Below are 144179 nucleotides of genomic sequence, written 5' to 3'. Positions count from 1 at the left end.
ACTACAAACATCCCCCAAAACTGCCAAAATTCAAGTTAGATTTATTGAACTATTTGTTTTAAATCAAATTCTCCTTTCTGTTCCTCAGGGTCTCCATAATTCTAAAATTATTCCTCTTGAACTCATCCCATCATTCTCTGGTGTGATGTTCATTTCCATCCTCTGCTGGATTTTAGACGTTTCCTTTGTCTCATCTGGGAGCTCACTATTATTTTCCCTCCCCCACTGTTACTCTGCTGTTGAGGTCTTCCACTGGGGTTTGGTTTATTGTCTGTTTTCACCTACCATACTCTAGTTCTGTCACTTTTGATTATAGTTTTCTCTCTTCTGCTCTCATAGATTCTTGAAACTGTACCAGTGTTTTGTTTTGTTCCCTTTCATTGTTGTTGTTGTTGGTGTTGTTGTTGTTGTTTTGAGCTCATTAAACATCTGCATCATGCTGCCCCTGCAATCTTTATGTAAAAGCTGGTTGGTAGTGGCAGCGTCTCCTTTACTCCTTGAGCTTGGTCAGTTTTTCAGTTAGTTTCCCCATTGTATCTTCTGTTTTCTGGCACAATTTTCCTGGTTTCTTTGCATGCTTAGTGATTTAGCCCTAGAGGCAGTGAGTGATATTGTGGACTTCCGTGGGGACATTGGTGCCTTTGGTGTGAAGTTGAAGGAATAGTAGTCCTGGCTGCGTAGTTAGGTGTTCCAGCAGTGGAGGGTGAAGTTGGAGCTCCATCAGTCTCTGCTAATTTGCAGGACTGTGGAAGCTGATGGGAATAATAGGTAGCCAGCAATTAGAGCTCCCCCTGGGGCAGGAGCTGGGCTGGGGCTTCCTGTACATTTACTAATCACTTTTTAAGTTATATATGAATAAAGCTGATGCTATGAAAGTAGCCTACGAGTGTTCAATGAAAATGGATAATAACCTATTTAACTGAGGGCAATGAGTTTTATTTTATGCTTAGAAAAAGACAAAGTTTTTTTTTTATCAATTTTACAAAAAGAACAAGATGAGCCTTAAACTTATCTTTCTCTTTCAGCAAAACCACACACACACACACACACACACACACACACACACACTCTTAATGAAGATCTGATCTGAGCATAGTTCCTTAGTATCATTTCACTAAGATCGCAAAGCAAATTGGTTTTTGTGCTTATTCAGTCTAGAAGCTCTTCTGTGACAAAAATTGTACATTGCATGATAGACAAATATGCATCTCACCCTCATTCTATGATTAGGAGAATCAAAATGATATATTAAAACTGATTGGCTCAGGATTACAAAGCTAAATCCAGATGTCCTGACTTCCTGGCCAAAATCTCTGTCCAGAGATTTTATTTATACTCCAAACAAAGCAGAAGCACCCTTAATTCCACTTGATTTCAGCAAACGACCTTCATTTTTTGTCATAAAAAGCAGGTGTCTGACCAGAACTACATTCTTTCTCACCTTTGTGTTTCTCTCTGAAAAGCTCTTAATGCCTATGATCAATTTGAACTTCTTTTTCAGACCCCACCTCATCTAAAAATTATCCTCCAAGGAGGCTCATCATTTTTGGCTTAAGTAACAAAATGACTTTATATTGAACCAATATATTTTTCCAACCATGACCATGACTCTGATGTAGCAACAGTCTCAGCACATTTCAAAACAAAGAACAGGTTCCAGGGTTATAGTAGAGTTGGGGGGGGGTGGGAGGCATTGTCTTACAGGCACAGGGACTATACTCAGCCATTTTTGATTTTCTAAAGTATTGGGTCAGAAGTAACATAGAAAATTGCTGGCTGAGAGTAAGCTGTGGTATGCCAGCATGCACATAGACTATCCTTTCTGGATGTTCATGAGAATAACTGACATATAGACCAAAAGTTATTATTGTGCACTTAAATTCACTTGATCACTTGACATCCCATTACTCATCGATGTGCTAGAGCGGGTGCCAGTAATGTCTCCAATTGTCCCTGTTGTGTGCTAGTGTAGCCCAATGGCATCTGCTCATTCTAGGAACACGAACAGCCTCAAACCAATCGTTCAGGGTCTTGACAAAGTCTGACCATCTCATAGGTGGGCGGCCATGCGATCTTTTGACGTCCCATGAAATCCAGTCGGTAATAGCTCTAGTCCAGCGGTCAGATCCAAATCTCATTACATGTCCAGCCCATCTGATTTTCAGCACCTTGGCAAACAAGACAACATCCCTGAGTCTTGATTGTCAATGGAGGTCAGAACTCCGGATTCTTTCTCTCACTTGAGTGAAGCGTGATACTCCAAACATAGTTCTTTCGATTCCTCTTTGGGAGACGCAAATAGCGTTCTCATCCTGTTTATGTAGGGCCCAGGTCTCTGAGCCATATGCTAATGCAGGAAGAACAGTGGAATCAAAGAGATGTGCCCAGAGCCGGAGGTTCTTTGTCCTCTTACCTATTTCTTGGATGCTCTTGAAGGCTTTCCAAGCTGCTCTCTTCCTCCTGTGTAACTCGCCATCATGTTGACTTCTCGACCAAGGTACACATATAACTGTTGCATCTGGAGATGTTCGTTTTATTGACAGCGAATGGAATGTCAGGAATGAGACTGTTTCTCATAAACATTGTCTTTCTCTGACCTTTCCATACTCATGGTCAAAGTCAGTCAGCATTTGTGCCACTTGGCTAATGTTTGATGTTATTAGAACGATGTCAGCAGTGAAGTAGAGGTGGTGTAGTTGCCGACCATCTATCTTCACTCCCATTCCTTCCCATTCCAGTCATCACATGACATTCTCGAGGGTGGCACTGAAGAGTTTCAGTGAAATGGTATCATCCTGCCGAATCCCTCTCTTGACATGGATGATCACTTCCTTGTAAATGGTGAGATCCTGGTAGTGATTCCGCAATACAGCTCATGGAGGATCCTGATGTATTGAGTTTAAACGCCCTCACTGGCTAGGGCTTCGATGACCACTTCTGTCTCAACAGAATTAAGGGCCTTCTTTAAATCAATGAACATTAGACAGAGCGGCATCTTGAACTCCCGAGAAACCTCAATGAGCTTGGTTATCATGTAGATATGGTTGATGACGCTGAATCCTTTTCGGAACCCAGCTTGCCTGCATGGTTGTCCTTCATCTACTGTACTACCATTCCTATTCAGGATGACTTGAGTGAACAGCTTGTAGACGACAGACAACAGGCAGATCGGGCAATAGTTGCCAATGTCGAGGATGTCTCCCTTCTTGTACAGTAGTACAGTTCTACTGGTTTTTCATTGGGACATCCCAATGGAAAACCAGCACTTAACTTAATAAATTAAAATAACAGAGGTCAATATTGACTTAGTTGGTGGTAAACAAAACCGAAAATTACTTTACAACACCCGTTGGCTCCTGGTGTGTCCTGCAAAGTCTTCAAGATGTGCAAGCTAGCGTATGAGGTTTAGAGATGTGAAGAATCTATTTGTTCTTTCATTACTTCATGCACAGTCTTAACTGCAGTTCCTATGATTATTCCTCTTCCTTATCCTTCAGTTAATCCCCACCACTTGCACTTACATAACCAATTACTCACTACAGAAGGGGTCAGGGACACGTGACTGTAGATACTCAGGCAGCAGCAGAGGATTTATTTCCTATTCTCTCTCTCCCTTCCTCCCTCTCTCTGTCTTTCTCTCTCTCTCTCTCCATACTCCTTTTTCTGGATAGTATATATTATGTCAGAAGGTTTTATTTTGTTCATACGGCAATGAGTTTTCAGGATCACTATATAAGCCAAACACAAAGTAGATGTTCAGTAAATATTAATTAACTAATCAGTCACTCAAATGTAGTAAAAAAGAAACACTTGTGAAACGCCAGAAGTAATGGCTCATTACAATGTTTCTATGTCTTCCAAGAATAACAACAGAATTACTATTTTTTAAATCCAATCATATTTATATTCAGATCCATTTCCATCTTTCACTCTTCTTTGGGAATAGGAAAAAACATGCTTTCTAGATGATATAACCAAACCATAGACCTCCTACTTTTCAAGTTTGTTGTTACATAGAATAAAGAAAACGGAGCTTCTAACAATGGTACTAAGTAAGAGATTATGAGCTCTTCAGAAAGCACTGGGATTTGTCATTTGTAAACAATTAGGAATAACGTTTTTAAAGTATATTCTAAAATAAGCCCCCCAGTAACATAGATATCCCAGCACTTGCATCTTAAAAACCTTGTTCATCAGCTGTAACATATAACATATAAAGAGTCTCCTGCCCCCGCGCCTGGCTGTCCTCGCTGGGGCCCCTTGGAGGGGAGCGGGTTGAGTTTCCCTCCCCGCCCTGACCAGGGCTCCAGCAGTCAAAGACCTCCAGAACCAGCCACCACCATGCTGAGACCACTCTCCACACGCAGAAAGGTACCAACAGAGGAACAAAGGCATGCGGGTCCCGGGTCTGAGATCTCCAAGCCTGCTTGGATCGGGGCTGAGCATCCTCCACCCAGATCCTCCAAATTCCAGTAGGCAGGGGTCACACCCACCAACTGGCCCCCTGGCGCCGTGTAATCCCATCAATGGCCAAGACCCAGAGACTATAAAACCAAGCTCCCAAAGCACGCGGCTGCATTTGCGGCCACATGACATCGTATTATCTCATTCTTACCTTGGACAAAATGGCAAGCTACCAAATGTAACCTGCCCACACGGCAGAGTCTGGCAAACTCCCTATGGTGTACCCAATATGCCAAATACCAGTAACAATGATGGATCTCATTCTCCTAACCCTGGAAGAGCTTTTAATATGGCACTTTTTAAAAAAATCTCAGGGCTAGGATAAAGGAGACGTTACTGGGGCCTGCTTGAGGCAATCGACATATAAAGGGGAGTTTTAAAATGAGAACTAATTGATTCACTTGCTCTTCCTTTCACTACTCATTAAAAAAATAGATGTGGTATTCTCAACCATTTGTATTAACATTATTTAACGTTCATTAAACAACTTGTGTGTATGCTGAACCTTTTTAGGAACAAAGAATCGGTTTTGCACTTCACATGGTCTTGCAAAGTCACCTTCTGAAACATGATTTGCCACCATAATCCACAAAGGGAATATGATTGTACCCTTTGTTTCACCTCAAGCCAAAAGCAGTTCAAGTTAAATGCCAAGCTTCCCTGAGTTACAAATTTAGAATCTCTCCGAGGTTCTTGTTCAGATGGTGCATTTGCCTACTGTACCAGTTGATTAGCAAATGCTCTCTCGAAGAGGTATACTGACATCCATGTGCGTTTATCATTTATCACACTTATGTTCATTTTATTGGTATCCCAATAATGACAGCTTTCGTGTAAAATGAGAGGAGGAAATAAGATGAATGAGATGAATATCTTCTTCGTTCACCTTTCATGCCATGCACAAATATACAGGCCTCTGAATTAAAAATGTCCTCCCTGATTTGGGATCTCAGTGTCACTCTTATGATGACTCTCAGCCAAATATAATGTGAAGGTAACCATTCATCACGTCAGCAGTGTCCAGCAAGAAAGTAAGTGGAATGGAGTAAGAAGAATCAAAGGGACGAGAGGGGACATGATTTTCATGTTCAGTAGGTAGAAAAGCAATGACAGTGAAGAAGCAGGTAAGACACTGGGCCCAAGACTAAGCCCATTTTCAAATGTAATCAATTGCAATTATATTGGATTTGGGCTAATCTGGAAGGCACTTTTTGGAGTGTCAATTTCAAAGAACAAGTTTGAATGAAACCCAACAAATGAAACCTACTCCACCAGTAGTGGATTTGACAATTAATAATACATCTTTCCTTCTTAGAAAATACAAAGTTAGAAAAATAGGACAGTGGGAAGGATTTCTGTCTTGCTGGTGCAAACCTGGGCTCGATCCCTGGCACCCAATATCATCCCCAAAGCGCACCAGGAGTGATCCCTGAGCACGAAACCAGGAGTTAGCTCTGAGGACTGCTGGGTGTGCCCCCACAAAAGAAAGAGAATATAAAATTAAATATTTTTGATATAAGTTTTCATTTGAAATTGTAAAGAAACTTCTGCATACCCTGTCACTTTAATTATATTTTGCACCTGGACATTAAATGGTTAAAGGGACGTGGGGACATGGAGCAGGAAAAAGTGAAAAGTGAGGTAGGGACTGGGTAAATGTCCATTTCCTACTGTTAGGTAAGGCATGTCATCATATTTATATTAAGTTAATAGAGGAGGATGTATTTCTGTCAGGAACTTGCTCATAACTGCTACTGCACATTATGTTTAGGTCAGGTACGTAGCTGGTGAGCACACAAGGTGACACAGATTGTTACATAAAATTAGAGGCTATTGCATTATTGGTGAACAAACTGATTTGCAAATAGCAGCTGAGAGCATGACACAAAGACATGACCAATCACAGCACAGATAATCAGAACTAGTGTGGAAGTTCCTCTACAGTAGAGCACATCCCCTGCACATGTGAAAACTTGGATTCAAAGTCTCTGTATGTGTGTGCGTGTGTGTGTGTGTGTGTGTGTGTGTGTGTGTGCTGTGGGGAGGGGGTGGGGGGGCGGCGCTTGTTGAGGGTGAGAAGAATGGTGTGAGGAACACAGAATGATCTGCAATACCAGAAAACTGACAGCAGAAATGTAAGAAAAATCTTCCCCAGTTCTGGGAAAACAGTACAAAATTTAAAATCCCAGTGCTTATGCGGCAATCCATGCCACCATGTCTGCCCGGAGGGGAAAGGGTATTGGTCCCTTCTGCCTTCTTCCCTCTGGAAAGAAAGATGGCAGCTGCTTGGGAGCTTTGTGGAAAGCCAGGTATGAGTTGGTCATGATGGGGCGACTAAAACCTCATGGGAAGGGGAGCATTCCCAGCTCATCCTTCATGCCCTACCGAGGTCACCAGTTGCCCCCCACGAGCGGATCTCTGGCATGGCCATGGCTTCAGAGCACAGAAACCAATCTCTTAATTATCTGATTCTCAGCAGAAATACTTCCAGGGTTAATAAGTAAAATTGCAGAAATCCAAAACCGCACGTGGCCGCTATCGTGGCCGCACGACATCATTTAATTCTTGAACCCAACTGTAGAAAGCAAATCATTTCACAATGCCTTTTCAGCATGCCTGATTTGGGAGTGTAAACTCTAAATAATAATGGTGCATCTTTTATCGAAACAATGAATCTAGTCGAAGTAGATAGAGTGTTAACTAGAATTCATCTGCCTTACAGGCATTGGGAGGGTTGGGGGGGTGGAGGTTTATTGGGGTTCTTCGTGGTGAAAAATAAGTATTGGTAAAGGGAAATGTGTTTGATATTTGCATGACCGAGACCTAAACCTGAAAGCTTTGTAACTTTTCTCACAGTGATTCAATAAATAAATAAATTTTTTAAAAAATCCCAGTGCTTATCTTCAACAACTACCAAGTTTGTGCTTAACTCACAGTAGAATGCATGTAATTCTCAATCCAGTGTGGTCAGACATTTCGGTACTGCCTCTGGTGTGTTCCCTCTTCCTTTACTTCCTACAAGATTTCTTTTTTTTTAATTTATTTTATCTTATTTACTTTTTAATTTGAATCACTGTGAGATAGGCCTTTAAGAAGCTGTTTATGATTGGATTTCAGTCATATGGTGTTCCAACACCCATCCCTCCACCAGTGTGCATTTCCCAGCACCAGTGTCGCCAGGTTCCCTCCCATCACTCCATACAGGGTTTCTTTGATATGATTTTCCTGCATGTTGTAGGATGTATTTACAGTATCCATTTAACTCTAGAGGCACTGCCACAAACCAAGGGTGGAGAGAGATTCACAGATAAAATCGTTCCCTTTGAGCTTTCTTGGTACTGGAGGCAGATTCCTCTCCCTACTGTTTAGGTCTTGGCAGCCTCCACAACTGCCTTCTGCCATATCAAGGAACCCAATTCCACATCTTTTGATTCTCTGCTTACCCCACCACCGGGCCAGGTGAGATTAATCTCCTGGTTGACATTTCTGGTGCTTTCTTGTAGCTAGAGATAAATTCCCTTTCATTCCTGCTAGGTCCTGGCAACCCCCATGCCTGACCTCTGTCCCAGTCTACATCTCCTGGATAACACATACAAGTGCAGAGCTCTACACACCAAATTTTATATGGTCACTGGGTAAAGACCCGTGGGAAAGGAAGAAGACAATTCCCAGCCTTATTTTTCACATACTCCCAGAGGAGCTAACTACAATGATTCACTCACAACACAGCAGAACATTAAAAACACAGTAGATAAGACTCACAGAATCCTATGATGTTCAATGAGTTAAAACAGTAGCATAAAAGGTTTACCCTGCACCAAGCTTCTTTATAAATTTTCAGAGCATGACATCATGGTGAGGATGTTTAATGAGCTCAAAAACACGATGGCACAGGTAGTCAGCAAAGTACAAATATGAGAGTCAGAAATGAGAGAACAACTATCAGAAATGACAGAAATGAAGGCTGTGGTACATTATATTTTTTAAAAAAACTTAGTAGGGGACTGTAAAGATAGTACAGAGGGTACAGCATTTTCCTTCCATGTGCTGACCCAGGTTTGATCCCCAGCATCCCATATCATCACTCAAGCATTGTTCTGAGTGCAGAGCCAGGAGCAATCCCTGAGCATTGCTGGCTATGGCCCAAAAATATGAAGAAGAGAAAAAGAAGAAAGAAGAAGAAAGCAGGAGGAGGAGGGGGAGGAGTAGGAGGAGGGGGAGGAGGAAGAAGGAGGAGGAAGAGGAGGCGGAAAAGGAGGAGGAGGAAGAAGAAGAGATAAGAGAGAAGAGAGAAAGGGAAAGGAGTGGGGGATGGGGGAAGGACATGGGGGATGGGGAGGAGGAGGAATTGGAAGAGGAGAAGAAGAAGGAAGAAGGAGAAGGAGAGGAAGAGGAGGAGGGGGAAGAAGGAAAACTCAATAGAAGGTCTGAGCAGAATAACAGCAACTGAGAACAAGATTGAGAAGCTCCAAGATGAGAGGGAGGAAACCTCTAAAAACAACAAAAAATGGGAAAATCTGAAAAAAATGAGCACACTAAAGAACTACAAGATGAGGAAGGACAAGAGGAACAATATAATGATTATTGGAGTCTCTCTGAAAACAGGCAGGCCCTTTTGACAAAGAAACACCAATTAAAGAAATCATAGATGGAGTATCCAGACCCAAGAGGGTTCAGTGATATTACACCCAAGTAGAAAAACTCCTAGAAACTTTGTGCTCAGAATGACAAAAACCCAACATACACAGAATACTCAAAGTCCCAAGATCAAACAAAGGAATTTACATACAAAGGAAAGCACATAACATTCACAGCAGATCTCTCAAAGGAGTCTCAACAAGCCAGAAGAGAATGGGGGGGGGGCGGGATATAGTACTTAATGAAATGAATATTTCACGAAGAATTCGCTATCCAACTAGATTATCACACAGATTTGAAGGAAGGGTATAGAACTCCAGCAGCAGGCAACAGCTCTTAGAGGAATCCTTAGCCTTGAACCTAGTTTTGCATGAAGCATTAAAGGAGCTTCTTTAAATGATACAACTTCTCAGAACTTGACATTGAATATGGTATTCATTCACAGCACTCATGGTTGCCCTCTACTAGATTAAGAAATTTATTCGCTCCTAGCTTGCTAATGGATTTTGTACATTTTCAATAATAAATCAATGTTTCATTTATATTGAGTGATATATATATATATCTGGTCAGGTGTTTCCGACATCCATAGACATTTTTATTACAATACTTATGAATGCAAATACTTAGTTTCTAGAAATATTCTTTTCTAAATAAATACATCATTCACTTTCTTATGATAAATGCACTTTCATACTTTTATAGGCCTGTTCAGATGTTCCCTTAAAATTTCCTAATTCTCCTCACTCTTATTAAATTTTATATTTGTAAGATTTATTTATTTCATGTAAATCTTAAAAATGTACTAGCACAGAATTATTCATATTAATTTTTTAAATTTATATACCTGCAAAAAAGAATCATTGACTTACAACTTTGTGGAACTTTAGTAGTTTAGCTCTTTTCCTATATATGTAAGTGTTTTTACCTCCATGATAAACTTTTTGTAAAGAGACCTCTCCCAGAGTTGGGATTAAAAAAAAAAAAAATGTAAGGAAACATCAAATCGTCAAATCTTTGGAACTTGAGATTTTGTTTATAAAACTAAACTTAGGGAAAGGCTTGTGAAGGGTCGGTCCTTGGGACACTAGGGAAGATACTCTGATGATGGGCGTGGCATTAAAATGATATATATCAAAAGTACAATTACCAGTATTGTAAATCCCAGTACCTCAATAAAAATGGTTTTAAAAAAATCACTGCCTTTAAGAACCACTTACCAAGAGGATAAATGAAGCGACGGTCAAGTCAAATTCTGGCACAGATTATAAAACTGTCTAGCAGAATTGTGGGTAGAGTCTTGGCAAGGTTTATTCCCAACTAAATCAGACATTAATATGAACTAGAAGTATATACTCTAAGGCAGTTCTTTTTACCTCCAAGGAAAGTTTAACCTTTAAAATGCAAGAAAGGGATTGATGACTAGATGCCTTCAAAGCGGGCAGGGTTGTTTTTGCTTTGGTCTTTTTTGGGGGGTGGTATATTTTTTGAGGTTCTCTCCTTTTGCTGCTAGTAAGGCACAAAGTCAATGGAAGGAAACCGTTTTCACAGCTTATCTATTTAAGGAGTACTTTAAATCTCATTCACTCCATGAGCACCTGCACACAGATAACTTTGGCTAGCCATGGCCATGTTTGACTGCATTATTCCCCAAGAAGGATCAAAACAAACTTTGAAAAAAAAATCTCCAAAGATATCAGCCATTTAAGGAAGAGTTTTATGAAGTGAGCAGCTGACATCTCAGCACTCTGGAGGGGAAAGGTCTTGTGATACATTTCCAGCCACAAACGCTTGCCACCTTCAGCTCAGTTAAGTAATCAGGTGTGCAGGTGTTTACCCAAATGATTTAAATCTCTAGATTTCTGACTATTTAGAGTAAGTTCTTGTTCAAAGCAGGTGGCAACATCAGCCATGTTACTCATAGATTTTTTTTCTGGCAGTCCTGTTAATTGACAGAGACTAATTTTGACCCTCAGTCTTTTTTTCTGGGCTTTGGAGGAGATTTAAGGGGGAAATTTGTTTGATAAGTAACTTTTATGGGCCAGGTGAGAAGCTGGCTAAGAGAGTATGCACCTTTTATGCACTTAGAATCCCTTGAGATGTTATGATTGTTCTGTAGACAACTGTGAAGATGTGTGTAATCTCAAAGGGACATAAATTATTTTGGGGAGAGGTAAGAAAGGGGTTAGCAGAGGACAAGATGAAGGCAAATAATGAACTTGGAAAGGATCAGAAAGTTTAAGATTTGGCTGGTATATTAGAGAAACGTGTTTGTGGTTTTGTGTGTACATGCGTGCACTCCACACAGTAAATAATTCTGTTCAATGCATCTACCTATAACTGTAGAGACAGAACAAGAAATGAATTTGTCTTCGTGATATTTTTTTTCAACAGCATTGGTGAGTTGTCAAGGAAGATAAAAATTTGTAGGCCTACATTCTGGTCAACCCATTAATCACTCAGAATAGGATTATTCCCCTACTATCAATAGTAAATATAGTATAAAATTAGATAGTGTTAGATTGTCTTCTCGACCTGAAAGCTGATCTTTTGTAGTAAGTACATTTTTATCAAGACTAAGAACTAAAAGTCAAAACGAAAGTGTTTTTTCTTTTGCTTGCATAACATAAATTTCCCAATATTTTTTCATCTAATCACATTAACAACTACTATGCATGTAAAATTATTTCATAGACCAAAATAAAACAGATTATTAAATATATTTCTGTAAGATAATTTTAACAGAATTCATTAGTTTATTGATTACAAAAATAATAATATAACCAGGTGGGGGTGATTGAACTGTAATATCCCAGTGTGTTAAGATTCCCAACTGAGAAAATAATTATTTCCCTAAAAAAATGGTCTGTACTCAGGTTGCATATTTCTGCTGCTCTCCATTGTCTTCAATATTGGTCACTGCCAGAGGCAAATGTTAGACAAGACAGACAAATGGTCTGATCTAGAATGGCAAATTCTATGTTTTCTTAATACAGTCTCCTGGAATGATAGCAGTTATGTATTTTTAAGTCTGCTCTTCCATTATGGCGATAAATGGTTATTTAAATACAGTCAGGTTCAAATTACACTAGTGGAAAATACAGCAGGGAAAAGTATCAAAGACAAAGAACTTTTAAATAAATCTCATCTCTCCTCCCACCATATGAGGTAATTTCTATGCCAGATGGCAGATGTTTATGCTGGGTACTTAAAAGAAGTAAAAATTAAATGGATCTCGAAACTTAATAGTTTTAGTTTTAAAATCCTTTCAAATGGAGGGAGCATGGAAGTGATTTTATTTAAAATAATCTCCAAGAAAACCAAGGTTCTTAATATACAGTTTTGAGTTTAAAAAATAGTTAAGGCTTAAGTATTTCTTTTTTGAGTCCATTATAAAGTATTTTATATTTTCCAGGTGATGCTTTAAAATAACAAGTCAAGTCAAATTTTAGAAATGGTGCCAAAAACCTTGAAGGTACTGTAATTTAATATACAGTTACTCAATTAGTTACTTAAAATTGAGCGGTAGATGACACGCTTAGAAACTCTTATTCATTATACCAATATGTCAGGATAAGTTACCTATGCAAACTGTACTATTATGATGAGGATCAACAAAACACAAATCTCAGAGAGACTCAAGGGAACACAAATAGCAGAAGCTTCTAGAGCAAACAGTTGTTACAGGAGCAACTCTTGTTTGCCCAGACCAAATTGATAATCTCAACAATTGAAAATCCTTCGCTTGAAGGTTCTGTGTTTGTAGTTGAGTGATATTGCCTTGCTGCTGAACTTACGTGAACTTAAGCTTAAATTTACTGCTCTAAAACCAACTTGAACTAATTGCTAAATGGAGCTTTTCTTTATCTGTCTGCTAATATGAATAAGAAATTAGTACTGCTTTCTTGATTTTAAGTGCAGGATAACATTTTTTAGCAAAAAAAAAAAAAATCCTGAAAATTCCAACTGTAGTGAGGCCATGAAGCTAAACAACTCTAGCTAGTCCTTGATTCTTTCATATTTATTAAAGTGCCCAAAACATTTCCTCTTATACTCTATATAGTATATAACAAGAATCAACTTAGAGGAAATAATCTTTAATCAATTATAGTAAAACTTTTTCTAATACTGGTCAAAAAAATTTAAAACTCGGTAATATTCTTGAACATCTGTATTCTGTATAATCAATTCACAAATGTCAGTTGAGGCTTAAGATGAATTCACTATTGGATTCTGTAAAGAAATATGATTTCTGAGTAAGCAGAAATCAGAAACAATTTTCTTCAATTTGTTTATAATTTTTTGTGAAGGCATAAATATTAGGGGTGAGGGGTGGGAATAGTTTAATTATCCAAGGTTAAACCTCAGCTTCGCTTTCAGTTCTTTATATAGAGGAAAGAAACTTCCTTTGAATCTACTGGAGACAGATTACAGAGCCAACAAAAGGCAGCTGGCTCTGACCATTGGTAAGATGTTGAATTCCTCTGAGTGCGAAGGCCTCACAAATAAAAAAAGACTCAATCTACACAATTTTTGTCCACGCTTCACTGAAGAGTAGGTAACTTTAGCAGTATTCACCTCAAATCAGTCACGAATACTCTCAAACTCATTCCCAGCTTCTTCTCAACTCAATAAACATACCTGAGGACGAGAGAGTCCTAGGCATTCTAGAATGACACCTGTTCAAAGTTTTATACCCTTATGTGTATAGAGCACTAGCCAATCTATAGGAACAAAATTATCCCCAAATACGATCGCTCAAATGTGCTCAAAATCTGTAGAGACAGAACACACAAATAGCTTTGCTCCATCTAGATTCCTTCTGTCTTCTCTTTCTTTTTTTTTTTTTATTTATTGATTGAATCACTGTGGGAAAGGTTACAAAGCTTTCAGGTTTAGGTCTCAGTCATGCAAATATCAAACACATTTCCCTTTACCAATACTTATTTTTTACCATGAAGAACCCCAATAAAACCCCACCCCCCACCCCTCCCCGTCCCTGTGAGGCAGATGAATTCTAGTTAACACTCTATCTGCTTTGATTAGATTCATTGTTTCAATAAAAGATTCACCACTATTATTTAGAGTTTACCCCCCCCCCCAAATCAGACATGCTGAAAAAGCATTGTGAAGTGATTTGCTTTCTACAGCTGGGTTCAAGAATTAAATGTTGGTTTTGGATTTCTGCTATTTTACCTATTGACCCTGGAAGTATTTCTACTGAAAGTCAGATAGTTAAGAAATTGGTTTCTGTGTTCTGGAGTCGTGGCCGTGCTGGAGAGCCGCTCGTGGGGGCAACTGGTGGCCTCGGTAGGGCGTGAAGGGCGGACCGAAACACCCCCCTTCCCATGAGGTTTTAGTCGCCCCCACACCCCCGGCTCATACCTGCTGTCCACAAGGCTCCCATGCGGCCGCTCTTTCTAACCATCACCAAGAACTGCTCATTTCAAAAGGATGAAGAAGGGTCAACACCAGTCCTAAAAGGTAAAAGAAGTAGATTATGAAAGCAGTTTCATTGCTAAAGAAAGGACTAGATGTTGAACATAGGACTAAGTGGGGCAACAGAATGAGTCCCTATCAACGAGGGCTGGAGAGACAGTACAGCAGGTAGGGCATTTGTTTTGTATGCGGCCGACCCTAGTTTGATTCCCAGCATTCCGTATGGTCCCCTGAGCACCGCCAGGAGTAATTCCTGAGTGCAAAGTCAGGAAATAATTCCTGTGCATCGCCGGGTGTGACCCCCGCCCCCAAAAATGAATGAGTTCCTACCGAGATAGTCATGTATGGGAAGCTGGGGTCCTACATGAAAGAAGGGGTAGCTAGATATAGTGAAGGGAGCAGTCTGTACTTAAAGTACTTATTCTCCTACTCCATGCACCTCCATTGTATCAAGCTTTATAAAAGGAACACTCTCTGCTGATGAGAATAGATTAGATGATAGATAGATAGATAGATAGATAGATAGATAGATAGATAGAGATAGATAGAGATAAATCTATAAATATAGATATATATTGGGGTCACCACTACTGAAAACTGTATGGAGAATCTTTAAAAATATAAAAATAGAAATTATCATACTGGCCAGAATTTTTTCTCCTAGGTATTCATCGAAAGAATAACAAAACACGAATTCAAACATATCCACAAACCCCCTATATTCCTGGCAGCCTTGTTTACTGTAGGTAACTAAATGCCCATCCATCGGTGACTGAGTAGAGAAGAAGGGGGTGTATCTACTCAATGGAATACACTTCCCCCTCTGAAGGAAGAAACAGTGCTTTTCATGACGACACAGGTGAAACTTGAGATAAATTTGAGAAAATAAGGGGGGGAAAATGAAAGGCAAAGTGATTTTTCTCGTATGCAGAAAATCAAAGCAAATGAATTAATATGTCACAACAAAAATAATTCAGACTGTGAAAAAATAGGATTTAATTAGAGGAGGAAAGGAAGGACAGAGGGGAATCAATTTGATCATGAAAATGGCAACAGAAGTTTGATGTCTGGTGTGGTGAGGATCACACAATATAAATATAAAAATGTAAAAGTGCTCTCTATATATATAAAAACAAAAACAAGCACTGTCCTCCCGTTGTTCATCGATTTGCTCGAGCAGGCCCAGTAACATCTCCACTTTGAGATGTTGTTACTGTGTTTGGCATATTGAATACTTTCAGTAGTTTGCTGGGCTCACGGAGAGGGGTGGAGGAATCGAACCCGGCTCGGCCAGGCTGGCCACGTGCAAGGCAAATGCCCTACCACTGTGCTATCACTCCAGCTTCACTCTCTCTATATATAGTACTATAAATCAACGGTAAATCGGTTATATTTTAATTAAAAGTTACTAAAGTGTGTAATAAGTTATATATAAAATAATGTTTTTGGTTAATCTAGCCTGAGAACCTACTTTGCACAAAGCAGTGTGCTAAGACTCTTAAAAAACTTTAAATGTATTTCCCAATAAGGAAGATTTTATATTTGTAGGGAAATAAGCTATATGCATTACTGTATGCATTAAATGTCACCATATTAATGATAATTTTGCTGAAAAGGTAATATATCATTGATGCTAAATGATCAGTGCTGAAGTGTGTAATATTAGTATTCAGGATCTATTTCCTGGAAAGAAGACAGAGAAAGGCAGCAGGCAAGCTCATGGATGTGCGTTCTTGTTTTGCACTTTTCACTTTTCAGTAACTACAAAAGCCCGATATGAATAAGGTCATTTCAGCAGTCAAGCCACACAAAACAGAGTTATCTTTTTAAAAATGTATATCTGTATACATCTAAAATTGTACAGTCCGGATAAATGAGCATTATGTATCTAGTTGACAAATATCATTTTATTAATCCTGATAGATATTATGCCTATACTAACCTTTTAGTTAAACAGCACCCGTTCTTATTGTTAGTGAGGGTAAATCAATCAACTGCATTCTCTAATGATGGAAGCAGATGGAAATGGAATGAGCTTCTGAATCTTCCTCAAGGGCATTGTAGAGGATGCTGCACCCTTAACTGAAAATTGCTCAATTTTGCAATAGAGTTGGCCAATGTAGACATTGTCTTATATTTTCCCTAATTTTAAATTAATACTCTAGAAACCAGCAGCTGACAATGAGCCTGAACAGTTGGTTTCACACCTGAGGCCTCTTTTAAAAGACCATTCTCATCACAGTCAAACAACAGGAGGATATATTAGAAGGGGAAATGAGTCCATTTTCTCTAAGACTACTTAAGTCAGAGTTTCTCTTGAACTAATTAAGATTCTATTCTATTTCACAAACTAATGTCGGAGCAGACATTCTGTTTGGGAATTATTAATAAATGAAAGCAGAAGGTTCCAGAACACTCAAAATGGTACTTTCTTGCCTGGTGGATGTGCAATAAAAGTGCTTGTTGAAAACAATTAAATAGAGAATAATATTTCAAACATAATATCAAATGTTCAAGGTGAATAATTATGGTACACAAAATTATTGATGAGCTCCAAGAACTGATTTGAAGCGAAGTGACACCCTTGACTATTAAAAACATCTCTGACTTTCCAACATAAAATTTGCAGACTTAAGAAATAATTCTTGAACATGGGGGCCACAGGGGGAGGAGGGAGAAAGAGTACAATCTGTTTTAATTTTACTCAGAATAAATTGGATGCAACGTGAACTATAGTTCTGTTTTGAAAGGAAAAATATTTAAATATACATATTAACCATATTGGATATGATAGTTCGTGCAACCCAATTCAAAGATATCAGCTTGTCTAAACCAGGAAATGCTAATGTAGCATGGAGGAAAAATGCAAAAGCCTGGCAAATTCAATAAGCAATCAAAAGTTGTCTGAGTTGTACTTTGCATTTTTGTATAAAAAAAATCATTGCTACCGATGTAAGCAGACCATAAAGTACTGTCGTACCTTTCGCATAACACATCTTTTAGACTCCTGGAGGTGGATGTTACATTTACCTTCTTGTGTTAATCACACTACATGAGGTTCATGACTGCCAACAGCCCTTAGATTTGTATTTCATGCGACAATCCTTTTTTTTTTATTTTCTCCAAATAAAAGAATCCTCCATGTGGCGTTTCCTGTCATCTCAATAGCAGAAATAGGCATCCACAAAAACCATCTGCCACCCACTATGAAGTCGCAGGGTCAGGCCGCCTTTTACATGTTGTATGGAGCTGGGGAAAGATGTGACAGTAATCAGTGCCACACAATTGCTGGAAAGGGGAAATGTTTAGGGGAAGGAGACATCAAAATGCTCAACATTAAGATTTCAGTGTGGAAATGCTTTTTAGTGTCTGACATGGAAAAGAAGGTATGTAAGAGAAAGAAAAATACAGAGTCAATTATTCAAATCCTCCTTTATCATTATTACTGGTCTCTCAAGAGGAAAAAATATATCAAACTAGAATTCTCAAAATCTTCTATAGCAGCTCATTCTGTCTCATGCTGATATAAACAAGATCCTCAGAGATCAGCCACCCAAACTTCGGCCTTTAATTCAAGAAGTTCATATTTCATGACCTCACGATAACCATCCTTTTTCTTCAGTGGGGAATCAAAGGGCTGGAGCGATAGCACAGAAACCTAAAAAGGTGTATTTTAAAAGCATAGGGGATAGGGCATTTGCTTTGCACGCAGCCGACCTGGGTTTGACTTCTCCGTCCCTCTCGGAGAGTCCAACAAGCTACAGAGAGTGTTCCACCCACACGGCAAAGCCTGGCAAACTCCCTGTGGCATATTCGATATGCCAAAACCAGTAACAGGTCTCACAATGGAGACGTTACTACTGGTGCCCGCTCAAGCAAATCAATGAACAATGGGAGGACAAGTGCTACAGTGCTAGAGTGGAATCAAAACCTTTCTAAAATCAAAGTTTATCAATTTAAGACTTCAGGAAACATCAACTTCTCTCTGATATGACTCTGCTTTAATAAAGACATTGCTTTAAAGCAAGTTCTCCCATCCTACCAAATCTAGTAAATTTCATTTCCTTTTGATCAGAGTCAGGTCTGACCAAGTTGAATGTTTACCAGTTTCATGGTTCTGCGAGAGGCAGAATGAGACAAAATCTTGAACTATTTGTAAAGGTATTTCTTTTTTTTGTTTTCCAGGGCACGAAATTATACTTTAAGGTTCAGTGTGGCCATGTGAATACTTGCCAATAAGCTGTGAATAGAAACCTAAAAAGGTGTATTTTAAAAGCATAATGTCTGTAGTAATTAGTGTTTTATACAGATTAATCATCCATGAGCAGGTAGTAATTAACTCTTTAAATATATACAAGTTTTTTCATTAAAATAAAATTTCACCTTTCAATAAAGAGAGAAAAATATTTAAAAATCAAGAGAAAATTATAAAAGAGCTGTTAACTGTGTTTTAATTCAAAACCACAAAGAAACCTAGGAATGTGAAAGAGAAACTAGAAGGAAGATGTGTGAAGGTGTCTACAGATGTAAAACGTTGGAAGCAAGGTCCACAATATTTTAATTACTAAATTTCTGATCCATTTTCATGTCAAGCCACTACATTTAGATGTTAAAAAAACAAGATGTGGGTACAGTCTTTCATAGAGACAAAAACAGATGACATTCCCACCAAAAGTTAACAGTGCTTCCAATTTCACAGCATCTCCTCCAGCACTGATTTTTTTTTTGTCTTTTTTATGCCATTGTTACTGCTGTGTATTGATACCTTGTTGTTTTGAATGGCATTTCCTGATACAAATTGACCATGAGCCCTTTCCCATATACCTCTCTCTAATCATCACTGGGCAAGTCTTTTTTTAAAAAAAATCTGTTATTAAAGCACTGTTATTTATGAAGTTAAAAACAAAACCAAAACAGGACATGGGTTGGAGGAGATGGTTCAGTGGATAAGATCACTTGCTTGGCATGTGGGAGTTTCAGGTTCCAATTCAGGCCCCCTGAGCACTGTCAGCAATTGCCACTAATCACCACTGGGTCTGGCCCAAAATAAAACAAAAAAATAAATTTAAAGGGGGTAGGTAATGTTGAATATAGTTGGTCATACATTCCCAAAAGATGTTAGTCCTGGATCAGAGAGAGAGGAAAGAAAGAGAAAGCTTAACATGCAAAGTAGGAGGTCTAGGTTTAGTTCCTGACACCATAAAATCCCTGAGTACTTCCAGGAAGGACCCCCAAGCACTAAATCAGGAGTAGATCCTGAGTACTACTCGAATCGGTGTGGGTCTCAAACAGACAACCAGACAAAAAGAGATGTCAAGAATGCAACATCTTCTGAAAAAAAAAAAAAAAACAGAGAAAGTAGCTTCATGGTCTTCACTTAGCATTTTTCAACTGCTAAGAGTGAACAGGGACCTCTGTGGATAGAATTCTTCTTCCCTGTGCCCACACAACACATCACCACCCTTTACTTTGATATTATTATCCAAATCAAATCAATTAAAAAACAAAAAAAAGAACACACTTCTAGTCTCAGGACAGGGAGACACTGGTAGTTTGGAGTACAGACTTTCTAGTTTTCTGTTACAAATCTGAACAACAGACTGCGTTACTCTATCAGGTAATCACGCACAGCCTGAAAGCAGTCAGATGGAACCCCAAAGCCTTCTCTCTGAGAACACCTGTCTTAATTTCTTTCATGTTATCACAGATATAACAGAGAACTTGAAGGCACAGGCCGAACGGAACCTCAAGATAAGAGGAGCCTTAGTATCAGTCACCACATAAAGCTTTGTACCAACCAAGAACATCAGACCAATAGCTGAACACATTTTTAAGTTCCAGTGCTGAAAGGTTGAGGTATTGTCACAGTAACCCAGGGATCACATGTGTGTAGGAATTCGGGATGACTGCACGGACCATGAAAAGCTGATCTACCTTCCGCTATAATTTCAGCACTTGATAACTTGTTGGCTGGGAATTACATTTGTCTTTTAGCAAATAAGAAATAGTTCTTGCTAAATTTCATCATGCATTTTTGGATTGAAATTTTTAATCAGATAATCTGAAAGCGATAGCACAGCGGTAGGGCGTTCACCTTACAAGCGGCCAACATGGCTGACCCGAGTTCGATTCCTCCGCCCCTCTCGGAGAGCCTGGCAAGCTACCGAGAGTATTCGATATGCCAGACACAGTAACAACAAAGTCTCCAATGGAGACGTTACTGGGCCCGCTCGAGCAAATCGACGATCAACGGGAGGGCCTTTACCTTTACCTTTTACCAATCTGAAAAAAAAAAAGATCAGCTAAAAGAAATCACTCTCTGGGGCTGGAGTGATAGCACTGCGGGTAGGGCATTTGCCTTGCATGTGGCTGACCCAGGTACGAATCCCACCACCTCATATGGTCCCCTGAGCACTGCCAGGAGTAATTCCTGAGTGCAGAGCCAGGAGTAACCCCTGAGCATCACCGGGTGTGATTCAAAAAGAAAGAAAAAGAAAGAAAGAAATCACTCTGTTCCACCCATTTTTCCCAAGGAAGGGAAACAACAGAAAATTTTCCATAATGTCTACAAGCCAAGTAAAAGAAAAGATGGGAAGATTGGATGCTTTCTGTATCTATGCATTAGGCAGGTTAAAGTATTTCTGCTACACTGTTTCCTTATTATTACTATTTGTTGCTGGTGGTGGTGGTTTGGTTTGATTTGGGGGCTACACTTGGCAGTGTTCAATCAAGGCTTATCCCTGCCTCTGTGCTCAGGGATCACTTCTAGACGTGTTCAGGGAACCCAATGTGGCGCCAGGGATAAAACCAGGTGAGTTCTGTGCAAGGCAAGCATTTTACCCTCGGTATGATCTTCTGGCCACGTGATAATTACTATGGATGCTCCATTATGTGTTAGGCAGTATGTGAAATGTGTATCCGAAGGTGGTTTTACATTCACTCAGGAGTGATAAAACCAGCAGTGGTTTTATACTCACCTCACAGATAAAGCATATAACCATAATATCAGGTGGCATGCTACAATTTAATTTGAATTTAGTGGTGCATCATTTACCAATGACAGAAAATTGAGAATAGATTTAAAATAACTAAGGTAGCACTAACAACAAAATAAACATACCCAAAACAAGAAATTTTCCTCCAAAGAGCTCCCCTGAGCTTAAATGCCACCTAGGGAATTATAAGCATTGTGAGACAGTCACAATGAGGAAGAGAGCGTCAGGCAAGACTGGGACCCAAAGGGACAGAAATCTAAAGAGAAAGAAGGAGGGAGTGAGCAAGAACATATTTAGTCCCTTTTCATTTGGTCTGGACATCACTATTTTCTGAGTATCCCAGCTCACCTTGCCCTCCGTGAACCTGAACCTTTCAACCACCATATTTCCCCTAAAAATCTCTATTTCTGGTTTCTTTCACAGAAAATAGCCATGCCCTGTCTCTCATTCAATATTGGATGATAATAATAGTTATCAAAAACATGCAGTCTTTGACACAAGGATTATTATCCTCATAGCACAGAGGAAACAAAGAAAGATTAAGTCACATTTCCATCCACGTAGACTTTTATTTCTACAAAAACAAGCAGTTAAAAACGGAAGCATTCAGATTCCTAAAATAGGCCTCTTTCAGAGTCCAGGACTGTCATTTCTTCTGTTTTCGACTCTGCACAAAGCCCCCATGTAGAGTCTCCCTTTAAGAAGAGATGGGACCCAATGACACATTCCAAGTAAAATTCCTGCCGAAAGTATATCATCAAGGGCCTGGGTATGGGTTATGTAACAGAGAAGTCGAGTTCCAGAAAACTTTGCATTACTTTAACAAACACCTGTCCCACATTCTGAGTGAGGTGAGATCGTCTCCCTTAATTCCTGGCTCTTAATTCCACACTCCGCTCTGGCCTCGCTACCATACCTGACCTCTGTCAAAACAGAGGTTACCCAGTAAGTAATACAGAAAATTCAGGTTGATATGTGTACTCCGGTTAAATGAATCTTCACAGATACTGAACAGAAGATTCATGATTCTATTCTTTTCCTCTTCTAAGGAGCCCAGACAGGAAGTAATTAAGACACCTCAAAATTCATGGGTTTCATTTTCTATAATTACCACACCATATTTGATGTGGCTTATATAGTAGGCAACAAATCATAGACGGAAATATATATACACATATATACATATTTTCAGACACAAGTACCAAAGCTCACATCGCCCAAACTTTAATGAAATGTTAGTGATATCCTATAGAATGTCTTAATGGTTCCTGCCAAAATAGAACAATCTTCACACGATTTCCTATATGAACATATTTTTGTAAGCATGTTCAGCAGTTCTTCATAACAGACAATACAAAATATATTCTTTTTTTGGTATATATTAACTTTATTTATTTTTTTAAATTTTTATTAGTGAGACACCATGAGGTACAGTTGTAGACTTACAAATTTTTGTGCTTGGGTTTCAATTATACAATGTTCGAGTATCCAACCCTCCACCAGTGCACATTTTCCACCACCACTGATCCCAGTATCCCTCCCACCCTCCATCCCCCCATCCCACCCTGCCTCTGTGGCAGGGCATTCCCTTTTGTTCTCTCTCTCTCCTTTTGGGTGCTGCGGTTTGCAAAAGAGGCATTGAGTAGAAATCATGTTCGGTCTATAGTCTACTTTCAGCATGCATCTCTCATCCTGGGAAGATCCCCCCAACACCCTTTACTTGGTGCTCCCTTCTCTATCTGAGCTGCCTTTTCCCCTAGCATGTGCAGCTGGCCTCCAAGCTATGGCGTGAACCTCCTGGTACTTATCTCAGCTATTCTTAGGTGTTAGTCTCCTACAAAATATATTCTTTCATTTGTGTTTTGGGACAAGGATTGGGGCTTGGGATGGAAACATCCCGAATTTGGTGGTGGGAAGGTGTAATGGTGGTGGGATTGGTGTTTGAATATTAAATGTAATCAAATATTGTCAAATAACTTATAAAATAAATTCACAGATTTAACAGGAATTAACATTTGGGGTGACGACATTATTTGGGGGGCCCTCGGAGTCCACACTTAGCAGGGTCCAGGGCTTAATCCTTGGTTCTGCTCTTAGAAATCACTCCTAGAAGTGCTCAGGGGGACTGACCCAGTACTAGGAAACAAACCTGGTTGGCCACATGCAAGGTAACTGCTTTACCTGATGTACTATCTCTGAGTTGGCATTATTATCCCAACACTTGCAGAGATTCAGCTTTCCCAGGCTGTTGGGATTGTACAAGAGTTTGTGAACCATCAGAGGATTAGGAAATAAGAAGAAAGCAAATGGAAGAGACAAACAACTGATTTTATTTTAGAAAATAAGTAACACGCTATTTGTTATAAAGTTCTAATAGACTCCGTGTTTTAAGTACTTTATGATTTGACAGACAATAATAAGCAGGCCCATAGTTGTTGAGTATACAATGCATTCACTAATGACTTGCCAACTTCTGATTTGTTATCGTGCCCAGCTTTCCTTCTCTAGCTCAGGATCACGGGCCATATAGCTTCCCTAACAAGCCACACTCACCAGCGAACATGGAGACTTCGAGATGTACTTAACCTTGATGGAGGGAAACCTTGTATCTAATAAAGGCGAAAATTCAGAATTACTGCAAAGCACTGCAGCTGGCAAGCTGCAATTCCAGTCATAGGAAACCTCTGTTTACAGTAAAATGATGATATGAATCACAATGACTCTCCGAGAAGAACTCAACTGCCTACCTAGTCATATTCCGCGTATTTATAATATATAATTTCATTTTCATACAAGCTTATTACACATATTAAAGCAATACGTTTCCTTGTACAGCCAAGATTCATTGATAAAACAATGAAGTGAACTAACACCCTTCCTAAATAAAGTTTCACCAATAGCACCGTATGTTAATGGACCTATTTCATTGTTAATGTGACTGACTGCTTATTGATTCTTGCAGGAATCCAGCAAGGGCTTCAGAGTACAATTTAGTTTGGAGAGCTCTGGGCCCAACATCCATGCTCAATTACAACTTTCAGAAGGGGAGATCAATAAAATTTAAATTGCTTATGGTAATCACAACTCCAAATCATTGCGATCAGCATAAGCAATCTGCTGACCCCAGCCAAGCTCCTAAATTGAAACTTGTAATGAGTGGTCATTTAGTTTGGGTCCATTCATATTATTTTGGAGGCAGGTGATGAACAATTAAAGATCAGCCAGCACCTTCTCTGCACAACATCCCCATCTTTATTCCCAAAGTATTAATATGCACTAACCCTCAGGTTCACGCTTTTGCACTTCTTTAATGGGTATTCTGTATGAATAAGCAATTATATTTTCTATTAAACAATTTCAGTGTAATTGAATTAGCAGTTATAATATTGCTAGGGCAAGCAAAAGCTTTCCTAGGGAAAAATTAAGTGATATTGGGTAGTGCAAATTAATTTATAGAACTGAAAAATGTAACCAATTAAATAGAATTGCCTTTGCCTCCCCCCTCCTCCAAAATACAATTAAGCAGCACATTGTTTCAAAGAATATGTTTCAGAGCAATTTGTTTTCAATCATAATAGCTGTTTTTCATTCATTATGAAAAGCTGTCTATTATAATGAAAATTTCATAAGCAGTTTTCCTTGACAAAGCGGGTTGCAAGTTTAAACAAAGATAGCCTGCAGATTACTTCCTTGATAAGGAGTCACCTTAGAATTACATTTTAATAAATCATTGAAAATAAATCTTCTGCATTACAGCATGAAGGTTGAGAGAAAGAAAAAAGCAAATAGAGAGAAACTAATCAATGAAAATCTCCTGCTGCCAATATAATAATAGATGGACCAATGCTAATATATAAAGTGTATTACACTCACACACACAGCCAAAAAGAAAAATGTAAGATAAATACCACGGAAGTCGGCTGTCACAAATGAGACTTGAGTAATAATCCCATCTTTACCATTCATCATTCCTACTGCGCCTCCTCCAAGCACTTTGTTGAATTATAAACTAGGGTATTTAGGCTACATTTTTTGCAACTTAATAAGATGGCCATCTTAAGATTATACTGAGGTTTCAAGTATGTAGTGAATTTTCCCAAACAAAGTGGAAGAGTAAATATCTACATACTTTTTATACTACGTTATAAAATATCGTATACATTATATAATACATATTATATACATACACATACATGCATGTGTGTTTTGAAAAGAATTTAAAACTCTAGTTAGAGCATTTCTAAATATTTAGATCTTAAGAAAAAATTCCTAGTACAAACTTTAATAATACAAAATATCATTTCTTTTATTAATACCTGCATCTGAAAAGACCGATTCAGAAGTCATGATTCTCTCTCCATAAATTCCATAGAAAAGAATGGTTTCAACCAAAAGTTCCTTGGATTCTTTTCATAAAACTCAGAAACTTTTTCTGCAGGAACGACATGTCAGATTTATAACAAGGATGCAGTGAGGAATTGTCTGAAAGGGCAGAGGGAGGAGGCAGGTTCTGAGGTCTGTTCTTCCAGGTGAGAAAGTGGCCATTTAGAATTAGGAAAGAAGAGAGAAATAAGGGAATGTTATCAGTTTTCAGAAGCTGGGCTGACAGAATTTCACATCTGATCGACGAAAGCGAGGGAGAGGAGTGAAGAAGACCTTGGACTTTCCATTGCGGGGAAACTGCAAGACTGATAATGCTATTTAGGAGTTATAGAAACAGATGAAGGGGCATGGAGGGGTGGTGACTAAATTCATGTGCTAATTGAGTGGATTTCCGAAAGAGTGAATTTAGATTAATGTTCTTCCTGGACTCCCATCTCTACCGGGACAGGAGAGATTGAAAAGGCAATTTATTGCAGAAATAACTACGGACATGCCATCGGTGGGTTTATCTTTGTGTAGAAGAGCAAAATTTTATGATCCCCAAAATATATCTCCTGAAAAAGATTGATTTCACGGGTGGAATTCTAAAGGGAGTTTGAGAGTGGCCTTTGAAAAGGATATTTGCATATAAACTAAGGGGCACCTCCCCCTGTGTGGGTGAAAACCTACATCTCTTCTCATCTCTTAGAGGGTGCTGCCATGCCCTTGTTGACTGAATCTTCTTTTCAGTTTATAAGTTAATATCTGAGACTACCGCGCGGTTGAATTCCTTAGCTTTGCTATGTCTATCCCAGGTTTTATCAATAAATTCCATTTTTCCCTTGTCAATCTGCTGCTTGTATGGTTATTTGTTCCTCTTCTTGAAGAATTCTAAGGAGTCCTACATGATTTTCCTTGTACCCCAACACTGCATGGTCTCACCTGCTTAACCTCTCATGCTATGCTTACACTATGCTCACATCGGGTCCCTTTTCTCTGGCAGGTATGACTTCCGTTACTGGACAGATGGATTTGGGAGGACCACGTATGGGTAAAACCAGCCCCAAAGAACCTGAGAGCTGAATTCATATTATTAGAAGCCAGGCAGCTCTTCTGTCCTTTTTCCTTTCCCCCAAAGCCTAACACAAAGAAGTTGTTGAGCCCTGACATGAAATCTACGGATGAAGTTTGCAGCTAAAACATAGTGTGTGTGCCTCAAGGGACCAGCCTACCAGGGAATTTACTGATTTCTCTCGGGCCTACCAATCTGCACCCCGCCCTTTCTGAACATGATCTTCCTGTTCTTTTTTCTATAAAACTGATTCCTGTTAGTGTGCAGTTACAGACAGTTACTTTGAGGACCTGAGTCTGATCTTGACCAGCATGGCAGTTTGTCACCTATTGAACCCACTGACCATGTATCTCTATCGGTTGGTTCTTGAATTGTAGAACTAAACATTCAAATAGTTGCTATTATTTGATGGGTACTTTAAAATCTTTAAAAACTATCATTAACTTTCCAAAAATTTATACTCTATATTTCATTCAGTGACTGTAATCTATTGACTAACCATGAATAATGGTTTAAAGCTGCAGCAAATGTGATCTAACACTCAGAAAATATTTTACAAATTCAATTAATTTTTGTTTTGTTTGGAGGCCACACCCAGTGGTGCTCAGTGGTGCTCAGGGCTTACTCCTGGCTCTGAACGCAGGAATCATTCCTGGTGGTGCTCAGGGGACTATATGAAGGGAATATATGTGATGTTGGGTATCAAACCCACATTGGCCACATGCAAGGGTAATCCTCTACCTGATGTACTATCGCTCCAGCCCTACAGAAAATTAATTTAAAAGAGGCAGATACAAACATTCCCTGGTCGAGAAAAAATAGTGGTGCTAGGAATTTCATAAACAAAAATAAACAAAACACTTAACAAACTGTTAACAGGTGCTTTTGGTTTTCATTTTAGAAAAGTGGAAAAACTTTTAAAAAGGAAGACCTTCTAGAGCCAAGAATGATATCTGACACCTAACAGAAACTCAGTAAATGGAAAATAAGTCTGTTTATGTTTGAAGTATGAATTTAACAGCTGCACATATATTTTAAGATGTGTATATATTAAGGCAGATTTTAGAAAATGTTAATATCGAAATGATTTAATAATCTGATCATTCAACATAACTCTACATACACATGTGCATACACAGAAAAACACAGCAGAGTAATTCACCTATCATCGACTTTGATTCCATTTCAATAACTGTTCCAGTGTTTTGTTCTGTCGTTATAAAACATAAACAATGCAGCTCATGTTTCAACATTTTTGAGGCAGACAGTTGTAAAATACATGAACTCCAGGAATATGTGAGTCTCGCCATAGATTTCATGGGCATCCTAGGTTCGAGTAACAATGCCTGAAAATCAAAAGCTAATGACACACACCCATAGAAGAGGAAGTACTTTTCCTCCTGCACAAAGCTACCCTGTCTATCCAGGTTAATGCACAGATTATTTTTTATTTGATGAGGGCTCCATGACTTGATGTTTCCCCTCATTCTTTGGCATCGCCTACTTTATCCCCAAAGACTCCCTGGTGCTCTTCAGCATTTCCATGCACCCAAGTCCTAATAAAACATAACTTAAAACTTCAGTTCACTTTATCCAACATTTATTAAATACCTACCTAGTGCAACGATGGGTGGAAAAGGATGAATTAAATTCCTTCTTATGCCATTTCTTCTTTATTGGTGGTATCAGTGGTTAAGAAAATTTCTTCCTAGTACTTGGGGCATTTATTTACAATGTGTCTTCTAAACCTCTTTTGATTCATGTATAAAAGTGAGATCAAAATAATGACCACATCATAAATTTGTCGAGGGCACAATGCAATGTTATTTTTACACTATTGAAAACAGTCCCAGAAACAAATGATGTGTTAACTATTTTTCTTCTTGGCAGAGATCATTTTTCAAACTAGTAAGGTAGGTTATTATGGAACTATTATGTATTCTTTATGTACTTTCATTCTATTGTTATTCTCAAAATTCTATGAAAAATATCGTCCTATAGCCAACTTTAAAGTTTTTATTCTGGCATTAACATCTCATTTAAGGGCCAGGACAATTTAATGTTCTTGAACATTATTTGGAAGAGAGTCGTAGATACTTCTGTTAGGAAAAGAAGTATCTTAATAATGTGTGTGTGTGTGTGTGTGTGTGTGTGTGTGTGTGTGTTTAAGTAAACCTGGAACCTCACTTTTTATAAGACTCTACCACTGAGAGACACCCTGGCTCTCTCAGGGATATTTCTTCAATAATTTTTTGCTTACATACTTTGCCACCATAATGGAAAGCATGAGCTCTGGGGTTAAGCTAGGATGGGTTCACATCTCAGTTCTACCATTTTACTAGCTGGATGACCCTAAAATTATCATGTAATCTCCATATCAACAGAGCCCACAATTCTACGACTATTATTATCAATCCCGAGAGCTTGTTGTGAGGATGAATACATAGGAAGTACTTAACACAGCACTTAGAAAACAGCATCAACGGCTCAATAACAGCTCTCCAAGGCCTTGTTAGCAGAACTACTACTACCAGCAGCACTACAAGTTCTCCACCATTAACAGCAAGGAAGATTTCCATTTGGCAAACCGGGTGTCTCCTAAGTGATCACAGACAGTTACAGAGGTTCCATTTCATTTGATTACTTCATTCAGAAGCACTTCACTTTGATTTCAGTCACTATTAGGATATGAATTTAAGAATATTTCCTTTCTTAGCATATCATAAAGCACTCTGGCTATCTATAAAGCAATGGGTTTTCTAACAAAAAGACTCACATACAAGGGGCCAGAACAACAGTACAGCAGGTAGAGTGTTTGCCTCACATGGGCCAACCCAGTTTCAACCCCTGGCCTCCCCATATGGTCCCCCTGAGCCCAACCAGAATTCCTGAGTGTAGAGCCAGGAGCAATCCCTGGGTGTGGCCCCCAAACAAAACAAAACAAAACAAAAAGACTCATACACAAAATAAAGATACAATACAAAACAAAGGCAAGCTGTACATAATTATTTCTTTGGGGCATCTCATTGAGAAGCAAAGTAAAAACTTTGTAACTCTCTAGAATTTTCTGCATTTTATTCACTGCCCACATTTAGTTCCTTTGTCAGACCTGCCATTTTGTGTGTAATATAATACTGCTTACGGTTATCAATCTTTAAAAAAGTATACCATTGCTTTATAGCCACTCCTGCTTTGCAATACAAATGACATAATTACTTGTTCTGGCTGGAGGGGGTCCAGGCCCTCTAGTTCATTTTTTAAATGCAAATCTTATTAAGTATTTTATCCTAAAATGGCTAATGCAAAAAGGGCAGTCCTCGACTAAGATGGACAACATGCCTAAAAAATAAATACTAGGCAAGTAATGAAACCTGAATTAAATCAGCGTACTGGAAGCCAAATTGATTACTTATTGAAATATGTTAACATGGTGTAATGGGTAACTGCCAAAGTCAGATATACAATAATATTACATGAATCACTGTCAGATAATCACAAAGGTTTATAAAAGCAATAAGAAATTTTAAAAGCTTTTTCCACCAAAATCGAGATGCTCATAAAACAAAAATTACAGCTTGTGACTTTATATTATGTAGTTTAGTTAAAAGTACACTTTTGTACTTTATAGGGCCTGTTTTTTGTTTTTCTCTAAAACTCACAGGTCTTTTGTCAAACAGAATAATGGGCAGTTTTCCAATAAATTCTTGCAAGAAACTTGTAAGAACGCTAAATGCATTGTCTCTATTCCATTTAAGATTTCAGTAAATCTTATGGAACAGATCACCGCTCTATCTTTGGCGTCCCTACCACCCCCTAACCTAAGAGAAACTACTTTCTGTATATAGAGCTGTATTGTTCCACCTGGGTGAGCAATGCCTTTTAAGAGATTGCTTTCATCTTGAAACTATACCAAAAATAATTGACTTAGACTGTTCAGTTGCTTTAAAATAAGTGTTTCTAGAATATAACCATTACTACTTAAAGTTTAAAAAAAATTCTTCCAAGTCCATTTCACACAATTTGCATGTAATTTTGAAACTGAACTACTACATATATTTGCTCAGTACTTAACAATTAAAGAGCATTTCACAACTATTGTTGCTCCGCCAGTTATTTTGTCTATCATTTTTGGGCAGTATTTATTAATTTTACAACATCAAAAGAGCAGCAGGGGAAAGCTAGGCCAGAAAAATCTGTCCTAAATCAAATAACAGGACTACCTTTAAACTTCACATTTGGTCCCTTGTGCCTCAGTTTCCCCAGAGATAGGCTTGAAAAACAGACTGACCGCCTCTCTGGATAGACAGGACATTTGAATATTTTGTATGCTAGATCAAAGAGAGCTCAACAAAGAGGGAAAGCCCGTTGACTCAAGCTGGGAAGAAAGTGACTTCATTAGCACATCATAGGGGTGCCCCTTTGAAAGTGTGTTAAATTGTGTTAACAGTTTGGTTAAGAGGTGGGAGTGTGACTGGTTTAAACTTGTCTCATTAATAGACTAGTGTGATGTGGAGTTGGATTTTGCAAGCCTGCTACAGTATTTTCCCATCCCTCTCCCTAGAATTCCTAGCACTTTCTACCTCTCAGCTGCTGACTGTTATCAAGGCTCTGTTCTTGAGTGATTTCTAGCCTTAGGACTCTGCCTTTGTTGCAGTCATCAAGAACTATTAGCAACTCATTTTCCCAAGGAAGACCCGTTTCAATATATTCCGTTGTTTCCGCAGTTCTTTGTCTTCCCCTTGAAGAAGAAATGAAGCACCAAGCTTTTCGGAGGGGCCTGCGCTCGGAAGCATATTGCTTTATGTGATGAGACATGAAGGAGGAGGCCCAAGTGACTGGACACAGACACCCTAAGGGTTATCCGTGCAACCAATAATTAAGTTCTTAGAGGCTGATTACTTTCTGTTGCTTAGATGCAAAGCAAACAGAAGTGTCGTACACAGGATAAAAGCCAAAGAGCTGAGTACGTGTAAACCTCTTTTGGAAGATTTATTACATGTCACAATGTGGCTATAACTTATTCTCATCTGTCCCTCTTGGCACTTACCAACAGTGATGAAAATGGAGAGTCTTTACTCAGGGAACTCTTGACTGCATTACTATTAAATTATTTGCATATTGGTAGCACAGAGGGATTCTAGGATGGCATTTTTCCAAGTTTCATTACCCTAACCCACACCACTCAATAAGAGTTCCCACAATTCCAGCAAGATGGAAGGAAAACAGTGGAGCCATTCGCCTTCCAAGTATTTTCTCTGTTAAGGAAAGAAGTATGTAGGTAAATGACCTTAAATGAGAACTGAAGGATAGAGGGATGGCTCCACGAACTCAACTGTTAAGAGAGCAAACTGCTACATGGGGAGGGTGGGGAATTAAATGAATGAATACATGCATGCCATAAACCCACAGAGCCCCCTATTGGTGTCACAATCTCAACCATAGTTTATCTTGTTGATTACCGTTCAATTTGATGAACAGTTCCATCATGGAACATTCTACTCGGTGGCAGAAAGACGGTCATGGATCTTGTTCCATTCTATTGTGTGCCTTTCTCTAACTACTAAGTTCCCTGGACACACACTATGGCATACTCATCGACCACATTCACATATAGAGTTCAAAATAGACTTCAGTGTAATGTTCCTTTCCATTTAACTTGATAATTAAAAAGAATTTTGAGGACTATTCTGATATATGTACACTTGGTTTTCAAACATCTAATCTTCCCTGGAGCGATAGCACAGTGGTATAGCTGGAGCTAGTGGATAGCACAGTGGATAGCTGGAGCGATAGCACAGTGGTAGGGCATTTGCCTTACAAGCGGCCAACATGGCCGACCCGAGTTCGATTCCTCCGCCCCTCTCGGAGAGCCCGGCAAGCTACCGAGAGTATTCGATATGCCAGACACAGTAACAACAAAGTCTCCAATGGAGATGTTACTGGGCCCGCTCGAGCAAATCGACGATCAACGGGAGGGCCTTTACCTTTACCTTTTTTTAACCTTCCCTTACCTAATGTACAAATGTGATCTATGAGTGAAATGAATTTCCATGAATGACTAGGAGTGCTTTTTCACATGCCTCTTGGCCATCCATATGTCTCCCTTTAGAGCCTTATAGTGTGCAATACAGATACTGAAAGATTACCAGGTATATCCTTTTACCTACTTGCGACACTCAGTTCTGGTTGAGAATGATCACCTCCAACTATAATTGTCATACCCTTTTCTATCCTAACTGCCCTTCACCCCAGACATTTTTGAGGCAAGCTCCAACCAATGACGAGTCCTCCTGGTCTCTATTTTCCCTGTTCTTATATGTTAGTCTCATACTATAAATATTCCACAAATGAGTGCAGTCATTCTGTAACTGTCCCAATCCTTCTGACCCATTTTACTCATCATGATACTCTCCGTGTCTATCCATTTATAAGCAAATTTTATGATTCCATTTTCCTAACTGCTTCATAGTATTCCATTGTGTAGATTTACCATTGTTTCTTTAACCAGTTGTCTATTCTCAGGCACTCAGGTTATTTCCAGATTCTGGGTATTGTTAATTCTTAGTTAATTGTTAGTGCTGCAATGAACATGAAAGAGCAGGTGATGCTTCTGCTGTTTTGGAAGTCCCCAGAGTATATTCCCAGAAGTGGTATTTCTGGGTCAAATGGTAGCTCAATTTCTAGGTTTTTTTTTTTTTTCGGAACATCTATATTATTTTCCAAAAAGGCTGGATCAGTCGGCTTTCCCACCAACAATGAAGGAGTGTCCCTTTCTCCCTGAATGTGCACCACTACTGGTTGCTCTTGTGTTTTTGGATGTGTACCACTCTCTGTGGTATGAGATGACATCACATTGTTGTTTTGATTTGCATCAATCACAATCACAATCACAACCATCTTGTTATTCATCGATTGCCTCGAGCAGGCCCCAGTAACGTCTCTTCATTCTAGCCCTGAGATTTTTTTTTAAAAAAGTGCCATATTCAAGGCTCTTTCTGAGTTAGGAGAATGAGACCCTTCATTGTTACTGGTATTTAGCATATTGGGTACGCCACGGGGAGTTTGCCAGACTTGATTTGCATCTCCCTGATAATTAGTGAGTGATGCAGAGTATTTTTTCCTGTGCCTTTCAGACATTTGAGACTTTCTTTGATAAACTTTCTTTGAGAAAGTTTCTGTTATTTCCTCTCCCCATATTTTAAATTGAGGTTAACAATAATGCTTTTTTTTCTCTTTTTGCACATTTTTAAAACATTTTTTATCAAATCACTGTGAAATAGACCCTTACAAAGCTGATTGGATTTCAGTCATACAGTATTCCAACACCCATCCCTCCATCAGGGCACATTTCCCAGCACCAGTGTCCCCATGTTCCCTACCATCACACCCTGTCCCTCATCCTACCTCTATGGCAGGTACCTCTCTGTTTTTCTCTCTGTCTCTGTCTCTCTCTCTGTGTTTTTCTCTCTCTCTCCCTCTCTCTCTCTTCCCCCCCCCCCCTTTTGGGCATTGTGGTTTGCAATATTGATACTGAAAGGTTATCAAGAATATCCCTTTACCTACTTTTAATCATCAGATTCTCCAGCATGATCACTCCCAGCTATTACAGTTAACAATAATTCTTAACTCACCTCAAAATCATATAATCATTTCCTTGCTAATTATGCAAACTATAAAAATCAAATTAATTAGTGACTATTAAATTTTAAATACAAGATTGAATTCTTTAATAAAATGTTTTTATGTTGGTCATGTTTTCTGGCTTTCTGGGAGTTTTTACATCTATATCTATTAAATATCATTATTTTCTAACTCTGTTTCTTCTAAATTTTCCTCTCTCTGACGTTTATATAACAGTTCACGAAAACATCAACTACTGTTACTGCTTTAAAAAAGTATTACCAACATGCAAATGATTCCTAACACCTACTCAACATTTTTATCAACAGACTAGGAAGAAATCACTCTAATTTGAGAAATCCATTTATTCACAAAGCATTTAATAAGATACGTCCAGTGTTGGCTATGATAGTTTTGAAATTAAAACCTTTCCTTAAACAATTAGAAAACAGAGAAGAAATTTAAAAACAAGACCTATAAGGGAACTACTTGTAGGTGTTGGCAGTAACTGAGGGAAGGTTACAATCTACATGTGAGACAAGCCCTGAGTACCAGTCAACCATCAGCACCCTGGACAGCTGAGTGCCAGGTCAACTTACTGGATGCCTGACTGAAAAAAGCAACTGGAAAAATAAATTATGTTGCTTCATAATAACAGCACTGTAGCACTGTCCTCCCGCTGTTCATGAATTTGCTCAAGCGGGCACCAGTAACGTCTCCTTTGTGAGACTTGTTGTTACCACAATAAGTCATAGGTAATTAATTATCCATTTACTACTCCCAAATTAATAATGATAAAAAAGATTTGGAGAAGCAAGACCAAATTCATCAAACTTGCCTAAAGAACACTATATGAAAGTGCAAAAATTCATACTTTCTCTAGTTTCTATAATATATTTACCAAAATAGAATGTATACTGTCCTTAAAATACACTTTGACAAATTCCAGTGGATTTAGATCATATTCTGATAAAAGGAGCGTTAAGTTAGAAATAAGTAACAGAGGATCAGAAAAACTCAGAAATATTTAGAAAGTAAGCAACATAGTCCCCAATAAGTCAGGATTCAGAGAATAAATCACAATGGTTAGAAAATATTTTAGCTAAATAATAACATATATACGTCAAAATCCATACTGTGTAGCCAAACCAGGTTGAAAGAATTCTTATATGTTTTGTATTGTTTTTTAAAGAATGGTATAAAATAAGTTAACAAAGCATGTGCCCTCACCCCTTGCTCTTTTTTCCTATGAGAAAAAATAGAAGAGCAAAATAAGTTCAGAGAAAAATAAAAGAAAAAAAACCAATTATGGTAAAAGCAGAAGCAGACATATGACAGAGAATGTCAATAAAACCAACGGTTGATACTTAAGGCAGTTAAAAAAATTCATAAGCTGTAAGTAGAATGGACTAAACCTGAAAAAATGGAGCTGAGGACACAGATCAAAGGATGCTGGAATACATGCCTGGCAAGCACGGGGCCCTGGCACCATATGGTATCCCTAGCACCACAAAGGTATAACTGTGATGGACCCAAGAAACACTGGAAGACCCCCAAAAGCTGAGAAAAATTACTCAAGTGAAAAATTGAGCCAGATTATGTGTTGCAAAGACACTAAAAGAATAATAAAGTAAAAAGCACTGTAAAGCACTGTCTTCCAGTTGTTCATCGATTTGCTCGAGCGGTCCCAGTAACGTCTCCATTCTGAGACTTGCTGTTACTGTGTTTGGCATATCGGATATGTCACGGGGAGCTTGCCAGACTTTGCCATACAGGCGAGATACTCTCATAGCTTGCCAGGCTCTCTGAGAGGGGCAGAGGAATCAAACCCAGGTCAGCCCGTTGGGCCATGTGCAAGGCAAATGCCCTATCCGCTGTGCTATCACTCCAGCCCAATAATAAAGTGATCTTTTAAAAAACTTGTTTTGCTAATATTTTTAAAATCTGTGAAATGGAAAATAATAATTAAAAAATGAACCAAGAAACTAACACAGGAAGACATAGAAAACTGAAATAGTCCAATAATCCTTAAATTTTTTTAATCTACAAATAATATGTTCATTCCATTTATTTCAATTCAATTTAAAGTTTTCTTAAGGGGGTTGAAATTGACAGGTGAATTCTAAAGTTTTTAAGTTTGAGACTTAGAATACTTAGATAATCTTAATAACATTCAGAAATGGAGGAATTACTCTGCCAGATTCAAGATATAGTAATTAAAATCAATTTATCAATCATATAGAACAACCCAAAAATAAATATAGACAAATATGTCAATAAATGTATGACATAGGTTCTAACGTGTCCTAATGAGAGTAAAATCAACAAATGATTCTGAATGAATTGCACATCGCTATGGAATACAAGCAAATCTTCAGTTATTCCATATACCATATAGCAACATTAATTTAAAATAGTAACTTAAATTTGAAAGTAAAATGTCCTTAAGAACAAAGATATCAACATGGATTTCTTTTTCTTTTATTTTTTATTGAATCACCATGAGATATGGGTTGGAGCGATAGCACAGCGGTGAAAAATTGAGCCAGATTATGTGTTGCAAAGACACTAAAAGAATAATAAAGTAAAAAGCGCTGTAAAGCACTGTCCTCCAGTTGTTCATCGATTTGCTCGAGCGGTCCCAGTAACGTCTCCATTGTGAGACTTGCTGTTACTGTGTTTGGCATATCGGATATGTCACGGGGAACTTGCCAGACTTTGCCATACAGGCGAGATACTCTCATAGCTTGCCAGGCTCTCTGAGAGGGGCGGAGGAATGAGGGTGTTTGCCTTGCGTTCGGCTGACTCAGCCAAGCCAGGTTCAATTCCTCCACCCCTCTCAGAGAGCCTGGCAAGCTACCGAGAGAATCTCACCCACACAGCAAAGCCCGGCAAGCTACCTGTGACGTATTTCATACGCCAAACACAGTAACAACAAGTCTCACAATGGAAACGTTACTGGTGCTCACTCAAGGAAATTGATGAACAACGGGAGGACAGTGCTACAGTGCTACACCATGAGATATAGTTAGAAATTTTCATATTTGAGTTTCAATCATACAATGATCAAACACCCATCCCTCCACCAGTGCACATTCTCCACCACCAATGTTCCCAGTATAACCCCCTTTTCCATCCTCCCCTGCCTCCTGGCAGACAAGTTGACCTTACTCTATCTCTACTTTTGGGCATTATGCTTTGCAATACAGATACTGAGAGGCTATCACGTTTTGTCCTTTATCCACTTTTCAACACACATTTCCCATCCAGAACGATTTCTCCAACCAACACTCACTTAGTGATCCCATCTCTATTCCAGCTGCCTTCTCCACCCCCCCCCCCCGCCCCCACTCATGAGGCGGCTTCCAACTATGGGGCAATATTCCTGGCCCTTGTGTCTACTGTCCTTGGGTGTTCATTTCATATTAATCAACATGAATTTCAATACAACTCCCTAGAAAGTCTTTCTGAAAAATCCTTTTAAGATAACATTTTTAAAAATCATAGATTAACGTAAAATGATAAATTGGATCCAAAATTTATTTAGATCCATTTCAGTGAGTCAGGAAGCAGAGAGACTGCAGTGAGGCACGTTTCTTGTACACAGCCAACCCTGGTTCAATCCCAGACCCCAAATGGTCTCCCAAACACCACAAGGAGGGATCCTTGAGCACAGACCTGGGAGTAAGCCCTGAGAACTGCCAGTTGGAACAAAAAAATTAAAAATAAAGAATGTTGGAGACAGAGAAATGACTCAAAGAACTGAAACACATGTTTGCATACATAGGGTCAAGTTCATCCCTAGTACTGCATGGTTCCCAAGCACCTCCATCCTTGAGCACAGACCCAGGAGTAACCCCCAATCACTGCCAGGTATGATCCAAAACCAAACCAAAAATTTCATTTAAAAGTCATAACCAGGGGCTGGAGCGATAGCACAGCGGGTAGGCCGTTGGCCTTGCACACGGCTGACCCGGGTTCAATTCCCAGCATCCCATATGGTTCTCTGAGCACCACCAGGAGTGACTCCTGAGTGCAGAGCCAGGAGTGATCCCTGTGCATTGCTGGGTGTGACCCAAAAAGCAAAAAAAAAAAAAGTCATAACCACACAAGACAAAATATGTCTGTAATAATATATCAGATAAGGAATTGTATTCAAATACATAGAGAACTTTGGGAAATAAGTAGGGAAAAACAACTGAACAGAGAATATAAAAAAAAAGAAACCTCAGCAGGCATTTTACAAAAAGTGACAATTGAAAAAGTCAATGAACATTTGCTCAACACAATTATTGACAATGCAAATTCAGCACTATAAAATCACCAGAATAGTGAAAATAAGTGACTGACAATATTTGTTGTTGGCAAGGATTTGAAACAATTGGTACTCTCAAATTTAGCATACATGTTTTCATATAGCACACACATATGAAATTTATCATGTTTATTTTTTTACTATATAAAATGTTTTACTTTTGGGGTCATACTTGGCAGAGATCAGGGCTTGCTCCTGGCTCCGTGCTCAGGGATCACTCCTGGAATTGCTCAGGGGACCATACTGGTACCTGGGATTGAACACAGGTCAGCTGCACATGAAGTAAGTACCCATCCAGCTGTACTATCTATCTGGTCCCTCAATGTAAACTTTTAAACACACAAATAATAATTTGTCATTTAAACTGTGTTTGCCACTATATCTAAAGTTATGATTTTCACAGATGATGAACAGAACAGACTCATAGTCTGGCAGTATAGTTAAAAGAGCTATTTGAACAAGACAAATTAGAATTATCACACCATAATATCACACATGATATTGACCGTATTTTCAGTCATTATCATGATGTTTTGGTGATATTTCAGATGAGAACAATTTTTGTGAAGGCTGATAGAGGAATATTTAAGAACCCATTTTGAGCTTCGTATTTGAAATTAAAATGTAACTTCCATATTAAAATAAAAATGTGCTGAGTGAAAATATACTAGGGAGAGTTTGACATTGCCCAAAATGCAATGATACATCTAAAGGTCAGAGTCCAAAAAAGGAAAAGGAAATAATAATTGCTCGTCTAACAAAGTAGATTATAGCCTGAATTCTGTGGGCTAAATTAATTTAGAAAACTGTGGATACATTAAAGTAATCAAGGAAGTTTCCCTAAAACTCATAAGTTACTCTGGAGTTCCTCATGCACCTGCTGTACCTCCTACCCCTCCATGGGAAATACTCTGAGCGGGAATCACAATCAGGAGTGTGGTTGGTACCCTCAGCACAAATATAGAGACAAAGCTACTGTTTTAGGATGAGGTTGTAACAATCCACAAATGGAAAACTTAAGAGCCTGGGCAAAGACAGAGACAGAATTTTCTAGTCATTTCTGAGTTAAATACAATAGGCATATAATTCTGATTTGATGTTCAAGGTAAAAGTTCAAATCATGTAGAATCTTGTATATTTCTTCATCTCCACCTTGTTACCATATTGGAACAGACATTTCCTGAAACTCACTGTTCTTAATATTACGATCACGATCACGATCACGACCATCCTGTTGTTCGTCGATTGCCTCGAGCAGGCCCCAGTAACGTCTCCTTCGTCCTAGCCCAGCGATTCAAAGCTTTTTCAGGGTTAGGAGAATGAGACCCATTATTGTTACTGGTTTTTGGCATATTGGGTATGCCACAGGGAGTTTGCCAGACTCTGCCTTGTGGGCAGGTTACATTTGGTAGCCTGCCAGTTTGTCCAAAGTAAGCATGAGATAATAAGATGTCGCGCGGCCGCAAATGTGGCCGCGCGCTTCCAGGATCTGGGTTTTATAGTCTCTGGGTCTTGGCTGTTGATGGAATTACACGGTGCCAGGGGGCCAGTTGGTGGGTGTGACCCCTGCCTACTGGAATATGGAGGATCTGGGTGGAGGATGCTCAGCCCTGATCCGAGCAGGCTTGGAGATCTCAGCCCCAGGACCTGCATGCCTTTGTTCCTCTGCCAGTACCTTCATGCATGTGGAGAGTGGTCTCTGCGCTTAATATTACATAAATTATAAATGAAATAAAAACTTTATCAAAATGTATTTTTTTTTATTTTTAATGCACATCATGTCCCTCTTCGTATCCGACAACTGCAGCTTTGAAATAATTCTCTAGTTTTGTGGCTGGCCTAATGCATTTGTAACTGAAAATAGAGAGCTTTCTATCTGGTGATTTGTGTGGGTATTTTTTTTTTAAAAAGAAACATGTCTTACTTTTTCCATAGAATTTATGTGACGCTGAGAAGTTGGAGATTCCTCACCTTTTATCTTTAAAAATATTCTGTCTTGTCAGATTCTTTGAGCTACACATTTGACAGGCTTTCATGTTCCATCTTTCTATTAAAAATCTGCACCATGAATAAATACTGCCCCCAGTAGTTAGTTAAAATAGCATCCCGCCACCTTTCACCTCTTCTGCTCACAAAGTAATCTAAACCTAGCACATTAAGGGAGAGATCAAAGTGATGTTGCTGTTTTATGTACGGTAGGTGCGGCTGGCTCATTTGTGAGCTACCACTCTCTAGGGTGGAGATAAGGCATGCAAACAGTTAGCTGTGGCCTTTCACCCGCAAAATCGAGTTCATAGTGAAAAATGGGCGATGCACAAAGGAGATAAATAGGAAGGGCTGTAGGAATCAACATAAAGAGAGAAAGAGAGAGAGAGAGAAGCAGAAGCTAGACAAGACTTCAACATTTTCTAGATATTAAAATGTCACAACATTCATAATGAATGATTATGACAGAATTTGAATTTCCTTGTATGTGCTGCCAGGGGGACCAGGCCGTCTCCTCTGTCCCCGGACACAGGACAGACAGACAAGACTGATTAAAACCTTGGTGCGGGGGTTAAAACCCCTACCTCCCTTGCTAAACAACCTCTGAAAAGTCCTTTTGAAATGTGAACTTGTTTTATCTCCCAAGATAGGATCTTCATCGCTGCAGTCTAGCTGAACAGCAAATGTCTCCTTTAGTGAAATAAAAGTAACTCCCTGGCTGTCAAGGCAAGAGTGATCCCCAGAACTGAGGGTCATACCTTCCATTGTGCGACCCACTTTTGCCTTTCCTTACCCCCTCGGCTGCTTTCAGAGGAACCGCAAGAGTGGCAGCCGAGAGGGAGAATATCTATGCGCACGTTCCAGAAGTTCCAGAAGAGAAAAGGCAGGTCCAACAACAGCATATCCCGTTCCTACCGCCTACCTGCCAAGGTCTTCACCTTCGTGCCCTAAAGTTGCCTTCACCACCCATGGCCCACTGCACTGAATTCAGCAAAACGTTTGATTCTGAGAGCAGACAGAGCTACTTAAGACAATAACTGTGACGCTGACGTAGCTCAAGGAGGTCAAATAACCACCAAAAATGTAAGCCCTGTGAGGACAGCCTGCGGCCTCTGGGACAGGCTCTACCCTTTGTGGCAAAATTACCGACAAGATACCTTCTAGTGAGCATGAGGGTCAACGAACCCACTTATCTATACTTCATGCTTCCACTCTGGCCCATTCCTGGATTTTCCAACTCTTTTCCAAAAAGAGTTTGGGCTCCCTTGCCTTCAATTCTACAGGCAAAGGAAGAAACGGTTTCTTCACATCTTCTCTTTGGAAACTGGCTAACCCCTGGGAAGTGATGATACTAAGTGCCCTGGACAGGAAGCCGAGGGCACGACGGCTTGATCTGAGGAGAGGAGGGAAGAGGAAGAGACTGCCGGGGCTGAGGAATCTGAGGTCTCCAGAGTATCAAGAATGTGAAAACCCAGTTGTGCCTGCCAGCTATGCAGACAGCAAGATCATAGAGTCGACTGGGAAGGAATTTCTGAAAGCCATGGAACCCTGGACACAAGTGTTTTGATTCCAGTGTCATCAGGTCGAAAGCATCAAGGAACACCGACATCTCAGCCTGCCACTCAGGCCCGCTACCACACCCCTCCTACAGACTCCAGCTGTCAGCAATAACCTCCTCACAACATCCCACGCTACATCAACACGGACTGCACAGGGCCAAGCTCTGGCTGCTTATCTCCCCACTTTGGCTAACACGTCCTGTCTCTGGGATATGCTCTCGCACGTCTCTTTATGTCTAATCTTATTGTCCCTCCCAGGACTCATCAGGTTTCCCTTTTCTCCTGAAAGTCTCCCCAGAGTCCTTCACTTCTGGGGTTTATTTAACTCCGCTCTAACAGAATCACTTTGGTACTTGCACATTTCCAGGATAGTTCTATCGTTCATATATTCCCATCGAGCTATTGAAGAGGGTCAAACATATACCCTATTCCCCTGTCAGATATTAAGCTTTTTGAAAGCAGTGATGGTGTTCTATCATGCTTTATATAACCCAGCACTTTGAGAAACCTTATTCTGGAGTAATTAAGAATATAGATGCTGAAATCAGACTTTCTGGGATTCTTTGGTTCAATAGCTAATGAACTGAATGACCTTGAAAAAGTCGCCTAACATTTTTTATGCTTCTTGTATATAAAAAACCACAGACATATAATAGCAGTGATGTAAAATAGGGGTTTCAGAACTAAATGAGTAATATTTAAATATTTAGAAAAGTATCCAATAAGATGTTAATTATTACAATCATAGAATCTCTTTACATTTTTCTGGAACATATTTTATTGCTTTTACCTATGTAAATTCAATTTGAATATATTTCTCCATTTTCTATTGAGTAAAAGTCACTGCTGAACCAATTCATAGACATAAGTAACAAGCTTCCTTCTTTCAATGAGTTTAGAGTGAAGCGAACCTATTCTTTAAAGGAAATTCACAATTCCTTTACTGCATTTTCCTGAAATCTTCCTCTGAATGTGTTACATACCATGTCATTGCTTAGCTAGATTATAAAACAGTGAGGACAGGTTCTCCAATATAATTCACTTTATCGCTTGTACCATCTACCAGGGTGCTTTACACATTGTAAGCACTGAGTAAAATCTGGTTTCTGATTTAGCCTAATATTTTCATCATTTCTTTAGTACATAGTCAAGAAACTCAAGTACTATTTTTATTTATAATGCTTATTGTTGAAATGGGTTGAGTTTCCAGCACTGATCTTTGGAGAACACTGATTAGAATCTCAATAATTTTAGTGGAGTCAAGAAGTCAATTTTCAAAAGCAGTTATACAGGATGTGCCTCTGTGTCTATATGTACATAAATATATTCATATTCTTGTATCAGGATAGAAATAACTTCTTTCAAGGGTATCACACAGGTTCTGTGTTTTGAATTTTCTAACAGATCTCCTGCCTCAAGGGCTATTGAAACTCAAGGCTATCCTAGAATAGCCACTGAAGTAACAATGTCTTTATGAACACTATTTAAGTTTGCTAACTTATGAATTGATAATAACACAATCGTGCAACCTTAAAGTTTCCACACTTATGTCTGAGTGGTTTGCTTCTTACTAATCTTCAAGGACTAGAGCTTCACAACTTTTTAAATTATAGTTTTTGTGTGATCATCTGAATGCTTTAGTCCTTCATGTTATCCTACCCAGGCACTCAACACCTAAGAATGTATCAATTGATATCTTTTAAATATTAGATGGATTAAAATTCTCTTCTATTGAAATTCAATTACAGAAAATAATACTTTAGACTGTAAATTCTAAGGTACAAGTTATTTTAGGCATACGTCAGATGCTTCTCTGTCAGGAGATCAACCAAGATTTGATCCCAGGCACCCTATGCCCTGCCAGGAATGATTCCTGAGTGCAGATCCAGAAGTAAACTCTGAGCATTGCTGGGTGTGGCCCAAAAATTAAGTGACAAAATTAAGTAAATGAAGAAATAAAGAAATTAAGTACATGAAAATTTCTTTTTGTCGCATCATTTTAATGTAAGAGTTCTTAGAAATTAAGCATGCTGCCTAATTCTCTGAAGAGAACTGAGCGCTCCAAAGAACAATTCAAAACTCTTGACTGGAAAGTGGAAAGAGTAGGAGAACACAGGGTGCTGGAACAAACTGTTAATGATTGTTCTATTAAGGTGATTGTGAATCTTTGCATCATCTAAGAATTTAAAAGATCATAGAACAATCTCCTGAAGGTCTTTCTTGGTACACAGCCTTTACATGTACACCAAATCCAGTTAACACATGTTAAAATATTCAACAGAAACACACACACACACAAATTAAAGTAAAATAAATGAGAATTACTTGGAAATATAATGAGACATAACAAGTGATCACAAGAACCAGCAATTTCCATTGTTTAATCTTCTGTTTTAATACTAGAAAGCATTTTATAATGCTCCACAGCTCAACTATATGAATTTCAACCACCATTCATAAAATGCATTTCTTTCTCATTTGCATAGTTTCATGATTCCTGCATTAAAGATTTGTTCTGAGTAATAATTTCATTTATCCGTTGATTATTCATTCATTTATCTGTTCAATCAATAAGCATTACAGTTATCCTACTGAGGATTAGTCTTGCCAGTTCAGACAGAATAGAAAATAATACATGTTACATCTACACACACCAGGCATGTAAGATCCACAATACATATGTGGCTAGTGAACACTATAACAGGGACTAAGAAAAGAGATGGACATCGTAGAAATAAGTCTTGTAAAAGAGAAGCAATTTTCTTTGCTGCGAGAAAAATATATCATCCACATCAATACAAATAATCTAGGAATTATAGATTTTTGCAACATGGAAAGCTATCATGAACTTATGGCTTCCTCTCACAAGACCAATCCTGCTGATCTCAGAAGAGAGAGGTAGAGGCAGAGACATGGAAACCAAAATGGAAATTAACAGAAAGCCTTGGGCCTTGAAGGCAGACTCCAGTTGGCTTAAGCTTCTGATACTTCATGGGTCACAATTTTAGGTGATCACAGCGTACCCAGCTATAAGGTCAAACATCATTCCAAGTATTTCTGTGACTCTATTGTTTTCGCTTTTTGGCAATGCACAGGGATTACTCCTGGCTCATGCACTCAGAAATTACTCCTGGCGGTGCTTGGGAGACCATCTGGCATGCTGGGAATCGAACCTGGGTTCACCGCGTGCAAGGCAAATGCCCTACCACTGTGCTATCACTCCAGCCCCTCTGTGACTCTCTTTTCAACAAGATTAACACATAAAGCTGCAGATAAAGCGGATAGCATCCTCCGAGGGTGGGATGGGTTTCATCACTCAATTGATGGTCTGAGTAGAACAAAAGAAACAATTTCTCCCAAGTAAGAAAGAACCCTTCCTACCCCCACTGTCTGCAGAGGGAACTAACTTTTTCCATTCTCTGTGTTCAGGCTGAAACATCAACTTCTGCATTTCAAGCCTGCTGGTCTTCTGACTAGAGCTAGACTATCTCGATCTCCAAATTCTAGGTCTTCAATCCAAGGCCAAAGCAACAATATTAGATGCGAGACTCCAGCCTACTCACTCACTCTGCACGTCGGGGTGAGCCTTCAAAGACATGGGCACTGATTTATTCTGCATTTGATGCATTATGGATTTATATTAATACTCCTATTGCTTCTGTCTCTCTGGAGAAATTCAATATAGTGTGAGAAGAGAGGAAAGGTGTTTGAATTTGGAGGTGATGATGTAATGACCAGGAGGTGATGATAGAAATTTTGGGGCAACAAAAGCAAAAATAGACGTTTTGGATTTTGAATCACTTTTAGTTTGGTTTGGTGCGCCCTTTTGTCGTTGGAAGAATCAACACAGTCTGATAATATAACTGAGTTTTTCTTTTTCTCTTCTCTTCTTTCCTTCCTGTTTTTGCACTGCTGGGACACAAACCTAGGACTTCATGCATCAGGTTTAAACATACACTTTGCGACTGCTAAACCACATCACTGGGCTGAAGATCAAGTTTTCTTGCCTCTAGAACTCTAAAAAAATCATCTGATACAACATTTTTTGCTGTTATTAGTTCACCCCTGACTGTTATTTTCTTTCCATTTACTCACTTTATTAAATAGCAGTGGTTTTAGCATTTTTGACACATATGGGAGTCTGACTTTTAAAAACTGGCAAAAAAATTTTTCCTAAAAAAATATATGCAACACTATTCTTAATATCTTAGGAAGTTCCAAAATTCTTGAACTCTTAGGAGTTCATGAACTATGACATTTTTCATATAAGTTCAAGATGCTGTCAGATTAAGGGATGCAGAAAGCAATGTGACAGATCTTGCAGGAAGTAAAATCCTCTCAGTCTTTTAATGAAAATCTTAAATATTTGTGGAAGGGTATACCTGTGTTGACAGAACTTCGGGAACCCTATGGGTGAAGGAGAAAGCAGCCGGGTCTGGTTGGGGATTTGTACATCTGAAATAAAAAGAAATTTGAACCCTTTTAGTCCAATCCTCTTTTTTTCAACACAGCTAGGAAAAAAAATCTTCATACTTTTAAAGAACATAGGAATTGAAGAGTACTTTTCCATCCTCGTCTCCCTAGAAAATAAAAGCTCCTTTTATTTATTGCTATTATTTGAGGCCAGACCCAGTGGTGCTCACAGCTCAGTGCTCAGGAATCACTACTGGTGTTGCTTCAGAACCATATGTGATGTCAAAGTTCAAGTTCAAGTTAGCCATGTTCAAGGCAAGCGCCCAAGCCCCCATCTCTCCAGTCCTAAAATACTTTATATTTGAACTTCATTTTTTAAAAATCAGATAGATTATGAGGCTTGGATAAGAGGGTCAGTCATACCATAATGCTACAATCACTCCAAGACATTCTAATTTTCTGTCTAGTATCCTTTTTGTTGTGTCACACGAATACTTATACACATTCATTCACCTCCTCACTCATCCAACAAATATTTATTGTAAACTAGTTTCCATATGATTTTCTTGACAAGGTTCAAGTCAATTACATGACAGGCATGTGCTGAATGCTAAATCAGATGCCAGAGGTTTTGTTTTTCTCTGGCTATGGAAGGATACTCAACAGGGCTGGCAGTGTGCCTTAAATGGCAGAGCATTGACCTTGCATGCGGAAGTTCTGGGTTTGATCTCAGGCACCTTGTGGCTCCCTAAGAACCCCAAGGCTCCCCCTAGCAGTGCCAAGCTTCCCTGATCACCACCAGATGTGTACCCCCACCCAGGAAAATTAGTGAGCAAAATCATGTCTCAATCATTCCATGAAGGGTATTCATTGGAATCCTACTATATGTTAAATACTGCAAAGACTAGACAGTGAAGCAGATGACTTAAGAGTCTGGAAGCAAAGACTAAAAATATTATTGTACACAATATGTTATTAAGGAGACTTTCATGTTACCATAAATATTTTTAGGAAGCCAACACCTTCTTGGAGGTCAAGAGCAGTGAGATAGCAAAGTGTTTGATCAGAGACCAAAGTGCTCTTGTATCTCTTTAGAAAGAGAAATCTCTTGGTCATACGGAGGGGTCACAGATAAGTAGAAGAGATCAAAATCCTGGAGAAGGGTACTTCAATACTCAAGGAGACAAGAATACATCTTTGATATGAAGAGAGGATTGGGAGAAGACAAATGGATGAAAGTGGTATTGCAGACATGAAATGGATGAGTTTACTCACTGGATTGAGAGGAAAAGATTTGAAAACCCAAGTACCCCCACCTTCTTAAATAAATAGAAAACAGGGAATCAGGAGTGGGTTTGAGAGCAAAGGTGGAATATGAATACAGGCAGCAGAAAATCCCCAGGGAGCAACAGGATCTGCAGATTCTCAAGGCACAAAGTCCTGAGGATTTTGAAGTTCCTTAGCAGCGCCCTCTTCTGGCATGGACTTTGTACTTAGTGCTCATCAGGTGCTTAAAAGTATGCTTGGTGGTGGGGGCGGTTTCAGAATGAATGCTGATTTTCAGATCGAAGGAATAAATCAACTTAATATTTAGCAGCCCAGAATTAAAACTAACTATGATAATTAATAAAACCCAAATGTTAATTCATGTAAACTCACAGCAAAAGATTGCATGCTATGACACAAAAGAATAAAGGAAAATATTCTAGATTTCAAAACAACATCCTTTCTTAGAACTTTCACCTCCATGACTTTGCAACTATATTATTCTCTATATCTGAACTCAAAAATTTTACTGTACTTTTTAAAAAATAAAACTATTGATTGAGATTCTCTGGTTAACATTACTGTTAATAATGGTTTTTCATGCACAGTTTCAACAACCACTTTGGTATCTTAAAGTAGAAAAATGCAAAACAATCCTAAACTCAATTAAATGATCATAGTAGTCATACATAGAATATTCTATTTTTTTTTCCCTTCCACCTGGACCAAGTAAATACAGGAATAGTAAAAGAGATGTTACTTTCCCCAAAACTATGAGAGACATTTCTCTTTTCTTGTAGATAAATTTGTTTTGCTCCAAACATACATGCAAATTTCAATTTGGTGCGTATGTAGGTGAAGAGTGGTTAAAGAAGCTTAACTACAGGGAACTTTGACTCGTGAAGATTTAATTTGTATGAGTAGGGTAGGAGAAGGGAGGATTTATTTACCCTACTTTTGAAGTCTGAGGAATGGTGTCGCTTTAATAATGATGGAGAAATGATGAGATGACAGTTTAAAAGAGAAGAAGTTCAATTTTTGCCAGATTTAGCTTTGACGGGTGACAGAATGCGTATATGCCTACGCTACTTGGGCTGATGAAAATAAAATGAGCACAACCAAGAAATTACTCTTTAGAGCAAAGACTTGGAGACCATTGTCATACATATGTGAAGAGCAAGTAGGTAAAGAAGAAACAATACACAGATTTAAATCTTGGGCTTCAGAGAAAGAAACAACTATAAGGACTCAGAAGGAGAGAGAGAGGGAGGAGGAGGGAAGAGGTAGGGGAGAGAGAGAGAAAGAGAGAGAGTCTGGGGAGGGGGGATTATGGAAGGGAAACTGGGGTCATTGGAGGTGGGAGGTGAGAAATGAACACTGGTGGAGGGACGGGTGTTGATCATTGTACGACTGAAACCTGATCATGAACAGCTTTGTAAATGTGTATCTCACAGTGACTCCATTTAAGGAATTGAATGATCTGGCATGGGCCCCCCCAGCACAGTGTTCAGCAGGTCCTGTTGGAGATGAGATGTTCCATTGGCAGGCTTCAATAATGGGGCCAAATGACAGTACCTATCAGGGTGGAGTGTTTTTTTTTTCTTTTTGGGTCACACCCGGCAATGCACGGGGATTATCCCTGGCTCATGCACTCAGGAATTGCTCCTGGTGGTGCTCGGGGGACCATATGGGATGTTGGGAATTGAACCCGGGTTGGCCGCGTGCAAGGCAAACGCCCTACTTGCTGTTCTATTGCTCCAGCCCCGGAGTATTTTTCTTGACAATTCGTTTTCCAATAGATTAACCCTTCATACCACCTAACGTTGCATTTACAACAAGAATCTATCATCCAAATAATAACAGTAATGGCAGCATTTATCTTGATATTCTATGGTCAGAGTGGTCTCCAGCACTATTTCCTGAGTACAGAGCCAAGAGTATTTGGCATTTCCAGATGTGACCCAAAAGGGATTAAAAAAAACATGGTACAAAATGGGTATAGGATTGATGATTCCACATGAAACAACTAGTAGAGAAATTACACAAAAGAAAGGTTTTCAACATATTAGACATAAGACAGGAAAGTACGAGGATCCCTGAGAAGATTTTTTTTAACAAGATTAGCCATGTGATTGCTCCAGATTACTTCCCAGAGAAATCAATGTCTGTGTTTCAATGAGAGGGAACTGAGGCAAAGTTTCCTTGTTAAGGAAACAAAGTTCAAGTCAGGAAAACAAGCAGTGGGCAGGCATAGGGCAGTGTATTGTAGACTGGAGATGGAGAGTGCCGCACAAGGAGCCCTGGGGATTTGCAGAGTTGAAGACCTTAGAATACTGGGCTAAGTACTTATCACTCAAGACCCAGGAAGAACCACACAAAAGGCTTAGACGGGAGAAGCATGCTGAAAGTAGACTATAGAGCAAACATGATTGTCACCCATTGCCTCTTTTGCAAACCACAATACCCAATAAGAGAGAGAGAACAAAAGGGAATGCCCTGCCACAGAGGCAGGGTGGAATGGGGGGGGGGGGGTTGGGGTAGGAGGGATACTGGGATCCATGGTGGTGGGAAATGGGCACTGGTGGAGGGATAGGTATTAGATCATTGTATAATTGAAACCCAAGCACAAAAAATTGTAAGTCTACAACTGTACCTCATGATGTCTCACTAATAAAAATTTAAAAAAAAAGGCTTAGACAAAACAGTATGTGGTGCTCATGTATTGGAAAATGGGCTAATTCTTTCTAGTCAGTCTAGAAAACCCGCTAATTCAGGAAGTGTCTGATATAGTACTCAAAAGAGTTTGATCTCAGTAATTAGCTATAGGCTATACTCCATTCTTGTGCCTACTAATAAATATTTTTTTACACTTTACATTGAAGCAATGTTAAATTATAATGCAATTTTCAGGTGTGTCATGAATGTAGACAGACATTATGTGTGTATATATATATTACATTAAAGCTTTTTAAAATATTTCATTCTAGGAGGCGTGGAGAGGCTGGTCAGTTGGTAATATGCTTGCCTTGCATGGGTGAGGTTTGCGTTTGTTCCCTAGCACCACCAAAAATTAATTTAAAATCCACTTCCAACTTTTGCCACAGAATTACCTGATTTACCTTCCCTCCTGACAAATCATAGAGGCAAAGACAAAAAAGGTTAAGGCTATTTCTGTGTAATTCAACTAAAATATCAACTCACTGTATAAACAGTAATCTGGGTGAAGGGATACATGAGGCATGAATCCATAGGCCAGCCGTATGGCAAAGCACAAGGATGTTATCAGCAGGAAACCCAGGACCCCTTCCCAGATGCAAGTGTTGCACCTCATTACTATAGTCTTATGAGGGTTCCCTGCCGTCTGGCCTGACAATGCAGAAAGAAAAGGCTAGTCTTGATATGGATGGTGCAGATTGAAAATCGGTCATCTTGGGATGGATGCTCCCAGCAGAAAATAGACACTCACTTAGAAGTGTCCCTGAAAGACAGCAGAAAAGCAAACTCCTTACTCTGGGTAGAACTTTGGCGTTGTACGCCGTGAAAAGAATGGACCTTTTCTTTCAAAGGCACAAGTGAGCAAACAATTAGGAAATGATTTCATAGAATCATCTGGGAGAATAAGTACAGTCTCTTCAAATGGCAAGAGCTGTAAATGTTCCTTCAATTATGTATGTGCTCAAAGTTGCAGAATGAAAATACAAGTGACTTCCCCAATCAAAAGTCCTGAATCTGCAGTAAGAGGATGTTAGACCAAATGGTATTGGACATCTTCATGAGGGAGTCTGAGTTATCAGAATGTTCCTGAGCTTTATTACTACCTCAAAAATTAATATTTTTAAGTCACTCAGGAAAGAGATGAGAAAATAAATTTCATTATATTCTTAAAACTAATACATTAAAAACAAACTTAAAAGGAAAAAATAAAATAGAAATGAATTACATGCACACTTCTTCCAAAAATCACCCTTAATCTTTACACTGGAACCAAACCACTCTCAGCATTAATACACTTTGGTTTTTCACCAAAATCCTTCTAGACAGCTTGCATCAGCTGCCAATATGTCTCCATCACAGACCCAAGTAGTCCGTTCACTCTGATTAGACTGTTGGAGCTAATTTAAAATATGGCCTTTGTTATGTCTATAGCAGACTAATCAGTAAGGAAGATCCTCTGACACCATGGCGTCCAATCCGTCTCCAGTTCACTGAAGCAGAAAGACAACGATTATGGCCATCAAAAGATTATCTTCTGGCAGAGATGCAACCATTCAAACTAGTGTTTTGTTAAAACTGCAGTGTTTTTTAAACCACTGCAAGGATACTCACATTGTTAATAAAAAAAAATTCCAGGAAGAAAGCTGGACAGATAGATAGTACAAAGGCAAAGGCACTTGCCTTGTACACAGATGACCCCAGTTTGATCCCTGGCACTACATATGGTCTTCTCCGGGAGTGATCCCAATCACAGAGCCACATGTAAGGTCTGAGCATTGCTGGGTGTGACCCACACCCCCCAAAACATTCCAGGAAGCTCAGAGCATTTCCATTATTTTACCTTGATGAGGTAATCATTCCTCCAAATAAATGATAACATCCTTAAAGCATTACAATTTTAAGTATTCCCTATATCTATATGCAGATCTTATAATTATATTACAACATAACTTACTGAAAATATTCCTTGTTTCTGTGATTTCGTTTTATTTTCTTACCAAAAAAAAAAAAAAAAAATGAAGGCTCTCCTTTTCCATTAGTGAAAGTAGGCCAGAATTGTGTTTTAAAGTGCTGGGTTCTGCCTTACCATCACTCCCTTTAGTGAAGAAAGGGCTTCTTCAGAACCCAGAGAGAGAATGTACCTTTTGGCTGCCTTGAAGGTGATGCTGACAGAGGTTTGTGGTGATATCTTAGACGCAAGTTAAGATATCGAAGAGGCGGGGACACAAAGAAATTGGAAAAGAAGAAATTGCTAAGACTATGAAAGAGGATCCTAAACTTTGGATTTCTGGGACCGGTATTGATCTGAACCCAATCAAACAAGTGGTAGAAAGTTGGGTACAAATAGCTACAATTTAGGAAATGCTAGAAAAGCCTTGGGGAAGAGATTTGATTTGGGGGTAAGAGCAATCACGTTCTGGAGAAGCAACATGAGAGTGGGTAACACCAATGCTGCCCATCCAAGTAAGAACTCCTAAATTCTAAACAGAAGCTCCAAGAGGTGGGAGATCTTCGAATTAACCCAATAATCCAAATTAACCTATAGAATTTTTACTAATCTATACAATGGACCAAACTTTTGTAATATAGAGAAGATATGCTTCACTTCTTGCCTCTGAGTATGGGTGAACAAGTTATACTTCCGATACTTAATAGGAAAAATAACTGTCATTGATCAATCTTGAGTTGACACTTCTGTGGTCAGTTCTTTAGATGATCATCTTATTTACTCCCTACAAGCTGAAAAGAGGGGCAGTATTATTATTATTTTTTTTAATAGCTTATTTCTTTATTGAATCACTGTGGGAAAAGTTACAGAGCTTTCGGGTTTAGGTCTCAGTCATGTAAGTATCAAACACATTTCCCTTTACCAATACTTATTTTTAACCGTGAACCCCAATAGAACCCCACCTCCCACCCCTCCCAATCCCTGTGAGGCAGATGAGTTCTAGTTAATACTCTATCTACTTTGACTAGATACATTGTTTCGATAGAAGATACACAATTATTGTTTAGAGTTTACGACCCCCCCCCCCAATCAGATATGCTGAAACAGTGTTGTGAAATGATTTGCTTTCTACAGCTTGGTTTAAGAATAAAATGATGTCGGTTTTGGATTTCTGCTGTTTCACTCATTAACCCTGGAAGTATTTCTATTAAAAGTTAGATAGTTAAGAGATTGGTTTCTGTGCTCTGGAGTCGTGGCCGTGCCAGAGAGCCGCTCGTGGGGGGCAGCTGGTGACCTCGGTCGGGCGTGAAGGACGGCCCAGAACGCCCCCCTTCCCATGAGACCCCCGCTGCCCCCCGCCCCCGGCTCAAACCTGCTGTCCACAAGGCTCCCGTGCGGCCCCCATCTTTCTTTCCAGAGAGGAGCAGGCGAGCGGGACAACACCCTTTCCCCTCCGGGCAGGCTTGGTGGTGCGGTTTAACACATAGTCCATTTGCTTTTCTGCTCCAAGCGGCTGGTTCTCTGTGCTAAGTCCTTGTGCCTCCGGGGCCGTGGCCGTGCCGGAGAGCCGCTCGTGGGGGGCAGCTGGTGACCTCGGTCGGGCGTGGAGGACGGCCCAGAACGCCCCCCTTCCCATGAGGCCCCCGCTAGGGGCAGTATTATCATTATCCCCCCGAGGGAACCAAGGGACAAGGATTCTATAAATTTTGCATATTTATATGTGTGTGTACACACATACATATAGTTACTAGCAAAGATGGTACTTAACAACAGGCTCTCTGAAGCCAGAACTAAGTTTCTATCTTCCTACTGCTGGATGGAGGAAGAATTTCTCAGAAGATGCACCAAGAGTAGAAGAGTCAGATGCTGAGCGTTGGCAACAAGTAAACGAGGGGAATGAACGAGGGGAATGAGTTTTGTTCCTAGTACCATGACTGAAAAGTCATTCTTTTATCAGAGAATAATGAGGGTTATAAACTTAGACCTTATGCTACTATATGTGCTAATTCCACCAAAAAATGTAAATGATAGCCTGCCCCTATATCCTTCTTCTTTACTTTACCTTCAGGTGCTTTTTCCCTCTCATTTAAATTGGCTTTAATCCCTGCAGGTTGCATAGTATGAAACTGTAAAGAACATGAACTTTGGAACCGGACCAGTCTAATTTCATTTCTGACTCTACCATTTACAAACTCTGTCCTTGGGCACAGAATTTAAAATATGTGAGTTGAGTTCTCAGTAAAATGAAAACAATAATCCCTACCACCCCAAACTGTTTTGATGATTAAGTGACATGGCACACATAAAACTCGGGGCCCATGGATGACACTCAGTAACTTCGAGTTCCCTTTGCCCTGATTTGACTGCTTTATTTTTCTGATGAAAGAACGTATGTGCAATCAGCCGCCAATAAAAGTCTCTCCCTACAGCAAGGAGCAAGGAGGAGCTGCTCAAGCTGGAAATTGAAGATTTCCTATGCCTCTGCCCCATTCCTACAATTGCTTTAATTGAGTAATTAAGAAAGGACCTCAATTACATTAAAATGCTTGTCTTGAGACTTTAAATACTAGTGTTAATGCTTTTGTGTTTTAAACCAACACTCCTGATGTTTTCGTACTTATGTTTGGAAATGTTGCTCAGATTTGGAATTTCATCCCTACTTTAGGAACATTTCGCTTTATTTAATAGTTTATAAAGATATCTAGGTACTTACTAAGCTACCGTGAGTTAAGAAGAAATGATTTGCTTGCATCACTGCTGACCATTCTGTGGTTGGAACTGGTCAGAATTTTCAACTTCAGAAAAAGTGTGACCTCCCAGAATGAAAAGCACTAGACCAGGAGTCAGGTACAGAAACACTTCTGCTACTCTCTTTCAGTGAGACCTGGATTAATTAGACTCTAAACTCTCTAAGGGCACCACCTTTTACTCAGTCCAACAGCAGAGTCTACCACAAACTAAAAGCTACACAAATGTTGGCTGAATCAAATGACAACTTAGTCAATTAGACAATCAGTAAGTATAGTAGCTATAGGCTAAATAACTCATTTTCAACTGCCTCCTGCTAAAAGCTGTCTATGCTCTTAATCTGGATATGCTCAACCTTCTAATTTCTAACTTCAGTTTTTGACAACATATTTTTAAATTTTCAACCAACTCACTCCAGTATTTGATAATTCTCTCTCAGTGGTTTCTCTTCACCTGAATCTCTCCATACACAGCAATTCTCTATCTGCAACCTCATCCATTTTTATTTTTCCACGAAAAAACAATTTTCCAAGTTTCCAATCCTAAACGTTCACAATATAATCTCGTTCAATATTTACTTAAATATTTTTGTATCTTTCTGAGCTTGACACTCATTTCCAATTTTTGAAAACTATCTTCATTTATACCATTAACACAAGAAACTTAGAACATTTATAAAAAATAGTATTGAGCACATATATAACAGGGGCTTTTTATTTGTTTTTGGACACTGCTCAGGGAGCACTCATGGCAGAGATCGGGGGACTACACGGGGTGCCAGGGATCAAGTCCAGGATGGCTATGTGCAAGGCAAGCACCTTACCACCAAACTATTTCTCCAGCCCTAAGATTTCATTTTTTTTAAATTAGCTGTTCATTTCCATTTGAAGAACTTGTTATGAGGGCTTGCCCCCTGAAAAAATAAGAAATATTGCCTTTTGTGACAACCTGGATGGAATTTTATGCTAAGTGAAATGAAGAAGTGAAAGATTATGAATGGAGGGTTTTTTCTCATATGTTGTGTATAAATAACTATAGCAAACAAACGAGCAAATAACAATAAGACTGGCTCCTCACTCAGCAAAAACCTAGTTTATCCCAGAAGGAAAGAGAAGTAGTTGAGAGAAATGGGTAGAAAAATCAATTTGATAGTGTGATAGCACTTGAGCGTTAATGATGGGTGCAACCAGGCATACACATATACTGGGGGTGTGACATTGTGCTTTTGAAATGTATATATTCTATTATAAACCAGCAAAACTTATCAAAATCAATAAAACTTATCAAAAATAATAAGAACTTATATATTTGACTTCATAATCAATGAAATCTATAACTACACAGTCCTTTATTTTCCTTGTGGTTTCATTTTATGTACTACCCCCAGATCTAATATTTAAATTCTCAAATGAAATAAACAGACACAGCTGATCCTATATTAAAAGGCAACTTATTCAGTTATATAGCAGCACACATGGAAAGAATTACTAATCATGTATTATTCTTCTTGCTAAACTCTATATAAAATGAATATAAAGATTATTTTGAAGATAAAGCAAAATCCATAAACTAAACATCACAGAATGTGTTTCAAAGATTCTTACAAATTGGTATTTGAAGAGAAGCAAATCACTCCCAACACTAAGAATTCTGATTTCCCACACTTGTGTCGTTCAGAATTTTTCACTCATGGTCAAGAAAATTTGGCAAATGAAAAAGAGGATGGCCTTTAGTCTGAATTACTTGAAATGTGCTCTTCCTCCCTGTGGAAATTAACTGGCATTGTTGAATAAAAATAGCTAGAAACTCCAAATGTTTGTGTGCAAAGTTCATGCACTTTTATTTAAACTCAAAAAGTGGCAGGAAATATGTGGCAAAAAAATGTGAACATTGAACGTCTCTATGTTGGGCATCTAAGGAAGCAAAAGATCATCCCAAAACATTCCTCTTTATTGTCCTCATCAACTCTTGGAAAATAGTAAATCCAGAGGCAGACTTCCTCTGAGTTCCTGTTATCTGCCTACTGAGGTTCTCCAAAAGGAATTCAAGTGTTTTCCGTCCCTTCCAAAGAACCTCATCAATCAGGGAAACTATCCCTTGTCACAGGGAAAAGACTAGAGGGCCACACCATGCCCAGCCAAACTGTCACTGTCAGACTGGTCACTGCCTCTTCTTCTGTGGTCCATTCATTTTTTTCTAAAAATCATTTACTTTCACCCAAAAGGACCACATCTCCCCTCCACTATCTCTATTAATAGGGTATGTAGGCCTGAATTTTAAACCTTCATTCTTTGGGAGTTACATGGGCATTTCCCATGCCTATTTAAGAAAGAAAGAAAGAAAGAAAGAAAGAAAGAAAGAAAGAAAGAAAGAAAGAATCACAGGTCACACTTGTGTTTCTCTTTTGCTTGCCTTTTATTATAGGGCTTTCAGTTATGAACTCAGCAATGCAGAGGAAAATTTGGTTACCATCCACTAAAAATTATTGCCCCCAAATGTACACCTCACTTATGTAGTGCAAATTTGACTTTTTAACATTCATTTCCTTACACAAATATTTAAAGCATCATAATTGTTGAAACATGTGGAAATAATCAGAAAATAATTTCTTTAAATCTTGAATCCTAGAAAAGTTGGTTGATATGGGAGATGACATAAATTTATCACTCCAGTTAAGGGTTTTAACTGTATGGATGGTTTACCAATAGATTGTGAATTTCCTACCTGTGCAATCCATGTTAGACAATGAAATCATAAATCTGTGTAAATAAAATGAAAAACACCATAGCAATAATAATTGATATCACAGCCCAATAAAAAGATTGTGAAAGTTTATGAAACATCATTGTCTTATTGGTACACTAATATTCTTCCTATTGCTAGAACTGGCATCTCAATTCTCCTTCTTGCAGTACTATTTCCAAGTTAATCAGCATGGCATTTTCATTTTTATTATTTAGTATAGTACCTGGTAGTTTTCAGAGTTTGAAATCTAATAGAGGGGGAAGAGTAAACAATGCAAGACAGAATCATAGTTTACAATTTACCAAATTCTCACCATTTTATTTAATAAAATATTATACCTCAGTGTTAAGTTTTGTAGTGTAGTCTTTATTGATTTAGGATTTTGATGAAGAAAATACTAAGCATGATTGTCATCGTTCTGAAAGCCTTCATTCAGAGCAGTTTTTCCAAGTGGGTCTTGAAAATGACAATAGACTTGGCCGAGAAAGGTTACAGAGTTTCTGCAAGTTTTAATTGGCAGAAACAGCTTTAAAACATTCTTGTAGCTGGAGCCAGAGAGATAGCACAGTGGGTAGGTGTATAAACTCTTTAGGGGCGGCCACGGAGGGCCCCGACAGCTCTCCCCCTTGCCGCCCCCTTTCGGGGGGCCCTGGGCCACTCACCCAGCTGAGGTAGACTGGACCATGGGGCAGACGGTGGATGAAACGAGGGCCAAGCTGGTTGATTGATCAGATGCCGTTTATTCCAGCAGTCTCTCCCATGCTCCTGCCACAGTCTCCCTGAACCTCCCATTCTAGTCTCACACTCCCCTCATTCCTGTCTCCTTCAGTTTCTCCTGCTCAACTCTCTGCGCTCCATCTCACAGCCTGGGCGCTCTCTCTCTCTCTCTCTCTCTCTCTCTCTCTCTCTCTCTCTCTCTCTCTCTCTCCTCACGTGCCTGCTCCTGTATTCTTCTACATTCTTCTCTCTCTGTCCCCCTTACTAGCCTCTCCACGGTCCAACATGCTGCCCTGCTCGCTAGCTCTCTCTCCAGCTCTCTTGTCTCTCCAACTCCCCCACCCTCTGGGCTGACACTGCACCCAGTCAGGTAGCAAAATCAACATAAGAAAGCCCTTCCTGAGGGACCACAAGGTTCAAAGGGAACACTACCTAAAAGGTATTCCAAAGCCCTTCTTGACTTCCCAAGGGCAAAATACCTCCTTAAGTGTTTTTCTCCTTTCCTCAGTCCAATAACTATCAACGTATCATTAGTTATTTTTGTATGGACACAATAAGAGATAACATTGAGGTTTGTAGGGCAGCTCTCCTGGGAGCATCTTGCCACAGACTCAGACTATAGCACTCAGGTCAGATTAATCTTTCCTAACCCTAGCAGGGTCCAAATCTGGTTATTACTTTTTGGATCATGACAGCATTTGCCCATGACCAAGCTCTTAACTTATAGTTAAGCATTATGTCACTTTGGTCAGGCCCATCTCGTTGCCAGGGTAGCACATAGCTTACCGCTTGTCCTGGTTGCATCCAGTCCCTCATTGGGAACCTGCTTTTGGGAGGCGGTAGGAAGAAAGGGCAGCTGAGTCTTAGGTGAGAGAATAGATGCCCAGGAGGAAAATATCACTGAGAGTCACATAACAAAAGTATACTGTTTTCTTGTGTCCATACAAAAAGGACATTGCTCTGAATAAACTATGCAAAGGACTTGGAGAGAAGAGAAAAACAATATTTACAAGTCAAGAGAGCTCAAAGAAATAAGTTACAAATAAACACAGAGGAATGGGAGCACTGTGATAGGAGCAACCCAATAAACCTAAACTCCTGAGGCTACGCAGGAAGGACAAAACAGTGTTATCCTATAGGTAGGGTACTTGGCTTGTATGTGGCCAACCCGGGTTCAATCCCAGGCAGGCGTCCCATATGGTTCCCGAAGCCAAGAGTAATTCCTGAGTGTGGAGTAAGGAGTAACCCCTGGGCACCAACAGGTATGGCCCCAAAGAAAATCAAATAAACGAAACTTATCTGTGGCCTCCAAAAAACTGGATTTGTGTTTCCACTACCCATATGGAACAAAAAAGGATGCACCAAACATATGCTAGACATGTTATATATGTCACCTTCAGTATTAAGCCTGGACACGGGTAGAAAACCCTGTTTCCTAGTCCCATAGAACCTATGGGACTAGAGATATAGTTTAAGGGTTAAGGCAGTTGCCTTAGAATTGGACTTGATCCCTGGCACTGCCAAGAGTGACCCCTGAGCATAGGGAGAAAGGGAGGAAGAAAGGAGAATAGGAAGCTTCCTTCATTTCCAAATACTGAAACAAAATACCAAAGAAAATAAGAATTTATCTCCTTTAGAAGAATTAGTCTCCTTTACAAGTCACTGGTAGCTAGGGTAGTTCAACAAATCAGAGAGTAAAGTATCTACTTTTCCTCCAGGTTTTCTTAAAACTGGCCTCAAACAATGACCTGAATAACAATTCTCAACAGGTGTGCTGGGCACAGCCATGGTCCACTTACAATTGGTCTCACCTGGTCTCTCTCCAACTCCAGTTCCTCCTGTGTCTTCGGGAATATGGAGACGAAAGCAAGCTTCAGGATTTATATGACGCCAAAGATGAAGATTTGGGTGATACTGGGTTCTAGGGAAAAAAGACAAAAACGAATGAACCCACTGCAATATTATACTACACAAAATTATTCCAGTACAATATTCAATATTATAATAAAGGAACATATCCCTTACATTTACCAAAAAAAATAAAAGCTGTCTTTTTGTTGGTTTGGTTTGCATTTCCCTAATCAAAAGAGACAGTGAGCAGTTTTTTGACATGCTTGTTACCAAGTCTTCTCAGGGGAGGTTCGTCATGTATGCATGAAACATCATTAAAAGTATTAAAAACCACAGTACCTCAATAAAGATGAAAATAAACGATGAAAAAAATTCAAAACAGGGTATTTATAAAATAACTCTAAAGTAGGGTGAATTTAAACTATCCAAACACTTCTTACAGCTTTTCCTCTAAACGAGAGGCGGTGCTAGATCACTAGGTTAAACTTGACTCACCCGCAAGTTCGGCAGAAACTTCTCTCCACTTCTCCGTCTTGCTCATTCCCAGGGTACCGGTTCTGACTTTCAGAAGTTGTAATCTGGATCTTTCCCTTCCGACGTGGGCCAGCTCACCCTTCCTTGACACAAAAGCACTGTGTGTGGACACCAAGAACACCTGGGCTGGCCCCCCATTCAAGTGGGACTGCAGGGGTCACCCGGCAGCCGGCGGGGTTCCCTGGGCCGTTTCCCTCTGTTTCTGGAAAGTAGAGTTGCTTGGAATCTTTCCTGAGGTCGAAAAGACCTACAGCAAAGCAGTGCTGACCTTGCTGGTATCCTGCTCTCGCAGCTGCTGGCGTGCTCCTAACCATACTCAGGTGCTGAAACCAGCGCGCCTGGCTTAGACCCACAGCTGCACAGAACTGGAGCCCAGCTCCACAGGGGCTACATCTTCGGAGCCCCCCCCCCGCCCCCGCCCAAGCGACCCCCAAGTCCACGCCCACCCGCTCCTCTGTATGTGCCCTCCCAGGCCTACTTGACCCCCTGTCCACACCTGGCCTCGCCCACTTAATCCCCAAACTCCGCCCAACCCCATGCCCATCCCCACCTCAGACTAACACCTTGCCCACATTATGTGGCATTTCCGTTTAACATGGCCTAAAAGTGGTGTCTTCTTAGGGTTGCTTTTCGTGAAAACCGTTATTTTTTTTAAGCGTCTTTGCAAAAAGTCAAGCAACAGGAAATGAACTTGGGAAGCCCAGCGGATATTGGCATTGGAAATGGTGGCGTGGTAGAATTACCTGAGTCCAGCCGACTGAGTGAGGAGTATTTGGTTGAAAGGAATTGTCACAGCGAACAGCAAAACATTCACCACGGAGAACTCCTTGTGTTTTTTTTTTCTTTGAGATGAGATGGACATGACTTTCTCTAAGCAGTTATCATAATACTTAGCTCTTAAGCTTCCACTGTCCAGAAACCTTAAATTCATTTTGTCAATGCCACAGAAATTTAATGTTAGGTTTACGAGAAGGGGCTAATATATACATTCATTCATACTCTCAGCAATTGCTAAAAGTCGCCTGCGTGCCAGAAGTTATATGCTAGAGATGCCAAAATTAAATAACACTATTAATTGCATGGTCTGGAAGAGGAAATGCATGTAAACAAATATTGGCACTTTACTATGACATGTGCTAGAATAAGTAGTTTATCCCAAAGGAGGAGGTAATCAACACTTCCTTGGGAATGTGTGGAAAGAATTCAAAGTCAAGTCAGTTTAGAAGTATCTAAAAGAATAGATACTGGGGTCAGAGAGATGGTTCAGCAGAGAGATCGTACCTGTGCGACCTTACACGTGGTTGATCCCGGTTTGAGCTCCAACACTCCATATGGTCCCTTGAGCCATGTCAAGAGTGTTTCCTGAGCACAGAACCAGAAGTAAACCCTGGACATTGCCAGGTGTGGAAAACAAACAAGCAAACAAATTGTTTACATGACCTAGAAAGGAATATGGAGGCCTTCAAACATGATGCATAGTTCACATAGTCACATAATTTCTCAGACAGAGACCAATCCTGGGAGATTTCTTTCATCTCACTGTGCAACTACTCACTTGCTGTTGTGAATCTTGTATAAGTCTCAAGCAGTGAGGTACAGGGAAACAGTAGCATGTAGCACTGTAGCACTGTCTGCCCGTTGTTCATTGATTTGCTCATCGATTTGCTCGAGCAGGCACCAGTAACATCTCACACAAATTGTGAGACTTGTTACTGTTTTTGGCATATTGAATACGTCACGGGGAGCTTGTCAGGCTTTGCCATGCGGGCGAGAGACTCTCGGTAGTTTGCTGGGCTCTCCAAGAGGGGCAGAGGAATCGAACTTGGAACATACTGGACTTAAAGCTCATGCCTTGCCTGTGGCTGGAGCCAGTTAGATCCCCAGAGTTACATGTCCCCAGAATATTGCAGGGCACAGGGCTGGAGGCCTCGGAACAATGCTCCTGGGGAGAGTCCACTAATCTCCAGCACCTTCGGCCCAGTGTAGTGGGACACTCTTGAACCACGTGAGAATCTCTGGATGGGTCTGCCTGAGCATCACTTGGGAAGCCCAAAAATGATGATTAACAGTTTGAAAATAAGAGGGAACAACTCCCAATTCATGAAAAACTAGATTCCTAATGGGTTGATTTAGATGAGAATCAACAAAATATTGGGCATTAAGGCAGTTTTCTCTTTCTGCTTGCAGAAAATATGCAGACAGCTGTAGATGCCAACCCCACTCCTGACAGCTGCAAGAACGGCTGCAAAGACAGCTCCTCAACACAGGTGACACGGTGGTCACCAAAACGGCGAGAGAGCCTTGGAGAACTCATCATAGCAAAGTGGTGTTGAGAAACATTAGAGATAGTGGTTTTTCTCGGAGTCAGTCTATTGTGATTTGAGAGTCTAGCAAATGGAATTTGGAGGGGGTTGTCTCTGAGGAATCAATCTTATGAGAGCCACAGCTGGACAAAGCAGAGGTGGAGTAAGAGGAAGAAGACAGAAATGACAGGGGGAAATAAATGCAAAAACCCAGTCAGGATGGAGAATGGAGAGGGAAGAATACAAGATACTGAAAATAAGACAGGAGAGAGAGGAGGAGGAGAAGAAGGAGGAGGAGGAGGAGGAATAGGAGAAGGAGAAGGAAGAAGAAGAAGAAGAAGAAGAAGAAGGAGAAGGAGAGGGAGAGGGAGAGGGAGAGGGAGAGGGAGAGGAAGAAGAAGAAGAAGGAAGAGGAGGAGGAGGAGGAGGAGGAGGAGGAAGGAGAACAGAGGGAGATTTGGGTGAGCCTTAAAATGAACAGGGCAAACTACGTAGGGGTCTATAGTCTTAATCCTATGAATTATAAAGAGCTTGTGAATGACTTAAAAGGCTCAAGTCCCTGGAAAAATGGTTAAAGGATAACTAAATACCAAACATGACTGAAAAGCAATAGGCAGCGAATTGTACTGAAAAGGTTTAGGTAAGGTAAGGTAAAGGCCCTCCCGTTGATCGTCGATTTGCTCGAGGAGGCCAAGTAACATCTCCATTGGAGACTTTGTTGTTACTGTCTCTGGCATATCCAATACTCTCGGTAGCTTGCCAGGCTCTCGGAAAGGGGCGGAGGAATCAAACTCGGTCGGCCATGTCGGCCGCTTGTAAGGCAAACGCCCTACCGCTGAGCTATCGCTCCAGCCCTTGTGGAAGCCATTCTTTATGTTTTGGGGACATAAAAGATAAAAGTTTTCCCTTCTTACCTCTTTTCCAGTAAGTGCATGGAAGTGCATATATTCCACAATCTAATGAACTGTCTCCTAGATGTAGTATATATGCACTGGGGAATATGAACTGAACAAGCAGGTCCCATGTGCTCTCTGCAAGCAAGGGTTCGTACAGTGATAACATATTGAATAAGACTAGCAAGGGTCTTGATTCGCTGGCACCTCCCTCTGTATTTCCTCCACAACACCCCAACATGGAGAAATAACAGGTAATTGCCAAGCCACCGGTATACGGAATGGGGAATGGGAGGCTGTGCCTCGCTCAGCAAATGCAACAAGCAGAGTTCCAATAGACACCTAACCCTGGAACCTGGTCTCCTTACTTTCCTCAAACCCAGGCTGATGCCAAAGGGTTACATCCTTGTAGGATGACAGTTGTTAACTTTCTGCGGTTTCCACAGGTCATAGTTGTGATGAACTTGACATGAAATGGGACTGCGTGGAGTTATTTGAATCTGGGTAAGTAAACAGAGTTGAGAAGTGATTAAGGTCAGGCCCCAGGCATACCTGGACAGACTGACACAGGTGCTTGCTTGCACAGGTCACTCAGGATTGAAACTTGTCTGGTCTGACTCTGTAGGGTCGGTTGACTTTTTTTTTTAACCCGTGAGGTATTCAATATGCCAGAAACAGTAATAACAAGGCTCACAATTTGTTGTGAGACGTTACTGGTGCCCGCTCGAGCAAATAGATGAACAATGGGAGGACAGTGCTACTACAGTGCTACCTGATTTGCAAATCATAGGACCAAACAGAACTCAACTGACTTCTAGACCATTTTGCTGAGTGGGCTATAATCTGGGGTCACACCAAAGCTTAGTGGTGGTGCTTACACACTTACTTGGTTGCGGTACTCACAGGGTATCATACATCTGCTTTCAGTGCTGACACCTGAGGTACTGGGGCTGGTTTCTTTTTCCTGGCAGTGCCCATGTGATCACTGAGGGTCCCTCATGGACCAGGCGCTTACCTGGTCTTAGCTGTGGAGCTCACTCAGGGCTGTGGTGTTTGCACTCACCTAGCTGTGCACCGGAAATTGCATGTTCTATTGCAGTACTGGGGATCTCAGGTAGAAAAATTAATTATAAAATAGCACCTGACACTGTGGGTGGCACCAGAAATCATACTCAGGGCTTCATGCTTACAGGACAGGCACTTGTGAGGTTGAGCCATCCCTGAACTCCAGGAATATGATTAACCCAATTTGTATTGCTGACTAATGTGTGAGTTGGCTGTGAGAGGGGTTATGACCACGACCCCTCCCCACTTGTCAGACCCAGGATGGCTCTGGTATTTACAGCAATATTGCATCACTGGGCATGACTTGAACTAGCAAGCCAGATGGCTGAGTCAGCATAGGAAGTGCCCCCCCACCCTCCCCCAAAAAAATTAAAGTAAAATTTGAAAAACTAAGATAATTTAATGGGAAGGAGTTAAGGGTACTCTCTAGTTTCATCTCAACATCCTCATCATAAAATTTCAGTTTACAATAGTTGGCATTAGACCAGAACAGCACATCCTTGCTTTATACTTGGTTATGGAATTAAGCTCCTCCACCCAGATCCCCCACCTTCCAGTATGTAGGCGTTACACCCACCAATTGCCCCGCCATGTAATCCCATCAATGGCCAAGACCCAGAGACTATAAAACCCTGCTCCCAGAAGCTCACGGCTGCATTCGCAGCTGCGTGGCATCTTATTATTTAGGTCTTACTCTGGAGAACCTGGCAGGCTACCAAAATTATCCTGCCCACACGGCAGAGTCTGGCAAACTCCCCGTGGCGTATTCAATATGCCAAAAACCAGTAACAATGATGGGTCTCATTCTCCTGATGCTGAAAGAGCCTCGAATGTGGCACTTTTAAAATCTCAGGGCTAGAACGAAGGAGATGTTACTGGGGCCTGCTCGAGGCAATCGGATGACCAACAGGATGACAGTGATACAGTGATACAGTGATGGAATTAAGCTGGAAATGTATCTTAACTTATTTTAGTAGGATATGGATAAGTATTGATAGATTGAAGCGATAGCACAGCCGGTAGGGCGTTTGCCTTGCACGCGGCCGACCCGGGTTTGATTCTTCCGTCCCTCTCAGAAAGCCAGGCAAGTTACCAAGAGTATCCTGCCCACACGGCAGAGCCTGGAAAGCTCCCCGTGGCATATTCGATATGCCAAAAACAGTAACAACAAGTCTCACAATGGAGACAATACTGGTGCCCGCTCAAGCAAATCCATGAACAACAGGAGGACAGTGCTACAGTACAATATTACAGTTAAGTGTTTATTATCTCAAGGGCGGTAAGGGAAGGTCCCAGCAACTCTCCCCTTCGCTGCCCATGTTCGCGGGGCCTCGGGCCACTCGCTCAGCCGGGGCAGCCCAGGCCATGGGGCAGATGAAGGAAGAAATGAGGGCCAAGCTGGCTGATTGATCAGTTACCTTTTATTTTATTCTCCCCATGTGCCTGTTCCAGTCTCTCTGAGCCCCAGTTCTAGTCTCACACTCCCCTCATTCCTGTCTCCTCCTGTCTCTCCTGCTCATCTCGCAGCTGCATCTCTCATCTCTCCGTGTACCTGCTCCTGAATTCTTCCCCTACATTCTCCTCCCTCTGTCCCCCTCGCTAGTCTCTCCGTTCTCCATCTCACAGCCCTGCCTCTCTCTCATCTCTCCCTAACTCTCTCCTCTCTCCAACTCCCCAACACTGCGGGCAGACACTACATCCAGCCCAGTAACAACATCAACATAAGAAAGCCCTTCCTGGAGCACCAAATAAAAGGTGTTGGGAGGATCCTCCCAGGATGGGAGAAGCATGCTGAAAGTAGACTCTAGACCAAACATGATTGCCACCCATTGCCTCTTTTGCAGACCACAACACCCAATAAGAGAGAGAGAACAAAAAGGAATGCCCTGCCACAGAGGCAGGGGGGGATGGGGGGGATGGGGGGTGGGAGGGATACTGGGATCCGTGGTGGTGGGAAATGGGCACTGGTGGAGGGATGGGTATTTGATCATTGTATAATTGAAACCCAAGCACAAAAATTTGTAAGTCTACAACTGTACCTCATGGTGTCTCACTAATAAAAAAAAAAAAAAGAAAGAAAGAAAGCCCTTCCTGACTGCCCATCAGGTTCAAGGACAGAGGACAGAAACACACCTAGGGGTATTCCTCTTCTCCTTAATCCAATAACTTAATTAAGATCTTAATTCTACTTCTTAATATTAGTTATTTTTGTATGGACACAGTAAGAGATACATTGAGGCTTGTAGGGTGGCTCTCCTGGGAACATCTCGCCACAGACTCAGACTACAATGCTCAGGCCAGATTAATCTTTCCTAACTCTAGCAGGGTCCGAATCTAGTCATTACCTTTTGGATCATGACCGCATTTGTCCGTGACCAAGCTCTTAATTTATAGTTAAGCATTACGGCACTTTGGCCAGGCCCATTTCGATGCCAGGGTAGTACATAGCTCACCACTTGCCCTGGTTCCATCCAGTCCCTTGTCGGGACCCTGCTTTTGGGGTGCTAGGAAGTAAGGGCAACTGAGGCTTAAGTTGAGAGAACAGATGCCCAGGAATTAAATACCACTGAGACTCAATTAACTCCCACATTACAAAATCATAGCATTTGCTGTCTTGTGTCCATACAGAAAGGGCATTGCTCTGAATTAACTATGAAAAGGACTTAAGGAGAAGAGAAAAACAATATTTACAAATTAACGGAGCACAAAGAAAGAACTTACAAATTAACACAGAGGAATAGGAGCACTGTGATGGGAGTAACCCAATAAACCTAAGCTCCCTGCGGCAAGGCAGAAAGGACAAACTAATGTTATGCTACAGTTAAGAAGTATTAGGGCACGGATCAAGTTCTCCCTCTAACGACGAAGAGACTCCAGAGACTGCAAACAGCAAGCAGGGTTTATTGTAAGACTGGCTAGCCAGGGTCCAACCGCCAACACAGACACGCAGGTCCGGCATGTTGGGTAAAGACCCCAAGCTTCTCCAAAGGAGATCTTATATATAGGCCTTCACTGACCATTACAGCAGAGCCCTCACATTCATAGCCAAGAGATTTGTAATAACCCATACTTTCCTGACCAATCCATTTTAAAGTACATCACTTCTTAGCCTATAGTTTAAAGATCAGCATTCGCATCAGTGCTTAGGAACATCCTGGTTTTTAGGGCAGTCCTGGGTCTTGTGACATGGGTCTTGTGAGAGACATCTGGTTATCTGATCTGACCCTCCCCCTTCTTGTGACTTATGACTCTTGGCACCTGTATCTGAATTCCTTGCTCAGGGGCAGAAAAACCAGTTATTTTGCAATGCGGGTTCCTGTTAAGCTAAGCTAAATTAATTCTGGTGGTCCATTTTTGGGCCTGTCCCTCACAGGAGATGGATTAGTACATAGATGAATACATTATTGAGATAGATAATTATATGATGTAGTTATGGATAATTATATTAGAGCTAGAACTTTCCAAGAAGCATAGGAAGAGACACATGGAATGTTTGTGGTAACTTCCTGGAACAGTGAAGTAAAGATTAAGTATATATCCATAGAAATGGTTTGCTGGAATATTCTTACGGACAATTATGGTTAATAATCCGGTGGGGAAAAAATGAAAGGCTAGAGTTTATGTTAAGATCTAGGAAGCTTGCCATGAAGTAGGGACGGAAGTGGGGGAATAATAGGGAAGAGAACAGTGACAATGCTGGGGGTAGTGATCTCAAAGCAGGAGGTGGCAGGGTGCTGAAAGGTGTCCAAGTGTGATGCATGAAACCCTTTAGGAATAGTATAAACCACAGTGCAAAAAATTTACATGAAGAGGTGCCACAGAGGCGGCTGGTGGGTGGGACGGAAACAGGGGACATTGGCAGAGGAAAGTGGACACTAGTGAAGCAGTTAGTGTTGGAACATTGCATGCTTGAAACTTCATCATGAATAACTGTAATTCAGGGTGACTAAATTTAAAATAATCTGAACATATTTTCATCTGTTAAACAACCAAATATTATCAGTGTTGTGAAAGAAATAAGGCAGGAACCAGAGACTAATTGTGAACGATCTTCCTAACAGGTCACCAGTGAACAAATTAAAGTTTTGCCAAATTTGTCAACAATCTTCAGGGTCTGTGTTACTGCTAACATGTTATAAAATTTCAGGGGCTGGGGAGAGAGAGGAAGGTGCTGAGCGTTGCATGTAGTCAACCCCAGTTCAATCCTCCAAGCACTGCCAGAGTAGTCCTTGAGTACTGCCAGGGATGGCCCCAAAACAATAGCCAAACAAATCATATTACCTAAACACTGTCCTTTGAAAAGGCAAAGAAAATGTGATGAGAACACACACACACATCAGTAAAAATGTACTATTTTTATGTAATATTTCTGCCTTTAAAATACATGCTTGGGGACTGGAGCAATAGCACAGCGGGTAGGACGTTTGCCTTACACGCAGTTGATCTGGGTTCGATCCCCGGCATCCCATAAGGTCCCCCAAGCACCGCCAGGAGTGATTCCTGAGCACAGAGCCAGGAGTAACCCCTGAGCATTGCTGGGTGTGACCCAAAAAGCAAAATAAATAAATAAATAAAATACATGCTAAATGCTTATTTTTGGTATCTACTTTAGCGGGTTTCTTGCTTCCATTTGTGGCCCTGGGGGTTGAGTCCGATATCTCACACTTGCAATCATACACTTTGTTCCTGAACCTCATGCCTGATTCTAGGTTTTCCAGTTGATTTTGTTTCTCCAAACTGTCCACACACCACATAAGCTTCAGGCCCCACAGAAACTGGCTCCACCCCACTCTACTCCATTCCCCAAGACCCACCTTCAATGTCAGCCCTCACTAGAGCCAGCTCTCCAGCTCTCCATGGACACAGTATTCTGGGACACAGTATCTCTGGCATCCTTGCTGCCTATATAGGAGCATAGGAAAATGAGCCCATGTACTTACTGCCCATGGCAGTACAAGCCCTGATTTGTCAAGCCAAATACCAGGTCCTTCCCTTCTCAATGGCATATTGTGCACGCCCTTTGTCAAACGTGCGCATCCCTACACAACATCATTTCCACCTGGTAGTGCTTCAACACTTCTGACAGTCCTCATTCGGCTGTTCCCTTCTCCAAGAGATCTCAGCCCCACTCAACACAGTTCCGCAGAAGTCCCAACATTCCTCATCAAACACAGTTTTATATACTATGAACATCACCTCCCCAATTCGCTAGTAAATTCCTGCTTTCACACCCCCTCCCTCTGGATCCCTGCATCTGTGCTCCTTACAGCTGGGCAGAATTGTCAAACTGCTCTTCAACCACAAAAGGAAATTCCTACAAACCCCGTTTCTCCACTGACTGTCCTGGAAAAAAAAGACGAGAACCTCTTTCCGGAAGCATTTAGAGCAGAGAAAATAATGTTCTCTGCAGCTTGACATGCCCTGACCCCAGGAATCATTAAAAATTACAAAATTATATATCTCGAGCTTCTCTAAATTCACTTACTGCCTGGTTTAAACCGTCCTCTTGGAGCAAACAGGAAACTTCCTCGCCCTCCTCCAGAGTTGTTTGTAAAGCAAATTGTGATCTTTCGCATCACAATGAACAGGCCTAAAAAAAAACTTTGCTGCGGTGCATTCCACAAACATACTGCTTCTTTTCCATTTGAGAGGCGGAAACTCTCTTCCACTCTATCAGTAATTGCCCGTTGGCTGGGTAAACCATCATGCTATCACCTAGGCGTCACGTTGTTAATTATTAAAATAAATCCCAGCTTATGGTATTACCCTATCTGCACCACTACCTTTATTTCTGTTCTAAAGAACCAAGTGGCCCTCTACTAGATTCAGTGAATTTCCTCAAGAAGGGTCGGAACCTGCAAGAACCCTTCTCATTCACTGCCCTTGATTGCAAGGGTCACCCTGGGCCTGGAGGGCGGGGGTGATGTTGCATTTAAAGTGGCTCAGTTCTGAGCTGTGGTCCCTCGGTTCAGGCCGCGAGCCGGCCTCTGGGGTCAGCATCCCCAGTGTGCTAAGGTGGGATCAGGCCGCAGCTTTGGCTTCCCGTCCCGTTGGTTTGAGCCCGACGATGCAGGGGCTAAGCCTCGTGAGACACCGAGGCTGCTGCGGACCCGGCTGGAGCCTCAGTCCACAGTCGAGCAACCAACCTACACACCTTCGCGGGCAGCGTACCAGGAACCCGCCGAGAAACCGAGCAACTTTTCGAGTCGGTCGACGTGGCTGCACACTGTCAAGTTCAAATCCACCCCCCACCCCCCACGTCCCCCGGGGCGCCCAACTGGGGCGCTCCAGGAAACTGCACAAAACCCCAAAAAGGGAGTTCAAGACATCTGAAAAGCAAAAATCAGACTCTGCGGAAGCTAGTTCTTCGAGACAGGTCGTTCGAGGCGCTTTTGTCTAGGTGATGGGGAGGCAAGGGGAAATTTATTTATTTTAAAAAGTTGGGGAGTACCCGGGAACACACCTCCCCCCCCGCCCCCAGGAGACAGCCTCTGTTTTCTGCGCAGGCGCCTCGTCATTTTCAGCTCTGCTCCGCCCTGATGCTAAGCGGGGTGTGCGGGTCGCGGCGTCGGGGGTGTGGGGGAGAGGTCCCTGCGACCCGCCCTCTAGGGGGCTGGGGTGCACTGGCCTCATCCCCGCAGCTCCAGGAACTTGCGGGGCGTGCAGAGTCCGCAGCTGCAAAAGACAAGCCACACAGGGACATCTAGTGGCAATGGCAAATCACCCACGCGCTCCAGAGACGTTTGCGAATTTCCACCCCAAGTTCCGGAGAACTGGAGAAAAATGTTTCTGGCTAAGTGAAATAAGTCAGAATGGGAAAGACAATTTGTCAGGTGATTTCACTTACCGGGAATGCAAATAACTAGAGCAAATGAATTGACAAAAAAAGGAGAAATTAAAAACACCCTAAATCAAAAAAAAAAAAAAAAACCCAACAAAACCAACTCCAAGTTGTGGGAACTGTTGGAAGGCATTGGAAAGGGGGGAAATCCTAAACATAGACACACATACACAGATGCTAAAGACCACCTCAAAAATTCTATCAAATTGTAAAGTAATGACAAAAATAATAATAATAATAAAAGAAGCCAGAAAAAAACTGGAGGGAGGAGGAGACTCAACAAAATGTGTTGGTCAGTCTTTTAGTTCACAATGCTTTAACCTTTCCCCCATTGCTACATATTTTTCCCCAAGTTCATTTGGAAAGAACGCGTTCTCGTCCTTTGCACTAATGCAACATAACTTCTCTCCACACTAGTAGTTCTCCCTTGGGTACTTCGCAGGTTTTGCAAATGTACATCTATCTCTGTATACCTGATTTCCGTTGGATATATTCCTAGACATAAATTTTGAAGAGTAGAAGTAAAATCTTAAGACTTCTTACTATGTGTTAGCAAATTACTTTCCAGAAAAGCACTGATTTATAATCCCGGGGGGGATAGTATGTTGGCCTGTTTTTTTCATCTCCTCATCCATTGCTGGTTTTATTGTTGTTCATCTGGGCTTTGGATTATATATTAGCAATTTATCTCAGTATGTGTATACTCTTTATTTATGCACACACATGTGTGTACATAAGTTTGGGAGGAGAGTGTTTGGCCACCGGCACTTCCTCCTGGCTCTATGCTTCAGGATCAGTCCTGTGCGTGCTCAGTTCCCATGTGTGGTCACGTGGAAGGCTGCAGTTTAACCCCGTACTAGCTCCAGTATTATTTGACACTGTTTCAATAGCCTTCCCCCCCCCCTTTGGCTTTTTGAGTCACCTGGCAATGCTCAGGGGTTACTCCTTGGCTCACGCACTCAGGAATTACTCCTAGCGGTGCTCGGAGGACCATATGGGATGCTGGGGATCGAACCCGGGTAGGCTGCATGCAAGCCAAGCGCTCTACCCGCTGTGCTATTGTTCCAGCCCCGGTTTCAATAACCTTTAGGTCTTACATTATTTTTATAAGTTACCTAGTCTTAATCCCGTCAACGGCCAAGACTCAGAGACTATAAAAACCAGCTCCCGGAACCAGCTCCCGGACATCTTATTATGACATCTTATTATCTCATTCCTACTTTGGACAAACTGGCAGGCTACCGAATGTAACTTGCCCACACGGCAGAGTCTGGCAAACTCCCCGTGGAGTACCCAATATGCCAAATACCAGTAACAATGTTGGGTCTCATTCTCCTAAAGAGCCTTGAATATAATCTCAGGACTAGGATGAAGGAGACGTTTACTGGGGCCTGCTCGAGACAATCGACGAATAACAGGATGATTTGTGATTTGTGATTTGTGATCCATTCTGGATATTGTCATTTATTTTAGATATGTCTAAAATGTGATTTTAAAAAACGAGGGGGGTGACTTTCATTCCTTTAAATACTAGTGGGGTTGAAAAGTCAAAACACACACACACACACACACACACACACACACACACACACACACGGATTTCCAGACCCAGAGCTGCTTGAGGTTAGATTTACTTGTTGGATTTACCTCACACTCTAGCCAATTAGTCCTTGCATTTGAGGACTGTAGAGGTGGAGAGAATTCAGTCCCTGTAAAATGGACTGGTCAGCCGGCTTCTCTGAGGCCACATTATTGTTCAAATGAAGCCACCACGAATGTGGCCACTTGGCAGGCTGTTCAGGTCAGCGTGCTGAGGAAAGAAAATAGTATTCCTTCATTTTATGGGCAATTACTTCAAGACTCTTCCTAGCTAGCTGTGAAGCAGACCTGACTGACTCTTGAGAGGAAGGAAAGACACAAGCCGGAAAATGAACAGGCTTTATTCAGAACAGTCCTTTAAACACTGTGGAACGCTCAAAGGATGTGACTTGTGGGCTGGAGAGATAGCACAGCGGGTAGGGCGTTTGCCTTGCATGCGACCGACCCGGGTTCGATTCCCAGCATTCCATATGGTCCCCTGAGCACCACCAGGAGTAATTCCTGAGTGCAGAGCCGGGAGTAAACCCTGAGCATAGCCGGGTGTGACCCAAAAAGCAAAAAAAAAAAAGTGACTTATGAGCTTTCTTGCAGAATGGCAAAGTCATGCCAAAACCTGTACACCCTGCTGTGCTCAGGAATGACTCCTGACACTGTGCTCAGGGATCACTCAGGGGGACCATATGTGGTGTTGGGGATCAAATCCGAGCTGGTGGTGTGTGAGACAAGTGCCTTAGCCCCTGTACTAGCTCTTCGGTCCTTGGATGGTAGGATCGAAGCTGAAGGAGGCAACAGCTGGAATCACTGTCACCAACAGTTTCTTTACCAGCAGGCTGATGTGCAAATAAATTGGGACTAAATTAGCTAGTAAAATCAGTGCATTTCATTATGAGAAAAATACTGCTGTGTATAGCCACTGATTTTTTTCTATTCTCTGTGTCCCAAGCTTCAATTTGATATACAACAATTAATGCACACTAATATAACTTTAAATCTGCCTCAGTGAAGTCATCTCAAAGTGCTCCCTTTTCTTTCCTTCCCAGCAGTTCTGCAGGACACCAGGGTCACAGCTGTCTGTGCTAAGGAGTAATCCCACAGTCCTGTGTCTGTCAGGGACGAGTCCCAGCCTTTGCACTCTAAACTTGCTTTATTTCATTGGCCCTTTCTCCTCAAATGGTCAAATCCTAATCTTAAATAATACATATCTAATCATTCATTTGCTTTCTTTTACAAAGTGGTTTTGAAATAATATCAACACTATTGCCAATTGTACCAAAACTCAAAAAGTTGCTGTTGGTTTTTAAGTTCTTTTTGTCATTGTAGGGATATATAATCAGATTATCATGTTTTAAATTTACTTGGGATAGTTCCTCTGGAGAAGGCTATGCCAACAAGACTTCCTTCTCCTAAATTATGGTTGTTTTTTTGATGTTTAAAATGTGAGCATAGAGAAAGGAGCACCAAATAAAGGGTATTGGGAGGATCCTCCCAGGATGGGAGAAGCATGCTGAAAGTAGACTATAGACCAAACATGATTGACACCCATTGCCTCTTTTGCAAACTGCAACACCCAAAAGGAGAGAGAGAACAAAGGGGAATGCCCTGCCACAGAGGCAGGGTGGGATGGGGGATGGGGGGTGGGAGGAATACTGGGATCCGTGGTGGTGGGAAATGGGCACTGGTGGAGGGATGGGTATTTGATCATTGTATAATTGAAACCCAAACACAAAATTTGTAAGTCTACAACTGTACCTCATGATGTTTCACTAATAAAAATTTAAAAAAACGTGAGCATATACACATATGCAAGCACAGAGATGGCAAGGAGAGAGGTATAAATTCTTATATTCTTGAGATTAATCTATAATAACTAAGGGCTTTTCTCATCTCTTTTTAAAATATGCACATAATAATCTAGCATGTGACTATATTATAGCTTACTAAACTGTTCTCTATTAGTGAATATATAAGTTTTTGTAGTACTTTTCACTGTGTTTTAATGACTAGATTTGTTTACCTATACATTTGTGTTTTTGACTGTTGCAATTTTTCAGAAAGAATCCGAAAAATGGGCAGCCATGTAAATTTTCTGGTTCATACTTTGAAATACCTTGTGAAATTTAGAATTCTAAAAAATAATTTATTTTGGTTTTGGTAACGGAGTAATTTTTTTAATTATATTTTAAATTTGCGTACCAGAGCAATAGAAGATGATTTTCCCAGTAGAATATACTGTATCACCATAAAAAGTAAAAATTATGAATCTTTCAAAGAAAGTTGGAGTAATTTTTAAATAACCATGAGTATATCATATGTATGAATAAAAGATATAAAATCACCACTATGAACATACATGTCTCAGGGAAAAAAAATAAAGATGTTAAATCAGTCCTCGTCAACTATTCCTGCGTTTTTCATTTCATTTAATTTGACCATAGCTTATTCTGCTTTCTGTGTTAACAATTTGGCATCGGGTATGAAGAGATTAAATATGAATGGTTTTAACTACCCCTGTCTTGCCCAGTGAGTGATTTAACTGTAACAGGACAAGTGTCATGATTTCTGCATATTTACTGCAAGTAGAAGATGTTTCTAGCTAGAAGGGGTTTTAAATATAAGTATCCATTATGGTAACATCAAGAGTACTGATCTTGAGGAAAAATTTCAGCTACCAGGAAAGCACCACAGACTTCAAACATGCTGGTAAGATGCTACGTTTGCAGGGAGATCAAGTTACCAATTCCAGTGTAGATCATCCTATATAAAACATAATATTTTGGAATGAGAAAGATAACTTTGACCAAATATAAGAGTCTCAGTGGTAGAAAGGGTTGTTTTCATAGTCATTTTGATTAAATTTTGGCAACATTTATTAAAAAGAATAATAGAAGTGTTTGATTCATTATACCTTTTTAAACTCAATTGAATAGAGCAGGGATCTATACATTTTTTGGGTTTTTTTTCTGATAAAAGCCAGATAGAAATATTTACACTGTGAAATAAGAGGCAAAATCAAGTATGTTACTTGGCACTTACATAACATGAAAGCAAACTCTACTAGTCTGGACTTAGGCAATAGCTTTGACCAAATATAAGAGACTCAGTCGTAGAAAGGGTTGTTTTCATGGTCATTTTGATTAAATTCTGGCAACATTTATTGGAAAAGAGTAATAGAAGTGTTTGATTCATTATATATTTTTAAACTCAATTGAATAGAGCAGGGATCTATACATATTTTTGTTTTTTTTCTGATAAAGGCCAGATAGAAGTATTTACACTGTGAAATAAGAGGCAAAATCAAGTACGTTATTTGGCACTTACGTAACAAGAAAGCAAACTCTACTAGTTTGGGCTTAGGCAATAGAACTAGACAGAAATTCACCCCGAGCACCCAGGATAATGTCTGGCAAGTAAGTAGAAAATTCTCCACAGACTTTTCTTTTATGAATAAATGAATGCAAAATTTCCTATTATGTGACATTGAGATACGTGAACTTGGTAAAACCTAACTAAGGCTCTGAGTCTAGATTCTGGGAGCTCCCAGTGAGAAAATTCTTCAAATTTACCTACTTTTTAGCATTCCATTTGTCCAAAAATTAACCACTACTGTCAAATGTTCTACTCAATGATGATTCAAGGGCAGAGAATATTTAATAGAGGAAACCCTTTTAAAGGGACTTGGGGCCATACTGCAGATTTTCTGTCCTAGGAACCATATATGGGCTCAAGGATTTGAAGCTGTCAGCCACATGCATTTACCTCCTGTAAAATCCTTCCAGCCCAAGGCAAATGCTTTATCCCCTGGAAATTCTCTTTGGCCCAGTAAAGGCAAATTTAAAATGGAGAAACATTATTAAATATTTTTTCTCTCTTTTCTGAAAGCGAATAAATGATTATTTAGTGTTGACAAGTTTCCACTAGGGATTCAGAGAAAATTAACTTAAAGTTTATCATACTAAGACATTAAGTCTTTTTAACTCACAAACCTAGCTTTGATCTCACTAATAGAGGCTACAAACTTTCTCCTATAATTATTCCCTCCTCTTACTATTCTTGTTTCATCAGTGGAAAAAGGAGAACAACAGCAACCCCTAGAACAAATAGAATTTTTTAGTAAGAGGATATTTCAAATAGTTTTCTAATTAAATCTCTTTGATTTAACTGTGAAGAGATGGAGAGTGCAAGTGTCTGGAGGTAGTTTGCCTGTGGGACTCGCACATGTTACTTGGGAGCTCATGAAACCAATTCCTGTTCTCAGTTCTTAACTATATTGTCATGAAGGATGAGCAATAAAGAAACAGCACAAATCACATTCCACTAGTTAACAGGTTTACAGATTTATTAGTACAGATGATGGTTTAACTCAGCACTTTTATTCATGACTAACATACCCACAGAAAAACAATACAGAATTATATAAGCAAATAAGAAAAAAATTTACATCTGATCTAGTAATAATGTCTGCTCCTCATTCGATACACCAATAGTCAAAAATTGATTAATTTTGATGAAACACCTGGTCATGAGAAGGATCCAGATGATAATTTCAAAAGAACAGACTGGGCACAGTTTGGGAACCAACTTGATCGTAGAAGCAAATAAGGCTATCCAAATATTTGTTCCTTGTCCCATCTGTCTCCCTAAGACAGCACATGGCAAATAAGAGTGAAAAGGCCAAGTTCACAGCCCAGTATGACATTTTTTATTTAGTTATAACTATTGCTATCAAATTGAATCCATAAGAGATTACCATCAAAGTGACCCCGCGCAAATGCTGCCTCAATGGAATCAAGTTATAGAGCTTATCAAATGCTTTGCCTGTTCTCAATTGAACATTATAACAGAAACAAAAAGTGGCAGGTGTGGTAGATTAATTGCACAAATCTCCTATATTTTCATCTCTCCAACAATTCATGCCCTTGTGTCCAGTGACTTTGAACTCCTCTTATGAAAAAGGCTGAGTCTTGCCCAGAACTTTAATCCTGGAGCCAGTCATGTGACTTTCTTTGGCCAATAGCATGCTAGTGGCTATGATGAGTACAGAGTCTTGAAAATGGTATTTGCATGGTTCCATTCCCTCTCTTGCTCTCTGCCACCCCCATGAGAACACACCCTTGACAGTGAACTGGAGAGTTAATGCACTCTTTCTGAAATGACAAGATAGTACGTATTTTTTGGTTTGACGGCTATGTAGGCTCTACTGTGACATTCAACTACTCAATGCTGTCATTGTAGCATCGGAGCATAGAAAATATGAAAATGAGCACATTATGTTCAAAATAAATATTATTTATTAAAAATGATCCATGGGCTGGATTTGGCCAACCAACCATAGTTTTCTGACTCTTGGAGATTAAGAAACATGGAACAGAGTTGAATTTCCCCAGTAATTCTGACAGAGGTCATTTTAAATCAGTCAAGTGCCAACTAACTCCCAGAGACATGAGACAAGCTGGACACATATCCAATAGAACTGCTTGCCAACCTGTAGGCAGTTGTGTAACAAGTTCTAACATGACCAAAGAGACATCAGCTCAAGCCTGCAGAATCATCTGTAAAAGACAATGGATCACAGGGCTGGAGAGATGGTGGAGGGGTTAAAGCACTTGCCTTATTTGCAGCAGACTGAAAAACCACATGGTCCCCCAAGTACCAGCTGGTGTGGCCCTAAAGTCCAAAATAATACTAATAAGACACTGACTCCTGAATGATGCATTATACAAAATTATTGTGCCATAAATTATTATTTAGAGCATTAACAAAAGATTGTTAATGCACTAAATGAATTTTTAGCTTAATCACTTTTAGAATTTAAGATGGGGCTGAAAATGAGATAAATTAGTGCACACCTTTCTGGAATTGCCCATATTTCAGCTGGGGATGCATAATTTCTCTTTCTTTACAATGTGTGAAACTCCTTCTGTCTCTGTCTCTGTCACACACATACAGATAAATAACGAAATAACTTGGTCATTTTCTCAGACAACCTGAAAGTGTCAGAGGCAAGACTCAGAAATGTTTTCAAACCCAGTGTTCTAGTTCTTACAGAAAATGACTTCAATTCTTGACTTTTCCTTTTATTTTGAGTGGTCTCATTTCTCTAGAGGGAAATATGCATGACTTATCTGAACAGATGAAGAATTTTAGGCAGCATCTAACTCTCCACTGATTCTCCTTTTGACCTCCAGTTATTCAAAATCATGTCACCCATTCAAAATCATGGAAACTTTGGATTCCTCTCTAAATTACTAACCCTGATCTCTTCATGGTATATCACCTCCTGGCTCATGTTGTCCAAAATTTCGGTTCAAGGAAATAAGTTCAGTGGTCTGCTCGGCACACAACTCCACTCTGCATTTTACTGCTCCCATTTTAGGCCAAGCTGTCAGGACTTTCTGAAAGAAGTATGACTTAGGGCCATGCTTGCTGACTGAGGAGGCTCCTAGGTCCTATTGCTCTTCCCCAATCTTGTACTTGAGCTGTCAAGTGTGAGAGATTTGTGCCAAATTCAACCCAACAGAGTCCCTTCCCAGAAGCTTGCCTTCGACAACTCCGACAGAGGATGGGGAGTGAATGGCGTTCTCTGAATGTAGAGTTGCTGCTTCCACTGCTAGCAGGACCTCACCCAGCTTCCCAAGGAACTAACATTCCAGCCGGCAGTGGCATGATCACAGGATTTCCGTGCTGCCTTTTCTCAATGGACTGTAGATACCCACAAGACAAATCTCACTTCTCACCATCAACCTCAGTATGAGAAGACTCATTGGGGTACCCTTGTGATATCACTGATATTGATAGTCTTCAATGCTATTGAATGATAGTCTTCAATGCTATTGATAGTCTTCAATGCTATTGATGGTCTTCAATGATACTGAAGACTCACTATGATACTCTTGTGATATCAATGATATGATGACATCAATAGAGATATCCTCAAGGTAAATCTCACTTCTCACCACCAATGATCACAATGAGAAGACTCATTGTGATTCAATGATGTGACATGTAAATTGGGCATCTTCCCTGTTAGTATTTATAAAGTGGAATCCTTGGGTGAATGGTTGCTAGAACCTATGCAGGATTCTCTAGACTGGAGCACCTCATTTAGAGTTGAATGATTTGGGGACAAGAAATACCATGTCTTTCTAACTGGCTGGAGAAATGTCTGGTCTTCAAATTGCTGAGTGCAGGGAGAATTACTGTTTGTGCTTCAGGGCTTTTCAGAGTCCACAAAGGAATCAGAGGCTGTACATTTACCCTTTGAGTGTAAACTTTTGGCTGACAGTCATTCCCCAGCATAGATATGACAAGCAGATGGCATCCTGGCTAATGAGATTCCGAGGTTGCTGATTTTTGTTCAACTATGGTAAGAAGAAAGATGTTTCAGACAGAAGAGAGATTAGATAAACCAGGAGTTTTGGACTTGTCTTGCCAACCCCACTGCAAAGCTGTTCCAAGAATGGAGATGAATGGGTGGTGTAGCCAATAAATTATGAGACTTTCAATCCCTTCGTGACATCACCTCATCTTCAAATGGATGTACCAGATTATCTTAGTCTTAGGCCATTTAACATGATTCATCTCTCTGTCCAAATTTTTCTCTCTCACCAAGCTTGCACTTCTTTTTTCTCTTCCACACAAGTCTGTCTATAACGTGTAGAGATGCGAAGTGACTTTGATGTCCCTGGTAGGATTCCCACCCTATATCTGGCCGTGACTTTCTTGACAAAACAGCTCTCCCACTTAGACAGAACATGCTGACCCTAAGACTCAGACCCCCAGGCCCTAGGGAAGTTGCAGGCTTGTGTTTATTAGGTGCATTTCCTGCCATCCTGATTCCCAGTCCCACTCAAGTCTCATTTATCTTTCTTCAAATTTGCCTCCTAGGGCTTAATCATACTTATATTTGGAAGAGTAAATCTCTGATCCTTCAAAAGAGAGGGGCTCATTCATTTGGCACTGTTTAGTCAAGGTTTTCGTAACTTATTTTAAAGCAGAACTGTTTTATATCCATGAAATTCTCATGTTCCACCACCCTTCTTCAACCTAACCAGACCAAGAGCATCTTAAGGATTAAGGTTCCCTCTAAGAAAACTCTACTTTCAGTTACAAAATACATTTTTACAATACAAGAGGTTTTATGTCCTAACCCACATACATTTTATATATGTATATGTGTTGTGTATGTGTATAGCCCCTAGTTATAGAGGTTTTGCGAAACATGCTCCATCATCCTCTTGCCCCACCCCCATCACCAGCTGGCACCAGTCTCTGCCTCCCCAATCCCATCACTGCCAAGACAATATTCCTGTGAGAATTTCAGATGAATATCTTTGATTCTACAGAGGGTCATTTCTGCAAAGAACCAATTGGCAGTGTCAGGCGGGAGGGAATGCATCCCAAACACTAGTGCTGGAGCACCCAAATTATTCTTGGCAATACCAAGTGTGGGGTTTGCTTGAGTTTAACAGAACTACAGGGCCACCAGGGCTCTGGGATTATCAGGAATCAAACCTGGGGCCTCCAAATGCCAGTCATGTGCTCCAGTCCTCTGAACTATCTACCAGATCCTACTGAAGGGCTTGGAGTTTGACGGTTGTTTTCAAGCAGATGAGAAGACGGGACATGAAAAAGTCTGAAGAAGGACCATGTTATTTAATAACTAAGAATCCACAATGACATTGGTGAGATGGAAATGGTACTTTGTGTATACACATGTATGTGTGTCTGCGCACACATGTACATGAATGAAAAAGCATAAGCCTGAGCATGTCCATCGTATCCCACATACTCAGTGTCACTACAAACTTAGGCATCTCTTCCCAACTCTGTAGCTCCCATCACAGACTGAAAGCACTTACCACTCAGACTTACGATTCTAGAACTAACATCATGTGGTCTGATGGGCATTGCTTGGTGTAGAACAATATTATTCTTCCCTTTTATCCACCTTCTCTCTAAGTTTCCTAATGAATTCCCCAACATCTACAATATCTTGGGAGGTTGGGGGGGGCAGAAACACAGATATCATTTAAAATCGTCTTTATAGCTATTAAATTTGAAGACTGGGGTAATCTCAAGACACTACCACTTTTCTGTTAGCATCCTCTGTGCATAGGCATGGTTCTTAGGCCCCTGAAAGTACACTGAACTCTTCCTTCCCCTGACTGCAAGTTGTACAATAATCACAGCTATTATCCATCAGTAGCTGCATGGGTAATCATTACCATAGTCACAATCCATGCTTCTACTGTTCAGAGAAGCATAACCGGGAAGGTGAAAATTTTAAGACAAATAAAGGTAGTAATAATGGATAAACATATCAAATCAAAAGAATGAATGATTCAGTTAACTGGAGTTTGATTGATTAATCAAACAATATGTTGACAATGAATGCTTTTTTACTTATTAATATACTTCATATAGATCATTTGACTTCTTAAAATGTAGTACGTGTCATTAAGGTACAGCTATGTAACAGGGTAAAAAGGTGTACCGAAATAGAAATGAGAGCATTCTTGTCTCCCGGAAGGGAGCATAACACGACACATAACACATACCAACACATGCCACCAGACCCTGTGCCAGACTGTTTCCACTCGGGACACCCCAGAAGGGGGCGGGTAAGACCCCTCCCCACCCCAAGTGACCCGGCCCTGGCAGCCAAAAACCTCCAGAACTCAACCGCTGCCACCCACGAGTGAACCTATTCCTGGACTTCCTGGACATGTCATACTTCACAACATCCGTACTCCAAGAGTACTGCACCACATTTGATGGGGTTTAAAGTAGGAGGCAATCAATCTTAGAGGGAAATATTCATTTTACATATATATATATGCACACACATACACATATGTATATATATATATTAAGCACACAAGGCTCAACCTTTAACATGTTAGTGATCACTTATAGAAGGGCTTAATGGCCCCTGGGTGAAATACAGCAATCTTCACATTCTTTCCTCTAAAGAAACTTTTTGGAGCATTTTCACTCAGCGGCTTTTCAGAACAAACAATACAAAATAATCTCGGTTCTGCTTTGGGGCGGGGGTGGAGGCTCGGGAACATTCCAAATGTGGTAGTGAGGTGTAATGGTGGTGGGATTAGTGTTCGTATATTAAATGTAATCAAATATTGTGAACTACTTTATAAAATAAAAAAATAATAGAAATGAGAGAGAGAGCAGAACAATCCTTGAATGTTGAACTTTTCCTGTTCATGCTACCTTCAAACTTGAAATTTTCTACCATAAAACTTTCTGAAGCTAAGATCATGATACACACTGATTTTAACGTTAGGAAAATAAGCAGAGACTCGCAAAAACTTAAGAGCTGTTCCAATTATGAAACCAAAAATATTACATTAAGATTTCTCTTTTGTGTGCAAATTTTAACAACCAAACCTGCTAAAAGCACTACCTAAGAGAAATTTATTTAGAACTGGGATTAATCAACTGATACAAAGGAAAATTAATAATTGATTTAAATTTGATTGAAAGCATCAAAATTTTTAAAAGCGCATCCCCTGTTCCCCAGCAAAAAAATAGCTTTTTTTGATTATGCAAAAAAGGGCTCTTATTAACTAGTTTATTCATTTTAAAGATGAACTCATGATTTAGAAGCAAAACATGATTAACATTAGCAAATTGTCAAAAAAACTGAATAAACCTTATTTGTAATTTCTTTAATAGAAAAAAATTATATAAATTTGTGTGAATGTATAGGTTTGACAGGTGTGTTTATAGGGTTGTATACTTCTATACGTAGCGTAAGTTTGTGTATTTATTTATGTTTGAATATCATATGAACTGAATGAACTGAACCTCTCTGTGTTGTAAGACCATTGGGTAAATCCGAAGAATGATATATGCAGCCTCAGTTATTAGCCTGCAAATGGTTACAGAGATAAAATGATACTTTTACAACAGAAGGTCTGGTTGCTATTATCTTGCTGAATGAATCAAATTTAATATCAAAAGTGTCGCTAATTATTGGGCTTTACCTATTAATGTATAATGGGAAGAATATGGCATCATCAAAATGTTTAATTTAAGCTTAAAAGTAAGAAGATGATATAAAAAACAAAACTAGGTTATTAGTCATGATATCAAACCACGTATCTTTACTCTTCAAAAAACCTCAATGACATAGAAGACAAAAAGAAGGTAAAAGAACTCTTTTACTACACGGAAAAAAAAAACCATTAATATCCTAACAAATGAAAAATGCACTATGTAGTCTTTATCTAATGTCTGGATCAAATCAAAATAGGTACAAAGGACACTATTGAGAGAATTGAGCAAATTTAAGTATGAACTGTCTATATTAGTAGCATTGTGAATTTGGGGTATGAAAAGGGATCCAGTATATTCGGACATGGTATTGCTCCTGGGAGACAAATATTGAAATATTTGTATGCAATTTGTTTTCAAATTGGAGGGGGGAACAGGACACTGGGTAGCAGATATGACTAGTGTACAGAGGTTGATTGAGCTACTTTTCTCCTTTTCCATGGATTTGAAACTTTAGAAAAATAAAGTTAGTGACATGAAACTAGATAAATTATTCTACAGATTCTTTATTTCATATGCCTATCTCAGAAATATCAAAATACAGGCTTGACATACATGCAATTCCTGTTTTTCAGATTTAAAACATGAAATATTGAATAAATGTTACAAATTATAGCAATTTACAACCAAATCTTTTAAAGACTTAAAGATCGAGTGAAATTTTTAGTCAAATATCAAATAAGAACAAAGACATCTGTTTAGGACTTTGAATATGCAAAATAGATCCCCCCAATTCTTGTTTTACAGTCTAAGAAAATATCTGTTATTGAAAATAGAGAATTCTAAGAAAATCAGTTGATGAGTTGTTTACAACTCATGAACTGTTGATGATTTTCTTTACAAGTACAATTTGGTCTTCAGCAATCTGTAGGCCATTGAAATGGTAACCCCATAGCCAACAAAAAATGCCAAAGCTCGATTTGGCTGAGGAAGGGGCAGTAAATACGCGATGGTGTGATAAATGCGGGCTCCGACAAAGAGTCTGAAGTGCAGGAGGGCTGTCGAGAGATCCGGACCACTCAGAGAATACAGGAGGCCAATGCCAAGAAATGGCACGATATTTTCAATGTCATTCAGGTGGGCTCTGTGGAAAAAGAAAACCAAAAGCTTCAAAACCAGGAGAAAAATATTCACGCTTGTTCCCCTTTCACCTAAAACCAAATATAAGTTTTAGTGGATTCTTAAAAGGGTAAAGGCTGATTTCATTTTTCTCAAAGTGCCTTTGCTCCCTTCCTCTCTTATTATTTACTCTCATTATTTCATTCTGGGCAAATAATAGACAAGGCATGTTATATTTTGAAGAACATAAAAATTTATATAAATCCATTTTTTGTAGGTACAAAACACTTTTTATTCTAAGGCTCATGTCAGATTGATTCAAGATTCTTCTTATCAAGAAAGCATTCTTTCCGAAGAAAATAATATCCTTTTTTAAGTCATGATCTTTCTTAAGCCTCTCCTACACTACTGGTATCTGAGAAACGGTTACTGAGACAATCCGTGTGCAATTACCCACATCACTAGGTTGTCAAAAATTAATTTTCCAATTTAATACCAGGAATCTCATGTTTTTAATAGTCAAATAAAAGAATAAAGAACTGACCTTTCAAATATGAGTAAAAGTGCTACAAATATATCCTCAACTGTGAAATACGTTAGTTGAGAGTAAGGATATAAAATTTAAATTTATACAAAAAACACAGATAATGAAGAGGAAGATGTATTTCCTAAATTTTCTCTTTACACCACAGCTAAAAGCAAACAAGAAATCCAGTTTCTTCTAATTCATGACCTCTAGGCGTCTCTGGCTAGAATTACATGCATTACATAGAATCACCTCATTTTCCTTTCTACATCTAGCATATATTTACTGACTTGATTAGTTTTGAAAAGACTTAATTTTAAAAGACAGTTTCACTCTAAGTCTTCAGAATCAAATTCCTGCTCTAAAATCTAGAGTAGAAACTGATATCCTGATGGCATACTTCAGCTGATACATATTTCAAAATTTAAAAAAAAAAACAGGCTGTAATGAGTCTTCTCTTCTGGCAAAGAGATAATTATTGTATATGGCCATTCAATTATCAGTTACCTTTCCCTTCTTTCCTTTCTCTTGTCATGCTTAGAATATTTCTAAAGTAGTGGCTGGAGCAATAGCACAGTGCATTAGAGCGTTTACATTGCACACGGCCAACCCGGGTTCAATTCCTAGCATCCCATATGGTCCCCTGAGTACCGCCAGGAGTAATTCCTGAGTACATGAGCCAGGAGTAATCCCTGTGCATCGCCAGCTGTAACCCAAAAAGAAAAAAAAAGTTTCTAAAGTAATCTTAACAGTAACAATCTGATGGCCTGAAGAAGGTGGCATAAGCCAGTTCAGTCGTGGGCTGCAAGGCCTAATAAAAAACTCTACTTTTAAATAAAGCCAAAGGCAGAAAGATAGGAGTGTGCCTGTCTCCTTCTTTTCACATTACAGCATTCTGAGACTCAGATGGACAAGAAAAAACAGTAATTCTTGCCACTGCCAAAGAAGGTATCCTATAGTCTGTTACAACAAGAAAATTTTTTCTCTTCTTCTGAATTCTACTGGACCATAGGATATTAGTTCCCCACCCCCCCCCACCCCCCATAGAACAGGGTCCATGTAGAGGCCTTTTATTTATTTATTATTTATTTATTTTGCTTTTGGGGTCACACCTGGCGAGGCTCAGGAGTTACTCAGGAATCACCCCTGGCAGTGTTCGGGGAACCATATGGGATGTCAGGGATCGAACCCGGGTCGGCCGCATGCAAGGCAAATGCTCTACCCACTGTACTATTGCTCTGGCCCCTCTAGAGGCCTTTTAAACTTAGGTAAGAAACTATAAAAGGAAGACAGACCCTGTGGAAAATAATGTCCACCAGTACAACTATGTGAAGTGAAGTCACTACAAAACAGTATAAAGGGAAAGCCAAGGTCACAGAGAGGAAAGTGTTTCACTGTGACCTTAATACCCTTCCTTCTGTGTGTTACTGGCCTTCCACTGTCTTCCCCTTCCCAATTCTCTTTCTGCTGGACTCATACACTCTTCCTTGTCCCAGTAATGATCTAGTGATCTTCCACAGCTCTTTGTACTCCAGGCTAAAATAGCACATTTTCATGTTGTTCACCCCAGCCCTGGGCAGACCCTTCTCCAGCTTCCCAGGGAGCAGCTGCAGTGGTTCATCCTCATCTTTCAACTCTCACCCTTTCTCAGCTCAAGTGGCAGAGTTCATCCTAGAGTGATAGCATCCTTTATTTCAGGGCCACTTCGAAACGGCCACCAAATGGTGAGCAGGTAGGTATGTCTATAGGAGGCATCACTTTCTGTCGGGACCCTCCTCCCTGCAAGATTCCATGTTCCCACTTTCTCCAGGGCACACCTTGCTTTTTCTATCTATGGGTGGTCTCCTCACCAACCCTAGTCATGTGTTAGAGTCAGACCTTTCTTCCCTTCGGAACACTCTGAATGTCAGCAGAGCTGAACCTGGATCACAATTGCTTCATACCGTTCAGGATTGTCAAGGGCTGGTCAGCAACAAAATGAACTCCTTACCAGATGTCCCTGACTCCCTCATCTCAGTCAGAGTTCTTGACTCTCGACAGCTGAAGGTACTTCCATATTGTAGATACTCTACCAGCAAACAACACCCAATTGCTATCATCGCTCCAATTCTTTCTTTATGAGATATTCCTCAATATCCTTGGAACTTAGACCTCACACACAACTTAACACCTTCTGGGAAGGCTTTTATATTCCTCTCTAATTACCCTGCTTGTTTATTCTCTACAGACATTTTATAAACTCCTTCAGGGCCCAATTTCAGTTCTAAAGCTCTTTTCTGGCACCCCTCGTAAGAAGAAGTAGAATGACACACACAGTAATCCTTCATTCAAGTATGTAATGCAAGTCCAGATACTGAGGCCAGAAAAGAAGTTTGGCTTTCCAGACCTCTCACCCAGTTCTGTCTGTTGACAATATGTCCAAGGAGGAAGCATTACCTCGACTCCACTGAATATTTTCAGTGCGTGGTCTTTCTCTAGCTTGAAAGGTTGTATATTCCAAATGTCTTTCCTTTATGTAAATGCCAAACTTAAGCACTCCTTTTCATCTTTTAAATGGTTCTCTGTATTTCTCTGTTTGCCCTGATTGCCTTATAACATTATCTTGTTGGTTGAGTGTATGCTGGTCTTGAATTCTTTTGAGAGCAAGATGAGATAGGAGTAAATAAGTGCTTATGTAAATGCTTCCTAACCATCAACTAATTTCTGTCTGCTCAAAACTCAACTTAAAGTCACTTATCTTGACATTTCAACACATTTTACTCTGCTTTTAATTAATTGCTCCATGTGTATGTATTAATTTTCTGAATATTGCATACCTGAAAGCATGCTTTCCACTTCATCTCTGGAATATGCTAATTGAACTCAGTCTCTGGAATATGCTAATAATAATGGCCTGACAATTTACATGCTGAAGCAGTAGGGAGAGAAAAGTCTAGGGGAATACAGAAGAGTGAAGATTCTGGAAAATATTTTCTCTGAAAAACAACCCCCCCTCCCCACCCACACACACACTCACCTACAGCAAATCTCCAAGAAGTACAACTGGCAACTAACTAAACACCTTTACTTTTGCAGTGGCTGGGCATGTGTGTGTGGGGGGTGCCTTCCCAGGAGTGAGGGCACTGGACAATTCTGAGAGCAGTCATACTTGACTTTTGTGCGCTATTGGAATGAAAACTTCTCTTCCCCTCAGAAATGCACCTACCACTATCCCAGCATTTGGATAAACATTAGACATTAAATTTGAAAATGGTTTGTAATTTTGATGATACATTAGGAAACAGTTAATGACAATGGATTCTCAATATATAATTTTGATAAATACAGTCAAAATATACTTTTCTTTCCCTGTGGTTTTATTAACAACATTTTCTTTTCTCTACTTATCTTATTGTGAGAATTCAATATATAATACAATGAATATGGAAAATTAGTATCAACCGTTAGTAAGGCTTCCAGTCAACATTAGACTATTAATTGTTATATTTTTAGAGAATCAAAGTGTATATACTGATTTTCAATGCATGGGGAAGGGGAGATATGACCCTAATCCCACACTATTGAAAAGTCAACTGTAGTTCTAACAGGCAAAACCAACTGAAAAGCCCAGGCTGCAACAGATAAAGAAGTTCATCATATGATAACAGAGGGGGTCAATTCTTAAAGTATAGCACTAGTAACATGTATATATGCCATTATGGGAAAACATAAATAAACAAAATATTAATAGGCGTGATGAAGAATCGCAATACAGTCATAGTAGAAACTCTAATTCCCTAATTTAAACAACAGATGAATCTTCAGTAAACACATTTAATATCAACTACATACTCGTCCAGATGGACTTAACATATATCTACATAATATTCCCCTCAAAAATCAAGAGAAAATAAATTCATCTCAACACATACACAATATTCCCCAACACATACACAATATTCCCCGGGGCAAATCACAGATTAGGCCAAAAAATAGTGGTAAGTTAAAGAAATTTGAAATAATCTTGAGCCTCTATTCCAACCACAGTAGCATGAAGCAAGAAATCAATTTCAAGAAGGAAACTAGAAAATTCAGAAATATGTGACAATTAAACATATTACTAAATAATAGGCTGAAGAATAAACCAAGAGAATAAAATATATATGAAGATGAATGAAGATAAAAACACAAAAAAACTTATAGCAGGTAATAAAAGAGTTCTAAGAGAGAAGTTTATAGTGATAAATGCCTGCATTAGGAAAAGAGAAATCTAATTTAAGACCTCAGGAAACAACAACAAAAAAGAGAAAATCAAACTAACTTCCAAGTTAGTAAAAGGGAAGAAATAACAAAGTGAAACTAAGTGAAACAGAGACTTTAAAAGCAACAGAAAGGATCGATGAAACTAAGAGCTGGTTTTTAAAAAGAAAAACAGAGAAACCTTTGGCTAGACTCACCAAGAAAAAAAGAGAGAACTCAAATAAACCATCAAGAGTGGAGTCATTCTAACTAAGAGTAGAGAAAATCAAAGAGTCCTTAGAGATGGTGCTTAAGAAATTATGGTGAACAATTGCAAAGCAATAGGACAAACCAGATGAAATAGATAAGTCTCTAGGGACAGCCAACTTCCCAAGTCCTAATCATGAAGACATAGAAAATCTGAATGAATAAGTTACCAGTAGCACTGTAGCACTGTCCTCCCATTGTTCATCTATTTGCTCGAGCGGGCACCAGTAATATCTCCATTGTGAGACTTGTTCTTACTGTATTTGGCATCTCAAATAAGTCATGGGTAGCTTGCCAGGCTTTGCCATGCGGGCGAGATATTCTCAGTAGCTTTCCAGTAAAGAGAATGAATTCACAAAACCCCACCCCACCCCAAATAATATCCAAGACAAAAGATATCTCATTGGTGAGTTCTACTGAGCATTTAAATGAAGAACTGAAATCAATACTTCCTAAACTCTTCCAAAAACAACAAAAAGAGGAGAAACACTCCCGAGCTTATTTTCAAGGTCGGTATTATTCTGATGTCAAAATAAGACACAAGAAAATTATAGGCCAATATCCTGTATACACTTCCAACAAGCAACATTATCCTAACCAATACAGATGCCAAAATACTTTATAAATTATTAGCAAATCTAATTTAACAATAGTTTAATAAAATAATGAAAAGAATCACATATAATTATAAAATTATGCTTATTCAAGGGGTGCAAGGATGGTTCAATGGCTGCAAATAAATGTGATGTTATTTTTAAAAAGAACAGAAATCACATGATAACCTCAAAATTCACAGAACAAACATTTGACAGCACTTAAAACCCTTTCATGGTGAAAATTCTCAAAAAACTCTAAAGAGAGATTATCCTTCAACATAATCAAGATTAATAGTAGTAGAGAAACAAAGTATCACAGTAACAAAGGCCCATAAATGACAAGCGGAATAATTGTTAACACTAATTCAGCAGTAAAAAATGTCAAGTGCCCTCACTTATGTTCAACACAATACTAGAAGTCCTAGTCAGAGGAATTTATCAAGAAAAAAGAAATAAAATCATTCAAATAAAAATGTGAGTCTGTGCAGGTGACATATTATACAACACTCAAAAGATGCCACAAAAAAGTCGAAACCAAAAATGAATAAATCAAAATCAATTTAGAAACAAATACAAAATCAGTTCTATTTTTGCTTACATAACTATGGGACATGTGAGAATGTGGTAACGCTTGGGCCCTGTGAAGCCAGGGGTTACCATGGGGTGCTAAGGAACTTCTAGAGACACATCTGGGGGGCAGTGCTCAGAGGGACCATTGACCAAAACTGCACTCAGCTCTGTTCCGGGGGACAATGTAATTCCAGGGATCTAGCCAGGTTAGGCCACAGAAATCATGTACCTTAACATCCTGTACCATCTCTCCAGCCTTTCAATTGTGTTTTTATTTATTTTAAATTATTTATTTATTCTGGATTTTGATCCACACTGGTGGTGCTCAGAGCTTAACACCCCTGGCTCTATGCTCAGGGATCACTTCTGGCAGTGCTCAGGGAACCCTATGTGGTGCTAGTGGTACCTACGTTGGCTATGTGCAAAGCAAGCATCCAATCTGCTGTTCTGTCTCTCCGTCCCTTTCAATTATGCTTTTAAATGCAAATAAATAAATTTAAACACAGAGACCAAATGAGCTTTTAAGTATTAACAACAAACTATCTGAAAGAGAAAACAATAAGTCATTTTATTTATAATAGTATCAAAAAGAATGAAATACTTCAGAATAGTTAACCAAGTTGACAAATGAAAGATCCTTATACTGAAAAATATGACACTAGTGGAAGAAATTAAAGAAGACACAAACAAATGGAAAGATATCCTCCTGATTTGGAATAACAAATATATTCTTAAAATATGTATTACTAGACAGCACACAGCCACAGAGAAGAAAGGCCGCGGGGGGGGGGGGGGGGGGGAGGCGGGGGGACGGGGGGGCTCCACAGCTCCCGGAGAATGCTACAGGTCCCAAAGAGAGCCGAGATTACCGGGAAATCCCAGATGGGGTAGGTGCCAAATCCTGCCTCGTCCAGATGGAACCCCGGTGACCATGAGCCTCTACAAGCATAGCTCAGCTATGCAGGAACCAGGACTTTTACTCCAAACCGCGCAGGCCACTGACACGGCTGTGCGACACCTCCTTATATATAAAGCGATCAATGGAAAGTAAATTATCCAACATTTCTCCCTGAAAATCAGGCTTAACTCTTTTGCAAACCACAACACCCAATAGGAAAGAGAGAATAGGGGGAATGCCCTGCCATGGAGGCGAGGGGGATGGGGGGAATGGGGGGTGGAAGGGTTACTGGGATCCGTAGTGGTAGGAAATGGTTACTGGTGGTTACTGGGTATTCAAAATAAATAAATAAATTTAATTTAAAGAAATAAAAAAATGTATACTAACAAACTCAACCCATAGATTGAGTATAATCCCTCCCAAAGTCCCATATTTTTATAGAAATAAAAACAATCATTTTAAAAGCTTTTGAAGCAATAAAATATTTGAATGTTCAGAGGAATTTTGACAAAGAACAAAGCTGGAGTCAACACACATACTATTTCCAAACAATAGTGCAAAGCTATAGTAATCAAGGGAGCATATTATCAGCATCAAAACAGACCCATGGATCAATGCAACACAACACAAAGCCCAGGAGCAAACTTTGGCATAGTCAATTAATGATGACAAAGAAATCAAGTATACAAAATAGGAAAGTATAGCTCCTTCAGTAAATTGTTTTGGGAAAACAGGATTTCTACAGGCAAAAGAATGATACTGGACTGTACCCTCTCTAATACCCCACCTCCAAAACTCAACTCAAAATAAATTAATGATTTAGGTGCAAGACCGTAAAACTCTTAGGAAAGAAAATTAGAGGGTAGACTCATTGGCAATTTTTAAAATTATAATAAGAGCAAATATAATGAAAGCAAAAATAGGTGGGATTACATTAAAAGAAAGGAACAGGGACTGGAGCGATAGCACAGCGGCTAGGGCGTTTGCCTTGCACGCTGCTGACCCGAGTTCGATTCCCAGCATCATATATGGTCCCCTGAGCACTGCCCGGAGTAATTCCTGAGTGCAGAGCCGGAAGTTAACCCTAAGCATCGCCAGGTGTGACCCAAAAAAAGCAAACAAATAAATAAATAAATAAATAAATGAAGGAATAAAGAAATTGTGGTGTATATACACAACAGGATACTATTCAACAATAAGATGAACTATTGCCTTTTGTGATGACATAGAAGGAACTGGAGGGGTGATGTTAAGCGAAATAAAACAGAAAGAGAAAGAAAAAATATTGAATAACATTGCTCACACACAGGATATAAAGGAGGAAAGCAAAGGAATAGGGAACACTAACAGAAACAAATCCTAGGTTCTGGAGAACTGTGGTTATTGGAGGGGCCAGTGAGAGGGAAGCAGAGGAAAGAAGGGGTCCACAAGATTGGGGGGGTCAGGGGGCATACTGGTAGTTCCGGTGATGTGGAGTAACATTCATTTGAAGAGGTATAAGCCTATATGCCTAAAACATGCGCACTGTTCGAAACCAGTATTATCGCCACTAAAATTTTTAAAAATATCAACCTAAGTAAAAAATGCAGAGGTAGGAAGCTGTGCAGATGGTATCCTGATTTATTCCTTTGAATTGTTTATTGAATTGGCCAGCATATACAATATATCGATAAAGAAATTTTTATTGCTTAAGCAAAAACACCAAATTTTTCAACCTTTATACAAGCTAAAAGTCTGCCCTCTGGAGAAAGATGAACCTACAAGAATTCACCATCTTCCTCTGACCTCCTACATGCCATTCCTCTTTAGATATCCTTGCACAGAAACAGGTCATTCGCTGAACAAAAAGGTACCGAAAACAGAAAAATTAGCAGCTCATCCCAGTGAAGTCTTAGTAGAGGTCCCAAGATCCTAGCTAGCATTTCTATAATTATGACCTTCACACGCTTAGGTAACAGATAACTTCCTTCTTCAAGACCCCAATTCATTCATTCATTCATCATCCTGTTATTCGTCGACTGCCTCGAGCAGGCCCCAGTAACGTCTCTTTCATCCTAGCCCTGAGATTATATTCAAGGCTCTTTAGGAGAATGAGACCCATCATTGTTACTGGTATTTGGCATATTTGGTACGCCACGGGGAGTTTGCCAGACTCTGCCCTGTGGACAGGCTACATTCGATAGCCTGCAAGTTTGTCCAAAGTAGGAATGAGATAATAAGATGTCATAAAAAGATGTTCTGATAAGATGTCGCAAATGCGGCCGCGCGGTTCCAGGGGCTGGATTTTATAGTCTCCGGAACCGCGCGGCCGCATTTGCTCAAGACCCCAATAGGCTCACCTAACACCCTGAACCAAATTCTTGAATCAAACAAATAAGTCCAAGATATAGCGGGTTTACCTTCGTACGCGTTCCACCCTGTCATCCGTCCGAATGTACTTCTTGGCATTTTCTCCTTTGCCAAAGCTTGCACAGTCCTCTGGGTTGACAAAAACCTATACCAAATATAATTTTATTTGATTATTTTCATTTGTGTGTTTGGGGCCACACTCAGCAGTGCTCAGGGCTTACTCCCAACTCTGCACTCTGGGATCGCTCCTGCTGGTGCTCAGGGGACCATACGCAGTGCCAGGATTGAACCCGAGTTTGCTGCCTTCGAGGCAAGTGCCCTACTCACTGTACTATCGCTTTGACCCCAAATGTAATTTTGAAATCCCACAAACCTATGTTGAACACCAAATAATATGGAGGGATATTATCTTTAATAAGTTATTTACATGTGAATCGGAGTGATAGTACAGTGGGTAGGATGTTTGCTCTGCACATGGCTGACCCGGGTTCAATTCCCAGCATCCCATATGGTTCCCTAAGTACCACCAGTAGTAAATCTGAGTGCAGAGCCAGGAGTAACCCCTGAACATTGCTGGGTATGACCCCAAAAGCAAAAAATAAAATTAAAAAATCATTCACATGTTAGCAAAAGAAGTATCGATATTCAGGTTGGGTCTTTATGAAGGAAAACTTGGAACAATAGAGCAAACACGAGAGGAGACAGCACCCATAGTTTAAACTTGAGTTTCTGCTAACAGTGCAATCCTCTGTTTAAAATAAATGTCTTATTTAAGAAATACGAAAGGGGGAGAGAGACAGAGAAAGAGACAGAGAGGGAGAGAGAGCAGGAAAAGAAATTGCAATTCAATCTGGAGTGTGGGTGTCTTAGAATGCGCAATGCAACGATTTAGGAGAAACAAAGGAAGAATGAAATAAAGACCTTAAATTCTTAAATAAATGTATAAATATAGTTCTGTTGAACAACAACAACATAAGAGGCAAAAACGGCCAAGAGGGCATCACTCTAAGTCATGATGGACTATGATTCGGGGAACCACTGTTAATACAACTTGAGGGTAGCTAGGGGCAGGCTTGTTAACCTTTGTACTTGATTAGCTCATCTGAGAGCCAAAAATTTATCTGCCAAGGATATGAGAGAGTAGGAAGAAGCTTCAAGAGTGAGGGCAGGAAATGTATTCCAGATTCTGGGCGACTATGCAGCCCTCTTTTACCGACTGAACTGGTAGCTAGCAGAGATTGCAGAATCTGAGTTACCAAATCCATATGCTCATCTAGTGTCTCCTACAATAATGCCGCCTTGATTTAAGCTCAAGATGTAATCATTTTGTTTTAATCTTCCTTGGGTTCCCTTGTCCTTCCCCCTTGGTGTAGAGCTGCTGTCCCCATGATAGGGGGGCGAGGCAGTGTCTCAGATCTTGTCATGCTATTGCCAGACTCAGCCACAGTGCTTGCCAGAGATCACATACTTGAATTGTGGAGCTGGAGTATATTCCAGTTGCAGTGCTCACTGGGGAACTCTACAGTGCTCACACAGTTCTCAGTGGAGGCCACGCCCCTGGCTTCAGGACTGATGCATCTTTATCACAGTGCTTGCTGGGGGAATCACCGCACTGTTTGAGCCGCAGTGCGGGAATACACCTAACTGTGTAGCAGTTATCACATACTCTGTTGTGGTGCAGGGAGATCCCAGACAACAGAGCTTCAAGCAATTTACTTGGTCCATGTGGGTAGCACCAAGGATGGAACCCAGAGCTTATTTGTAAAGCAGGCATTTTCCACCACTGACTATATTTTCCTTCCTATGTTGGGAGCATTTAGTCCTGATAAAGTTGTTGAAAACAGACAGGCAGGCAGGGTGAGATTCAGTATCAGTCCATGAGGTCAGATCTGCCTGGCTTATTCCTGAAATAAACATCTGGCACACAGGATATATTCAATAAATATTTTTTTGTGTAAGTAAATAAATCATCACAATGGAAAGTGCGGGAGACTTGGGTGGAAACCAAAGTGAAGCTGAGTTGTAGTCTCACCCTTTTCGGATGTGAAAAGCTATAGAAACTCTGTAACCTCTCTGACCTCCAATTCCTCATCAGTTCAGTGGACACACCAGTGCTCATTTCACAGAATAAAGCTAGCAAAGTCAAATGATCCTGTGATCTGAAGGAAAGAAAGCACCAGGCCTTGCCTTAACGCTAGTCTGAATTCTCTTCCTTTCTTCACACACACAGGGTCTGTCACTCTACCATGAACACCATGTTGTCTCTTGAAGCCAGTGGAAATGGGAAGGTGAGCACCACGTGGTCACCTGCTTTTCTCACACCTTGTCCCATCTGGGATCGAGACATGGGAGTATTGTGTTTGCATGAAAGGGTAAACATCCCTGTAAGCACTTACACCTCAAGACAGTGATGAGGAAACACCTTAGAGCGCTATGAAATCTAGTCATAAGCAAAGCCCTGAAGAATGAGAATGCAGGACAAGAACTCAGGACAGCCAGAAGGAGAGAGAGACAGAGGCGTTTCTAGGAAGTTGCTGAACAAACACAGGGGCCATCCCCAGGGAAATGGTTTAACATCCGCAAGGTCATTTTTCTGCTATTTCCTCACTGTGTAAACCCTACTTGAATGCTATCGATGTATTCTAAAATCTTTCTACCACTTGATCCAGGGACTTTAGATTTTTTGAATCATCCTTACAGAGCTGGTTAGAAAGTCTGTTCCCTGAAGAATTATAGATAATTCAGATGCTTTGTCTCAATCATGAGACTGATACCAATTTGTCCACCATCTGCAGTAGAACTGAAAAACTAGTTAAGTATCTGGAAAATGACTATTTTCTAAACTCTGGTTGGCAAAACGACCTTCAATATCACAGAAAATTTCCTAGAAAAGGACTTACCATCAATCTCATATGCATGGCAAAAAGGGTCACAAAGTGACCGTGAACAATTTAGGTCAAGTTTAGTTTAGTTACTAGTTTCTGGGGAAAAGTAACTGTCTGGTTACATATCAGATATGTCTACAACAAATGATTGCACGCTTCAGAGACAGAATTATATATGCCACTGAACTTGACCAAAACAGGTAAAGAACACTGCTTTCCAGGATTTCTCTTAATAAACTTTATTGTGGATTAAGTAACACTTAGAAACCTGTTTATGTTAATGGTGCTGATATATCAAATTACTCTACCCACCTACCACCACCGCCACCAAAGCATCCAACACTCTCCGCCAAAGTCCTTATATTACTTCTAGTTCAGAATTTCAACTCTTTAAGAAAAGACTTTAAAAAATTTAAATGTCTTACCTTTCTTGTGATTCTATAGAATGCAGTCGCAGTGCTCATAAACATCATCTTTGAGAGAACAATTGTTGTGTAGGAGGCAAAGGCCATGAATACTTCATTTTCCATTAACTGGCTGACGTCAACCATTTTTGCAGCTTGGGTCTAAAATTTTAGGAAGGTGTGACAAGACAGAGGAAAGCAAACATTATTGTCGATCGCTTTGTGTGCTAATCTGCAGCCTTTAGCAAACTGCTCTTAAAAATACCTTGTGAACAGATGACTGAATAAAGAAACTATGATCTACATATATGCAGTAGAATACAACCCAGTCCTAAGACAAGATAAAATCATGTAATTTGCTGCTACATGGCCAGACTGGAGAATAAGTATCATGCTGAATGAAGTTAGGAAGAAAGAGAGGGACAGATATAGAATACAATACACAATATACAATTTCTTTCATGTGGGATATAAAAGAACCTAGTAAGGAACTGGGTAGAGCAATAACACAGTGGGAAGGGTGTTTGTCTTGCACACGGCCGACCCCGGTTCGATTCCTCCGTCCCTCTCAAAGAGCCCGGCAAGCTACCGAGAGTATCCTGCCTGCAGGGCAGAGCCTGGCAAGCTCCCCGTGGCGTATTCAATATGCCAAAAACAGTAACAAGTCTCACAATAAAGACGTTCCTGGTGCCCGCTCAAGCAACGGGAGGACAGTGCTACAGTCCAGTAAGGAACTAACAAACGTCCCAAAGGAAGCAGGATCTAAGGACTGGGTTATAGTCTTTGGGGTGGAGGGATTAGGGGAGGACAAAGGAAAGCAGGGTGGTTTGGGGGAGCACTCTGTGAACCATGTGACTTTGGAACATTGTATAAACTGAAACCCTATCACAAATAACTTTGTAAACCATAGTGCCTGGAATTAAAAAAATTTAAAAACAAAAATTCAGTATCTTGACTTATTTTCAGAGGAAATCATCATAGAGTCATTTTTAATTTTAACATTAGTTCTAATTACATATTATTTAGCTTTAAGACAGCACACAATAAATGGTAAAAATGAAAAGGCAGGCAGTATTACAAACAAAACTCAGGAGATTAAACATTGTAAGACAAACTAAGATCATATGTTGGCATTAAGTTAGGATTGGAAAAGAGATGGAATCTTTTTTTTTCCCTTTTGGGGTCACACCCGGAGATGCACAGGGGTTACTCCTGGCTCTGCACTCAGGAATTACTCCTGGCGGTGCTCAGGGGACCACATGGGATGCCAGGGATCGAACCCGGGTCAGCTGTGTGCAAGGCAAACGCCCTATGAGCTGTCCTATAGCTCCAGAACTGAACTACTCTCTTTAGAGGTAAGTAGTTAGTGCCACGACCTGAACAAGGAACACCTGCATTCTAATGTAAGCCCACTTCAGTTTGGAGCTGCTTATTTCAGTAATAGCCAAAACGTCTGCCTCCAAGATTTTAACGCCACGTGCATCATTTGACTTCTAACCTTGGTTAAGAGCATTAGCCTCTTTGAGCGTCAATGTTTTCATTGATAAGATGGGAACAGCAGCAGCTCCTAACTTACAAGGCTGCACTCAGAACTGAACTAATGTGACAAAGAATTTCCTTTGCACAGCACCTGGCCTGTGAAAAATCTCTCGTGAAATTTCAGTTTGTCCTCCTCATGCACTGAGGCACTGCCCTCCCGTTGTTCATCGATTTGCTCGAGTGAGCACCAGTAATGTCTCAGAACAAATTGTGAGACTTGTTACTGTTTTTGGAATATTGAATACGTCTAGGGTAGCTTGCCAGGCTTTGCCATGCGGGCGAGATACTCTCAGTTGCTTGCCAGGCTCTCCGAGAGGGGCGGAGGAATTGAACCCAGGTCTGCCATGTTGGCTGCGAGCAAGGCAAACGCCTTACCCACTGTGCTATCGCTCCAGCTCATTAATACCAACACATGGACAGCAAGAAGCAAGGCTTGTTTTATCTAATTCTGCTAATTACTTCACTTCCTGCTACATGGAATGAGGTATGGAGAAGAAAGTATAAATGAGAATAAACTCAGAAAACTTTCAAAGTAGGCAAGAGTTTAGGGGAAAATTAAAATTCAAACTCCCTGCATTTAAAAAAAAAATAATCTCTTATTCCAGTAAGGCTATCTGCTTCTCCCTTTTATACAAAAACAAATCTTTTCTGAGACTCAATTTTCAATGCCATTTAATATGCTTAATTTCTTCTAGATCAGTATTTCCTCAAGCCAACAGAATTTCTCCCCAAACTTCTGGAATTATCCAGGGGGCTGCAGAAGCCTCAGATGCAATTGGGAGAATTTTGCATTTGTTCCCTTCAAGGACAGAGATTTCCAGGGGTGCACCAAGTCATATTTTTCTGAAAAGGGGGTAGTAGGCCAAATAAATTTGGAACCTCTGTCCTAAGTTTTAAACATATCCGTGGATGCAACTTTACTAGACTGACATCTAGAAAATTCTCATCAGGCAATCCATCTACGAATTATCTACCGATCTATCTCTATCTACTCCATTACTGGTCCTAACATTGCCTATGTGTTACTGATAAGTGTAGTATAAATCACAGCATTCATATTTAACTAGTTGAGTTGACAATGCACACAACTCAACCACACGCTATGCATGCATGTCTCACACCATCTTTGAAACTCTAACAGGAGCCTCCTCAGACCTATGTTCATCTCAGAGAAGATCAGACTAAAGAATTAGAGGTAGGAAGCAGAACCCGGAAATCCAAGGCTCTGGGCTCACAAGGCGTGCATGGACCACACCGCGTGTTCCCTTTCAGTATACTGCACGCTGCTTGATTCTTACTCAGCAACCTGGATGGAATGCCTACTCTGGTGCTGCCAAGGCGGGCACTCCTTGTTCTTTCTCTTCTCTCATCCTCCAAGCATGCAATGAGGCAGAAACTAGTGTCCTTGTTTTGCAGTGAAAGAAACCAAGGTTCCTAAGTGACTCCTATTTTAAAGGGCACATAAAGGATCTACTTTTCATAGATATGGTTTAAGAAACGAAACAAACATAACTCATCCACAAGTCTGTTATCCTGAAAGTATACAGTATTGTAACTTCTCAGGGCAAGATTCTGAATAGCTTGTTTTGTATCTATTCTTGTTCTGTGGCGGGGTGGAGGAGGGGGTGAAGGGAAGAGCATGATTAAACTGCATCAGGCTTCACACTCGAGAGAAGTAACCCCCTTCAGAAGGGACATATAACTTTTATGCAACTAGGTAGATATCTGAAGTGGAGATCATAGTGAGGATAAGAAGTTTATCAAGCAGTAAGTGTAATAATAATCCCCAAAGTAAGAGTTTCTGTAGGTCACTCACGGTCTGCCTTAGAATACTTTATTTAGTAATGAAATAGAATGTTTTCAATATCCTGAGAATGTTTCCCTCTCAGTGAAAATGGAGAGAACCAAGAATAACAACAGAAATCTTCCAGAACACACACACACACACACACACACACACACACACACACACACCAGAAAACAAAAAGATGTCAAGGATCAAGAGACCAGGGTAGGAAACAGGAGGTGGTTTCTTTGAACATAACAGAACATAACAACATAAACAGAAGTGTCCTTCATACAAAGAAGAGTTGCTCAATCTTCAGGAATGTGGTGGAACCCCTTAGCATTAAGGCCCAGGAGACTGGCCAGAAAGGTCTTTGTGATTCCCCCTCTGGGTCCCGGGTTCCCGCCTTCCAGGCCTAGCTCACTCCCAGTCTCAGGGGAGGACTGAAGACTACACCCGGGACTGCCAAGTCATGCAGGGACTGAGGGCCCTTGGCCTGGACTTGTTTTCCCAAAGCTGGTTTCACAGTCCATTGCCTGGAGCCTGCATCACGGCTGAGCCCTGTAGCCAAAGTCACACCCCGGAGGCCTGTCAGCAGGAGAGAAAGAAGGAGAGCAGGCGGCAGGCACAGAAAGAGGGGAAACTGTCACAGAAAGAGGGATGGGAATTGTCTAGAAACAGTCCCTGACAAGGAGCAGCAGGACCATGGCTAGAAACTGCAGGAAATCAAGCAGGACACGGATGAGCAGTGTTGGGTCAATGCGGGGCCTTTTCCTGTCCCTCACTGGTGGGGGACCTCCACTTTGCCCAGCACACACCGGAGCTCTGTCCCGTGTTTTTCTTCTTCTTTGCTTTTTTAAAAAAAATTTTAATTTATTTTTATTGAGTCACCGTGAGATACTCAGTTACAAAGTTGATTGTGATTGGGTTTCAGTCATACAATCTTCCAACACCTGTTCCTTTCACCTGTGTACATTTCCCACCACCAAGTCCCCCCCCCTTTTTTTGATATATTGCCATGATTGGGTTTAATACACGTCATATATACAGTGTTCCAATGTGACAGTTTCCCCAGAGTTTCTACTCCCCTCCATCATTATCCCAAGGTCGCATCCTCTTCATATCACACCTCCCACCCTTGGTAAACTAGCTTTGTAAACCAATTCTCAGGTTCTGTTGCCTTTAACCATTGGCATTCTTTTACTATGTTTCTTCATATAACCACATATGAGAGTTGTCATCTGTCATTCTACTGCAAGTCCCCATTTTCACGCTGGCCACCCCCCCCCAACCTGCCTCTATGGCAGATACTTATATTCTCTCTGTCTCTGTCATTATAGTTTGCAATACACGTACTGAAAGGTCATCATGTATATGTCATGTATATCTCTTTACCTCCTTTCAGCACTCAGTTCTTACCCACCATGATCATTTCCACCTATCATTGTCATAATGGTCCCTTCCCTGTCCTATCTGAATGACAACCCCCTGCCCCTCGCATCCAACTTGTGACAAGCTTCCTACATGCTGCGCCTGCTCCTTTGTGAGCACAAGCAGACTCTGGAATCAGAGGGTCCCTGGGCCCACCACTGAGAGTGGCAATTTCACTCTGCGTCTACTCACCTGATGGAAAGGCTACAAACCCCTGTCTCACGGGATTCTCGTGAGCACCCAAAGAAGAAACTGTAATTCTGCTTAGAAGGGCAGCGGGCCTAAACATCACCTAAACATCAGTAAACCTAGCCCCTAGGACTCAGGGTACACTGGGAGTTTTCGAAGAACTTTCTCACCTGATCTCACTCAGAGATCTCACCAGAGTACATCACACTGATCTTCAACATAAAAGGGAATTGAAGTCAGGGAGAAAAGAGAATAATTTGACTTAAATGCAGATCAGAAGTCACAAACTGGGGCTGGAGCTGGTAGGAGTTTGCCTTGAACGCGGCCGACCCAAGTTTGATTCCCGGCATCCCGTATGGTCCCCCGAGTACTGCCAGGAGTAATTCCTGAGTGCATGAGCCAGGAGTAACCCCTGTGCATCATCGGGTGTGACCCAAAAAGAAAAAAAGAAGTCACAAACTTCAGTTTGAGGTTTAGCTAGCATTAAAGCTAAGATTACTAGATCATAGGCTTTTGCTGTGCAAAGCTATTCTAAAGGTGATTTCCCAGCCCCCTCCCCACAAGTCCTTACATTCTCTATCATCTTGAGATTGAGGAATGAATATTCCTCTGCCCTTTACAAGCTTCAGGCCAGAGAGAGCAAAGTTCTCCTCTTTCTTTTATGATTGCTTATCTCTGTCAACATTGCGAAAAACAGAAAATCAGGGTACACATCACTGGGGCCATGACTCTGCAATTTTCTTCTTTCTGGAGCCAACTGAAAGGCCGGGAAAGAAAGAAATCAAGAGTTTCTCACAGTTGAACAATCCGAGAACTTTCTGAAGTGGGTCCTAAAGCCTGAAAATTTGATCTCCGAGACCGGCTCAGACAAAGAAAAGGGCTTCAAGACCAGAGGCTGGGAGAAAAGCCTGGTGGTCCTGGGAGTGAAGGGGTAGACGCTGTTCTCAGGGAGCTGCTTTCTAACTTCAGTGTTTCATAAATCTGGTTCCCTTGAGAAAGAGCACAGGGATTAAAAGCGCTCCTTGCACATGCCAGGGTTGGATTCTCTGCACTCCATATAGTCCCTGGAGCCCCACCAGGGGTGATCCCTAACACAGAGCCAGGAGTAAGTCAGTCCTGAGCACCCTAAGGAGGGTGTGGCTCCCAAACCCAACCGTAAGTGCTGCTTGAAAGTGAACCCTTTGAAATTCCATCTTTGTCTGCCTGAGAGCAATGTTCAGATCTGAATTCATGTCATTTAAAAAAAAATGACCAACTATGATCAACACACACACAGCCCTCCTAATTGGGAGAAGCTGAAGACGGGGAACCTCAAATTGCCCTCAACTCTCTCTCCAGTTGCAGAGCGTTGGGTGCTTGTAAACTCAGAGTGGGGGTGCAGAGAACGCTAGACCAGACTAGACTGGCTTCTATACTGTGTGCGTGTGTTGGGGAGGAGGGGGTGCCGGGAGAAGAGGGATCCCCACGGCCAAACTACAGGGGGAAAAGGAGAAAAACTGACTATCTAAGGACTCTGCACCAATTCAAGAGCCGGAAGTGGAGGAATTGCTGGTCGACTGTCCTGCTACCCACAGCAACAGTCTCTGAGGTCTTAACCCCTAGGTGTTTCCCTTCTCCCCTTCTCCTTACACACAGTTTCCCCTCCAAAAGGAAGTTTCCCGTTGGCTTTCCAGACATACTAACATCACAGAATCGAAACCATGCTCTCCTGCATCTGGTTGATGTTGTTGTTGTTTTTAATCACTGCTGTTAAGATATCCTCCTCCTCATTCTTACTTCCAATTTGCTGACCTCTCTCCCGCCTCCCTAAACCATGCCCGAGGCGCCAGTCCTAGGTCTGCAAGGGGTGCAAAAGCCAACTCCTTCCAGAAACCCGACCCGGGAGAGATCAGAAGTTGCTATCAACTCCGGCGCTTTCCTACCTGTCCCCCCCACCCCCCACCCCAGACGCTCAAAAAAAAAAAAAAAAGCCTCTTTCCAAGTGAAAGCTTCGGAGACTAGGAGCTCGCAACTCGTCCCGGAGCCACTAACTGATTCTTGACCTTTACCTTCCCGGAGTGGGACCTTCCCGGAGTGGGACCTTTACCTTCCCGGAGTGGGACGCGCTCCCCCGCAAAGGGACCGGGACGTGAGTCCCGAGCCAACTCTAACAAGTCCCTGGAGCACAGGCGGCGCACGCGGGCAGGGGTCTCCCGGGCTCTGCACGACCCGGTCCCTGCACCCCGTCGCCCCCAGCCAGCACTCACCGCGCGCGCGTCGGCGTCCGAGCGGGTGTCACCGGGCGGGTCTTTGCGCTCACTGCAGGGACCGTCTGGGTTCAGCCGGGTGCAAGCGGGCGCCGCGCCCCTGCCGGTGAATTTCCTGTCAATTTCCTCCCCGGCCCGCCAAGCCCCGCCCCTACCCCGCCGGCCCCCCCCCCCCCCGCCCCCTGGCTGCCCCTGCGGGCTCCGCCCCCGCCCCGCTTGCAAGTGGGGGGAGGGGACGTTAGCCGCAGGCTCAGGGTCCCCTAACGAGTTAAGAGTGGGCGGCGGGAAAGGGGAGGAGATTGGCGTCTAGGTAGCTGCAAAAAAAAAAAAAAAAAAAAAAAACCTTAAGCAACTTCTTGCTGCATTTTGAAAGCGTTCAAAGTTTTATAGGACTTGTAAATCTCTCGGGGGATGGAAGAAAGTGTTGTTTCTTCATTCAGCTTGCCCCCAAAGCCTCCTTAAAAGGTGGGTTTGGGCCCCCAGGCTCAAGATGAGTACAGATCCGCTGGGTCTGTGACCCCCAGACTCCTACGTGTAGGCGTAGTCTGGAGTTAGTGCTGGCAAAGCGCCTGTATTCTGACGTCCGTGTTGCCACTAGGGATAACCCCAAATTTCCTGTTCCCCACAACAACAGAGATCTAGCTGCCCTGACTGTCTCAAAAACGTCCCAATAAGTATCTCAGTTATGTTACCTTTCCCGTGATACTATTTCTTACACAATTATCACCTACTACTACTTTTATTTATTTAATCTCTTTGGCTTTATGGGATGTCCTTGGACTAGTCTGGGATTTGCTAAACAAGTTCATTTTCCAATCCCCCCCCCAAATAAGAATGATTGGTTTGTTCTAGGGAACAAAAAATGACCTTAGTCCTGAAAGTAATTTCTGTGTAAACACATTGTATGAGGCCCTCACATGAGGCCTCCTGGGTTCAAGCACCACAGTCACCTCCCCTCCCCCCCCCCCCAGCATCACCAGGAGTGATCCATGAGCACAGAACCAGGAGGAGTCAGCCCTGAGTAGCACTGCCTGAGCCCTCTTCCCATCCCCACCCCGCAAAATAAATAAATGAATTAATAAGCATATTGTAGGGGACTGGAAAATCTGACATCAAAAGTATTCATGCCTTATTGACATATCTGTATATTTTATTTATTTATTTATTACTTTTTGGGTCACACTCGGCAATGCACAAGGGTTACTCCTGGCCCTGCACTCAGGAATTACCCCTGACAGTGCTCAGGGGACAATGTGGGATGCTGGGAATCGAACCCACATTGGCCCCTTGCAAGGCAAACGCCCTACCTGCTGTGCTACTGCTCCAGCCCCCCATATCTGTATGTTTTAAAATCTAGATTTATTCTCCCATCTACTCTGGAAGCAGTTTGTAGCAGAAGCTGCATTAGGACAGAGTTTGAGAAAAGTCAATTCTGAGGGTTCACCAAGGGAATCTCTTGTGTGGTGACGCAGCTCTCATCTTACAGACATTATGGGGAAAAGGTAGACGGAGCAAATTATTTAAATAAATTGATCTATAAAATTCTGATTGAGTCATTCTTAGTTTTGAAAGATACTTGATTCATCTGATACTGTAATTACAAAATTCATTCAAACTATTAACTAATCAGTAAATACTGAGTTCCTGCTATCAAAGACCCATGAACAACTCTTGCTTGTCCGATAAATATGTGTCCTGTCCTGGACACAACTACCAGCACTTGATTATAATAACGCTTGATAGGATTATGATAGACATTTCATGTGAATACAAGGCTTGAAGATAAAATCAGAAACTAAGATAAATAATACTCAATACTTATGTTCAAGGAATTTACAGTTCCACAAACAGAAAGGTCCCCCAAAATCATAAGTTGTATTAAACTTGTGAAAGAAAATATTTCAGTTTGGAAATTGGAATAATTGCCTATGAACCAGAAGAGTCAAAGGAAAGGGTGTGAAGAATTGACACTTTTTGCTTAGCTTTGTTACAGGCTCTCAAAAGAGGAAGGATAGAGAAAGAAGAATTATTCTGATCGCTTTAGTATAGGTGAAGGGAAGAGATTAGACCTCCAACCTTTCTCAGACCACTTTAAGCCTCTAATGAACTCTCACAGAAACTCAATTCAAGGTTCAGGATAAGTAAGTCCCTAGTAAATATTATGTTAACTGGAACAGTTTAAAAGGTCATTGGAAGAGCAAAGGTCACTCAGCAAAAAACTTAGCCACCACAGCAAAGCAAAGGGAGATCAAATAAAAGTGGTCAGGAAGAATAAAGCATTAGGACTCTCATTTAAAGTGACTAAGAGAAACAAGGGAAAGAATTGCTAACTCCCCCCGTCCAGGCTTCCTATAAAGTGGGAAGAATTCAGATAATGCCTTCATTCCTTTGGATGATCTCAAATCTTTGATTTTCCGTGAATGTACAGATTAGACACATAACTGTGTCTATCCTTTTTGGAAATTTCACTAAACATGTATGAGAACACGTCTTAAGATTTAGGACTGCCCTCCCTTTGTTAACATTTAAGATTTAGGACTGTCCTCCCATTGTTCATCAATTTGCTCGTGTGGGCACCAGAAACATCTCCATTGTGAGACTTGTTACTGTTTTTGGCATATCGAATATGCCATGGGGACATTATATTCTTGGTAGCTTGCCGGGCTCTCCGAGAGGAAGGGAGGAATCAAACCCGGGTCGACCGCGTTTAAGGCAAATGCTCTACCCGCTGTGCTATTGCTCCAGTCCGAGATTCAGGACTACAAAAAATGAAATAAAATTAACATTTTTCTTTGGAGTGGGGTTTCAGCACATCTGGCAGTGCTCAGGGCCTGTTACTGACCCTGCGCTGGGGGGTGGGGGGGGGATCACTGCTGGCGTTGCCTGGGGAACCATATGCAGTTTGCCTGGGATCAAAACCCCCAGCCGTCACATGCAAAGCAAGTACTTTACCCATTGTACTATCTCTCTTGGCACCTAAAATTAAGTCCCTCTATTGAAAAATATTAGTTTTGAATTACAATGTGCTAATTTGTTTATTTCTCACAGGACCCTATAATGGAGTTCTAACTTTCGCTACTTGGTAGATAGAGGCTCTAGGATTCAGAGACGTTTGAAAGATGTTATAATAACCATTGAAATAAACTTTCAATGTGTTAGTTGTGTGAGATCAAGCATAGCCACAGTGAGAAGAACAGACCTTGAAATTTGATAACATTTATGAGTCTGATTAAGTCTATGATAATGGAAAGACACACAGAATAGCGCAGAAGAGAGTTCAGATATAGACTCATACTAATTGGCTGATATTTTTTCCAACAAATAAGCCAATAATAATAATTTTTTTTAAAGTTCTCAACAAATAGACCCGGGACAACTTAATAACCATATGGAGATAAAACAACAAACAAACAAACAAACACTGTCCTCCCGTTGTTCATCGATTTGCTCAAGCAGGCCCAGTAACGTCTCCATTTTGAGACTTTGTTGTTACTGTGTTTGGCTTATTGAATACGTCATAGGTAGCTTGCCAGACTTTGCCGTGCAGGCGAGATACTCTCGGTTGCTTGTCGGGCTCTCCGAGAGGGGCGGAAGATTCAAACCCGGCTAGGCCGGACTGGCTGCGCACAAGCCCTACTGCTGTGCTATCGCTCCAGCCCGAAGATAAAACATATGCAAAAATTAATTCAGGGGGCTGGAGTGATAGTACAGCAGGTAGGGCGTTTGCCTTGCACGAGGTCAACCCGAGTTCTATTCCCAGCATCCCATATGGTCCTTTGAGCATTGCTAGGAGTAATTCCTGAATGTAAAGCCAGAAGTAAACCCCTGTACATTGCTGGTGTGACACAAAAAGCAAAATAAAAAAAAATTTAAGTTGGAGTATGGGTATAAATCTTTATATCCTCAGGGCAACCACCAACTGCTCAGACTACACACAAAACATAAGGGGAAAATGGACATTTTATGACAATGAATGCCTTTTTGCTCATCACACTTGCTTATTTGGAAAATAAATAGATAAGTCACAAATTTGGGGACAGTCTTCTCAAGATACTTATCTAATAAAGCTTCTGCATATAAAACAGAGAAAGAATACCTGTAACAATAATTCACTTAATCACTTAACTTCCCGTTAGTCGTCGATTTGCTCGAGCGGGCGCCAGTAACGTCTCCATTTGTCCCTGTCACGTGCTAGTGTAGCCCAATGGCATCTGTTCGCTCCGGGAACATGAAGGGCCTCAAACCGATCGTTCATGATCTTGACGAAGAAGTTTGACCATCTGGTAGGTGGGCGGCCACGTGGTCTTTTGACATCCCGTGGAATCCAGTCGGTAACAGCTCTAGTCCAGCGGCCGTCTTTAAATCTCATTACGTGACCAGCCCATCTGATTTTCGACACCTTGGCAAATGAGACCGCGTCCCTGATTCTTGATCGTCGATGGATGTCAGAACTCGGGATTCTTTCTCTCATTTGAGTGAAATGTGATATTCCAAGCATAGCTCTTTCTATTCTTCTTTGGGAGACCTGAATAGCGTTCTCATCCTGTTTGTGTAGGGCCCAGGTCTCTGAGGCATGTTAATGCAGGAAGAACAGTGGAATCAAAGAGATGTGCCCGGAGCCGGAGGTTCTTCGTCCTCTTAGCTATTTCTTCGACGTTCTTGAAGGCGTTCCAAGCCACTCTCTTCCTCCTGCGCAGTCATGTTGACTTCTCGACCTAGGTACACATAGCTGTTGCATTCGGAGATGGTCGTTCCATTGAGAGCGAATGGGGCGTCAGGAACGCGGCTGTTTCTCATAAACATTGTCTTCGTAAGACATATTTTATATATTTTACCTTAATTATTGTTATTGTTACAATGTAACAATAATTAAGGTAAAATATATAATTATAACAGTAAAATGTGAGAGATTTGGATAGGAAGTTCCAGGAAGATATATTCAAGGATAGAAAGCAAATACAGAGGTATTCAATGTCACTAATCTCCAAAAGCATGTAAATCAAAATTATAATGAGTTACTTCTCTTCCAACATTAGAAGAGCAAGAGTGAAAAATATACACAAAATCAAATATTGTTGAAGGTGTGAGGAAATAAGATGGAACACCCACATGAAGAAAACTGTCTTGTTTCTTATAAAAATAAACATTGAGCTATACTTTAGTCCAACAATTTCACACCAAAGAATTACCTAGGAGAAATAAAGGCACATAAACAACAAAAGATTATTCAAGAAAATTTTCAGTTTTTTTTAAAATTTACTGCAAACTGGGGGGAATGTGCATGTGCCATAAGTAGAAAATGGAAAAATAATTTGTGTATATTAGTTCATAAATATTAAATAAATCACCATAAAATATAAAAAGGGCCACGAATGTGATTCAGTGGTAGAACATATGCCTCACATTTGTGAGTCCCTGGGTTCATTTCTGAGCAACACACACACACACACACACACACAAACACACACACGCAACACACAGACACTCAAATAAACACACTTTAAGAAATTTCTGATCCAGTAAAATGACTGAATCACAATACTATGTGAAATAAAGCAATGAGACACAAAAGGGTATTTTCTGTATTTAGTTTATATGAAGTAGAAAAACCAGTAAAACTGATCTATGGTAATATAAATGAGAAGAACAATCAATTCTACTGGAATGAGATAGCAGCAAAAAGAGACATAAGAATATTTGTGGAGGGGCTGGAGCACAGTGGGTAGGGCGTTTGCCTTGCACTCAGTCGACCTGGTTTCAATTCCCAGCATCCCATATGTTCCCCCGAGCACTACCAGGAGTCATTCCTGAGTGCAAAGCCAGGAGTAACCCCTGAGTATCGCCAGGTGTGACCCAAAAAGCAAATAAATAAAGATTTTTTTAAAAAAAAGAATATTTGTGGAATGTCAGAAATGTTGAGGATATAGGTTACACAAGAGTCTATGTTTGCCTTAACTCACTGAACTTTATACTTAAAATCAGCGCAATCCACTCTTTACAAATTATACCGTAATAACTATTTTTAAATAATTAACTTCACAAAATATGTTCAGCTGCCTGGGCTCTGCTCAGGGTGGGGAGGGAAACTCAATCCACCCTCCTCCAAGTGGCCCCAGTGAGGACAGCGAGGCGCAGAGGTAGAAGACTGCTCAGCTGAAGACCTCTGGTTCCAGCCACAGCCATGCCACTCTCCGCACGCTAGGACGAGCCTCACTCATGAAGGAACAGGCCGAGGAACCTAGATGTGCGGGACCCGGGGCGTAGATCTCTAAGCCTGCTTGGATTAGGCTGGGGCCTCCTCCACCCAGATCCCCCCACCTTCCAGTATGTAGGCATTACACCCACCAACTGCCCCAGGCGCCATGTAATCCCATCAACAGCCAAGACCCAGAGACTATAAAAGCCAGCTCTTGGAAGTGCGCCGCTGCGAATCAACATCTTATTATCTCATTCTTGCTTTAGACATCCTGGCAGGCTACCGAATGTAACCTGCCCACACGGCAGAGTCTGGCAAACTCCCCACGGCATATTCAATATGCCAAAAACCAGTAACAATGATGGGTCTCATTCTTCTGACCTTGAAAGAGCCCCAAATGTGGCACTTTTTAAAACCTCAGGGCTAGGACGAAGGAGACGTTACTGGGACCTGCTCGAGGCAATCGATGACCAACAGGATGACAGTGATACAGTGAAAATATATTAATGTGCTCTATTCTGTGTAGGGTTTCTGGGTTCTCCCTCTTCTAAATAAATGATTGATGTTTGTTTGTTTGTTTCCAAAAAGAGGGATATTTTAAGTGTGATTTCTACTGTGGGTTAAGAAGGATGCCATCCTAGAGTCAGAGAGACCTTGCACACCTCTGACCCAGTTTGATCCCTCACACCACATATTGTACCCCAAACCCTTCTAGGAGGGATCTTGAGCACAGAACCAGGAGAAAACCTTGAACACAGAACCAGAAGTAAACCCTGAGCACAGAACCAGGAGCAAGCCCTGAGCACTGATGGGTTTGTACCTCTACCCTGCCCGCCCCCCCCCACACACACAAGAAGGACATCATCTTTTTCATGCAAGTAGTGGAGCAGCTCCACCTAATCTTGCCAAGATTATTTGGCAAATGTTTCAGGTAACATGGAGACATAATTCTTTATTGAGGAATTATTATTGACTCCCCCAGCAAACTCCTCTCCACCAATTAATTCATGGACCCTGCTAAATACAGTCCAGAGGGGGACATCCAGCTATTTCGATCCAAAAAAACCTGTAATTACAGTCTTAGGTTAATCAATCCATTCCATTGGATGGAATGATATTTTGCAGGTGTTAAGACACTGATTTCACAAGAGTAAACCTGAAAAGATGATTTTAAGTGTGGGAAAGCAGGCATTATGCACCATTTGCTAATACACTCAAATTGCTTTTGTTTCCTTGACATCATATAAGCTTACTGACAACAATTACCATATGTACTAACAAAAAAATTCCATCATTTCTATTATAGACCCTCTTTTAGAATTATTAGAGCCTCCTGTGTGTGGAGAGAAATCACTTGGTAAATCTTGTAGAACGGATTTTTTTTTCTGCCAAACTTGCTTAAAATTCTTCTTTTTCTCAGTTTTTATTTAGTAACTTTAGATCTCTGCATTATGTTGTGTTCTGAGTGGTGCTATTGACTTCAGCTAAGGAACCGTGAACAATAATTATTTTGCATGACTAAGCTCTGGTGTACCATTGTTAGTCAGGCACCTCTCAGTACCACTAGTTTCAAAATTGAGAGCAGAAAACTGTCAAACAAGCAAATGCCTACACCAAAGCCTTGTATTTTCCGGCTACAGGCATGAGCTCTATGATGTGCAATAACAGAGTGAATCTTTGTGTTCTCGTGAGAGCTCCTGATATGACAGTCCTGGAGATGAAAGCCTGTTTCTTTCTAGAACAGATAGATCAGCGGTAGCAACAGTACAGCTATTCAAGCAAAACTCGAACAGTTACAGCATTAATGCTGGAAAACAGAAACTCGGGCACTGAAATGATTGACTACCATGTCTGCGGTACTGAGGGTAGCACAGAGTGACCCAGAGAACTTCAGATTTGGTTCATCTCATTGGACAGCTTTCCAGCTGGCTCAAGAAGACTTGGACTGAGTCACCAAGTTTTGTTTTAGGAGTAATATAAATCTATAGAAATGTTTTTTAATGTTTTACCAAGTTCAAGAATGGAGCATGTTGGGGCTGGTGGGGCGTTTGCCTTGCATGTGGCCAACCTGGGTTCGATTCCCAGCATCCCATATGGTCCCCTGAGCACTACCAGGAGTGATTCCTGAGTACACAGCCAGGAGTAATGGAGTAACCCCTGAGCATTTCCAGGTGTGACCCAAAAAGAAAAAAAAATGGAGCATGACAAAAAGGAGGGAGACATAGAATGATTGCACTCATCTGTGGAATATAAGAAAAAGCGTAATATGAGACTAATACCCAAGGACAGTAAAAACAAGGGCCAGAAGGACTGGTCCATGGATCGAAGCTAATCACAAGCAGGAAGGTGGGGAAGGCAGTTGAGATATAGAAGGGACCAGTAAGACAATGATAGCTGGAAATGATTACTTGGGACGAGAATGGAGTGCTGAAAGTAGGCTAAGGGATATATATGATAACCTCTCAGTACTTATATTGCAACCATAATGCCCAGAAGGAAAGAGAGAGAGAAAGGAGAGAGAGAGATAGATAGAGAGAGAGAGAGAAAGAAAGAATGAAAGAAAGAAAGGAAGGAAGGAAGGAAGGAAGGAAGGAAGGAAGGAAGGAAGGAAGAAAGAAAGAAAGGAAGGAAGGAGAGAAAAGAAGAAAGAAAGAAAGAAAGAAAGAAAGAAAGAAAGAAAGAAAGGAAGGAAGGAGAGAAAAGAAGAAAGAAAGAAAGAAAGAAAGAAAGAAAGAAAGAAAAAGAAAGAAAAAGAAGAGAAAGAAGAAAGAAAGAAAAAAAGGAAAGAAAGAAAGAAAAGAAAGAAGAGAGAGAGAGGAAAAGTGCCTGACATAGAGGCAGGCTGGGTAGGGTAGGTGTGGGGGCAGGTGGAGAGAGAGGAAAAAGCTAAATGGGAATCTAGGGACATAGGTGGAAACCATACACTGTTGGCGGGAGGGGTATTGGAACATTGTATGACTAAAACTCAATCATGAACAACCTTGTAATTGTGTGTATTTGGGGGTTGAGGGTGGAGCATGGTAAACATTAATAGACAGGGACACCACATATTTAAATTAAATAAAATATATTTTTATCTAGCGACACAGCCAGGTAGGGGTTATCAGAATCAGAGAAGCAGACACATAAGTTCTGTTTGCTGAGTTGACCTTTTATCCTTTAAATTTTTATATCAGGTATTTTCATTTCTCCAAACATCTTTTCTCCTCCTGATGTTCTGAAACTCTTAAAATTACACAGCAATGATCACAGACTGAGGTTACCAATGGGGGAGGGATTTACGGACCACATTGGAGGAAGACTGGCATCTTGGTGGTGAGTGTGGTGGTGTAACACTGTTTACATTAAATATAAACATTTACACTTTTGTAAATCTTTGTCACTTCAAAATATAACATGAGATAAGCACACTTTAGCACTTGAGGACAAGTATTGTCTTCTACCTTTTGTAGATTAGAAAACGAAAGTACTGGGCCTGGAGTGATTGCTCAGGGTACAGAAGCTTATGCCTTGCAAACACAAAGGGCTGAATTTACAGCCCCCCCCCCTGCCCCCAAGAACTTACCGGAATGGTGTATGAACCCCTCTAAATACTGCTTAAAAGGCCTTTCTCACACATTCTTTCTTTTATTTTTTAAAAAGTTGTATTGAATCACCATGAATTACAGTTATTTATTACTAAGTTTCAGGAGTGCTGTGTTCTAAACCAGTTCCTTCACCAGTATCCACTTTTCTCCACCAATGTTCCCAAGTTTCCCTTTTACCTCCCAGCCTGTCACTATAACAGATTCTCCCTCCCACACCATTGTTCTCGTGCTCTAATATTCTGTCTTATTTTGTTTGGGGGCCACAGTTGGCAGTGATGTTTAGACCTTATTCCTGGTTCTGTGCTCAGGAATCACTCCCTGTGGGCTTGGGGGCCCATATGTTATGCCTAGGATCAAACCCGGGTTGGTTGCATGCAAAATAAATTCCCTATCTGCTGTCTATTGCTCTGCCTCCCCCAGTTTCTTGTAAAAAACACTTTTTTTTGGCATTTTGGGTCACACTCGGCAATGCTCAGGGATTACTGTTGGCTCTGCATCCAGAAATTACTCCTGGCAGTGCTCAGGGGACTACATGTGATGCCAAGGATAGAACTCAGTTGGTAGCATGCAAGGCAAACACCCTACTTACTGTACTATCGATCTGGTCCCTCCGCCCGTTTCTTTTTCAGAAAGAAAGAAAGAAAGAAAGAAAGAAAGAAAGAAAGAGAGAGAGAGAGAGAGAAAGAAAGAAAGAAAGAAAGAGAGAGAGAGGAAGAAAGAAAGAAAGAAAGAAAGAAAGAAAGAAAGAAAGAAAGAAAGAAAGAAAGAAAGAAAAAAGAAAGAAAGAAATACAGCCAGAGAGATAGCACAGGGATTAAGGCAAACACCTGCCTTATATGCACAGCAGACCCTGGATAAATCCCAGTAGTACATATGGTCCCCCAAACATTACCAGGAGTGATCTCCAAGCATTGAGTCAAGTGTAGGCCCTGAGAACTATCAGGCATGGCCCAAACACTTCAATGACTAGCACTGTAGCACTGTCCTCCCACTGTTCATTGATTTGCTCGAGCCAGTAACATCTCCATTATGAGACTTGTTACTGTTTTTGGCAGTAACACTTCTATGGCAGTAACACTTCAATGAATAAAGAACATAAATTAAATGACCTTGAAATGTCACATGGTAATTAAAAGATAAAGGTGAGAGTGACAAACTCAGCTGATAAGATGTCTCAGATATGCTTCTGTTTTTAAATATTAATATTGCAATAGTTTATTTAATACAAAAATGTTTAGAATAGTTCCTTTTATTGGCAGGCACAAGTCCAGGCTAGAACATGTATTATTTTTGATGTCTAAATCAGAATTCTAAAGCATGGAGTCAAAAAGAAGAGTTCTACCTCCCCATTGATCCTGCTACTCAAATGTCTTTTCCTCAGCACATTCTTTGTGGGTGGAAAATAGAAGTAATACACTGCCAACAGGAAGGAAATATTTCATCCAGCTACAGCACAAGTGGAGAGTGAGCCCAGGATTCTCCTCCGTGGACACCTTTCTTTTTTTTTCTTTTTGGGTCACACCCAGCAATGCACAGGGGTTACTCCTGGCTCTGCACTCAAGAATTACTCCTGGCGGTGCTCAGGGAACCATGTGGGATGCTGGGAATCGAACCCAGGTCGGCCATGTGCAAGGCAAATACCCTGCTCTAGCCCCCAGTAGACAACTTTCATGTGGGCAAACTCTTTCACTGAATTCTCCAACTTCAGTCACTTTTCCTGCTAGTATCACCTTCTAGCTCTTCCTATTTGACTTTCTAGAGCACAGATCTGATTCCGTCCCTCCTCTCCTAGAAGCTTAGAGTGAAAATTTGCTTATGTTAACTGATTTTCTTTCCCACCTCATCGGTCAGGTAAGATTTCCTGAAGACAAAATACTTGGGAAATGGGATTGATCTTCTTACCTGTTGTGATCAACTCTAGGTATCAGATACTGTCTGTCATAATAGTTCAGATGAAATATTAAAAGAAGACGAACTGACCAAGGTCAGATGAACCAGCATCCAGTTGTAATGTTGCAACCCAAAGTAGTTCGATCGCTCCAGTTTCTCTCATTACAAGGAATCGGTTGAATTGCCACGCAGCAGATATTTTAAATGTAAATATCTGTCTTCCTATAGCACTGTATAGCACTGCCCTCCCGTTTTTCATCAATTTTGCTCGAGTGGGCACCAGTAACGTCTTCATTGTAAGACTTGTCTTCCTATATAAAAAGCAAATATTTGTGTTGGAAAACTTTATAACTTACAGTTTTCTAAAATCCTAAAAAGAGGTACAACCACATTTACATAATGGAGTACTATGTAGCGATTAGAAAAGGTGAAGTTATGAAATTTACATACAAGTGGTACTACATGGAAAATATCATGTTAAGCGAAATGAGTCAGAAAGAGAGGGATAGACACAGAACGATTGCATTCATCTGGGGAACATAAAGTAACAAAATAGGAGACTAACACCCAAGAATGGCCGAGATTAGTACCAGGAATTTTGCTCCATGACTTGGAGGCAGCCACACATGCTAGGGGAAAAGGGAGCTGAGATAGAGAAGGGAGCACCAAATAAAGGGTGTTGGGAGGATCCTCCCAGGATAGGAGAAGCATACTGAAAGTAGACTATAGACCAAACATGATTGCCACTCAATGCCTCTTTTGCAAACCACAGCACCCAAAAGGAGAGAGAGAACAAAAGGGAATGCCCTGCCACAGAGGCAGGATGGGATGGGGGGATGGGGGGTGGGAGGGATACTGGGATTCGTGGTGGTGGGAAATGGGCACTGGTGGAGGGATGGGTACTTGATCATTGTATAACTGAAACCCAAGCACAAAAATTTGTAACTCTACAACTGTACCTCATGGTGTCTCACTAATAAAAATTCAAAAAAAAAAAAGAGGTACAACCTGAAAAGGGAGAGTGTTTTCAATGGATGTATGTAAGACAGAGGAGAGAATGGCTGGAGCAAAACTTTTCCTTCCAGAGCCCCACGATCTGGGTGACATTCTGGGAAAAGTATTACGAAACAGATGAGGAAGGTGATGAAGAAATGGAACCTCAGATGTGACTGGTGAGGATTTCAGGCATGATATGTAACAGAACTCCCTGCTTTTCCCACACAACTTTCACAGAGGGTTCGGTTCTTTCTAAAGTCTTAGGAGTTGGATCCTTCTTCCTCAGGAACTCGTGGGAGGATACAAATTTATGAGCCAGAATCCCATAAATAGATTAGAATGGTAGGGCCCCCTGAGTAAAGTTGCATCTTAGTTAAATAACTAATAAAGCAACCAATGGATAGTAGACTCTGTTTATAGTTCTGGTTTCTTTAAGGAAAGAACCTGGCAATACTTCAATAACCCAATCTCTGTCAATAACCTCAGAACGGATTTTTCTCCAACATGCTCTTGTTCTCTTTGTGTCCAGTGAAACCTCTGCGGCATATTGCTTTCAAATCCTTGCTGTGAAGTCTTCCTTTTCACGTGGACACTCCTTTTGTGGTCCAGTCTACACAAGGTTTCTTTGGAAAAGCTTCTCTTTTCTATTATGATCTTTCGGTGCCGCCCGGCAGTGAAGCTCGCAGGTCTGCCTCTCTTTGTGAGATCAAGAGTCTTCTGTTCTCTCATAAGAAAAACACAGGACAGGGTTTGAACCCCAGATTCTACAAGAATAGTTCTTTCCTGCCTCACAAGATCTGAACACAGACTGCTCCAAATCGGCAGCAATAAACCGTCTGCCAACACCCTCGGCTCCCGTGGCTCTCCGCCTCTGTGAGCTTTGGCTTAGGAATGCCCAAATAGTGAAGTAGCTTAAGGAGCCAGGAGACAGATGCCCCCACCTTCTCTTCCTTTTGTTGTAGATGCAGTGATGTGGTGAGGAGAGGGATTTGCACACTTGGCAGCAGTGTTCACGTGTGCTTGGCTGTGCAACAGATTCTCCCTCTCTCTCTCTCTCTCTCTCTCTCTCTCTCTCTCTCTCTCTCTGTTCTGGAGATTCCCATATCACACTTACTTGTGTGGGTATTGGGTGTAGAATGCAAGAATGCAAGTCCCAGGGCCTGGGGATGGCTCCAAGGGCACAAAGCCTGCCTTGCAAGAACCGGGCAGCAAGTTAACTCCCCTGCTTTTACATAATGCCTCCAGCAACACAACAGTGATTCCTGCACACTGAAACAAAAGAACAGAAAGGATGGGAAGTGGAATAAATATGTTTTTTTTTTTTAAAGAACTCAGTCCTGTCCCTCCCCCATCAACCCACCACTCCTCCACTAAGTCACATTCCCAGGCCCAAGACAAATGATCCATACCTCAATTGTCTATGAAATTCCATGACAGGCAAATAAAATGAGAGATTATGGGGAGAGTCTGTATCTCTTATTTTCAGTTCTATCTTTTCCCCTTGTCTATACCTCTACTGATTGTCTTACATGAGAAGACCGCATCAATCTATATGGTATGGTCTAGCTCTGATTTTTCCCTTTATCCTGAAGTTTTTACCCAATTAAAAGTTATTTCATTCTCTCCAGAACTTCTGTAGCAGGTTTATGCACAGTTGCATTATCTTGTAATTTGATTACTTTGTAAGTCTTTAGCACTTCTTCTAGACTATTCTTACTCACTTTTAATTATACAGTATATAATTAGAGGGACATAGTTTATTGAAAAACAACATGAATGCACATATATATATATATGTGTGTGTGTGGTAGAAAGATTAAACAAAATGAGGATAATTGTTTTCCCTGACTTAGAGGCATCCTTATCACATCTATTTTCTTTCTTCCACTTAATTTTACTTTTGGAAATGTCCATAGGATATCTGTTAATTCATAATATAAACTATAATAGTAAACTATTTTATCAGAAATACAAATATTTGAATTGAAAAATTGCTCTACATCACTAATCGTCAGGGAGATGCCAATCAAAACAATGAGATATCATCTCATGCCATAGAGACTGGCACACATCCACTAGAAGAGTAACCAGTGTTCACACAGATGCGGGGAGAAAGGGACCCTCATTCATTGCTGGTGGGAATGTCCACCGGTCCAATCTTTTTGGAAAATTAATATGTACATTCCTCAGAAACCTAGAAATTGAGCTCTCACTTGACCCAACAATAGCACTTCTGCGAATATTCCCTGGGGCTCCCCAAACAACAGCAGAAACTTGTACACCATCCACACTTGTACATTCATTGCAGCACTATTCACAATTCACAATCTGGAAACAACCTGAGTGCTCAAGAACAGACTACTGGATAGAAGAACTATGGTACATCTACACATTGGAATACTATGCAGCTGTTAGAAAAAACTATCACTATCACTATCACTCTGCTGTTCATCGATTTGCCTGAGTGGGTGCCAGTAACATCTCCATTCGTCCCTATCACGTGCTAGTGTAGCCCAATGACATATTGGGGGCTCTTTCAAGGTCAGGGGAATGAGGACCATCATTGTTACTGTTTTTGGCATATTGAGTATGCCATGGGAAGTTTGCCAGGCTCTGCTGTGTTGGTGGGATACTTTTGGTAGCTTGCTGGGCTCTCCGAGAGGGATGGAGGCTTTTGGGGCAGCCTATGATGACCTTGATAGGTGTTCCTAGTCATGCACATACATGGGCATGATACTCTCAGCAGCCTGCCGGGTTCTCTGAGAGCGAGAACTAGAGAATAAGAGGTCATGAAATTTGCTTCATGCCGAGATGAATGAGTCAAGAAGGATACAGAATGACTATACTAATTTGTGGGATATAAAAAATAGTATGAGACTAATATTTAAGTCCAGGTAAAAAGGGCCAGGAAGACTGATCAATGGTTGGAAGCTTGCCACAAGTGTGATGGAGGCAAAGGGCCATTAGAATAGAGGAGACCAGTAGGACGATAGTAGTTAGAAATGATCACTCTGGACAAGATCTAAAGTAGGTAAACGGATATACATGATAACTTTTCAGTGTATGTATTGCAAACTATAATGTCCAAAAGGAAAGAAAGAGGGAGGAGGAGGAGCAGGAAGAGGAGGAAGAGGAGGAAGAGGAGGAAGAGGAGGAAGAGGAAGAAGAAAGAAGAAGAAGAAGGAGGAGGAGGAGGAGGAGGAGAGAAAAAGGAGGGGGAGGAGGAGAAGGAGAAGGAGAAGAAGGAGAGGAGGAGGAGGAGGAGGAGGAGGAGGAGGAGGAGGAGGGTGGGGCTGGTGAAGAAATGGGTGTTGAAACATTATATAACTGAAACTCAATCATGAACAGCTTAGTAACTGTGCAAAAAAAGAAAAGAAAACAAAGGAAAAGATAAAAAGAAGAAATCCAATTTTGCCAGCACAGTTTATTGAAGAGGCTTTCCCTTCTCCATTTCACTTTTCTTGCCCCCTTATCAAAAATTAGATGATTATATGTTTGGGAGGAGATGTCAGTATATTCAACTCTGTTCCATTGGTCTGCAGCTCTGCTTTTGTTCCAGTACCATGCTGTTTTAATTATTACTGCCTTGTAGTAGAGTTTGAAGTTAGGGAGGTTGATTCCTCCCATTTTCTTTTTCCCTAGAATTGCTTTAGCTATTCGTGGGGGCTTATTGTTCCATATAAATTTCAGGAGTGTTTGCTCCATTTCTTTGAAGAATGTCATGGGTAACCTTATAGGGATTGCATTGAATTTGTACAGTGCTTTGGGAAGTATTGCCATTTTGATGATGTTGATTCTCCCCATCCATGAACAGGGGATATTTTTCCATTTCCTCGTGTCCTCTTTTATTTCCTGAAGTAGCGTTTTGTAGTTTTCTTTGTACAGGTCCTTTACTTCCTTAGTTAAGCTGATTCCTAGATACTTGATTTTCTGGGGCACAATTGTGAATGGGATTGTTTTCTTGATGTCACTTTCTTCTCTTTCACTATTTGCGTATAGGAATGCCATGGATTTTTGGGTATTGATTTTATAGCCTGCCACTTTACTATACAAGCCTATTGTTTCTAGGAGTTTCTTGGTAGAGGTTTTAGGGTTCTCTAAGTATAGTATCATGTCATCTGTGAATGGAAGGCCAGCCACAGGCTCTAGGTGAAAAGGAAGCTCAGATAGAGAAGAGAGTACCAAATGAAGGGCGTTGTGAGGGCCCTCCCAGGGTGGGAGAAGCATGCTAAAAGTAGTCGATAGACCAAACATGATTGCCACTCAAAGCCTCTCTTGCAAAACACAGTACCCAAAAGAAGAGAGAGAAAACAAGGGGGAATACCCTGCCACAGAGGCAGGATGGGACAGGGGGTGGGGGGGAATGAGGGTTGGGGGGTGATGCTGGGACCCGTGGGGATGGATGACGGGCACTGGTGGAGGGATGGGCACTTGATCATTGTATAACTGAAACCCAAGCACAAAATTTGTAAGCCTATAACTGTACCTCATGGTTTTTCACTAATAAAAAAAGAAAAAAAAAGATTATATGAAAGTTGCTTTTATAACTGAGCACTTATTTTCATTGGAATAATACGAAAATCTGAAACCTTTATACTACCTTCGATAAAGCAAAGGATAAGGTATTGTAATAAATTACTGGAGTGTTGGATATAACAATGGAGAGTAAGACAAAAGGATTGGGAATTAAAAATCGGGGTTAAAAAAAAAAGAAGAAATCCAAATATTTTATTGATTTCTTTACCAAAACTATAAATAAAACAGATCCCAGTTAAATCAGTTTGGCTGTGTTCCATACATTTTTTTTTAGGGCAGTGGTATAGTTCGATGGTGAAACACTGTTTCACAAATATGAAGTCCTAAGTTTGAGTCTGAAGGCAATCATTATTGCCTTCCAGACCAAAACCCACATTTCTTTTAGTAGAAAATATTTTCCAATTAACTCCACTGTAAAAACTTAAAGCAAGATATGCATGTCTCAGATAGTCTGAAATCCTTTGTCCATTGCAGCAAATATGTACTTCCTTGGTTAAAAAATTACTGAATCTTGGAGCCTGAGAGATTTTACAGAATAGGGCACTTGCTTTGCATGCTGCTAACCTGGGTTTGATCCCCGACACCCCACATAATCCCCTGAGCCTACCAGGAGTGATCTTTGAGTGCAGAGCCAGGAGTAAGTCCTGAGTACCAGTGGATGTGGCCCAAAACAGATCAAAATAAGAAAAAATTCCTGAGTCTGACCTCATGGAATCTTGGAGTTCTCAGTTATCCAAAATGTCTTTTGGGGACAGCTCTAAACTGATCTAGAGGAGGAGATATAACTTCTACTGTATTTGGGGGTTACCTAAATTTTAGTAGTTTGGTTTCCAGGATGGACACGAAGTAACTTTCTTTGAAAGGGGGATATAGGTCAAAAAAGTTTAAGAACTTCTGACCACCCCCTTCAATTTCTGTCCAAGATCACTTAGCTAATAGCTAGAACCTACATTTTCTAACTCTAAGGTTCTAAGTTCTAAGGTTCTAATTACATTTTCTAATCACATTTTCTAACTCTAAGCCTGTCAAGCTCCCCCTGGTGTATTCAATATGCCAAAAACAGTAACAACAAGACTCACAATGGAGACATTACTGGTGCTGGCTCTAACAAATCGATGACCAATGGGAGAATAGTGCTACAGTGCTAAGGTTCAACTATAACACTGCTCTTCTATGACCAAATTTCAGATTCTAATAAACAGTCCATTCAACTCTTACAGCTTAGGAGTTGTACACCACACCTCTGCTTACACCACAGACTTTAAAGCCTATCACGTGGCTTCTATATAAGACCCAGGGAATTCTTCCTGACCAAACTCTTCTGTTCCTTAATGACTATGACTTCCCAGAGAAGGTCATCACTATTATTTGATTGTTTGCTCAGCACCTACATTGTTCCTCCTTTGATAGCTGATTTGTTTAAATCTGGAAGTACAGTCAAAAACTCCCTTGCATTTGTGAACCTGTCTCTAAATTTACTGAGATTTCACCCTTATTTTGTTGATTGTTTTGTTTTTCCTGCCTCATTCAACTCATAAGGAAGAATCCTTGAATTGCTGATTCACATTTCACTTTGGACATCTAATAACAAATTGGAGTGATGCTTTTCTCTCTTTCCTGATACACATTTTTAAAGTAGTCATATAAGACAACAAATGACTACGTGTTCAGTTGAGTAGAACAGGTAGACTAGCTCCAATAGTTTAGAAAAAAGAGTAACATGGGTGGAGAAAACACATACACACACACACACACACACACAAACACACATCACATGAAAATGCTTTTGAATAAACCAGCACTTTTTGTCACCACAGGATAGATAGAAGTGATGATCAGAGCAAGGAAGAGTCACAAATTCAGGAAGATAAATTTAAAGTGATAAAAAAATCCGGTGAGGTATTTGTATGGGGAATGCTTGCGAGATTATTTTCCACTGGAGTTTGAGTTGAATTGAGTTATATAGTACATTATGATTGCATTAGCCACAAACTCTTCAAGACATTTTGTTTTTATTTAATTGGCACATCCCCACATCCTTTTTATTTGTAAGTCATCAAGCAAGTCTTACAGGAACCCATGAAGTAGATAATAGTTCATGTGACAAGAAAATTCAGCTAGAATTTCCTTGGCAGTTAGGCAACCTGGATTATATCTGAATTATGGCCTTTTATGAAAGAGCGTGGAGGTTGCCTCCACTCAAAGCAGGTTAAAACATGTAGGTTGTGCCTCTCTACCAACCACCTGCATAACTGGTAGAGCTTTCTACATGACAAGTCACAATATCTAGTCAGGTTCCTTTGAGAGGATTAAAAAGACATGAAACTGGTTAATCTATATGTACATATAGTGTCTATGAGAACTTAGATCAAGTTTCTGTTGGCTTCTCTTACTACTCTGCTCTGGTATTTTGGTATTGGCTCAATTCTAGCTATATTTCCCTAGGTCTTCAAGATGGTCCAGTCCTCAAGCACCTTAAGCCACAAAAGTAGACTTTCTTGGCCCTTTGGTTTTGAACTGAGTCAGGCATCCATCTAGGAAATCAGGTAGTTGATATGCAAGGATTAGCTTTCACTGCTTTGGTAGTTTACTTTATATGCCAACTTGAAAAATGATTTCGGATGAAATTAATACTGACATTGATGAACTGTGCAGAAGCAGTTTGTCCTCAATAGTGTGACTAAGTCTCATTCTAGCAGTAGAAGGCTTGACTACAACAAAAAGGATTGAGTACTGGTCAGTATTCATCCAGGCCATTGGTCCTTCTGGTTCTCGAAACTGTCAGTACCACTAAAAGATTATGAACTTCTCAACCACCACCATGGTGTGAGGGAAGCCCTCCCTCCCTCCCTCCCTGTCTGTCTGTCTGTCTGTCTGACATGTATCTTTATCCATCTTACTGGGAACTAGCTTCATTCAATTGTCAACCAGGAGAGCTGGGCATAGTTTTTTGAATCATGTCAGACACCTATCAAGATCATGAACACATTTCCACTAAAATAGCCATTTTCTATGACCTCTTATAACCTCTTTTACCTTTTACAACTCACCTCTGAGTTGTAAAACCAGAAACAAGTAACTGGGCTTGAATCTCAGTTTAAACACACTTACTGGTTAGGCGCTCCCAGGCCGATCTGGCATATCTCGTTGGTTCTTCTTGAGTGTCTTCTCCATGTTTCTCCATATGTCATGGAGAGATAACAATACTGTCACCCTCAAAAGCTTGTTGGTATTATGAAAAGCATGGCGCTGGAGAGATAGTACAGGGGTGAAGGTGCTGTAGCTAACCCGAATTCAACTCCCAACAGTGTTGGAAATCCTGGAGCATAGAACCAGCAGAAAGCTCTGATCCCTGCCAGGTAAGGCACGACACCTCTCTGAACCCCATAAAGATGAGAGAGAGAGAGAGAAAGAGAGAGAGAGAGAGAGAGAGAGAGAGAGAGAGAGAGAGAGAGAGAGAGAGAGAAAACGCAGGGGCACTTATGCTTCACATATGCGGGATCCCAGTCCAATATCTAAAGTTCCATAGTCCCTAAGTACCGCTGAGATGGCTCTGGTAGCACCCAGCCCTACAGGGCCTGAGCACCCACTTCCTAAGGCCCTGCCATGGAATGGCCTGGCCTGATAATATCAGTATCCCTGAGTACTGACTGGAAAAAAATAAATGTACGCATGCAAAATAATTGAAGTAACACATGCAAGAATTTCTATTGTACTATTGTTGTCATCACTGTCACTGTCACTGTCATCCTGTTGTTCATTGATTTGCTTGAGTGGGCACCAGTAACATCTCCATTTGCCCCTGTCAAGTGCTAGTGTAGCCAGATGGCATATTGGGGGCTCTTTTAGGGTCAGGGGAAAGAGGACCTTCATTATTACTGTTTTTGGCATATCGAGTACACCAGGAGTACCTTGCCAGGCTTTGCTGTGCGGGGCGGGATACTCTCAGTAGATTGCCAGGCTCTCTGAGAGGGATGGAGGCTTTGGGAGCAGCCTCTAATCACCTTTACAGGTGTTCCCAGACAGGCATATAGGAGGGCAGGATACTTTTGGTAGCCTGCGGGGTTCTCTGAGAGTGAAAGCTAGACAATAAGAGGTTGTGTGGCCGTGAATGCGAATTATGGATTGTTATCATAATTATCCTCAAATCACATCCTTGGATCATTCCTTCTTCCCCATATATTCATTTCCCCATTGTCTTTATTGCATTGCCCAGGAAAGTCTTATTTATTTATTTACTTATTTTAACTGAATCATAGTGAGATACAGTTACAAAACTGTTCATGATTGGGTTTCAGTCATAAAATGTTGCAACACCTATCCCTTCTCCAGTGTACATTCCCCACCAACAACATTCCCAGTTCCCCTCCTGCCGCACTCCCTTGCCCCCACCTCTATGGCAGGCTCTCTCTCTCTCTCTCTCTCTCTCTCTCTCTCTCTCTCTCTCCTGAGACTTTCAACTGAACTTTCTTGGACTGGATTTTCCAGGTTTCCTTGACTCCTCTCTCAGAATTTACCCATGCCAATAAGTTTTTTACCAGCGCCTATTTTGTTTCTCAATGCCAAACAGTCTAGAAGCATACATTCTAGATCTTGTAGGAAGTAATAAAGATCATTTAATCTAGCAGTTTCTAAAGCCAGGCACATAGGAGCCCTAATCCATTCAGCTGAAAAAGAAATTAAGTTGAATTTATATTTTAATGTAATTTGGCAAAAAAATTAAGAAAAAAAAATGAGCTGCTATCTGACGAAACAACTCACACTAGTATATACTAGGAGGAAGATGCTCCTATTTTTATTAAAGGGATTTATGATTTTAAAAAGTAGACACCTGTGATTTTACCTGCTTCTTTTCTTAGGTAAGGCCATGAAATCAAGGAGGAGAATTGGTCCACTCTCTCCATGCCAATGAGAGAGTGAAGCTGACTTGAGCTGTTGTTTAATTCTTTTGGGTTGCAGGCCATCAAGATAGTACAGCAGGGTGGACACTTGCCTTACACATGGCCAACCCTGGTTCAATTCCTGGCAGCACATATTGTTCCTTGAGCTCTGCCAGGAGAGTCTCTGAGCATAGAATCAGGAGTAAACCACAACTACTACCAGGTGTGGCCCACACCCTGCCCCCTAAAATGTGTTATAAACTCCACTGGGTCTCAAGTTTTCTCATCTTTAAAGAAGAAATGTGAGCCTTAAACAAATAAAATTGTTACAGGTATTAAATGAAAGGAGATCCTATTTAAAGTTACTGTGTTTGGCCTAATTTAAGGGCTAATTAATTTTATTTCCTTTTATTTCTCAGAGTGGAGATATTTTCATTGACTGAAAGTGGCTTTTAAAATCTGGAATTAATAGTACTGTGTTATTAGTGTCAATAAAAGATGCATGCCACTAAAATTTATGAGATTTAAAATATTTTAAATAAATGTAAACCTGGTAACAACCATAATAATTTAGTTTTAGATTTTGGACCACACTGGCAGTGCTCAGGGCACACTCCTGCCTTTGTTCTCAGGAATCATTCCTGGTAGGTTTAGAGGGACTGTTATGTAATGCAGGTATCAAATCCAGATCAGTTGTGTGCAAGGCAAGCACACTACCCACTATTTCTCTGCCTCTCAAATAATAGGTTTTGGGAGTTTTTTTGAGGCACATCTGGTGGTGCTCAGTCTTTAGTCTGGGAATTTGTGCTCAGGGACCACTCCTGGAAGGCTTCAGTCTCTAGGGGATGCCAGATTCAAGCCCAGGTCAGACATCTTATTATCTCATTCTTACTTTGGACAACCTGGCAGGCTACTGAATGTAACCTGCCCACATGGCAGAGTCTGGCAAACTCCCCATGGTGTACCCAATATGCCAAATACCAGTAACAGTGATGGGTCTCATTCTCCTAACCCTGACATGCAAGGCAAGAGCCCCTTGTAATAATTAAATTTTTTTTATTAAAGCACCATGATTTATAAACTTACTCCTAGTTGAGATTTAGGCATACAATATTACAGCAACAATCCCACCACCAGTGGCAACTTTCCTCCACCAATGTTCCCAGGTTCCCTACCATATCCCCCAACCCCCTCCAGCCTGCCCTCTTGACAGACACCTTTCTAAGTTCAGTTGGTAAAGTTTGGGTCTCCTTATTTCAGTGGTGTTGACTCTGCGATTTGGACATTTGACTCCATCATACCTTAATACAACCTAATCCCCTGACTTACCCCCAGTTGCTTCTCATCTGTCTCTTCTTCCCCTCCCTAGCATTCTCGTTCCTTCTCCTCCCTATACTCTGGGGCCAACATTTATTGCATTCCCTCATCCAGTGATTCTAAATTCCACATATAACTGATATCACCCTGTGTTTATCCTTCTGCCGTACTCCGCTTAACACAATGTCTTCCAGTTCCATCCACGTTGCCATGAATTGCATGAGGTCTTCACACTGTCACCTTGACTTGTATTTCCCTAATAATAATTGATGATGAGCACTTCATAATAAGTTTAAATTATGGCCTCTTCATCTGCATTGTGCAGCGGGGAACCTGGGCAAAAAATACAGAACCTTATTCTTATTCTGTTATTTGCTCGGGTCATCTTTCTCAGCTTCAGTTTCCACTTTTTTTTTCTTTTAGCTCATGATTTACAGGGGCCAGAGCAATACCATAGCGGGCAGGGCGTTTGCCTTGCATGCGGCCGACCTGGGTTAAATTCCTGTGCCCCTCTTGGAAAGCCCGGCAAGCTACTGAGAATATTCTGCTCACACAGCAAAGCCTGGCAAGCTCCCCGTGGCATATTCAATATGCCAAAAACAGTAACAAGTCTCACAATGGAGATGTTACTGGTGCCCGCTCGAGCAAATCAATGAACAATGGGAGGACAGTGCTACAGTGCTACTGGGCTAAGTAATAGAGCATATCCCCAGTATGTTTGATGCTCTAAACTTGATTCCTGGCACGACAATCCCCTGCCTCCAGCTCTGCCATTGGTGACTCTGATGCCACACATCCTCAGATCCCCACAAGACCCAAGTAACCACATCACCTGACTTGAGGCCCCAAATTAGTGGACTGACACCATCAGACATAGCATCAGCAGGAAGTGGCTCTGAACCCCCAAAGCTTCACTAGTGACCCCTAAAGAACCTTAAAATAAAACTAAGTATCACAGTTCACAGCAGTAGCAGAGGGGACTAGGGGTAAAAGACTTATTTGCTGCCTCTGAAGCAAATAATATGGGTGAGTGCTGCCATTGGTGTCATTCTCTCCTGGAAGAGCTTAGGAGCAGAGACTTGTCTGGAAAAGAAGGCCAGAGGCTTGTGCTAAAGCTGGTTGCATGGGAAGTATACTGTTTCCTTCAGATGTATGGGTATGGAATTTAGGGATTGTTTAAGGGATTGCTCTATTGCCCCTACCCTTATACTAGCCATCATGATTGTTGCCTCTGATTTTCATGTAAACCTCATCTTCTTTGCCTAGAATTCACTCCATCCCTTCTCAAAATCCTATGCAAACAACAGTAAATCTCTCTTATATTCTTATGCTCTCTAAATAGCTGCTATACCATTCGAACTGTTCACTTTCAACTTAATAAGTCTTCCCATCCCTAAATCAAAACTAATTAGCTTTGTTTTTCAAATTGCTGACACTGGGGGTCTTTGCTATAACAAACCTGTGTGTGATTAGTGATATAACGGCTGGTGCTGAGCTTGGGCAAATATTTATAGAGTAATCATATTGGATAGGGTTGAATAACCTCTTGGATTAAGTGTGAGCTTCTGCCAGGCAGTGCTGCAAAATTGTGCTAATTTAATGGTACAGTCCATTGTTCAGGCGCTGATACAACCTCTACAGACACTGATACAAATATAATCAGCGATATTAGGGCACAGTAGGGCTCCTTTATTGGCGCTTTCAGCAATAATGTGCTAGAAACATCCAACTATTACTTTGCAAATATAACTATATAACAGGTAAATGGAAGTTCATACAGGGAGAAGATCACACACACACACACACACACACACACACACACACGAAGACATGGCTGAGTCCAATGAAGTAGTCCCTGGATAATTGCTGTAGGAGAACCAGAACAACACTCTTGTTTTTATTTGCTTTTGGGGACAGTAACCCAGTCTTAATTAGGCAGACCAGATTCAGCGGTAAAGGAGAACTTCTTTCTATCAAGCTGTACTGATATTAACTCCGACTTCTCACAGATTTTAACTGACTCTAAAAATATACAGCCAATAGATCTGCAAACAGACAGTTCATTCTTAATTTGGAATCCTTAACCTAGAGTCTGAACAAGAGATTCAAACCTGGAGAAGGAAGAGATGAGGTTATTTTCAGAGGTCGGGCAAAGGCCAAATGGAAGACTAGAGCCCCCCATCTGCCACAGGGCTTCAGACCAGGCAGAGGGACCTATTAAAGCAAAAATACGGTATTGTTGACATAATGATGACTTTACGGACCACCTGATTTCCTTAGACATATTCCTTATCCATACTGTTATACAAATTTTCACTGAATCAAGATTATATAGCTGATATGTATAAGTCCAATGACCTTGAGTTTTATATTTGCATTGATTAATGCAATTGCACCACATTTAAAATACAGCTTAGCGATGTTCCTTAGACACTCCAACGAGTTAGCTATATTTAGATGTGAGGAGGAGGTGGGGTAATTCGTAAAGAGTTCTATGTTTCTTACAACTGATGTGACTGACAGGCCTTAAGTGCTATTTCTTTCAAATATGACTCATAACCCTTAGTAGCGCATGTGCACAGGTAAGAAATACTGATCTGTCCACATCTTAGAAACATCCCGACACAATAAAAAACAATTTTAACTTAATTCTGAATAATACAATGAATAGTCGATCCAGATGAAGACAATCAGCAGTGTAACAATATTACAGTATCTGTAATATTTTAGAATGTCAATGGTTTAGTTGAAACAGAAGCTGGTTTTCCAGCCAGAACTCACCATCTTCAGCTTCGCTGTGACAGTTCTTAAAAGAGTGAGGTTCCTAAAGAAATTTATTTAAAGATATAAATAAGTCTGTATGATCTAAGTCATTGCGTTCTACCTTGTAAAGAAGTCTAATCACCAACTCAATCAAAACCTAGAAATGCAAACAACCAGAAGGTAGTTCTAAGTTTGCTAAGAATTGAGAGAGAAAATGCTATTTATTTCACAGTTATTATTGCCTAGTTATTTCACACCAACAGTCCCCTGGGATAAATGGAGAAAAGAGAGATATTGCAAAAGGCTTTAAGGACACAGAGAGCCTATTAAGTACCCATGCCAATTGATGCTTCCCTCCCGAGGCTTCTGAACCACTTGGAAACCATTGTTTTGTTGTTTTTGTTTCTTCTCCCTGGTCAGTCGTCTTACTACATTCATTTCTGGTTCCCACAGAAGCAAGGGCGAGAGCAATCAACTCTGCCTTAGGTGATGAAATGAAGCTTTCTCAATGTTGGCCTCATGGCTCTTCCAATCCCAAGGAGGTGCCAGCAGCTGGATTTCTCCTCCTTCCAGAAGTTCCTGCCAGGATTGCAGACTACCACTGAGAGTGGTGTTTTCAGACTTAGGAAGATAACTTAGGGATCCCTGGGCCCAAACATGGATGGAACATTGGCCCAGTGGACTGTTGGGATCTCTGAGCACTGCCTGGTGGGTTTCCTCCCCACCCTTCCATTCCCAAAGAGAACTGAAAACAAAACAGAGAAACTTTGTATAAACAGTTCTGCTCCCCTTAAATATAAACATAATACTTGGCTAAGACAATTGAGATGATCTATACAACCTGGAGAGCAAATGTGAATAGATGAGGAAAATATGGGCTATGGGCTAGAGACCACGAGGGGCTGGAGCGATAGCACAGCCGGTAGGCCATTTGCCTTGCATGCAGCCGACCCGGGTTTGATTCCTCTGTCCCTCTCGGAGAGCCTGATAAACTACCAAGATTATCCCGCCCACGTGGCAGAGCCTGGCAAGCTCCCTGTGGCGTATTCAATATGCCAAAAACAGTAACGAAGTCTCACAATTTGTTGTGAGACATTACTGGTGCCTGCTTGAGCAAATTGATGAACAACAGGAGGACAGTGCTACAATGCTACCTGTTTCATATAAGACTACTTAATCTAATCATATGGATAGAGTATTCCCAACTGTGAAAATACTGCCCTATTTCCTCATAGAACAATATGTAGCTACTGATTCAGTCTTCCAAGTGCCCCCCACCTGAACCCCTAGATGCCCAGGCTCTTACCACCAATACCTTCCTTTCTCCATGAGCCCATGAACCAGAAACTAGAAGGTTGATGCCTGACCAGTGTTGATTTTGATTGATCACTGCCAATCCATTCTGGCTACCAAATATTTTTAGTGTCAACTTTTGACCATCAATGTTATCCTTAGTCCACAGATTAGAAAAGTCAGGCTCGAAGAAGTTTACTTGCCAAAACCAAAGAATATATAAATGATGAAACAGTCATGTCTATCTGCCTGTCTTCATAAATCATTACTCTTTCCCCTATATCAGTAATTCAAAGAGAAAGGTGGGCATGTATGTGTGTGTGAAGAGAGAGAGAGAGAGAGAGAGAGAGAGAGAGAGAGAGAGAGAGAGAGAGAGAGAAATTTCTCCAAACTTGTCTAATCCTAAGAGTACATTTCTGCCAATGTTATGTATTCCCAGGGTCCTTCCCATGGAGATTCTTATTCAAACTAGGAGAATTGGGGAATAGAATCTGTATTTTCTAGGTGACTCTTCAAGCTTCGGAAATCCTGCAGAAGTACTTTCCCCACCCCCAGTATATTTTGAGGCTGGCTAGAAATACTGAACTATTTTCATGTCTTGAATGAACAAATAAGAGGCTGAAATCAATCACTGAACCTTCAAAACTTTTTTAACTGGAAAAGGATATTCATTTCAAGTGGGGCACTTGCAGGTTGTTGAAAATAGAGTTATGCGTCCAAAAGTAGTTATTCTTTGTTATCTCTAGAACGTAATGTGAGAAAGTCTATAAAGGCTGAAGCAAGATTATAAGTTACTAATAAGTCAAATAAAAAAGGACATAGAGGCTGAGAGACAGCACAAGGGTTAAGTTGCGTAACTTGCATGCAGCCAACTTAGTTTATTCACCAGCATCACAAGATTTCCCCCAAGATTAGCCCTGGAGACTCCTGAGCACCACCAGGGTAGCCCCAAATAATCCCAGCACTGCAGGAACAAGCAGCTCTATACATCCTCAGGCCCTGCATTGAACTACTTATCTGCTTGGCTTATCACCAGGCTTCCTGAATACTGCATGGGAGAACTGCCCCCCACTCCAAAAATAAATAAATGAAATGAAAAAGATTTAAAGAGTAGAAAAGAATAAAAGAATTACATGGAGCTTAGGGAGGGATCCTGAGTTTACTAAAAAATAAAATTAAAACAATTATGGGCTCTCGAAGCTATTCTGGAACGCTCTTTCTCCAAAGAGCGTTCCAGAATACGTCTTGCAGAAACACAACTCGTGACCTAAGAATTTAAAGGATGATCAATGTCTGGTGTCCTGTGGGACATTGGTGTTACCCATTGGTTCTCTGCTCTCTCTCACCCTCCATCTCCACCGTAGTACACGGCTGGTTTGCTTTTATCTAGTAGGGTTCGACAATATGGTCTGTCACATAAAAACCTTTTCGGTTGCTTCTCTATATTCTCTCCTCTGTTTTTGTTGTTAGCAAAGCTAATCGTGAGCCACAAAAAGGTGTCGGGGATAAGGCAAGCATTGCATCTGAACTGCACACAGCCGGCTTGTGATATAATTCTCTTTCTCAGGCAAGAGCTCAGAGAAAAATAGGAAGACAAAAGATCAAAATAGACAAGCCATTGTCTCCAGGCTAGTTTTACCGTGGGGAGGGGTTCATTAAATATTTGTGAGAATGGCAGTCATCTAACTCAATGGAGGCTCCGAGATGCTCTTGCTGACATAGAAATCATCCCTGGGCCAGAGCAACCTACAGTGGAACGGGGATTTACTGCCACAGCTCACGGCCCAAGCTGCATTGGTTTTCTTCCAAGTGGCCAAAGCTGCCAACACTTACACACCTGCCGCAGCTCCCAGCACACGTTACTCCCTTACACAAAGGAGAACCCACTCATGGGATGGACCGCTCAGTAAAATAAAGAGCCAGAACTACTCTCGGCAGAACCGAACACATAAAACATCCAAATAAATGCTGCTGAATACTTCCAAATGGCACCTGACAACGAGAAGGGGAAACATCGTGGAAACAACAGAGAGAAAAAACATGATGGAGCCATTTGTCCCCCATCCTAAAAAGCCAAAGCCTTGTCTAAGCAACCCCTCAGCATCTACAAATAATGGGGCCTCCCACCCGAGAGGGAAGGAAAACTGTGGAACAGAATCAAACCATAACGACAATAATAAACCGGAGAATTACATGGTACAAGGGCTGTGGATTAAGGGGGGCTGTGTTGTCTTCTCCCCTTATTTGGGTGAAGAATGAAGTTCTTCTTTGTTGGCTTGTTCTGTTTTTCTTTTTTCCTTTTCCCTCTTCAGTACTTAACACCGTTATAAAACGTCCCCAGACTTCAGAGGTAGGGCTTAGCTAATGAGGTGTGTTGACACAATTGGAAGCCCATTTCTGGATGAAAATTGCAGTGTGCTGTGAGCGCAGTGCCTTCAGGTGGGGAGAGAGCATTTGTGCAGCGGCAGGTGGTCACCATTGCTTTCTCCAGGAGGAGAGAGGCCTTTTGGGTACCCACAGCTGGGGGAGAGAGAGGCTGACCCGGAGCTCTGGGCTAACGTGATAATTCTCCACCAAATTAGCCCTGTTTCTCCAGCTTACCTCTGCGGCTAGCCAGTCAACGCAAATATAATCCCTTCCTAATTGTAAACCAGCACCAGTCTAATTATATTCCCATTTACCCCAGATACTCTAAAATCATAGGCTTTCTGTTGGCTAATTCCTCTTATTCATGGTTTTATGACTCTAGAGGAGGCTTTGGGGAGTAGGAACTGAGAAACAGTGCCGTGAGTTAGTTCCACGGAGACATTAACTATGACAAAGTAACGGAACAGAGGAGAGAAGCGGGTGGAAGAGGAAAGCCTTGGGTTTCGTTCAGGCAGGTTTCAATGAGAACCGGAGGATGGGAGCACTTGCAGGCGAAGGTCAGCGTGGCAAGAACACAAAGCAGTAGGGCATCTGTCCCCAGCGCCTTGCTGGTCGCCTTGCTGGTCGAGCCACACAGAGCCTTCTGTGATGAAGCCCACTCCCTTTGTCTTTATGCTAGTTGGTATTTAAGAGCTAAGCAATTAGAGTCGTTTTATGACAGTTCATTAACAAGGGCCTTGGGAAGGGCTGTGCACCAAAGGGGTAATGGAGAAAATCAGAAGATGCTAGTTGGAAGCAAACAAATAGGATAGAGTGGGAAGGTCACCGTGGTAAACAAATCATTTTGCCTTGAAACAAGTCTTTCAAGATAATGTAATCTCCACACCTCGCCCCTCCTCCCAGATTCTAACCCCAGAGGATGTTAGCATGAATATATGGTTCTGTGCTTAGGAATATATGAATATATGGTCTGTGCTTAGGAAATAATAACACTGCATGATTATAGGGAAGTTTTCTGGGATAAAACAGTGTGTGGGCTCATGCATGTATATATCTGTATGCATGCGTGTGTGTGTGTGTGTGTGTGTGTGTGTGTGTAAGAGAGAGAGACAGAGAGATCAAATGAAACCATTTCTATTAAAAATAAACTCTCATAATAGGCTTAAATGTTTTTATTCTTCTGCGGCTTAGGTGAAAATAAATTATCCAAGTGTTTTGAGTTCATACCCACATCACACAATTGTTTCTTAAATGTTCTCAAGGTCACAACTGAAAAAGGCACCATGGAAACAATACTGCAGCACCTCTTGTCCTGGGGACAGGCTCCTTGCTGATTGACCAGACCAGTACCTGTGACCCGGACAGGGAAAGAGTTAAATTGAATAACATCAAGTTTGCAGGTTCTTTGAAAGAAAAAAATCTGTAACAACCCTGGAAACATGAGCACTTAAGTGAGTCAGTCAGTGACAAGGCAATATTAGTCCAGGATCCAGTCTGCAGGGAATTCTATAGTCAGTTCCTCTCGAAAGGAGAAAGCAAAACAAAACAAAAACTCATGTTTATTCCTAAACAAAGTTCTGCCCTCCCCCGCCCCCCAACATTGTAAGGAAGTTGAGAATAGGGAGAATGTTCCAGTTACCTTTCCCCACCTACAGCCTTAAAGAGTTCCTCGCACAGATTAAGTGCTCAGCCTCGAGCAGCGTTGCCGAATTGACAGCAGAGAGGAGAGCGTTTAATAATTTTCCATGAAATGCCTTGCTTTAAACCAGTCAGGTTGTTTGTTTGTGTTTTTGATTTTTTGTTTCTCAATGCTTTCTCATTCAAGTCAGGAAACATTGAGAAATTGAATTTAAACTCCAGGGTTGCTTGGTAAATATGGAATCAGAGAAATGGAAATTGCAGGGCCTCAAGAGATGATATTTTCATCAAGCTATGAAGCCTGGTGAGTCATTCCTCTTCACTGAAGGGTTATGTTTGCCAATTTAATCATATATCTGTGTTCCCTAGTCAAGTTATGCTCTTACTTTTGAATGCCACTCTTTCCCTGGAAACACATTCCTACCACCCCCACCCCCGGATTCCTTCCATAAAAACCCTGTTGTTTTATTTATTATCACTATGTTCCCAATTTTTATTTAATCATCACTTTTTCCCTTTCAGTCTCTAGAACATTCTTTCAACAAACTTCTTAATTTTTCATGCCTAAAAAGGACCTTTCCTTTTTTCCTGTTGACATTCTAGGGAGCAGTCTCTGGTTTTGTTTGATACACTGCCAACAGAGGTAAACCTCTGGATTAAGTGCTGAGTGACTATAAATAATCATAAGATAAGGTTCTTGTTTTACTTCATCTGGAATTAGCCTGTGAGGCTCCCTTAGAGATGGATCCATACTGAAGGGTGCTATATATGGACCTTGGAATCAGACTGCCTGGCATTCATGCCCTGACATAATGTTTGCCCACTCTGTGATCCTGAACCTCTATTTATTCAACTTTCAACTCTTTCCTCATTTCTTAAAGATGTAATAAAAGATGCTACTGTTTTTATGTACTGCTTTCTCAACTGTTAAAACTTTATATTGGTTTCATTTCACCCACCCATGAGCAAGCACAAAGATACCTCGAACATTGTCACCACTGGGCACGTTTTTTGTAATCTCATTCTGACTGTTATCAGGGAGATGCAAAAGGATAATAATATAACTTTGTGTTTATTCACTCATTCAGTCCTTTATTCACTAAAGAAATGATTACAGATTATCTGCTCTAGGTCAGACTCTCTTAAGGATGGAGATTTAAAGGCAAACAAGATAGGAATGAAGTATTTTGCCCCATGAAGTTCTTATAAACCAGTTAGACTTACAGAAAAAAGAGATGATTACAAATTGTGATATAAGAATTACAGAGGATGTGGAGCAATAGTAAGTGGGTAAGACATTGACCTTGCTTGAGTCTGACCCATTTGTCTCCGGGCACCTCCTATGTTTCAGTGAGTCCTAGCAAGAGAGATCCCTGAGAAAAGAACCAGGAATAAGTCCTGACAATCATTGGATGTGTCCCCAAAACAAATAAAAAGAACTACAAAGAAAACAAAAGGGTTGTTAGGATAATAAATCACAGTAGACATGTCTTGAGCTGGGAGAGAACATTTCAGCCATGAGACTAAAGAATGGTAGAAGACAGAAGCAATAAAGAAAGAAACAAAGAGGCTGTGATGTCCATGGAAGGAAGCCCTGGGACTAATAAGACATGAGATAGGAACTAAGAGTTTTATTCCATAAAAGTCCTTGTTTATAGTGATGGCACTCTATTTGCCAGTTTTATTCAATCACTGTTTCTCCCTGAAATGTTTAGAACATTCTCCAACAACATTTTTAGTGCTGTGTCTAGCATCAAAACTTTTCATTCCCTATCTACACTCTTTTTAAAGGATGTCTGGTCTACTAATGGGAGGTCTGTTGTTAGAAATTCAGATTTCACTATAGTCAAATCAAATGGATAGTTCTAAATTTGATCTCTGTGTGAAGAGAACAGATTACTGGGGAAGAAAACAAAAGTTGAGGTTCATTTAAGAAGGTTAATGTAATTTCAAGGTCATCAGCATGAAGAGGGTGAGAGGTGGGCAACTTAAGGGAATTTGGTGAGCCATAGCAGATAATACACCTTCATCATTATTGGGTGCACATCATATCCCTGAGAAGCTCCTTGCTCAGTCTTCCCAGAAGTGAGGCAAATAGATTCAGTAGACAAAGTGTTTGGAACTCGTACATTTAAATAAAAAATGTAAATGATTAAGAGAGAAAAAATTGGATACTGAATCCAAATTTATTTCCAAATGGATTATGGCCCATCAAAAAGGATTTTCCAGACAGAATGATCAAGTAAGCAATGTCTGTTGTTGGTATTACAATTCATGCTTTTAAAAAATGAGTAAATGTTGAGACTTTACCATGAATCACATGTCCTTCATCCATTTTCTCATGTACTGAGAAACAGTCCAATAGGTATTTCCTATGATTCCCACTTTGACACATGTTGTGAAACTGAATGTTACTGCTATAGCTTTTCCTAAGTGATGGAATCAAGCCAGACACAGGTAGGATTGGAACCCAGGCAACTGGCACAGAGCATGAATTCCTGACCACTAAACAGAACCACCTGACATCATAAATGCTATTCTAACCACACCACACATATTCACACAACACACACACACACACACACACACACACACACACACACACACACACCCATACATCCCTCTTTACAATAAAAAACTGCCTCAGAGAATCTATTCAGTCTCTCCAAGTCCACTAATGACCCACTGAGCTTTGATGAATTACATCTTTCATTTCAATAGTAGAACCACTAATTGTGGAAATCAAGCTTGAGCAAGGCAGTAGAAGAGATACTTCCTGAGACAGAACAGCCTTCCTGGTACCTCTGTTAGCACATCCTTGCCAGCCCTGTGGATAAATGCAGCCTCAGCCAGGAAAGGATAAATGATAGATGACTTGGAAGAAATAAATGACAGGAGTGTTAAAATGTTTTAGGGGCAAGGGACATTCAAATAAATGCTATAGGATGATTTATTTTCCAAAAGGTGTTATATTCACTGCTGAAACACACCTACACGTCTGCCAGAAATGTGACCATAAAAAATCTGTGCATGAAAAATTTACGTTGTAGCGAGCCGACCTCAACCTTTCATTTACTAAAGCCACCCACCTGAGCTCCAACTGAGCTCCAATAGAGCACTTTCAACTTCCTCCTAGCCTCTAATACCTCCTGGTCTTCAGCTACCTCCAGCAGAATTATTCAGAATTCAACTCATTGCCTGCTCTCCAAATGTTTAATATTTGAAATCTCTGTTAATGCATCATTTCAGCCACTGCCAATGCTATATACTTCAGTTTTCATGATTACCTCCCTTGCCCTCGTTCAGCCCTTCAATTCCAATTCAATGCAAATATACCAAAAAAAATTTCTTCTCCCAAATCATTTCATGCCTCTAGATTCCCCCCTTTTTTTTTTACCACTGACATTGTGTCCCATTGTTTACATCTTCAGTACCTCAAGTCCAACATCAACGTGGGTTTTCTAAAACAGAGTTTGAGGCAAGTCATAAATGTTAATAGTTGAATGAGAGCAGGGAGAAGGAAAAGCCAATACAGATCATCTGTTTCTGAACTGGCACCACTTCCCAAGGAAACAGACACCTCGTCCACAGTTCTAGAAAGCAGAATAAAGCTCTTCCAGGGAGACTCTGGGGAGGAAGGGAAGGGGAAGCAGATTACCTGGTAGTCCCAGCTTTCATGTCTTGATGTCAAGGGTCATCTCTTGGGGGTTTAATCTTCCCACACTTTCCATCATGATTGCTGGGGTCCTTCAGTTGACAGACACTGGAGATTTTAAAGTTTTAGGGGTCCACTCAGGTAGGATGCAAGCACCAGCACTGCTACTGTTCCTCCACCCCTGTGAGAGTATGGAAGTCATGTACAAACCCAGTGCTCAGTTTCTGAAGAAGGAACAGAGTTGGGGGTGATAAATTAGACAACCTCAACCACAACAAGTCATGGTGTGAGCAGTTGGTACAACCTCCTTGTACAGAAAGTAAAACTGAAATTTCTGATCAGGGTGGGAAGGTAGGCCGATGTGAGTTGACATGTAGACAGAGTCTGATAAGATTTATTTAGAGCTATTCAGCTCTGTTCACATCCTCTGATAGTATTGTAGCACTGTAGCACTGTCCTCCTGTTGTTCATCGATTTTCTCGAGCAGGCACCAGTAACGTCTCCATTGTGAGACTTATTGTTAGTTTGTTTGGCATATCAAATACATCATGGTTGGATCTTAAACCAAGACCAGAGGGTATCATTTTCTCCTCTGAAAGGTACTCATTCAAAACTGTTTTCATTCATCTTTGGAAGTCACTTAGAGATTCTAGAATCCTAGAAACATTCCCATTGGATTTAACTGATCCACTGCCTGTGTTAGCATTTATCTCTCTCTGCCCCTATCTACTTTCAGTTTTCCTCACTCATTGGCTAAAACCTGAGCTGAGTCTCTCCCTCCCTCCCTCCTCCCTCCCTCCCTTCCTCCCTCTCTCCCTCCCTCCCTCCCTCCCCCCTCCCTCCCTCCCTCCCTCTTTTTCCTCCTTTTTTTCTTCCTTCCCTCCTTATCTACACCCAGAAGTATTCAGGGCTTATTCATGACTCTTCGCTCAAGTCTCACTCTTGATGGTTCTCAGGGTACCATACGCAGTGCTTTGGATCAAACTCAAGCTGGCCACAGGCAAGGCAATCACCCTGACTGCTGGACTATCTCTCCAGCTCCCTTCTCTATTTTTCTTAATTAGTGGGTTATCCAGACCTTGCTTTGGGAAGGATCTAAGCTCTAGTTACCTTGCTCTCATCAGGGTGTTATGGTTGGCACTGACTATTCACAAAGATCACAAAATGCAGAAGTACCCAAAGAAGGGCCAGTTAATTCCCCTAATTCCCATATGCTACTTCCTGCTTCCTACGTAGTAGCAAAAGTCCTGGCACCTGAAACCTGTCAAGAGTAATTTCTTGATCTGTAGAATAACTCCACCTTGCTAACTTATTTGCTGGCATGAAATCCCCATTGGAGGTAAGTATCATTCAGAATTTCCAATTCTAACCTAATGGACCTTAAATTGTCTAGATAAGAAATAAGAGGAAGAATGAAGGTGTAGTAAAAATGGACAAGTCCTACTTCTATCCTTTCAGTCTTCATTCTAAACATTCCTGGAGCAATGCTGTCTCCCCCACCCCCCCCATGTCTACATCCTAATCCTTCCAACTTGTTAGAAAAATGGAGAGCAAGGATGCAGATGGACTTCAAGTTGTTAAGTTAACTGACTTTAAGACAGATTTCCTGGATTTTCAGGGGATGGGTAGGGGAGGGCTATGTCAACTATAAGGGTCCTTAGAAGGGAAAGAGAGAGTCAGAGAGATGCACTGTGAGAACTCAGCTTGGTTTTAATGACTTGGAAGAAGGATGAAGGATTTCCTTACTTAGCTAGAAATGTGGGCAGCTCCTAAGAATTGAAAAAGACAAAGAAACAGATTCTCTCCTACATGCCCAGAAAGAAATATCCCTGCCAATACCTTGACCATGGACCAGTGAGGTCCGTGTCTGACTTTTTTTTTTTAATTTATTTATTTATTTATTTTTATTTTTTATTTTTTTTATCATTTTTTTAATTAGTGAAACACCATGAAGTACACTTATAGACTTATAAATTTTTGTGCTTGGGTTTCAGTTATACAATGATCAAGTACCCATCCCTCCACCAGTGCCCATCCTCCCCCCCCACGGGTCCTAGCATCCCTCCCACCCCCCCCCCCCCCCACCGTCCCACCCTGCCGCTGTGGCAGGGCATTCCTCCCTGTTCTCTCTCTCTTCTTTTGGGCACTGTGTTTTGCCAGAGAGGCATTGAGTGGCAATCATGTTTGGTCTATAGACCACTTTTAGCATAAAAATATGGAACGCTTCACGAATTTGCGTGTCATCCTTGCGCAGGGGCCATGCTAATCTTCTCTGTATCGTTCCAATTTTAGTATATGTGCTGCCGAAGCGAGCACTGACTTCTGATCTATAAAACTATAGACAATTTGTTGATAGTATTTCAAACCATTAAGTGTTGGTGACTGCTGACAACTACAGTAGAAAATGAATATTAGGAACTCATTTCTCCTTTCTGTAGGACAAATACCAGTACTCCATTCTACTCATTTTCAGAAAGTCTTATCCGTTAACATGGATTCCATATAAAATTTCCTCATATTTAGATAAGATATCCATTTTTTGACAAAGAAAATACAATATGAGTTTATTCCCACAAAATTTACACGTATTTTTCATATTTCATAAGTGGAAGCTGACAAACTACTGACGACTCAGCTAGAGCATCAGTTTAGGGGCAAACCTCAAGTGGTTACAGCAATATACTATATTGTACCTACAGTCAGTTGTATAACGAGGTCATTTATAGGAGGAATGATTAAAATGATGCATGAAGGGATAAACATAGAGTTTTTGACAATTTTCACTACACTTTCATCCTCTCTCATTTTTATTTGTTATTTAGATGAAGGTTTGGATTAAGGCCTGTTTGAAGTGGGATTTTCACGCCAGCAAATTGGTAAGCACAATGGAGTCATCCTATAGACCAGGAAAATTGTCCCTGGATCCAATATATTCTA

The 144179-nt window shown here is 40.7% G+C and overlaps 1 protein-coding gene and 1 non-coding gene across 2 annotated transcripts; both read right to left on the bottom strand.

Moving 5' to 3' along the window:
- Nucleotides 1–85887: 85887 nt before the first annotated feature.
- Nucleotides 85888–106235, bottom strand: MGST1 (microsomal glutathione S-transferase 1). Its single transcript, XM_056134590.1, has 4 exons — nt 106125–106235; nt 98955–99095; nt 95695–95789; nt 85888–86245 (listed from the first exon to the last, which is right to left on the bottom strand). Exons 2-4 carry the CDS (start codon nt 99078–99080, stop codon nt 85999–86001), a joined length of 468 nt encoding a protein of 155 aa, XP_055990565.1. The 5' UTR covers nt 99081–99095; nt 106125–106235; the 3' UTR covers nt 85888–85998.
- A 37216-nt stretch (nt 106236–143451) lies between these two features.
- On the bottom strand, nt 143452–143558 carry LOC130042484 (U6 spliceosomal RNA). The gene has a single exon (XR_008795233.1). It is a non-coding gene; the product is annotated as a U6 spliceosomal RNA (small nuclear RNA).
- Between the last annotated feature and the right edge of the window lie 621 nt (nt 143559–144179).

This window comes from Sorex fumeus, unplaced genomic scaffold, assembly GCF_029834395.1.
Source record: "Sorex fumeus unplaced genomic scaffold, SorFum_2.1 ptg000100l, whole genome shotgun sequence".
Lineage (NCBI taxonomy): Eukaryota > Metazoa > Chordata > Mammalia > Eulipotyphla > Soricidae > Sorex > Sorex fumeus.
Note: the sequence above shows the minus strand (reverse complement) of the source record. Positions and strands in the feature narration are given on the sequence as shown.

Excerpts from the sequence above, each read along its gene's own strand:
- MGST1 (XM_056134590.1), bottom strand. The coding sequence starts at position 99,080 with ATGGTTGACGTCAGCCAGTTAATGGAAAATGAAGTATTCATGGCCTTT. Across the intron at positions 95,790-98,954 it reads TCTATAGAATCACAAGAAAG|GTTTTTGTCAACCCAGAGGA; the intron begins GTAAGACATTTA and ends TATTTGGTATAG. Across the intron at positions 86,246-95,694 it reads AGGGTGGAACGCGTACGAAG|AGCCCACCTGAATGACATTG; the intron begins GTAAACCCGCTA and ends CTTTTTCCACAG.